The sequence below is a fragment of the Sus scrofa genome, chromosome Y, assembly GCF_054392235.1.
Source record: "Sus scrofa isolate SSC_HxYL_T2T_F1_AM1 chromosome Y, Sscrofa_HxYL_maternal_Yorkshire_Landrace_v2.0, whole genome shotgun sequence".
NCBI lineage: Eukaryota > Metazoa > Chordata > Mammalia > Artiodactyla > Suidae > Sus > Sus scrofa.
Window position 1 is genome coordinate 23,844,170 of NC_139402.1, and position 144,179 is coordinate 23,988,348.

Genomic DNA, 144,179 nt, shown 5'->3' on the forward strand with positions numbered 1-144,179 from the left:
AGAAGACATTCCCAATGGGGCATTTTCAACTCCACACTTCTGAATCTATATTTCCATAGCCTAAGCCACAGGGGAGCCCTCCAAACAGAGGCATTTTAACCGAGATGTAACCGGTCTATTTCAGCTGCCTTTTGCACAGGTGGATCATGACAAGCCCTCCCTCCCATTGAGGGCTTACTGGGAGTGTGGTGCGTGGGTCCAGTGCCAGTGTGTTTGTTGTGTCTACAGTCATAAGGAAGGAAAGGTGGGTCGGTTGTCTGATCTTCCCGGAGCCCTGTGATGATACCTGCAATTTGAGGGTATTGAAAGTTCCCTCCTGGAAGGGAGTGGGCTCTGTCCCTGACAATCATGAGGATAGAGAATGAGGAGGTCTATTCCATAGAGAATGGTTTTGGTGGACAGACATCTTGCACTCTGGGCTATGGATGGGCAGCTCACTGGCCAAAGATGCGCAGACCATGGTTTGGATGCCCAATCATTGAGACATGAAGAGTCCTAGACTTCTTTTTCTATATCCCCTAAGAACGAGTCCAGAGATCCACACACGAGCCAATCCACAATACCTCACGGACCAGGTAGGGAATGCTGCAGATCAGCAATTTCTGGAGAGACCACTCCGGTGAACGTTGTTTCAAATGTGTTGCTCTCTGAGTCCAATATGAGACCCTACAGCCCGAAGTACATATGAAGTGGCCAGCGTGTCCATAGGAAGGGCTGAATATGGAAAGTGTTGTGGAAGGATGACCTAGTTGGGGTGTCTCCACACAGCACAGGAAGTCTTTCTGGACCACGGATTTTATATGTCATCATACCTAGGATGACACGGGGAAAAGGCTGGGGGATCGCTGGGACCATTCTCTTGGCTACTATACTTCATCCATTATCACCACAGGTCAACTTGTAGCAGGAGGATTCAAGAGACATTGAAGGGGGCAAAGGGGAGAGTGAGAGAGCTAGAGAGAAGGAGATCAAAAGAAGGAGAGAGAGAGGTAAAGGAGCTGTGGATTCCAGCAACCGTCAGTGGCAGGATTATTTCTCCTAGGACATGTCTTTGTTGAAGTTGGATATCCCACACATGGGACAAACCAGCACACTTGTGCCAGAGTCTTCTCTCCTTCCTTGTCTTAACCCAAAATGAGTCCATTACAATCCCTGCTCCATACTGGAAGACAGGGTTGAAAGCCTTGGTATGGAACCTATATCTTCTCAAATGGCATGCGGTGAAAATCAGGTTAAAACATACTCCATACTTTCCTTCAGAGGAAAGCCTCCTCCCATGGAAAGGGATGCTCGTGTGTTGTTCTTCCTCCATCGGCCATGGTTTTCATGTTCAGGCTCCGTGGGGAGTGGGTCTCTTTCAATCACATATTTTCTTTACCAATGACATTGTAGACTATGTATTCCTGGGAAACAGTCCTTGAACCACCGTGTTGAGCCTGACACACGTTCAGGGGAAGAGCCATCCTTCTGTCGAGAGCAAGTGGGCACAGAGGAGGTGGAGTTGCCTTCCATCTGAGAAGTTCTGGCCCAATGGTTGGCATGGCAATGGCATGCTGCCCACCAAGCATTGTGACACCACAGACCCTCTGGGAGAAGAGAGGCGAGGGATGGGCCCAAAGTGGGAAGCTCTCAACGTCACCCCTCAATTGTTGTACATCGGGCAGCCTGAGCTCATGACCTGGAGGTAGGTTGATACTAAATTAAAGGATGATCCATTGGATGTATTGGACAATATGTATTTCCAGGATTCTTCTCATGGCCACCATTCTCATCAGGCTCCTGAGTAAAGAGCCACTGCTCAGGCTTGCTTTTGAATTATGATATATCTGAAAGGGACCAATGAGCTTAACACTTCCAGTCTTTTAGAACAGGGGAAAAAAGACTCCTAAGTATTCCCAGGAGGATAAATCTCCTTCCAGAGCTCAAACCATGAAAATACGCCCTTCTGCCTTCAACCAAGGACGAGGCCCTCAATATCAACCCTGAGGAAATATTCGAATGGGGGGAAGGACAATTCCATGCTTCTGAACATACATGTCAATAGATGAAATCACACACTAGCTATCCACAGTAAACAAATTTCCTGAGAATGAAGCTGGGGTATGTCTGGTGCGTATTTCACAAGTTGATAAGGATACGTCGTGTCTAATGGGGTGCTGGATAGAAGTGGGATGACTAGTTCTACCGCTGGCTTGTTTGTGGGGTCCACAATTGTCAGGAATTTCAGGAGTCTCTCTTCTTCTCCTCCGTGAGCCGTGCGGTGAGGGCTCCATGGGCAGGTCTTGAGGTTTCCTTCCTGGACGAGGGGGGCCTCTGGCCTGCCATTGGAGGGTCTAGAGAAGGAGGAGGATTGTCCCAAATGGAGACTGGTTTTAGGGGACCGAATCCTTGCACTCTGTCCCATTGTCATTCAGACCCTGCGGAAGGGTGCTCGGACCCCTTCTTAGATGCCAATTCACTGAGACATGGAGAGTCCGAGACTTCATGGCTTAACTCCCCTTAGAAAGAGGCGACAGATCCACCTCACCAGCAACTTCACAGCCCTCATCCCACACGTGGGGTGTGCTGCAGAGAAGTGATTTCTCACTAGGTCCCTTATGTATAGGTGGTTGAAAAGACGTTGATCGCAGAGTCAAATATGTGACCATGTAGAACGCAGTGCAAATGGGATGGTTATCTGTCAGTGTGAAGGGCTGACGATGGTAAGACAGTGGGACACTGTGTAAGGTGGACTATCTCCATACAAACAGAGTCGCTCTTTCAGGAAAAATGCTTTCATATTTGATAGGAGTTTGGAAGACTGATGGAAAATCTTGGTTAATGGATTTGACTGCCGTCCTGGTTGAGATATGCCAACCAGGACCAGCAGAGATAACCTTGGATGAGGAGGATTCGAGAGAATGTGAAGGAGGAAGAAGCTGAGAGAGAGAGTGAGTGAGAGAGAGAGAGATGAGATTTGGATAGAAGCCACATTCCAGGGCACAATTTCCTTCCCAAGCCCTTGTCTGTGTTTCCGGGCACTATTAGATCCAAAAGCTATATCAGGATTCTTGCATGAGAATTTCACTCTTTCTTGGCATGTCTCTAGAAGTACGTCGGTTGCAAACAGTACTCCCTGCTTGGCCCCATGACTTCTCAAATGACACATGGTGTGGGTCAAGTTAAATGGCACCCTCTATTTTCCCTGATCGGAAAAGTCCCTTCCTATTGAAATGTCAGCTCATAGGTTGTTCTTCCTCAGTTGTTCCTTGATGTCATTGTCCAGGGGACTTTTGTTTGGCTGTTTGGAACGACATCTTTTCACTCCATAAGAAATTCTGTCCTGTGTATTCATGTGAGGCAGTGACTGAGAAAGCACTTGAGCCAGAAGTGCTACACATGCTATCAGAGATCCCTCATGATAGAGAAAATTGGGTTCCCCAGTGGGTGGATATGACTTTCTTCTGAAAGGTGCAGTCCCAGAGGTGCCCATGGCACTGATAGTATGCCCATGGAACCTTGTGTCTAAAAAAACTCTCTGTGAGAAAAGAGGAGTGTGATGGGCCATATGTGGGACATTCTCACCCTCAAAACTTGAGAGTTAAAAGATGGACACCATGAGCTCTTGCTCTGGAGGTATGTCAAATCTGATGTAAAGGAGGATCAATCAGGTGGGTGGTCCTCTTGGATGAACACTATTATCTCCATCTGTAGACTCATAGCCACCACTCTCCTCAGGCTCCAAAGCTAAATGTGGATTATAGATGTTTGGTGTTTGACCATGTGATATCTTAAGGGGATCAGTAGGCAGAATACCTCAAGGAAGTTCCTACATGGGAAAAACGAATTGTGCTTCATGGCCATTTGAAACAAAACATCCCAGGGCACAAACAAGGAAACAATGCCCCAATGTTCTCCACCAAGCATGCGGCCCTGGATGTAACGCCTGAAGAAGACATTCCCAATGGGGCATTTTCAACTCCACACTTCTGAATCTATATTTCCATAGCCTAAGCCACAGGGGAGCCCTCCAAACAGAGGCATTTTAACCGAGATGTAACCGGTCTATTTCAGCTGCCTTTTGCACAGGTGGATCATGACAAGCCCTCCCTCCCATTGAGGGCTTACTGGGAGTGTGGTGCGTGGGTCCAGTGCCAGTGTGTTTGTTGTGTCTACAGTCATAAGGAAGGAAAGGTGGGTCGGTTGTCTGATCTTCCCGGAGCCCTGTGATGATACCTGCAATTTGAGGGTATTGAAAGTTCCCTCCTGGAAGGGAGTGGGCTCTGTCCCTGACAATCATGAGGATAGAGAATGAGGAGGTCTATTCCATAGAGAATGGTTTTGGTGGACAGACATCTTGCACTCTGGGCTATGGATGGGCAGCTCACTGGCCAAAGATGCGCAGACCATGGTTTGGATGCCCAATCATTGAGACATGAAGAGTCCTAGACTTCTTTTTCTATATCCCCTAAGAACGAGTCCAGAGATCCACACACGAGCCAATCCACAATACCTCACGGACCAGGTAGGGAATGCTGCAGATCAGCAATTTCTGGAGAGACCACTCCGGTGAACGTTGTTTCAAATGTGTTGCTCTCTGAGTCCAATATGAGACCCTACAGCCCGAAGTACATATGAAGTGGCCAGCGTGTCCATAGGAAGGGCTGAATATGGAAAGTGTTGTGGAAGGATGACCTAGTTGGGGTGTCTCCACACAGCACAGGAAGTCTTTCTGGACCACGGATTTTATATGTCATCATACCTAGGATGACACGGGGAAAAGGCTGGGGGATCGCTGGGACCATTCTCTTGGCTACTATACTTCATCCATTATCACCACAGGTCAACTTGTAGCAGGAGGATTCAAGAGACATTGAAGGGGGCAAAGGGGAGAGTGAGAGAGCTAGAGAGAAGGAGATCAAAAGAAGGAGAGAGAGAGGTAAAGGAGCTGTGGATTCCAGCAACCGTCAGTGGCAGGATTATTTCTCCTAGGACATGTCTTTGTTGAAGTTGGATATCCCACACATGGGACAAACCAGCACACTTGTGCCAGAGTCTTCTCTCCTTCCTTGTCTTAACCCAAAATGAGTCCATTACAATCCCTGCTCCATACTGGAAGACAGGGTTGAAAGCCTTGGTATGGAACCTATATCTTCTCAAATGGCATGCGGTGAAAATCAGGTTAAAACATACTCCATACTTTCCTTCAGAGGAAAGCCTCCTCCCATGGAAAGGGATGCTCGTGTGTTGTTCTTCCTCCATCGGCCATGGTTTTCATGTTCAGGCTCCGTGGGGAGTGGGTCTCTTTCAATCACATATTTTCTTTACCAATGACATTGTAGACTATGTATTCCTGGGAAACAGTCCTTGAACCACCGTGTTGAGCCTGACACACGTTCAGGGGAAGAGCCATCCTTCTGTCGAGAGCAAGTGGGCACAGAGGAGGTGGAGTTGCCTTCCATCTGAGAAGTTCTGGCCCAATGGTTGGCATGGCAATGGCATGCTGCCCACCAAGCCTTGTGACACCACAGACCCTCTGGGAGAAGAGAGGCGAGGGATGGGCCCAAAGTGGGAAGCTCTCAACGTCACCCCTCAATTGTTGTACATCGGGCAGCCTGAGCTCATGACCTTGAGGTAGGTTGATACTAAATTAAAGGATGATCCATTGGATGTATTGGACAATATGTATTTCCAGGATTCTTCTCATGGCCACCATTCTCATCAGGCTCCTGAGTAAAGAGCCACTGCTCAGGCTTGCTTTTGAATTATGATATATCTGAAAGGGACCAATGAGCTTAACACTTCCAGTCTTTTAGAACAGGGGAAAAAAGACTCCTAAGTATTCCCAGGAGGATAAATCTCCTTCCAGAGCTCAAACCATGAAAATACGCCCTTCTGCCTTCAACCAAGGACGAGGCCCTCAATATCAACCCTGAGGAAATATTCGAATGGGGGGAAGGACAATTCCATGCTTCTGAACATACATGTCAATAGATGAAATCACACACTAGCTATCCACAGTAAAGAAATTTCCTGAGAATGAAGCTGGGGTATGTCTGGTGCGTATTTCACAAGTTGATAAGGATACGTCGTGTCTAATGGGGTGCTGGATAGAAGTGGGATGACTAGTTCTACCGCTGGCTTGTTTGTGGGGTCCACAATTGTCAGGAATTTCAGGAGTCTCTCTTCTTCTCCTCCGTGAGCCGTGCGGTGAGGGCTCCATGGGCAGGTCTTGAGGTTTCCTTCCTGGACGAGGGGGGCCTCTGGCCTGCCATTGGAGGGTCTAGAGAAGGAGGAGGATTGTCCCAAATGGAGACTGGTTTTAGGGGACCGAATCCTTGCACTCTGTCCCATTGTCATTCAGACCCTGCGGAAGGGTGCTCGGACCCCTTCTTAGATGCCAATTCACTGAGACATGGAGAGTCCGAGACTTCATGGCTTAACTCCCCTTAGAAAGAGGCGACAGATCCACCTCACCAGCAACTTCACAGCCCTCATCCCACACGTGGGGTGTGCTGCAGAGAAGTGAATTCTCACTAGGTCCCTTATGTATAGGTGGTTGAAAAGACGTTGATCGCAGAGTCAAATATGTGACCATGTAGAACGCAGTGCAAATGGGATGGTTATCTGTCAGTGTGAAGGGCTGACGATGGTAAGACAGTGGGACACTGTGTAAGGTGGACTATCTCCATACAAACAGAGTCGCTCTTTCAGGAAAAATGCTTTCATATTTGATAGGAGTTTGGAAGACTGATGGAAAATCTTGGTTAATGGATTTGACTGCCGTCCTGGTTGAGATATGCCAACCAGGACCAGCAGAGATAACCTTGGATGAGGAGGATTCGAGAGAATGTGAAGGAGGAAGAAGCTGAGAGAGAGAGTGAGTGAGAGAGAGAGAGATGAGATTTGGATAGAAGCCACATTCCAGGGCACAATTTCCTTCCCAAGCCCTTGTCTGTGTTTCCGGGCACTATTAGATCCAAAAGCTATATCAGGATTCTTGCATGAGAATTTCACTCTTTCTTGGCATGTCTCTAGAAGTACGTCGGTTGCAAACAGTACTCCCTGCTTGGCCCCATGACTTCTCAAATGACACATGGTGTGGGTCAAGTTAAATGGCACCCTCTATTTTCCCTGATCGGAAAAGTCCCTTCCTATTGAAATGTCAGCTCATAGGTTGTTCTTCCTCAGTTGTTCCTTGATGTCATTGTCCAGGGGACTTTTGTTTGGCTGTTTGGAACGACATCTTTTCACTCCATAAGAAATTCTGTCCTGTGTATTCATGTGAGGCAGTGACTGAGAAAGCACTTGAGCCAGAAGTGCTACACATGCTATCAGAGATCCCTCATGATAGAGAAAATTGGGTTCCCCAGTGGGTGGATATGACTTTCTTCTGAAAGGTGCAGTCCCAGAGGTGCCCATGGCACTGATAGTATGCCCATGGAACCTTGTGTCTAAAAAAACTCTCTGTGAGAAAAGAGGAGTGTGATGGGCCATATGTGGGACATTCTCACCCTCAAAACTTGAGAGTTAAAAGATGGACACCATGAGCCCTTGCTCTGGAGGTATGTCAAATCTGATGTAAAGGAGGATCAATCAGGTGGGTGGTCCTCTTGGATGAACACTATTATCTCCATCTGTAGACTCATAGCCACCACTCTCCTCAGGCTCCAAAGCTAAATGTGGATTATAGAGGCTTGGTGTTTGACCATGTGATATCTTAAGGGGATCAGTAGGCAGAATACCTCAAGGAAGTTCCTCCATGGGAAAAAAGAATTGTGCTTCATGGCCATTTGAAACAAGACATCCCAGGGCACAAACAAGGAAACCATGCCCTAATGTTCTCCACCAAGCATGCGGCCCTGGATGTAACGCTTGAAGAAGACATTCCCAATGGGGCATTTTCAACTCCACACTTCTGAATCCATATTTCCATAGCCTAAGCCACAGGGGAGCCCTCCAAACAGAGGCATTTTAACCGAGATGTAACCGGTCTATTTCAGCTGCCTTTTCCACAGGTGGATCATGACAAGCCCTCCCTCCCATTGAGGGCTTACTGGGAGTGTGGTGCGTGGGTCCAGTGCCAGTGTGTTTGTTGTGTCTACAGTCATAAGGAAGGAAAGGTGGGTCGATTGTCTGATCTTCCCGGAGCCCTGTGATGATACCTGCAATTTGAGGGTATTGAAAGTTCCCTCCTGGAAGGGAGTGGGCTCTGTCCCTTACAATCATGAGGATAGAGAATGAGGAGGTCTATTCCATAGAGACTGGTTTTGGTGGACAGACATCTTGCACTCTGGGCTATGGATGGGCAGCTCACTGGCCAAGGATGCGCAGACCATGGTTTGGATGCCCAATCATTGAGACATGAAGAGTCCTAGACTTCTTTTTCTATATCCCCTAAGAACGAGTCCAGAGATCCACACACGAGCCAATCCACAATACCTCATGGACCAGGTAGGGAATGCTGCAGATCAGCAATTTCTTGAGAGACCACTCCGGTGAACGTTGTTTCAAATGTGTTGCTCTCTGAGTCCAATATGAGACCCTACAGGCCGAAGTACATATGAAGTGGCCAGCGTGTCCATAGGAAGGGCTGAATATGGAAAGTGTTGTGGAAGGATGACCTAGTTGGGGTGTCTCCACACAGCACAGGAAGTCTTTCTGGACCACGGATTTTATATGTCATCAGACCTAGGATGACAGGGGGAAAAGGCTGGGGGATCGCTGGGACCATTCTCTTGGCTACGATACTTCATCCATTATCACCACAGGTCAACTTGTAGCAGGAGGATTCAAGAGACATTGAAGGGGGCAAAGGGGAGAGTGAGAGAGCTAGAGAGAAGGAGATCAAAAGAAGGAGAGAGAGAGGTAAAGGAGCTGTGGATTCCAGCAACCGTCAGTGGCAGGATTATTTCTCCTAGGACATGTCTTTGTTGAAGTTGGATATCCCACACATGGGACAAACCAGCACACTTGTGCCAGAGTCTTCTCTCCTTCCTTGTCTTAACCCAAAATGAGTCCATTACAATCCCTGCTCCATACTGGAAGACAGGGTTGAAAGCCTTGGTATGGAACCTATATCTTCTCAAATGGCATGCGGTGGAAATCAGGTTAAAACATATTCCATACTTTCCTTCAGAGGAAAGCCTCCTCCCATGGAAAGGGATGCTCGTGTGTTGTTCTTCCTCCATCGGCCATGGTTTTCATGTTCAGGCTCCGTGGGGAGTGGGTCTCTTTCAATCACATATTTTCTTTACCAATGAGATTGTAGACTATGTATTCCTGGGAAACAGTCCTTGAACCACCGTGTTGAGCCTGACACACGTTCAGGGGAAGAGCCATCCTTCTGTCGAGAGCAGGTGGGCACAGAGGAGGTGGAGTTGCCTTCCATCTGAGAAGTTCTGGCCCAATGGTTGGCATGGCAATGGCATGCTGCCCACCAAGCATTGTGACCCCACAGACCCTCTGTGAGAAGAGAGGCGAGGGATGGGCCCAAAGTGGGAAGCTCTCAACGTCACCCCTCAATTGTTGTACATCGGGCAGCCTGAGCTCATGACCTGGAGGTAGGTTGATACTAAATTAAAGGATGATCCATTGGATGTATTGGACAATATGTATTTCCAGGATTCTTCTCATGGCCACCATTCTCATCAGGCTCCTGAGTAAAGAGCCACTGCTCAGGCTTGCTTTTGGATTATGATATATCTGAAAGGGACCAATGAGCTTAACACTTCCAGTCTTTTAGAACAGGGGAAAAAAGACTCCTAAGTATTCCCAGGAGGATAGATGTCATTCCAGAGCTCAAACCATGAAAATACGCCCTTCTGCCTTCAACCAAGGACGAGGCCCTCAATATCAACCATGAGGAAATATTCGAATGGGGGGAAGGACAATTCCATGCTTCTGAACATACATATCAATAGATGAAATCACACACTAGCTATCCACAGTAAACAATTTTCTTGAGAATGAAGCTGGGATATGTCTGGTGCGTATTTCACAAGTTGATAAGGATACGTCGTGTCTAATTGGGTGCTGGATAGAAGTGGGATGACTAGTTCTACCGCTGGCTTGTTTGTGGGGTCCACAATTGTCAGGAATTTCAGGAGTCTCTCTTCTTCTCCTCCGTGAGCCGTGCGGTGAGGGCTCCATGGGCAGGTCTTGAGGTTTCCTTCCTGGACGAGGGGGGCCTATGGCCTGCCATTGGAGGGTCTAGAGAAGGAGGAGGATTGTCCCAAATGGAGACTGGTTTTAGGGGACCGAATCCTTGCACTCTGTCCCATTGTCATTCAGACCCTGCGGAAGGGTGCTCGGACCCCTTCTTAGATGCCAATTCACTGAGACATGGAGAGTCCGAGACTTCATGGCCTAACTCCCCTTAGAAAGAGGCGACAGATCCACCTCACCAGCAACTTCACAGCCCTCATCCCACACGTGGGGTGTGCTGCAGAGAAGTGAATTCTCACTAGGTCCCTTATGTGTAGGTGGTTGAAAAGACGTTGATCGCGGAGTCAAATCTGTGACCATGTAGAACGCAGTGCAAATGGGATGGTTATCTGTCAGTGTGAAGGGCTGACGATGGTAAGACAGTGGGACACTGTGTAAGGTGGAATATCTCCATACAAACAGAGTCGCTCTTTCAGGAAAAATGCTTTCATATTTGATAGGAGTTTGGAAGACTGATGGAAAATCTTGGTTAATGGATTTGACTGCCGTCCTGGTTGAGATATGCCAACCAGGACCAGCAGAGATAACCTTGGATGAGGAGGATTCGAGAGAATGTGAAGGAGGAAGAAGCTGAGAGAGAGAGTGAGTGAGAGAGAGAGAGATGAGATTTGGATAGAAGCCACATTCCAGGGCACAATTTCCTTCCCAAGCCCTTGTCTGTGTTTCCGGGCACTATTAGATCCAAAAGCTATATCAGGATTCTTGCATGAGAATTTCACTCTTTCTTGGCATGTCTCTAGAAATACGTCGGTTGCAAACAGTACTCCCTGCTTGGCCCCATGACTTCTCAAATGACACATGGTGTGGGTCAAGTTAAATGGCACCCTCTATTTTCCCTGATCGGAAAAGTCCCTTCCTATTGAAATGTCAGCTCATAGGTTGTTATTCCTCAGTTGTTCCTTGATGTCATTGTCCAGGGATTTTGTTTGGTTGTTTGGAACGACATCTTTTCACTCCAAAAGAAATTCTGTCCTGTGTATTCATGTGAGGCAGTGACTGATAAAGCACTTGAGCCTGAAGTGCTACACATGCTATCAGAGATCCCTCATGATAGAGAAAATTGGGCTCCCCAGTGGGTGGATATGACTTTCTTCTGAAAGGTGCAGTCCCAGAGGTGCCCATGGCACTGATAGTATGCCCATGGAACCTTGTGTCTAAAAAACTCTCTGTGAGAAAAGAGGAGTGAGATGGGCCATATGTGGGACATTCTCACCCTCAAAACTTGAGAGTTAAAAGATGGACACCATGAGCTCTTGCTCTGGAGGTATGTCAAATTTGATGTAAAGGAGAATCAATCAGGTGGGTGGTCCTCTTGGATGAACACTATTATCTCCATCTGTAGACTCATAGCCACCACTCTCCTCAGGCTCCAAAGCTAAATGTGGATTATCGAGGCTTGGTGTTTGACCATGTGATATCTTAAGGGGATCAGTAGGCAGAATACCTCAAGGAAGTTCCTCCATGGGAAAAAAGAATTGTGCTTCATGGCCATTTGAAACAAGACATCCCAGGGCACAAACAAGGAAACCATGCCCCAATGTTCTCCACCAAGCATGCGGCCCTGGATGTAACGCCTGAAGAAGACATTCCCAATGGGGCATTTTCAACTCCACACTTCTGAATCCATATTTCCATAGCCTAAGCCACAGGGGAGCCCTCCAAACAGAGGCATTTTAACCGAGATGTAACCGGTCTATTTCAGGTGCCTTTTCCACAGGTGGATCATGACAAGCCCTCCCTCCCATTGAGGGCTTACTGGGAGTGTGGTGCGTGGGTCCAGTGCCAGTGTGTTTGTTGTGTCTACAGTCATAAGGAAGGAAAGGTGGGTCGGTTGTCTGATCTTCCCGGAGCCCTGTGATGATACCTGCAATTTGAGGGTATTGAAAGTTCCCTCCTGGAAGGGAGTGGGCTCTGTCCCTCACAATCATGAGGATAGAGAATGAGGAGGTCTATTCCATAGCGAATGGTTTTGGTGGACAGACATCTTGCACTCTGGGCTATGGTTGGGCAGCTCACTGGCCAAGGATGCGCAGACCATGGTTTGGATGCCCAATCATTGAGACATGAAGAGTCCTAGACTTCTTTTTCTATATCCCCTAAGAACGAGTCCAGAGATCCACACACGAGCCAATCCACAATACCTCATGGACCATGTAGGGAATGCTGCAGATCAGCAATTTCTGGAGAGACCACTCCGGTGAACGTTGTTTCAAATGTGTTGCTCTCTGAGTCCAATATGAGACCCTACAGACCGAAGTACATATGAAGTGGCCAGCGTGTCCATAGGAAGGGCTGAATATGGAAAGTGTTGTGGAAGGATGACCTAGTTGGGGTGTCTCCACACAGCACAGGAAGTCTTTCTGGACCACGGATTTTATATGTCATCAGACCTAGGATGACATGGGGAAAAGGCTGGGGGATAGCTGGGACCATTCTCTTGGCTACTATACTTCATCCATTATCACCACAGGTCAACTTGTAGCAGGAGGATTCAAGAGACATTGAAGGGGGGCAAAGGGGAGAGTGAGAGAGCTAGAGAGAAGGAGATCAAAAGAAGGAGAGAGAGAGGTAAAGGAGCTGTGGATTCCAGCAACCGTCAATGGCAGGATGATTTCTCCTAGGACATGTCTTTGGTGAAGTTGGATATCCCACACATGGGACAAACCAGCACACTTGTGCCAGAGTCTTCTCTCCTTCCTTGTCTTAACCCAAAATGAGTCCATTACAATCCCTGCTCCATACTGGAAGACAGGGTTGAAAGCCTTGGTATGGAACCTATATCTTCTCAAATGGCATGCGGTGGAAATCAGGTTAAAACATATTCCATACTTTCCTTCAGAGGAAAGCCTCCTCCCATGGAAAGGGATGCTCGTGTGTTGTTCTTCCTCCATCGGCCATGGTTTTCATGTTCAGGCTCCGTGGGGAGTGGGTCTCTTTCAATCACATATTTTCTTTACCAATGAGATTGTAGACTATGTATTCCTGGGAAACAGTTCTTGAACCACCGTGTTGAGCCGGACACACGTTCAGGGGAAGAGCCATCCTTCTGTAGATAGCAGGTGGGCACCGAGGAGGTGGAGTTGCCTTCCATCTGAGAAGTTCTGGCCCAATGGTTGGCATGGCAATGGCATGCTGCCCACCAAGCATTGTGACACCACAGACCCTCTGTGAGAAGAGAGGCGAGGGATGGGCCCAAAGTGGGAAGCTCTCAACGTCACCCCTCAATTGTTGTACATCGGGCAGCCTGAGCTCATGACCTGGAGGTAGGTTGATACTAAATTAAAGGATGATCCATTGGATGTATTGGACAATATGTATTTCCAGGATTCTTCTCATGGCCACCATTCTCATCAGGCTCCTGAGTAAAGAGCCACTGCTCAGGCTTGCTTTTGGATTATGATATATCTGAAAGGGACCAATGAGCTTAACACTTCCAGTCTTTTAGAACAGGGGAAAAAAGACTCCTAAGTATTCCCAGGAGGATAAATCTCCTTCCAGAGCTCAAACCATTAAAATAGGCCCCTCTGCCTTCAACCAAGGACGAGGCCCTCAATATCAACCCTGAGGAAATATTCGAATGGGGGGAAGGACAATTCCATGCTTCTGAACATACATGTCAATAGATGAAATCACACACTAGCTATCCACAGTAAACAAATTTCCTGAGAATGAAGCTGGGATATGTCTGGTGCGTATTTCACACGTTGATAAGGATACGTCGTGTCTAATGGGGTGCTGGATAGAAGTGGGGTGACTAGTTCCACCGCTGGCTTGTTTGTGGGGTACACAATTGTCAGGAATTTCAGGAGTCTCTCTACTTCTCCTCCGTGAGCCGTGTGGTGAGGGCTCCATGGGCAGGTCTTGAGGTTTCACTCTTGGACGAGAGGGGCCTCTGGCCTGCCAGTTGAGGGTCTAGAGAAGGAGGAGGATTGTCCCAAATGGAGACTGCTTTTAGGGGACCGAATCCTTGCACTCTGTCCCATTGTCATTCAGACCCTGCGGAAGGGTGCTCGGACCCCTTCTTAGATGCCAATTCACTGAGACATGGAGAGTCCGAGACTTCATGGCTTAACTCCCCTTAGAAAGAGGCGACAGATCCACCTCACCAGCAACTTCACAGCCCTCATCCCACACGTGGGGTGTGCTGCAGAGAAGTGAATTCTCACTAGGTCCCTTATGTGTAGGTGGTTGAAAAGATGTTGATCGCGGAGTCAAATCTGTGACCATGTAGAACGCAGTGCAAATGGGAGGGTTATCTGTCAGTGTGAAGGGCTGACGTTGGTGAGACAGTGGGACACTGTGTAATGTGGAACATCTCCATACAAACAGAGTCGCTCTTTCAGGAAAAATGCTTTCATATTTGATAGGAGTTTGGAAGACTGATGGAAATCTTGGTTAATGGATTTGACTGCCCTCCTGGTTTAGACATGCCAACCAGGACCATCAGAGATAACCTTGGATGAGGAGGATTCGAGAGAATGTGAAGGAGGAAGAAGCTGAGAGAGAGAGTGAGTGAGAGAGAGAGAGATGAGATTTGGATAGAAGCCACATTCCAGGGCACAATTTCCTTCCCAAGCCCTTGTCTGTGTTTCCGGGCACTATTAGATCCAAAAGCTATATCAGGATTCTTGCATGAGAATTTCACTCTTTCTTGGCATGTCTCTAGAAATACGTCGGTTGCAAACAGTACTCCCTGCTTGGCCCCATGACTTCTCAAATGACACATGGTGTGGGTCAAGTTTAATGGCACCCTCTATTTTCCCTGATCGGAAAAGTCCCTTCCTATTGAAATGTCAGCTCATAGGTTGTTCTTCCTCAGTTGTTCCTTGATGTCATTGTCCAGGGGACTTTTGTTTGGCTGTTTGGAACGACATCTTTTCACTCCAAAAGAAATTCTGTCCTGTGTATTCATGTGAGGCAGTGACTGAGAAAGCACTTGAGCCTGAAGTGCTACACATGCTATCAGAGATCCCTCATGATAGAGAAAATTGGGTTCCCCAGTGGGTGGATATGACTTTCTTCTGAAAGGTGCAGTCCCAGAGGTGCCCATGGCACTGATAGTATGCCCATGGAACCTTGTGTCTAAAAAAACTCTCTGTGAGAAAAGAGGAGTGTGATGGGCCATATGTGGGACATTCTCACCCTCAAAACTTGAGAGTTAAAAGATGGACACCATGAGCTCTTGCTCTGGAGGTATGTCAAATCTGATGTAAAGGAGGATCAGTCAGATGGGTGGTCCTCTTGGATGAACACTATTATCTCCATCTGTAGACTCATAGCCACCACTCTCCTCAGGCTCCAAAGCTAAATGTGGATTATAGATGTTTGGTGTTTGACCATGTGATATCTTAAGGGGATCAGTAGGCAGAATACCTCAAGGAAGTTCCTCCATGGGAAAAAAAATTGTGCTTCATGGCCATTAGAAACAAGACATCCCAGGGCACAAACAAGGAAACCATGCCCCAATGTTCTCCACCAAGCATGCGGCCCTGGATGTAACCCCTGAAGAAGACATTCCCAATGGGGCATTTTCAACTCCACACTTCTGAATCTATATTTCCATAGCCTAAGCCACAGGGGAGCCCTCCAAACAGAGGCATTTTAACCGAGATGTAACCGGTCTATTTCAGGGGCCTTTTCCACAGGTGGATAATGACAAGCCCTCCCTCCCATTGAGGGCTTACTGGGAGTGTGGTGCATGGGTCCAGTGCCAGTGTGTTTGTTGTGTCTACAGTCATAAGGAAGGAAAGGTGGGTCGGTTGTCTGATCTTCCCGGAGCCCTGTGATGATACCTGCAATTTGAGGGTATTGAAAGTTCCCTCCTGGAAGGGAGTGGGCTCTGTCCCTGACAATCATGAGGATAGAGAATGAGGAGGTCTATTCCATAGAGACTGGTTTTGGTGGACAGACATCTTGCACTCTGGGCTATGGTTGGGCAGCTCACTGGCCAAGGATGCGCAGACCATGGTTTGGATGCCCAATCATTGAGACATGAAGAGTCCTAGACTTCATATTTTATATCCCCTAAGATCGAGTCCAGAGATCCCCACACGAGCCAATCCACAATAACTCATGGACCAGATAGGGAATGCTGCAGATCAGCAATTTCTTGAGAGACCACTCCGGTGAACGTTGTTTCAAATGTGTTGCTCTCTGAGTCCAATATGAGACCCTACAGACCAAAGTACATATGAAGTGGCCAGCGTGTCCATAGGAAGGGCTGAATATGGAAAGTGTTGTGGAAGGATGACCTAGTTGGGGTGTCTCCACACAGCACAGGAAGTCTTTCTGGACCACGGATTTTATATGTCATCATACCTAGGATGACACGGGGAAAAGGCTGGGGAATCGCTGGGACCATTCTCTTGGCTACGATACTTCATCCATTATCACCACAGGTCAACTTGTAGCAGGAGGATTCAAGAGACATTGAGGGGGGGCAAAGGGGAGAGTGAGAGAGCTAGAGAGAAGGAGATCAAAAGAAGGAGAGAGAGAGGTAAAGGAGCTGTGGATTCCAGCAACCGTCAATGGCAGGATTATTTCTCCTAGGACATGTCTTTGGTGAAGTTGGATATCCCACACATGGGACAAACCAGCACACTTGTGCCAGAGTCTTCTCTCCTTCCTTGTCTTAACCCAAAATGAGTCCATTACAATCCCTGCTCCATACTGGAATACAGGGTTGAAAACCTTAGTATGGAACCTATATCTTCTCAAATGGCATGCGGTGGAAATCAGGTTAAAACATATTCCATACTTTCCTTCAGAGGAAAGCCTCCTCCCATGGAAAGGGATGCTCGTGTGTTGTTCTTCCTCCATCGGCCATGGTTTTCATGTTCAGGCTCCGTGGGGAGTGGGTCTCTTTCAATCACATATTTTCTTTACCAATGAGATTGTAGAGTGTGTATTCCTGGGAAACAGTTCTTGAACCACCGTGTTGAGCCGGACACACGTTCAGGGGAAGAGCCATCCTTCTGTAGAGAGCAGGTGGGCACCGAGGAGGTGGAGTTGCCTTCCATCTGAGAAGTTCTGGCCCAATGGTTGGCATGGCAATGGCATGCTGCCCACCAAGCATTGTGACACCACAGACCCTCTGTGAGAAGAGAGGCGAGGGATGGGCCCAAAGTGGGAAGCTCTCAACGTCACCCCTCAATTGTTGTACATCGGGCAGCCTGAGCTCATGACCTGGAGGTAGGTTGATACTAAATTAAAGGATGATCCATTGGATGTATTGGACAATATGTATTTCCAGGATTCTTCTCATGGCCACCATTCTCATCAGGCTCCTGAGTAAAGAGCCACTGCTCAGGCTTGCTTTTGGATTATGATATATCTGAAAGGGACCAATGAGCTTAACACTTCCAGTCTTTTAGAACAGGGGAAAAAAGACTCCTAAGTATTCCCAGGAGGATAAATCTCCTTCCAGAGCTCAAACCATGAAAATACGCCCCTCTGCCTTCAACCAAGGACGAGGCCTTCAATATCAACCCTGAGGAAATATTGGAATGGGGGGAAGGACCATTCCATGCTTCTGAACATACATGTCAATAGATGAAATCACACACTAGCTATCCACAGTAAACAAATTTCCTGAGAATGAAGACGGGATATGTCTGGTGCGTATTTCACACGTTGATAAGGACACGTCGTGTCTAATGGGCTGCTGGATAGAAGTGGGATGACTAGTTCCACCGCTGACTTGTTTGTGGGGTCCACAATTGTCAGGAATTTCAGGAGTCTCTCTTCTTCTCCTCCGTGAGCCGTGCGGTGAGGGCTCCATGGGCAGGTCTTGAGGTTTCACTCTTGGACGAGAGGGGCTTCTGGCTTGCCAGTTGAGGGTCTAGAAAAGGAGGAGGATTGTCCCAAATGGAGACTGGTTTTAGGGGACCGAATCCTTGCACTCTGTCCCATTATCATTCAGACCCTGCGGAAGGGTGCTCGGACTCCTTCTTAGATGCCAATTCACTGAGACATGGAGAGTCAGAGACTTCATGGCCTAACTCCCCTTAGAAAGAGGCGACAGATCCACCTCACCAGCAACTTCACAGACCTCATCCCACACGTGGGGTGTGCTGCAGAGAAGTGAATTCTCACTAGGTCCCTTATGTGTAGGTGGTTGAAAAGATGATGATCGCGGAGTCAAATCTGTGACCATGGAGAACGCAGTGCAAATGGGAGCGTTATCTGTCAGTGTGAAGGGCTGACGATGGTAAGACAGTGGGACACTGTGTAATGTGGAACATCTCCATACAAACAGAGTCGCTCATTCAGGAAAAATGCTTTCATATTTGATAGGAGTTTGGAAGACGTATGGAAAATCTTGGTTAATGGATTTGACTGCCCTCCTGGTTGAGACATGCCAACCAGGACCAGCACAGATAACCTTGGATGAGGAGGATTCGAGAGAATGTGAAGGAGGAAGAAGCTGAGAGAGAGAGTGAGTGAGAGAGAGAGAGATGAGATTTGGATAGAAGCCACATTCCAGGGCACAATTTCCTTCCCAAGCCCTTGTCTGTGTTTCCGGGCACTATTAGATCCAAAAGCTATATCAGGATTCTTGCATGAGAATTTCACTCTTTCTTGGCATGTCTCTAGAAGTACGTCGGTTGCAAACAGTACTCCCTGCTTGGCCCCATGACTTCTCAAATGACACATGGTGTGGGTCAAGTTAAATGGCACCCTCTATTTTCCCTGATCGGAAAAGTCCCTTCCTATTGAAATGTCAGCTCATAGGTTGTTCTTCCTCAGTTGTTCCTTGATGTCATTGTCCAGGGGACTTTTGTTTGGCTGTTTGGAACGACATCTTTTCACTCCAAAAGAAATTCTGTCCTGTGTATTCATGTGAGGCAGTGACTGAGAAAGCACTTGAGCCTGAAGTGCTACACATGCTATCAGAGATCCCTCATGATAGAGAAAATTGGGTTCCCCAGTGGGTGGATATGACTTTCTTCTGAAAGGTGCAGTCCCAGAGGTGCCCATGGCACTCATAGTATGCCCATGGAACCTTGTGTCTAAAAAAACTCTCTGTGAGAAAAGAGGAGTGTGATGGGCCATATGTGGGACATTCTCACCCTCAAAACTTGAGAGTTAAAAGATGGACACCATGAGCTCTTGCTCTGGAGGTATGTCAAATCTGATGTAAAGGAGGATCAATCAGATGGGTGGTCCTCTTGGATGAACACTATCATCTCCATCTGTAGACTCATAGCCACCACTCTCCTCAGGCTCCAAAGCTAAATGTGGATTATCGAGGCTTGGTGTTTGACCATGTGATATCTTAAGGGGATCAGTAGGCAGAATACCTCAAGGAAGTTCCTACATGGGAAAAAAGAATTGTGCTTCATGGATATTTGAAACAAGACATCCCAGGGCACAAACAAGGAAACCATGCCCCAATGTTCTCCACCAAGCATGCGGCCCTGGATATAACGCCTGAAGAAGACATTCCCAATGGGGCATTTTCAACTCCACACTTCTGAATCTATATTTCCATAGCCTAAGCCACAGGGGAGCCCTCCAAACAGAGGCATTTTAACCGAGATGTAACCGGTCTATTTCAGGTGCCTTTTCCACAGGTGGATAATGACAATCCCTCCCTCCCATTGAGGGCTTACTGGGAGTGTGGTGCGTGGGTCCAGTGCCAGTGTGTTTGTTGTGTCTACAGTCACAAGGAAGGAAAGGTGGGTCGGTTGTCTGATCTTCCCGGAGCCCTGTGATGATACCTGCAATTTGAGGGTATTGAAAGTTCCCTCCTGGAAGGGAGTGGGCTCTGTCCCTGACAATCATGAGGATAGAGAATGAGGAGGTCTATTCCATAGAGACTGGTTTTGGTGGACAGACATCTTGCACTCTGGGCTATGGTTGGGCAGCTCACTGGCCAAGGATGCGCAGACCATGGTTTGGATGCCCAATCATTGAGATATGAAGAGTCCTAGACTTCATATTCTATATCCCCTAAGAACGAGTCCAGAGATCCACACACGAGCCAATCCACAATACCTCATGGACCAGGTAGGGAATGCTGCAGATCAGCATTTTCTGGAGAGGCCACTCCGGTGAACGTTGTTTCAAATGTGTTGCTGTCTGAGTCCAATATGAGACCCTACAGACCGAAGTACATATGAAGTGGCCAGCGTGTCCATAGGAAGGGCTGAATATGGAAAGTGTTGTGGAAGGATGACCTAGTTGGGGTGTCTCCACACAGCACAGGAAGTCTTTCTGGACCACGGATTTTATATGTCATCATACCTAGGATGACAGGGGGAAAAGGCTGGGGAATCGCTGGGACCATTCTCTTGGCTACGATACTTCATCCATTATCACCACAGGTCAAATTGCAGCAGGAGGATTCAAGAGACATTGAAGGGGGGCAAAGGGGAGAGTGAGAGAGCTAGAGAGAAGGAGATCAAAAGAAGGAGAGAGAGAGGTAAAGGAGCTGTGGATTCCAGCAACCGTCAATGGCAGGATGATTTCTCCTAGGACATGTCTTTGTTGAAGTTGGATATCCCACACATGGGACAAACCAGCACACTTGTGCCAGAGTCTTCTCTCCTTCCTTGTCTTAACCCAAAATGAGTCCATTACAATCCCTGCTCCATACTGGAAGACAGGGTTGAAAGCCTTGGTATGGAACCTATATCTTCTCAAATGGCATGCGGTGGAAATCAGGTTAAAACATATTCCATACTTTCCTTCAGAGGAAAGCCTCCTCCCATGGAAAGGGATGCTCGTGTGTTGTTCTTCCTCCATCGGCCATGGTTTTCATGTTCAGGCTCCGTGGGGAGTGGGTCTCTTTCAATCACATACTTTCTAAACTAATGAGATTGTAGAGTGTGTATTCCTGGGAAACAGTTCTTGAACCACCGTGTTGAGCCTGACACACGTTCAGGGGAAGAGCCATCCTTCTGTAGAGAGCAGGTGGGCACCGAGGAGGTGGAGTTGCCTTCCATCTGAGAAGTTCTGGCCCAATGGTTGGCATGGCAATGGCATGCTGCCCACCAAGCATTGTGACCCCACAGACCCTCTGTGAGAAGAGAGGCGAGGGATGGGCCCAAAGTGGGAAGCTCTCAACGTCACCCCTCAATTGTTGTACATCGGGCAGCCTGAGCTCATGACCTGGAGGTAGGTTGATACTAAATTAAAGGATGATCCATTGGATGTATTGGACAATATGTATTTCCAGGATTCTTCTCATGGCCACCATTCTCATCAGGCTCCTGAGTAAAGAGCCACTGCTCAGGCTTGCTTTTGGATTATGATATATCTGAAAGGGACCAATGAGCTTAACACTTCCAGTCTTTTAGAACAGGGGAAAAAAGACTCCTAAGTATTCCCAGGAGGATAAATCTCCTTCCAGAGCTCAAACCATGAAAATACGCCCTTCTGCCTTCAACCAAGGACGAGGCCTTCAATATCAACCCTGAGGAAATATTGGAATGGGGGGAAGGACCATTCCATGCTTCTGAACATACATGTCAATAGATGAAATCACACACTAGCTATCCACAGTAAACAAATTTCCTGAGAATGAAGACGGGATATGTCTGGTGCGTATTTCACACGTTGATAAGGACACGTCGTGTCTAATGGGCTGCTGGATAGAAGTGGGATGACTAGTTCCACCGCTGACTTGTTTGTGGGGTCCACAATTGTCAGGAATTTCAGGAGTCTCTCTTCTTCTCCTCCGTGAGCCGTGCGGTGAGGGCTCCATGGGCAGGTCTTGAGGTTTCACTCTTGGACGAGAGGGGCTTCTGGCTTGCCAGTTGAGGGTCTAGAAAAGGAGGAGGATTGTCCCAAATGGAGACTGGTTTTAGGGGACCGAATCCTTGCACTCTGTCCCATTATCATTCAGACCCTGCGGAAGGGTGCTCGGACTCCTTCTTAGATGCCAATTCACTGAGACATGGAGAGTCAGAGACTTCATGGCCTAACTCCCCTTAGAAAGAGGCGACAGATCCACCTCACCAGCAACTTCACAGACCTCATCCCACACGTGGGGTGTGCTGCAGAGAAGTGAATTCTCACTAGGTCCCTTATGTGTAGGTGGTTGAAAAGATGATGATCGCGGAGTCAAATCTGTGACCATGGAGAACGCAGTGCAAATGGGAGCGTTATCTGTCAGTGTGAAGGGCTGACGATGGTAAGACAGTGGGACACTGTGTAATGTGGAACATCTCCATACAAACAGAGTCGCTCATTCAGGAAAAATGCTTTCATATTTGATAGGAGTTTGGAAGACGTATGGAAAATCTTGGTTAATGGATTTGACTGCCCTCCTGGTTGAGACATGCCAACCAGGACCAGCACAGATAACCTTGGATGAGGAGGATTCGAGAGAATGTGAAGGAGGAAGAAGCTGAGAGAGAGAGTGAGTGAGAGAGAGAGAGATGAGATTTGGATAGAAGCCACATTCCAGGGCACAATTTCCTTCCCAAGCCCTTGTCTGTGTTTCCGGGCACTATTAGATCCAAAAGCTATATCAGGATTCTTGCATGAGAATTTCACTCTTTCTTGGCATGTCTCTAGAAGTACGTCGGTTGCAAACAGTACTCCCTGCTTGGCCCCATGACTTCTCAAATGACACATGGTGTGGGTCAAGTTAAATGGCACCCTCTATTTTCCCTGATCGGAAAAGTCCCTTCCTATTGAAATGTCAGCTCATAGGTTGTTCTTCCTCAGTTGTTCCTTGATGTCATTGTCCAGGGGACTTTTGTTTGGCTGTTTGGAACGACATCTTTTCACTCCAAAAGAAATTCTGTCCTGTGTATTCATGTGAGGCAGTGACTGAGAAAGCACTTGAGCCTGAAGTGCTACACATGCTATCAGAGATCCCTCATGATAGAGAAAATTGGGTTCCCCAGTGGGTGGATATGACTTTCTTCTGAAAGGTGCAGTCCCAGAGGTGCCCATGGCACTCATAGTATGCCCATGGAACCTTGTGTCTAAAAAAACTCTCTGTGAGAAAAGAGGAGTGTGATGGGCCATATGTGGGACATTCTCACCCTCAAAACTTGAGAGTTAAAAGATGGACACCATGAGCTCTTGCTCTGGAGGTATGTCAAATCTGATGTAAAGGAGGATCAATCAGATGGGTGGTCCTCTTGGATGAACACTATCATCTCCATCTGTAGACTCATAGCCACCACTCTCCTCAGGCTCCAAAGCTAAATGTGGATTATAGAGGCTTGGTGTTTGACCATGTGATATCTTAAGGGGATCAGTAGGCAGAATACCTCAAGGAAGTTCCTACATGGGAAAAAAGAATTGTGCTTCATGGCCATTTGAAACAAGACATCCCAGGGCACAAACTAGGAAACCATGCCCCAATGTTCTCCACCAAGCATGCGGCCCTGGATATAACGCCTGAAGAAGACATTCCCAATGGGGCATTTTCAACTCCACACTTCTGAATCCATATTTCCATAGCCTAAGCCACAGGGGAGCCCTCCAAACAGAGGCATTTTAACCGAGATGTAACCGGTCTATTTCAGGTGCCTTTTCCACAGGTGGATAATGACAATCCCTCCCTCCCATTGAGGGCTTACTGGGAGTGTGGTGCGTGGGTCCAGTGCCAGTGTGTTTGTTGTGTCTACAGTCACAAGGAAGGAAAGGTGGGTCGGTTGTCTGATCTTCCCGGAGCCCTGTGATGATACCTGCAATTTGAGGGTATTGAAAGTTCCCTCCTGGAAGGGAGTGGGCTCTGTCCCTGACAATCATGAGGATAGAGAATGAGGAGGTCTATTCCATAGAGACTGGTTTTGGTGGACAGACATCTTGCACTCTGGGCTATGGTTGGGCAGCTCACTGGCCAAGGATGCGCAGACCATGGTTTGGATGCCCAATCATTGAGATATGAAGAGTCCTAGACTTCATATTCTATATCCCCTAAGAACGAGTCCAGAGATCCACACACGAGCCAATCCACAATACCTCATGGACCAGGTAGGGAATGCTGCAGATCAGCAAATTCTGGAGAGACCACTCCGGTGAACGTTGTTTCAAATGTGTTGCTGTCTGAGTCCAATATGAGACCCTACAGACCGAAGTACATATGAAGTGGCCAGCGTGTCCATAGGAAGGGCTGAATATGGAAAGTGTTGTGGAAGGATGACCTAGTTGGGGTGTCTCCACACAGCACAGGAAGTCTTTCTGGACCACGGATTTTATATGTCATCATACCTAGGATGACAGGGGGAAAAGGCTGGGGAATCGCTGGGACCATTCTCTTGGCTACGATACTTCATCCATTATCACCACAGGTCAAATTGCAGCAGGAGGATTCAAGAGACATTGAAGGGGGCAAAGGGGAGAGTGAGAGAGCTAGAGAGAAGGAGATCAAAAGAAGGAGAGAGAGAGGTAAAGGAGCTGTGGATTCCAGCAACCGTCAATGGCAGGATGATTTCTCCTAGGACATGTCTTTGGTGAAGTTGGATATCCCACACATGGGACAAACCAGCACACTTGTGCCAGAGTCTTCTCTCCTTCCTTGTCTTAACCCAAAATGAGTCCATTACAATCCCTGCTCCATACTGGAAGACAGGGTTGAAAGCCTTGGTATGGAACCTATATCTTCTCAAATGGCATGCGGTGGAAATCAGGTTAAAACATATTCCATACTTTCCTTCAGAGGAAAGCCTCCTCCCATGGAAAGGGATGCTCGTGTGTTGTTCTTCCTCCATCGGCCATGGTTTTCATGTTCAGGCTCCGTGGGGAGTGGGTCTCTTTCAATCACATACTTTCTAAACTAATGAGATTGTAGACTATGTATTCCTGGGAAACAGTTCTTGAACCACCGTGTTGAGCCGGACACACGTTCAGGGGAAGAGCCATCCTTCTGTAGATAGCAGGTGGGCACCGAGGAGGTGGAGTTGCCTTCCATCTGAGAAGTTCTGGCCCAATGGTTGGCATGGCAATGGCATGCTGCCCACCAAGCATTGTGACACCACAGACCCTCTGTGAGAAGAGAGGCGAGGGATGGGCCCAAAGTGGGAAGCTCTCAACGTCACCCCTCAATTGTTGTACATCGGGCAGCCTGAGCTCATGACCTGGAGGTAGGTTGATACTAAATTAAAGGATGATCCATTGGATGTATTGGACAATATGTATTTCCAGGATTCTTCTCATGGCCACCATTCTCATCAGGCTCCTGAGTAAAGAGCCACTGCTCAGGCTTGCTTTTGGATTATGATATATCTGAAAGGGACCAATGAGCTTAACACTTCCAGTCTTTTAGAACAGGGGAAAAAAGACTCCTAAGTATTCCCAGGAGGATAAATCTCCTTCCAGAGCTCAAACCATGAAAATAGGCCCCTCTGGCTTCAGCCAAGGACGAGGCCCTCTATATCAACCCTGAGGAAATATTGGAATGTGGGGAAGGACCATTCCATGCTTCTGAACATACATGTCAATAGATGAAATCACACACTAGCTATCCACAGTAAACAAATTTCCTGAGAATGAAGCTGGGATATGTCTGGTGCGTATTTCACACGTTGATAAGGATACGTCGTGTCTAATGGGGTGCTGGATAGAAGTGGGGTGACTAGTTCCACCGCTGGCTTGTTTGTGGGGTACACAATTGTCAGGAATTTCAGGAGTCTCTCTTCTTCTCCTCCGTGAGCCGTGCGGTGAGGGCACCATGGGCAGGGCTTGAGGTTTCCCTCTTGGACGAGAGGGGCCTCTGGCCTGCCAGTTGAGGGTCTAGAGAAGGAGGAGGATTGTCCCAAATGGAGACTGGTTTTAGGGGACCGAATCCTTGCACTCTGTCCCATTGTCATTCAGACCCTGCTGAAGGGTGCTCGGACCCCTTCGTAGAAGCCAATTCACTGAGACATGGAGAGTCAGAGACTTCATGGCCTAACTCCCCTTAGAAAGAGGCGACAGATCCACCTCACCAGCAACTTCACAGCACTCATCCCATACGTGGGGTGTGCTGCAGAGAAGTGAATTCTCACTAGGTCCCTTATGTGTAGGTGGTTCAAAATATGTTGTTCACGGAGTCAAATCTGTGACCATGTTGAACGCAGTGCAAATGGGAGGGTTATCTGTCAGTGTGAAGGGCTGACGATGGTAAGACAGTGGGACACTGTGTAATGTGGAATATCTCCATACAAACAGAGTCGTTCTTTCAGGAAAAATGCTTTCATATTTGATAGGAGTTTGGAAGACGGATGGAAAATCTTGGTTAATGGATTTGACTGCCCTCCTGGTTGAGACATGCCAACCAGGACCAGCACAGATAACCTTGGATGAGGAGGATTCGAGAGAATGTGAAGGAGGAAGAAGCTGAGAGAGAGAGTGAGTGAGAGAGAAAGAGATGAGATTTGGATAGAAGCCACATTCCAGGGCACAATTTCCTTCCCAAGCCCTTGTCTGTGTTTCCGGGCACTATTAGATCCAAAAGCTATATCAGGATTCTTGCATGAGAATTTCACTCTTTCTTGGCATGTCTCTAGAAATACGTCGGTTGCAAACAGTACTCCCTGCTTGGCCCCATGACTTCTCAAATGACACATGGTGTGGGTCAAGTTAAATGACACCCTCTATTTTCCCTGATCAGAAAAGTCCCTTCCTATTGAAATGTCAGCTCATAGGTTGTTCTTCCTCAGTTGTTCCTTGATGTCATTGTCCAGGGGACTTTTGTTTGGCTGTTTGGGACGACATCTTTTCACTCCAAAAGAAATTCTGTCCTGTGTATTCATGTGAGGCAGTGACTGAGAAAGCACTTGAGCCTGAAGTGCTACACATGCTATCAGAGATCCCTCATGATAGAGAAAATTGGGCTCCCCAGTGGGTGGATATGACTTTCTTCTGAAAGGTGCAGTCCCAGAGGTGCCCATGGCACTCATAGTATGCCCATGGAACCTTGTGTCTAAAAAAACTCTCTGTGAGAAAAGAGGAGTGTGATGGGCCATATGTGGGACATTCTCACCCTCAAAACTTGAGAGTTAAAAGATGGACACCATGAGCTCTTGCTCTGGAGGTATGTCAAATTTGATGTAAAGAGGATCAATCAGATGGGTGGTCCTCTTGGATGAACACTATTATCTCCATCTGTAGACTCATAGCCACCACTCTCCTCAGGCTCCAAAGCTAAATGTGGATTATAGAGGCTTGGTGTTTGACCATGTGATATCTTAAGGGGATCAGTAGGCAGAATACCTCAAGGAAGTTCCTACATGGGAAAAACGAATTGTGCTTCATGGCCATTTGAAACAAGACATCCCAGGGCACAAACAAGGAAACCATGCCCCAAGGTTCTCCACCAAGCATGCGGCCCTGGATGTAACCCCTGAAGAAGACATTCCCAATGGGGCATTTTCAACTCCACACTTCTGAATCTATATTTCCATAGCCTAAGCCACAGGGGAGCCCACCAAACAGAGGCATTTTAACCGCGATGTAACCGGTCTATTTCAGGTGCCTTTTCCACAGGTGGATAATGACAAGCCCTCCCTCCCATTGAGGGCTTACTGGGAGTGTGGTGCGTGGGTCCAGTGCCAGTGTGTTTGTTGTGTCTACAGTCATAAGGAAGGAAAGGTGGGTCGGTTGTCTGATCTTCCAGGAGCCCTGTGATGATACCTGCAATTTGAGGGTATTGAAAGTTCCCTCCTGGAAGGGAGTGGGCTCTGTCCCTGACAATCATGAGCATAGAGAATGAGGAGGTCTATTCCATAGAGACTGGTTTTGGTGGACAGACATCTTGCACTCTGGGCTATGGTTGGGCAGCTCACTGGCCAAGGATGCGCAGACCATGGTTTGGATGCCCAATCATTGAGACATGAAGAGTCCTAGACTTCATATTCTATATCCCCTAAGAACGAGTCCAGAGATCCACACCCGAGCCAATCCACAATACCTCATGGACCAGGTAGGGAATGCTGCAGATCAGCAATTTCTTGAGAGACCACTCCGGTGAACGTTGTTTCAAATGTGTTGCTCTCTGAGTCCAATATGAGACCCTACAGACCGAAGTACATATGAAGTGGCCAGCGTGTCCATAGGAAGGGCTGAATATGGAAAGTGTTGTGGAAGGATGACCTAGTTGGGGTGTCTCCACACAGCACGGGAAGTCTTTCTGGACCACGGATTTTATATGTCATCAGACCTAGGATGACACGGGGAAAAGGCTGGGGGATCGCTGGGACCATTCTCTTGGCTACGATACTTCATCCATTATCACCACAGGTCAACTTGTAGCAGGAGGATTCAAGAGACATTGAAGGGGGGCAAAGGGGAGAGTGAGAGAGCTAGAGAGAAGGAGATCAAAAGAAGGAGAGAGAGAGGTAAAGGAGCTGTGGATTCCAGCAACCGTCAATGGCAGGATGATTTCTCCTAGGACATGTCTTTGGTGAAGTTGGATATCCCACACATGGGACAAACCAGCACACTTGTGCCAGAGTCTTCTCTCCTTCCTTGTCTTAACCCAAAATGAGTCCATTACAATCCCTGCTCCATACTGGAAGACAGGGTTGAAAGCCTTGGTATGGAACCTATATCTTCTCAAATGGCATGCGGTGGAAATCAGGTTAAAACATATTCCATACTTTCCTTCAGAGGAAAGCCTCCTCCCATGGAAAGGGATGCTCGTGTGTTGTTCTTCCTCCATCGGCCATGGTTTTCATGTTCAGGCTCCGTGGGGAGTGGGTCGCTTTCAATCACATATTTTCTTTACCAATGAGATTGTAGAGTGTGTATTCCTGGGAAACAGTTCTTGAACCACCGTGTTGAGCCTGACACACGTTCAGGGGAAGAGCCATCCTTCTGTAGAGAGCAGGTGGGCACCGAGGAGGTGGAGTTGCCTTCCATCTGAGAAGTTCTGGCCCAATGGTTAGCATGGCAATGGCATGCTGCCCACCAAGCCTTGTGACCCCACAGACCCTCTGTGAGAAGAGAGGCGAGGGATGGTCCCAAAGTGGGAAGCTCTCAACGTCACCCCTCAATTGTTGTTGTACATCGGGCAGCCTGAGCTCATGACCTGGAGGTAGGTTGATACTAAATTAAAGGATGATCCATTGGATGTATTGGACAATATGTATTTCCAGGATTCTTCTCATGGCCACCATTCTCATCAGGCTCCTGAGTAAAGAGCCACTGCTCAGGCTTGCTTTTGGATTATGATATATCTGAAAGGGACCAATGAGCTTAACACTTCCAGTCTTTTAGAACAGGGGAAAAAAGACTCCTAAGTATTCCCAGGATGATAAATCTCCTTCCAGAGCTCAAACCATGAAAATACGCCCCTCTGCGTTCAACCAAGGACGACGCGCTCAATATCAACCCTGGGGAAATATTGGAATGGGGGGAAGGACCATTCCATGCTTCTGAACATACATGTCAATAGATGAAATCACACACTAGCTATCCACAGTAAACAAATTTCCTGAGAATGAAGCTGGGATATGTCTGGTGCGTATTTCACACGTTGATAAGGATACGTCATGTCTAATGGGGTGCTGGATAGAAGTGGGGTGACTAGTTCCATCGCTGGCTTGTTTGTGGGGTCCACAATTGTCAGGAATTTCAGGAGTCTCTCTTCTTCTCCTCCGTGAGCTGTGTGGTGAGGGCTCCATGGGCAGGTCTTGAGGTTTCCCTCTTGGAGAGAGGGGCCTCTGGCCTGCCAGTTGAGGGTCCAGAGAAGGAGGAGGATTGTCCCAAATGGAGACTGGTTTTAGGGGACCGAATCCTTGCACTCTGTCCCATTGTCATTCAGACCCTGCTGAAGGGTGCTCGGACCCCTTCTTAGATGCCAATTCACTGAGACATGGAGAGTCAGAGACTTCATGGCCTAACTCCCCTTAGAAAGAGGCGACAGATCCACCTCACCAGCAACTTCCCAGCCCTCATCCCATACGTGGGGTGTGCTGCAGAGAAGTGAATTCTCACTAGGTCCCTTATGTGTAGGTGGTTGAAAAGACGTTGATCGCGGAGTCAAATCTGTGACCATGTAGAACGCAGTGCAAATGGGATGGTTATCTGTCAGTGGCTGACGATGGTAAGACAGTGGGACACTGTGTAAGGTGGAATATCTCCATACAAACAGAGTCGCTCTTTCAGGAAAAATGCTTTCATATTTGATAGGAGTTTGGAAGACTGATGGAAAATCTTGGTTAATGGATTTGACTGCCCTCCTGGTTGACACATGCCAACCAGGACCAGCACAGATAACCTTGGATGAGGAGGATTCGAGAGAATGTGAAGGAGGAAGAAGCTGAGAGAGAGAGTGAGTGAGAGAGAGAGAGATGAGATTTGGATAGAAGCCACATTCCAGGGCACAATTTCCTTCCCAAGCCCTTGTCTGTGTTTCCGGGCACTATTAGATCCAAAAGCTATATCAGGATTCTTGCATGAGAATTTCACTCTTTCTTGGCATGTCTCTAGAAGTACGTCGGTTGCAAACAGTACTCCCTGCTTGGCCCCATGACTTCTCAAATGACACATGGTGTGGGTCAAGTTAAATGACACCCTCTATTTTCCCTGATCGGAAAAGTCCCTTCCTATTGAAATGTCAGCTCATAGGTTGTTCTTCCTCAGTTGTTCCTTGATGTCATTGTCCAGGGGACTTTTGTTTGGCTGTTTGGAACGACATCTTTTCACTCCAAAAGAAATTCTGTCCTGTGTATTCATGTGAGGCAGTGACTGAGAAAGCACTTGAGCCTGAAGTGCTACACATGCTATCAGAGATCCCTCATGATAGAGAAAATTGGGTTCCCCAGTGGGTGGATATGACTTTCTTCTGAAATGTGCAGTCCCAGAGGTGCCCATGGCACTCATAGTATGCCCATGGAACCTTGTGTCTAAAAAAACTCTCTGTGAGAAAAGAGGAGTGTGATGGGCCATATGTGGGACATTCTCACCGTCAAAACTTGAGAGTTAAAAGATGGACACCATGAGCTCTTGCTCTGGAGGTATGTCAAATCTGATGTAAAGGAGGATCAATCAGATGGGTGGTCCTCTTGGATGAACACTATTATCTCCATCTGTAGACTCATAGCCACCACTCTCCTCAGGCTCCAAAGCTAAATGTGGATTATCGAGGCTTGGTGTTTGACCATGTGATATCTTAAGGGGATCAGTAGGCAGAATACCTCAAGGAAGTTCCTACATGGGAAAAACGAATTGTGCTTCATGGCCATTTGAAACAAGACATCCCAGGGCACAAACAAGGAAACCATGCCCCAATGTTCTCCACCAAGCATGCGGCCCTGGATGTAACGCCTGAAGAAGACATTCCCAATGGGGCATTTTCAACTCCACACTTCTGAATCTATATTTCCATAGCCTAAGCCACAGGGGAGCCCTCCAAACAGAGGCATTTTAACCGAGATGTAACCGGTCTATTTCAGGTGCCTTTCCCACAGGTGGATAATGACAAGCCCTCCCTCCCATTGAGGGCTTACTGGGAATGTGGTGCGTGGGTCCAGTGCCAGTGTGTTTGTTGTGTCTACAGTCATAAGGAAGGAAAGGTGGGTCGGTTGTCTGATCTTCCCGGAGCCCTGTGATGATACCTGCAATTTGAGGGTATTGAAAGTTCCCTCCTGGAAGGGAGTGGGCTCTGTCCCTGACAATCATGAGGATAGAGAATGAGGAGGTCTATTCCATAGAGACTGGTTTTGGTGGACAGACATCTTGCACTCTGGGCTATGGTTGGGCAGCTCACTGGCCAAGAATGCGCAGACCATGGTTTGGATGCCCAATCATTGAGACATGAAGAGTCCTAGACTTCTTTTCCTATATCCCCTAAGAACGAGTCCAGAGATCCACACACGAGCCAATCCACAATACCTCATGGACCAGGTAGGGAATGCTGCAGATCAGCAATTTCTTGAGAGACCACTCCGGTGAACGTTGTTTCAAATGTGTTGCTCTCTGAGTCCAATATGAGACCCTACAGACCGAAGTACATATGAAGTGGCCAGCGTGTCCATAGGAAGGGCTGAATATGGAAAGTGTTGTGGAAGGATGACCTAGTTGGGGTGTCTCCACACAGCACAGGAAGTCTTTCTGGACCACGGATTTTATATGTCATCAGACCTAGGATGACAGGGGGAAAAGGCTGGGGGATGGCTGGGACCATTCTCTTGGCTACGATACTTCATCCATTATCACCACAGGTCAACTTGTAGCAGGAGGATTCAAGAGACATTGAAGGGGGGCAAAGGGGAGAGTGAGAGAGCTAGAGAGAAGGAGATCAAAAGAAGGAGAGAGAGAGGTAAAGGAGCTGTGGATTCCAGCAACCGTCAATGGCAGGATGATTTCTCCTAGGACATGTCTTTGGTGAAGTTGGATATCCCACACATGGGACAAACCAGCACACTTGTGCCAGAGTCTTCTCTCCTTCCTTGTCTTAACCCAAAATGAGTCCATTACAATCCCTGCTCCATACTGGAAGACAGGGTTGAAAGCCTTGGTATGGAACCTATATCTTCTCAAATGGCATGCGGTGGAAATCAGGTTAAAACATATTCCATACTTTCCTTCAGAGGAAAGCCTCCTCCCATGGAAAGGGATGCTCGTGTGTTGTTCTTCCTCCATCGGCCATGGTTTTCATGTTCAGGCTCCGTGGGGAGTGGGTCGCTTTCAATCACATATTTTCTTTACCAATGAGATTGTAGAGTGTGTATTCCTGGGAAACAGTTCTTGAACCACCGTGTTGAGCCTGACACACGTTCAGGGGAAGAGCCATCCTTCTGTAGAGAGCAGGTGGGCACCGAGGAGGTGGAGTTGCCTTCCATCTGAGAAGTTCTGGCCCAATGGTTAGCATGGCAATGGCATGCTGCCCACCAAGCATTGTGACACCACAGACCCTCTGTGAGAAGAGAGGCGAGGGATGGGCCCAAAGTGGGAAGCTCTCAACGTCACCCCTCAATTGTTGTACATCGGGCAGCCTGAGCTCATGACCTGGAGGTAGGTTGATACTAAATTAAAGGATGATCCATTGGATGTATTGGACAATATGTATTTCCAGGATTCTTCTCATGGCCACCATTCTCATCAGGCTCCTGAGTAAAGAGCCACTGCTCAGGCTTGCTTTTGGATTATGATATATCTGAAAGGGACCAATGAGCTTAACACTTCCAGTCTTTTAGAACAGGGGAAAAAAGACTCCTAAGTATTCCCAGGAGGATAAATCTCCTTCCAGAGCTCAAACCATGAAAATACGCCCCTCTGCGTTCAACCAAGGACGACGCGCTCAATATCAACCCTGAGGAAATATTGGAATGGGGGGAAGGACCATTCCATGCTTCTGAACATACATGTCAATAGATGAAATCACACACTAGCTATCCACAGTAAACAAATTTCCTGAGAATGAAGCTGGGATATGTCTGGTGCGTATTTCACACGTTGATAAGGATACGTCGTGTCTAATGGGGTGCTGGATAGAAGTGGGGTGACTAGTTCCACCGCTGGCTTGTTTGTGGGGTCCACAATTGTCAGGAATTTCAGGAGTCTCTCTTCTTCTCCTCCGTGAGCTGTGCGGTGAGGGCTCCCTGTGCAGGTCTTGAGGTTTCCCTCTTGGACGAGAGGGGCCTCTGGCCTGCCAGTTGAGGGTCTAGAGAAGGAGGAGGATTGTCCCAAATGGAGACTGGTTTTAGGGGACCGAATCCTTGCACTCTGTCCCATTGTCATTCAGACCCTGCTGAAGGGTGCTCGGACCCCTTCTTAGATGCCAATTCACTGAGACATGGAGAGTCAGAGACTTCATGGCCTAACTCCCCTTAGAAAGAGGCGACAGATCCACCTCACCAGCAACTTCCCAGCCCTCATCCCATACGTGGGGTGTGCTGCAGAGAAGTGAATTCTCACTAGGTCCCTTATGTGTAGGTGGTTGAAAAGATGTTGATCGCGGAGTCAAATCTGTGACCATGTAGAACGCAGTGCAAATGGGAGGGTTATCTGTCAGTGTGAAGGGCTGACGATGGTAAGACAGTGGGACACTGTGTAATGTGGAACATCTCCATACAAACAGAGTCGCTCTTTCAGGAAAAATGCTTTCATATTTGATAGGAGTTTGGAAGACTGATGGAAAATCTTGGTTAATGGATTTGACTGCCCTCCTGGTTGACACATGCCAACCAGGACCAGCACAGATAACCTTGGATGAGGAGGATTCGAGAGAATGTGAAGGAGGAAGAAGCTGAGAGAGAGAGTGAGTGAGAGAGAGAGAGATGAGATTTGGATAGAAGCCACATTCCAGGGCACAATTTCCTTCCCAAGCCCTTGTCTGTGTTTCCGGGCACTATTAGATCCAAAAGCTATATCAGGATTCTTGCATGAGAATTTCATTCTTTCTTGGCATGTCTCTAGAAGTACGTCGGTTGCAAACAGTACTCCCTGCTTGGCCCCATGACTTCTCAAATGACACATGGTGTGGGTCAAGTTAAATGACACCCTCTATTTTCCCTGATCGGAAAAGTCCCTTCCTATTGAAATGTCAGCTCATAGGTTGTTCTTCCTCAGTTGTTCCTTGATGTCATTGTCCAGGGGACTTTTGTTTGGCTGTTTGGAACGACATCTTTTCACTCCAAAAGAAATTCTGTCCTGTGTATTCATGTGAGGCAGTGACTGAGAAAGCACTTGAGCCTGAAGTGCTACACATGCTATCAGAGATCCCTCATGATAGAGAAAATTGGGTTCCCCAGTGGGTGGATATGACTTTCTTCTGAAAGGTGCAGTCCCAGAGGTGCCCATGGCACTGATAGTATGCCCATGGAACCTTGTGTCTAAAAAAACTCTCTGTGAGAAAAGAGGAGTGTGATGGGCCATATGTGGGACATTCTCACCGTCAAAACTTGAGAGTTAAAAGATGGACACCATGAGCTCTTGCTCTGGAGGTATGTCAAATCTGATGTAAAGGAGGATCAATCAGATGGGTGGTCCTCTTGGATGAACACTATTATCTCCATCTGTAGACTCATAGCCACCACTCTCCTCAGGCTCCAAAGCTAAATGTGGATTATCGAGGCTTGGTGTTTGACCATGTGATATCTTAAGGGGATCAGTAGGCAGAATACCTCAAGGAAGTTCCTACATGGGAAAAACGAATTGTGCTTCATGGCCATTTGAAACAAGACATCCCAGGGCACAAACAAGGAAACCATGCCCCAATGTTCTCCACCAAGCATGCGGCCCTGGATGTAACGCCTGAAGAAGACATTCCCAATGGGGCATTTTCAACTCCACACTTCTGAATCTATATTTCCATAGCCTAAGCCACAGGGGAGCCCTCCAAACAGAGGCATTTTAACCGCGATGTAACCGGTCTATTTCAGGTGCCTTTCCCACAGGTGGATAATGACAAGCCCTCCCTCCCATTGAGGGCTTACTGGGAATGTGGTGCGTGGGTCCAGTGCCAGTGTGTTTGTTGTGTCTACAGTCATAAGGAAGGAAAGGTGGGTCGGTTGTCTGATCTTCCCGGAGCCCTGTGATGATACCTGCAATTTGAGGGTATTGAAAGTTCCCTCCTGGAAGGGAGTGGGCTCTGTCCCTGACAATCATGAGGATAGAGAATGAGGAGGTCTATTCCATAGAGACTGGTTTTGGTGGACAGACATCTTGCACTCTGGGCTATGGTTGGGCAGCTCACTGGCCAAGGATGCGCAGACCATGGTTTGGATGCCCAATCATTGAGACATGAATAGTCCTAGACTTCTTTTCCTATATCCCCTAAGAACGAGTCCAGAGATCCACACACGAGCCAATCCACAATACCTCATGGACCAGGTAGGGAATGCTGCAGATCAGCAAATTCTGGAGAGACCACTCCGGTGAACGTTGTTTCAAATGTGTTGCTCTCTGAGTCCAATATGAGACCCTACAGACCGAAGTACATATGAAGTGGCCAGCGTGTCCATAGGAAGGGCTGAATATGGAAAGTGTTGTGGAAGGATGACCTAGTTGGGGTGTCTCCACACAGCACAGGAAGTCTTTCTGGACCACGGATTTTATATGTCATCAGACCTAGGATGACACGGGGAAAAGGCTGGGGGATCGCTGGGACCATTCTCTTGGCTACGATACTTCATCCATTATCACCACAGGTCAACTTGTAGCAGGAGGATTCAAGAGACATTGAAGGGGGGCAAAGGGGAGAGTGAGAGAGCTAGAGAGAAGGAGATCAAAAGAAGGAGAGAGAGAGGTAAAGGAGCTGTGGATTCCAGCAACCGTCAATGGCAGGATGATTTCTCCTAGGACATGTCTTTGGTGAAGTTGGATATCCCACACATGGGACAAACCAGCACACTTGTGCCAGAGTCTTCTCTCCTTCCTTGTCTTAACCCAAAATGAGTCCATTACAATCCCTGCTCCATACTGGAAGACAGGGTTGAAAGCCTTGGTATGGAACCTATATCTTCTCAAATGGCATGCGGTGGAAATCAGGTTAAAACATATTCCATACTTTCCTTCAGAGGAAAGCCTCCTCCCATGGAAAGGGATGCTCGTGTGTTGTTCTTCCTCCATCGGCCATGGTTTTCATGTTCAGGCTCCGTGGGGAGTGGGTCGCTTTCAATCACATATTTTCTTTACCAATGAGATTGTAGAGTGTGTATTCCTGGGAAACAGTTCTTGAACCACCGTGTTGAGCCTGACACACGTTCAGGGGAAGAGCCATCCTTCTGTAGAGAGCAGGTGGGCACCGAGGAGGTGGAGTTGCCTTCCATCTGAGAAGTTCTGGCCCAATGGTTAGCATGGCAATGGCATGCTGCCCACCAAGCATTGTGACACCACAGACCCTCTGTGAGAAGAGAGGCGAGGGATGGGCCCAAAGTGGGAAGCTCTCAACGTCACCCCTCAATTGTTGTACATCGGGCAGCCTGAGCTCATGACCTGGAGGTAGGTTGATACTAAATTAAAGGATGATCCATTGGATGTATTGGACAATATGTATTTCCAGGATTCTTCTCATGGCCACCATTCTCATCAGGCTCCTGAGTAAAGAGCCACTGCTCAGGCTTGCTTTTGGATTATGATATATCTGAAAGGGACCAATGAGCTTAACACTTCCAGTCTTTTAGAACAGGGGAAAAAAGACTCCTAAGTATTCCCAGGATGATAAATCTCCTTCCAGAGCTCAAACCCTGAAAATAGGCCCCTCTGCGTTCAAGCAAGGACGAGGCCCTCAATATCAACCCTGAGGAAATATTGGAATGGGGGGAAGGACAATTCCATGCTTCTGAACATACATGTCAATAGATGAAATCACACACTAGCTATCCACAGTAAACAAATTTCCTGAGAATGAAGCTGGGATATGTCTGGTGCGTATTTCACACGTTGATAAGGATACGTCATGTCTAATGGGGTGCTGGATAGAAGTGGGGTGACTAGTTCCACCGCTGGCTTGTTTGTGGGGTCCACAATTGTCAGGAATTTCAGGAGTCTCTCTTCTTCTCCTCCGTGAGCTGTGCGGTGAGGGCTCCATGGTCAGGTCTTGAGGTTTCCCTCTTGGACGAGAGGGGCCTCTGGCCTGCCAGTTGAGGGTCTAGAGAAGGAGGAGGATTGTCCCAAATGGAGACTGGTTTTAGGGGACCGAATCCTTGCACTCTGTCCCATTGTCATTCAGACCCTGCGGAAGGGTGCTCGGACCCCTTCTTAGATGCCAATTCACTGAGACATGGAGAGTCAGAGACTTCATGGCCTAACTCCCCTTAGAAAGAGGCGACAGATCCACCTCACCAGCAACTTCCCAGCCCTCATCCCATACGTGGGGTGTGCTGCAGAGAAGTGAATTCTCACTAGGTCCCTTATGTGTAGGTGGTTGAAAGGACGTTGATCGCGGAGTCAAATCTGTGACCATGTAGAACGCAGTGCAAATGGGAGGGTTATCTGTCAGTGTGAAGGGCTGACGATGGTAAGACAGTGGGACACTGTGTAATGTGGAACATCTCCATACAAACAGAGTCGCTCTTTCAGGAAAAATGCTTTCATATTTGATAGGAGTTTGGAAGACTGATGGAAAATCTTGGTTTATGGATTTGACTGCCCTCCTGGTTGAGACATGCCAACCAGGACCAGCACAGATAACCTTGGATGAGGAGGATTCGAGAGAATGTGAAGGAGGAAGAAGCTGAGAGAGAGAGTGAGTGAGAGAGAGAGAGATGAGATTTGGATAGAAGCCACATTCCAGGGCACAATTTCCTTCCCAAGCCCTTGTCTGTGTTTCCGGGCACTATTAGATCCAAAAGCTATATCAGGATTCTTGCATGAGAATTTCACTCTTTCTTGGCATGTCTCTAGAAATACGTCGGTTGCAAACAGTACTCCCTGCTTGGCCCCATGACTTCTCAAATGACACATGGTGTGGGTCAAGTTAAATGACACCCTCTATTTTCCCTGATCGGAAAAGTCCCTTCCTATTGAAATGTCAGCTCATAGGTTGTTCTCCCTCAGTTGTTCCTTGATGTCATTGTCCAGGGGACTTTTGTTTGGCTGTTTGGAACGACATCTTTTCACTCCAAAAGAAATTCTGTCCTGTGTATTCATGTGAGGCAGTGACTGAGAAAGCACTTGAGCCTGAAGTGCTACACATGCTATCAGAGATCCCTCATGATAGAGAAAATTGGGCTCCCCAGTGGGTGGATATGACTTTCTTCTGAAAGGTGCAGTCCCAGAGGTGCCCATGGCACTGATAGTATGCCCATGGAACCTTGTGTCTAAAAAAACTCTCTGTGAGAAAAGAGGAGTGTGATGGGCCATATGTGGGACATTCTCACCGTCAAAACTTGAGAGTTAAAAGATGGACACCATGAGCTCTTTCTCTGGAGGTATGTCAAATCTGATGTAAAGGAGGATCAATCAGGTGGGTGGTCCTCTTGGATGAACACTATTATCTCCATCTGTAGACTCATAGCCACCACTCTCCTCAGGCTCCAAAGCTAAATGTGGATTATAGAGGCTTGGTGTTTGACCATGTGATATCTTAAGGGGATCAGTAGGCAGAATACCTCAAGGAAGTTCCTACATGGGAAAAACGAATTGTGCTTCATGGCCATTTGAAACAAGACATCCCAGGGCACAAACAAGGAAACCATGCCCCAATGTTCTCCACCAAGCATGCGGCCCTGGATGTAACCCCTGAAGAAGACATTCCCAATGGGGCATTTTCAACTCCACACTTCTGAATCTATATTTCCATAGCCTAAGCCACAGGGGAGCCCTCCAAACAGAGGCATTTTAACCGAGATGTAACCGGTCTATTTCAGGTGCCTTTTCCACAGGTGGATAATGACAAGCCCTCCCTCCCATTGAGGGCTTACTGGGAGTGTGGTGCGTGGGTCCAGTGCCAGTGTGTTTGTTGTGTCTACAGTCATAAAGAAGGAAAGGTGGGTCGGTTGTCTGATCTTCCCGGAGCCCTGTGATGATACCTGCAATTTGAGGGTATTGAAAGTTCCCTCCTGGAAGGGAGTGGGCTCTGTCCCTCACAATCATGAGCATAGAGAATGAGGAGGTCTATTCCATAGAGACGGGTTTTGGTGGACAGACATCTTGCACTCTGGGCTACGGTTGGGCAGCTCACTGGCCAAGGATGCGCAGACCATGGTTTGGATGCCCAATCATTGAGACATGAAGAGTCCTAGACTTCATATTCTATATCCCCTAAGAACGAGTCCAGAGATCCACACCCGAGCCAATCCACAATACCTCATGGACCAGGTAGGGAATGCTGCAGATCAGCAATTTCTTGAGAGACCACTCCGGTGAACGTTGTTTCAAATGTGTTGCTCTCTGAGTCCAATATGAGACCCTACAGACCGAAGTACATATGAAGTGGCCAGCGTGTCCATAGGAAGGGCTGAATATGGAAAGTGTTGTGGAAGGATGACCTAGTTGGGGTGTCTCCACACAGCACAGGAAGTCTTTCTGGACCACGGATTTTATATGTCATCAGACCTAGGATGACACGGGGAAAAGGCTGGGGGATCGCTGGGACCATTCTCTTGGCTACGATACTTCATCCATTATCACCACAGGTCAACTTGTAGCAGGAGGATTCAAGAGACATTGAAGGGGCGCAAAGGGGAGAGTGAGAGAGCTAGAGAGAAGGAGATCAAAAGAAGGAGAGAGAGAGGTAAAGGAGCTGTGGATTCCAGCAACCGTCAATGGCAGGATGATTTCTCCTAGGACATGTCTTTGTTGAAGTTGGATATCCCACACATGGGACAAACCAGCACACTTGTGCCAGAGTCTTCTCTCCTTCCTTGTCTTAACCCAAAATGAGTCCATTACAATCCCTGCTCCATACTGGAAGACAGGGTTGAAAGCCTTGGTATGGAACCTATATCTTCTCAAATGGCATGCGGTGGAAATCAGGTTAAAACATATTCCATACTTTCCTTCAGAGGAAAGCCTCCTCCCATGGAAAGGGATGCTCGTGTGTTGTTCTTCCTCCATCGGCCATGGTTTTCATGTTCAGGCTCCGTGGGGAGTGGGTCGCTTTCAATCACATATTTTCTTTACCAATGAGATTGTAGACTATGTATTCCTGGGAAACAGTTCTTGAACCACCGTGTTGAGCCTGACACACGTTCAGGGGAAGAGCCATCCTTCTGTAGAGAGCAGGTGGGCACCGAGGAGGTGGAGTTGCCTTCCATCTGAGAAGTTCAGGCCCAATGGTTGGCATGGCAATGGCATGCTGCCCACCAAGCCTTGTGACACCACAGACCCTCTGTGAGAAGAGAGGCGAGGGATGGTCCCAAAGTGGGAAGCTCTCAACGTCACCCCTCAATTGTTGTACATCGGGCAGCCTGAGCTCATGACCTGGAGGTAGGTTGATACTAAATTAAAGGATGATCCATTGGATGTATTGGACAATATGTATTTCCAGGATTCTTCTCATGGCCACCATTCTCATCAGGCTCCTGAGTAAAGAGCCACTGCTCAGGCTTGCTTTTGGATTATGATATATCTGAAAGGGACCAATGAGCTTAACACTTCCAGTCTTTTAGAACAGGGGAAAAAAGACTCCTAAGTATTCCCAGGAAGATAAATCTCCTTCCAGAGCTCAAACCATGAAAATAGGCCCCTCTGCCTTCAACCAAGGACGAGGCCCTCAATATCAACCCTGAGGAAATATTGGAATGGGGGGAAGGACAATTCCATGCTTCTGAACATACATGTCAATAGATGAAATCACACACTAGCTATCCACAGTAAACAAATTTCTTGAGAATGAAGCTGGGATATGTCTGGTGCGTATTTCACACGTTGATAAGAATAAGTCGTGTCTAATGGGGTGCTGGATAGAAGTGGGGTGACTAGTTCCACCGCTGGCTTGTTTGTGGGGTACACAATTGTCAGGAATTTCAGGAGTCTCTCTTCTTCTCCTCCGTGAGCCGTGCGGTGAGGGCTCCATGGGCAGGTCTTGAGGTTTCCCTCTTGGACGAGAGGGGCCTCTGGCCTGCCAGTTGATGGTCTAGAGAAGGAGGAGGATTGTCCCAAATGGAGACTGGTTTTAGGGGACCGAATCCTTGAACTCTGTCCCATTGTCATTCAGACCCTGCTGAAGGGTGCTCGGACCCCTTCTTAGATGCCAATTCACTGAGACATGGAGAGTCAGAGACTTCATGTCCTAACTCCCCTTAGAAAGAGGCGACAGATCCACCTCACCAGCAACTTCACAGACCTGATCCCACACGTGGGGTGTGCTGCAGAGAAGTGAATACTCACTAGGTCCCTTATGTGTAGGTGGTTGAAAAGACGTTGATGGCGGAGTCAAATCTGTGACCATGTAGAACGCAGTGCAAATGGGAGGGTTATCTGTCAGTGTGAAGTGCTGACGTTGGTGAGACTGTGGGACACTGTGTAATGTGGAATATCTCCATACAAACAGAGTCGCTCTTTCAGGAAAAATGCTTTCATATTTGATAGGAGTTTGGAAGACTGATGGAAAATCTTGGTTAATGGATTTGACTGCCGTCCTGGTTGAGACATACCAACCAGGACCAGCACAGATAACCTTGGATGAGGAGGATTCGAGAGAATGTGAAGGAGGAAGAAGCTGAGAGAGAGAGTGAGTGAGAGAGAGAGAGATGAGATTTGGATAGAAGCCACATTCCAGGGCACAATTTCCTTCCCAAGCCCTTGTCTGTGTTTCCAAGCACTATTACATCCAAAAGCTATATCAGGATTCTTGCATGAGAATTTCACTCTTTCTTGGCATGTCTCTGGAAATACGTCGGTTGCAAACAGTACTCCCTGCTTGGGCCCGTGACTTCTCAAATGACACACGGTGTGGGTCAAGTTAAATGACACCCTCTATTTTCCCTAATCGGAAGAGTCCCTTCCTATTGAAATGTCAGCTCATAGGTTGTTCTTCCTCAGTTGTTCCTTGATGTCATTGTCCAGGGGACTTTTGTTTGGCTGTTTGGAACCACATCTTTTCACTCCAAAAGAAATTCTGTCCTGTGTATTCATGTGAGGCAGTGACTGAGAAAGCACTTGAGCCTGAAGTGCTACACATGCTATCAGAGATCCCTCATGATAGAGAAAATTGGGCTCCCCAGTGGGTGGATATGACTTTCTTCTGAAAGGTGCAGTCCCAGAGGTGCCCATGGCACTGATAGTATGCCCATGGAACCTTGTGTCTAAAAAAACTCTCTGTGAGAAAAGAGGAGTGTGATGGGCCATATGTGGGACATTCTCACCGTCAAAACTTGAGAGTTAAAAGATGGACACCATGAGCTCTTGCTCTGGAGGTATGTCAAATTTGATGTAAATGAGGATCAATCAGGTGGGTGGTCCTCTTGGATGAACACTAATATCTCCATCTGTAGACTCATAGCCACCACTCTCCTCAGGCTCCAAAGCTAAATGTGGATTATAGAGGCTTGGTGTTTGACCATGTGATATCTTAAGGGGATCAGTAGGCAGAATACCTCAAGGAAGTTCCTACATGGGAAAAACGAATTGTGCTTCATGGCCATTTGAAACAAGACATCCCAGGGCACAAACAAGGAAACCATGCCCCAATGTTCTCCACCAAGCATGCGGCCCTGGATGTAACCCCTGAAGAAGACATTCCCAATGGGGCATTTTCAACTCCACACTTCTGAATCTATATTTCCATAGCCTAAGCCACAGGGGAGCCCTCCAAACAGAGGCATTTTAACCGAGATGTAACCGGTCTATTTCAGGTGCCTTTTCCACAGGTGGATAATGACAAGCCCTCCCTCCCATTGAGGGCTTACTGGGAGTGTGGTGCGTGGGTCCAGTGCCAGTGTGTTTGTTGTGTCTACAGTCATAAGGAAGGAAAGTTGGGTCGGTTGTCTGAACTTCCCGGAGCCCTGTGCTGATACCTGCACTTTGAGGGTATTGAAAGTTCCCTCCTGGAAGGGAGTGGGCTCTGTCCCTGACAATCATGAGGATAGAGAATGAGGAGGTCTATTCCATAGCGAATGGTTTTGGTGGACAGACATCTTGCACTCTGGGCTATGGTTGGGCAGCTCACTGGCCAAGGATGCGCAGACCATGGTTTGGATGCCCAATCATTGAGACATGAAGAGTCCTAGACTTCATATTCTATATCCCCTAAGAACGAGTCCAGAGATCCACACTCGAGCCAATCCACAATACCTCATGGACCATGTAGGGAATGCTGCAGATCAGCATTTTCTTGAGAGACCACTCCGGTGAACGTTGTTTCAAATGTGTTGCTGTCTGAGTCCAATATGAGACCCTACAGACCGAAGTACATATGAAGTGGCCAGCGTGTCCATAGGAAGGGCTGAATATGGAAAGTGTTGTGGAAGGATGACCTAGTTGGGGTGTCTCCACACAGCACAGGAAGTCTTTCTGGACCACGGATTTTATATGTCATCAGACCTAGGATGACACGGGGAAAAGGCTGGGGGATAGCTGGGACCATTCTCTTGGCTACGATACTTCATCCATTATCACCACAGGTCAACTTCTAGCAGGAGGATTCAAGAGACATTGAAGGGGGGCAAAGGGGAGAGTGAGAGAGCTAGAGAGAAGGAGATCAAAAGAAGGAGAGAGAGAGGTAAAGGAGCTGTGGATTCCAGCAACCGTCAATGGCAGGATGATTTCTCCTAGGACATGTCTTTGGTGAAGTTGGATATCCCACACATGGGACAAACCAGCACACTTGTGCCAGAGTCTTCTCTCCTTCCTTGTCTTAACCCAAAATGAGTCCATTACAATCCCTGCTCCATACTGGAAGACAGGGTTGAAAGCCTTGGTATGGAACCTATATCTTCTCAAATGGCATGCGGTGGAAATCAGGTTAAAACATATTCCATACTTTCCTTCAGAGGAAAGCCTCCTCCCATGGAAAGGGATGCTCGTGTGTTGTTCTTCCTCCATCGGCCATGGTTTTCATGTTCAGGCTCCGTGGGGAGTGGGTCGCTTTCAATCACATATTTTCTTTACCAATGAGATTGTAGAGTGTGTATTCCTGGGAAAGAGTTCTTGAACCACCGTGTTGAGCCTGACACACGTTCAGGGGAAGAGCCATCCTTCTGTAGAGAGCAGGTGGGCACCGAGGAGGTGGAGTTGCCTTCCATCTGAAAAGTTCAGAACCCAATCGTTGCCATGGCAATGGCATGCTGCCCACCAAGCCTTGTGACACCACAGACCCTCTGTGAGAAGAGAGGCGAGGGATGGGCCCAAAGTGGGAAGCTCTCAACGTCACCCCTCAATTGTTGTACATCGGGCAGCCTGAGCTCATGACCTGGAGGTAGGTTGATACTAAATTAAAGGATGATCCATTGGATGTATTGGACAATATGTATTTCCAGGATTCTTCTCATGGCCACCATTCTCATCAGGCTCCTGAGTAAAGAGCCACTGCTCAGGCTTGCTTTTGGATTATGATATATCTGAAAGGGACCAATGAGCTTAACACTTCCAGTCTTTTAGAACAGGGGAAAAAAGACTCCTAAGTATTCCCAGGAAGATAAATCTCCTTCCAGAGCTCAAACCATGAAAATAGGCCCCTCTGCCTTCAACCAAGGACGAGGCCCTCAATATCAACCCTGAGGAAATATTTGAATGGGGGGAAGGACAATTCCATACTTCTGAACATACATGTCAATAGATGAAATCACACACTAGCTATCCACAGTAAACAAATTTCCTGAGAATGAAGCTGGGATATGTCTGGTGCGTATTTCACACGATGATAAGTATACGTCGTGTCTAATTGGGTGCTGGATAGAAGTGGGGTGACTAGTTCCACCGCTGGCTTGTTTGTGGGGTCCACAATTGTCAGGAATTTCAGGAGTCTCTCTTCTTCTCCTCCGTGAGCCGTGCGGTGAGGGCTCCATGGGCAGGTCTTGAGGTTTCCCTCTTGGACGAGAGGGGCCTCTGGCCTGCCAGTTGAGGGTCTAGAGAAGGAGGAGGATTGTCCCAAATGGAGACTGCTTTTAGGGGACCGAATCCTTGCACTCTGTCCCATTGTCATTCAGACCCTGCTGAAGGGTGCTCGGACCCCTTCTTAGATGCCAATTCACTGAGACATGGAGAGTCAGAGACTTCATGGCCTAACTCCCCTTAGAAAGAGGCGACAGATCCACCTCACCAGCAACTTCACAGCCCTCATCCCACACGTGGGGTGTGCTGCAGAGAAGTGAATTCTCACTAGGTAACTTATGTGTAGGTGGTTGAAAATATGTTGATCGCGGTGTCAAATCTGTGACCATGTAGAACGCAGTGCAAATGGGAGGGTTATCTGTCAGTGTGAAGGGCTGACGATCGTGAGACAGTGGGACACTGTGTAAGGTGGAATATCTCCATACAAACAGAGTCGTTCTTTCAGGAAAAATGCTTTCATATTTGATAGGAGTTTGGAAGACTGATGGAAAATCTTGGTTAATGGATTTGACTGCCCTCCTGGTTGAGACATGCCAACCAGGACCAGCACAGATAACCTTGGATGAGGAGGATTCGAGAGAATGTGAAGGAGGAAGAAGCTGAGAGAGAGAGTGAGTGAGAGAGAGAGAGATGAGATTTGGATAGAAGCCACATTCCAGGGCACAATTTCCTTCCCAAGCCCTTGTCTGTGTTTCCGGGCACTATTAGATCCAAAAGCTATATCAGGATTCTTGCATGAGAATTTCACTCTTTCTTGGCATGTCTCTGGAAATACGTCGGTTGCAAACAGTACTCCCTGCTTGGCCCCATGACTTCTCAAATGACACATGGTGTGGGTCAAGTTAAATGACACCCTCTATTTTCCCTGATCGGAAAAGTCCCTTCCTATTGAAATGTCAGCTCATAGGTTGTTCTTCCTCAGTTGTTCCTTGATGTCATTGTCCAGGGGACTTTTGTTTGGCTGTTTGGAACGACATCTTTTCACTCCAAAAGAAATTCTGTCCTGTGTATTCATGTGAGGCAGTGACTGAGAAAGCACTTGAGCCTGAAGTGCTACACATGCTATCAGAGATCCCTCATGATAGAGAAAATTGGGCTCCCCAGTGGGTGGATATGACTTTCTTCTGAAAGGTGCAGTCCCAGAGGTGCCCATGGCACTGATAGTATGCCCATGGAACCTTGTGTCTAAAAAAACTCTCTGTGAGAAAAGAGGAGTGTGATGGGCCATATGTGGGACATTCTCACCGTCAAAACTTGAGAGTTAAAAGATGGACACCATGAGCTCTTGCTCTGGAGGTATGTCAAATTTGATGTAAAGGAGGATCAATCAGGTGGGTGGTCCTCTTGGATGAACACTAATATCTCCATCTGTAGACTCATAGCCACCACTCTCCTCAGGCTCCAAAGCTAAATGTGGATTATAGAGGCTTGGTGTTTGACCATGTGATATCTTAAGGGGATAAGTAGGCAGAATACCTCAAGGAAGTTCCTACATGGGAAAAACGAATTGTGCTTCATGGCCATTTGAAACAAGACATCCCAGGGCACAAACAAGGAAACCATGCCCCAATGTTCTCCACCAAGCATGCGGCCCTGGATGTAACCCCTGAAGAAGACATTCCCAATGGGGCATTTTCAACTCCACACTTCTGAATCTATATTTCCATAGCCTAAGCCACAGGGGAGCCCTCCAAACAGAGGCATTTTAACCGAGATGTAACCGGTCTATTTCAGGTGCCTTTTCCACAGGTGGATAATGACAAGCCCTCCCTCCCATTGAGGGCTTACTGGGAGTGTGGTGCGTGGGTCCAGTGCCAGTGTGTTTGTTGTGTCTACAGTCATAAGGAAGGAAAGTTGGGTCGGTTGTCTGAACTTCCCGGAGCCCTGTGCTGATACCTGCACTTTGAGGGTATTGAAAGTTCCCTCCTGGAAGGGAGTGGGCTCTGTCCCTGACAATCATGAGGATAGAGAATGAGGAGGTCTATTCCATAGCGAATGGTTTTGGTGGACAGACATCTTGCACTCTGGGCTATGGTTGGGCAGCTCACTGGCCAAGGATGCGCAGACCATGGTTTGGATGCCCAATCATTGAGACATGAAGAGTCCTAGACTTCATATTCTATATCCCCTAAGAACGAGTCCAGAGATCCACACTCGAGCCAATCCACAATACCTCATGGACCATGTAGGGAATGCTGCAGATCAGCATTTTCTTGAGAGACCACTCCGGTGAACGTTGTTTCAAATGTGTTGCTGTCTGAGTCCAATATGAGACCCTACAGACCGAAGTACATATGAAGTGGCCAGCGTGTCCATAGGAAGGGCTGAATATGGAAAGTGTTGTGGAAGGATGACCTAGTTGGGGTGTCTCCACACAGCACAGGAAGTCTTTCTGGACCACGGATTTTATATGTCATCAGACCTAGGATGACACGGGGAAAAGGCTGGGGGATAGCTGGGACCATTCTCTTGGCTACGATACTTCATCCATTATCACCACAGGTCAACTTCTAGCAGGAGGATTCAAGAGACATTGAAGGGGGGCAAAGGGGAGAGTGAGAGAGCTAGAGAGAAGGAGATCAAAAGAAGGAGAGAGAGAGGTAAAGGAGCTGTGGATTCCAGCAACCGTCAATGGCAGGATGATTTCTCCTAGGACATGTCTTTGGTGAAGTTGGATATCCCACACATGGGACAAACCAGCACACTTGTGCCAGAGTCTTCTCTCCTTCCTTGTCTTAACCCAAAATGAGTCCATTACAATCCCTGCTCCATACTGGAAGACAGGGTTGAAAGCCTTGGTATGGAACCTATATCTTCTCAAATGGCATGCGGTGGAAATCAGGTTAAAACATATTCCATACTTTCCTTCAGAGGAAAGCCTCCTCCCATGGAAAGGGATGCTCGTGTGTTGTTCTTCCTCCATCGGCCATGGTTTTCATGTTCAGGCTCCGTGGGGAGTGGGTCGCTTTCAATCACATATTTTCTTTACCAATGAGATTGTAGAGTGTGTATTCCTGGGAAAGAGTTCTTGAACCACCGTGTTGAGCCTGACACACGTTCAGGGGAAGAGCCATCCTTCTGTAGAGAGCAGGTGGGCACCGAGGAGGTGGAGTTGCCTTCCATCTGAAAAGTTCAGAACCCAATCGTTGCCATGGCAATGGCATGCTGCCCACCAAGCCTTGTGACACCACAGACCCTCTGTGAGAAGAGAGGCGAGGGATGGGCCCAAAGTGGGAAGCTCTCAACGTCACCCCTCAATTGTTGTACATCGGGCAGCCTGAGCTCATGACCTGGAGGTAGGTTGATACTAAATTAAAGGATGATCCATTGGATGTATTGGACAATATGTATTTCCAGGATTCTTCTCATGGCCACCATTCTCATCAGGCTCCTGAGTAAAGAGCCACTGCTCAGGCTTGCTTTTGGATTATGATATATCTGAAAGGGACCAATGAGCTTAACACTTCCAGTCTTTTAGAACAGGGGAAAAAAGACTCCTAAGTATTCCCAGGAAGATAAATCTCCTTCCAGAGCTCAAACCATGAAAATAGGCCCCTCTGCCTTCAACCAAGGACGAGGCCCTCAATATCAACCCTGAGGAAATATTGGAATGGGGGGAAGGACAATTCCATACTTCTGAACATACATGTCAATAGATGAAATCACACACTAGCTATCCACAGTAAACAAATTTCCTGAGAATGAAGCTGGGATATGTCTGGTGCGTATTTCACACGATGATAAGTATACGTCGTGTCTAATGGGGTGCTGGATAGAAGTGGGGTGACTAGTTCCACCGCTGGCTTGTTTGTGGGGTCCACAATTGTCAGGAATTTCAGGAGTCTCTCTTCTTCTCCTCCGTGAGCCGTGCGGTGAGGGCTCCATGGGCAGGTCTTGAGGTTTCCCTCTTGGACGAGAGGGGCCTCTGGCCTGCCAGTTGAGGGTCTAGAGAAGGAGGAGGATTGTCCCAAATGGAGACTGCTTTTAGGGGACCGAATCCTTGCACTCTGTCCCATTGTCATTCAGACCCTGCTGAAGGGTGCTCGGACCCCTTCTTAGATGCCAATTCACTGAGACATGGAGAGTCAGAGACTTCATGGCCTAACTCCCCTTAGAAAGAGGCGACAGATCCACCTCACCAGCAACTTCACAGCCCTCATCCCACACGTGGGGTGTGCTGCAGAGAAGTGAATTCTCACTAGGTAACTTATGTGTAGGTGGTTGAAAATATGTTGATCGCGGTGTCAAATCTGTGACCATGTAGAACGCAGTGCAAATGGGAGGGTTATCTGTCAGTGTGAAGGGCTGACGATCGTGAGACAGTGGGACACTGTGTAAGGTGGAATATCTCCATACAAACAGAGTCGTTCTTTCAGGAAAAATGCTTTCATATTTGATAGGAGTTTGGAAGACTGATGGAAAATCTTGGTTAATGGATTTGACTGCCGTCCTGGTTGAGACATGCCAACCAGGACCAGCACAGATAACCTTGGATGAGGAGGATTCGAGAGAATGTGAAGGAGGAAGAAGCTGAGAGAGAGAGTGAGTGAGAGAGAGAGAGATGAGATTTGGATAGAAGCCACATTCCAGGGCACAATTTCCTTCCCAAGCCCTTGTCTGTGTTTCCGGGCACTATTAGATCCAAAAGCTATATCAGGATTCTTGCATGAGAATTTCACTCTTTCTTGGCATGTCTCTGGAAATACGTCGGTTGCAAACAGTACTCCCTGCTTGGCCCCATGACTTCTCAAATGACACATGGTGTGGGTCAAGTTAAATGACACCCTCTATTTTCCCTGATCGGAAAAGTCCCTTCCTATTGAAATGTCAGCTCATAGGTTGTTCTTCCTCAGTTGTTCCTTGATGTCATTGTCCAGGGGACTTTTGTTTGGCTGTTTGGAACGACATCTTTTCACTCCAAAAGAAATTCTGTCCTGTGTATTCATGTGAGGCAGTGACTGAGAAAGCACTTGAGCCTGAAGTGCTACACATGCTATCAGAGATCCCTCATGATAGAGAAAATTGGGCTCCCCAGTGGGTGGATATGACTTTCTTCTGAAAGGTGCAGTCCCAGAGGTGCCCATGGCACTGATAGTATGCCCATGGAACCTTGTGTCTAAAAAAACTCTCTGTGAGAAAAGAGGAGTGTGATGGGCCATATGTGGGACATTCTCACCGTCAAAACTTGAGAGTTAAAAGATGGACACCATGAGCTCTTGCTCTGGAGGTATGTCAAATCTGATGTAAAGGAGGATCAATCAGGTGGGTGGTCCTCTTGGATGAACACTATTATCTCCATCTGTAGACTCATAGCCACCACTCTCCTCAGGCTCCAAAGCTAAATGTGGATTATAGAGGCTTGGTGTTTGACCATGTGATATCTTAAGGGGATAAGTAGGCAGAATACCTCAAGGAAGTTCCTACATGGGAAAAACGAATTGTGCTTCATGGCCATTTGAAACAAGACATCCCAGGGCACAAACAAGGAAACCATGCCCCAATGTTCTCCACCAAGCATGCGGCCCTGGATGTAACCCCTGAAGAAGACATTCCCAATGGGGCATTTTCAACTCCACACTTCTGAATCTATATTTCCATAGCCTAAGCCACAGGGGAGCCCTCCAAACAGAGGCATTTTAACCGAGATGTAACCGGTCTATTTCAGGTGCCTTTTCCACAGGTGGATAATGACAAGCCCTCCCTCCCATTGAGGGCTTACTGGGAGTGTGGTGCGTGGGTCCAGTGCCAGTGTGTTTGTTGTGTCTACAGTCATAAGGAAGGAAAGGTGGGTCGGTTGTCTGATCTTCCCGGAGCCCTGTGATGATACCTGCAATTTGAGGGTATTGAAAGTTCCCTCCTGGAAGGGAGTGGGCTCTGTCCCTGACAATCATGAGGATAGAGAATGAGGAGGTCTATTCCATAGAGACTGGTTTTGGTGGACAGACATCTTGCACTCTGGGCTATGGTTGGGCAGCTCACTGGCCAAGGATGCGCAGACCATGGTTTGGATGCCCAATCATTGAGACATGAAGAGTCCTAGACTTCATATTCTATATCCCCTAAGAACGAGTCCAGAGATCCACACCCGAGCCAATCCACAATACCTCATGGACCAGGTAGGGAATGCTGCAGATCAGCAATTTCTTGAGAGACCACTCCGGTGAACGTTGTTTCAAATGTGTTGCTCTCTGAGTCCAATATGAGACCCTACAGACCGAAGTACATATGAAGTGGCCAGCGTGTCCATAGGAAGGGCTGAATATGGAAAGTGTTGTGGAAGGATGACCTAGTTGGGGTGTCTCCACACAGCACAGGAAGTCTTTCTGGACCACGGATTTTATATGTCATCAGACCTAGGATGACACGGGGAAAAGGCTGGGGGATCGCTGTGATCATTCTCTTGGCTACGATACTTCATCCATTATCACCACAGGTCAACTTGTAGCAGGAGGATTCAAGAGACATTGAAGGGGGGCAAAGGGGAGAGTGAGAGAGCTAGAGAGAAGGAGATCAAAAGAAGGAGAGAGAGAGGTAAAGGAGCTGTGGATTCCAGCAACCGTCAATGGCAGGATTATTTCTCCTAGGACATGTCTTCGGTGAAGTTGGATATCCCACATATGGGAAAAACCAGCACACTTGTGCCAGAGTCTTCTCTCCTTCCTTGTCTTAACCCAAAATGAGTCCATTACAATCCCTGCTCCATACTGGAAGACAGGGTTGAAAGCCTTGGTATGGAACCTATATCTTCTCAAATGGCATGCGGTGGAAATCAGGTTAAAACATATTCCATACTTTCCTTCAGAGGAAAGCCTCCTCCCATGGAAAGGGATGCTCGTGTGTTGTTCTTCCTCCATCGGCCATGGTTTTCATGTTCAGGCTCCGTGGGGAGTGGGTCGCTTTCAATCACATATTTTCTTTACCAATGAGATTGTAGACTGTGTATTCCTGGGAAACAGTCCTTGAACCACCGTGTTGAGCCTGACACACGTTCAGGGGAAGAGCCATCCTTCTGTAGAGAGCAGGTGGGTACCGAGGAGGTGGAGTTGCCTTCCACCTGAGAAGTTCTGGCCCAATGGTTGCCATGGCAATGGCATGCTGCCCACCAAGCCTTGTGACCCCACAGACCCTCTGGGAGAAGAGAGGCGAGGGATGGGCCCAAAGTGGGAAGCTCTCAACGTCACCCCTCAATTGTTGTACATCGGGCAGCCTGAGCTCATGACCTGGAGGTAGGTTGATACTAAATTAAAGGATGATCCATTGGATGTATTGGACAATATGTATTTCCAGGATTCTTCTCATGGCCACCATTCTCATCAGGCTCCTGAGTAAAGAGCCACTGCTCAGGCTTGCTTTTGGATTATGATATATCTGAAAGGGACCAATGAGCTTAACACTTCCAGTCTTTTAGAACAGGGGAAAAAAGACTCCTAAGTATTCCCAGGATGATAAATCTCCTTCCAGAGCTCAAACCATGAAAATAGGCCCCTCTGCCTTCAACCAAGGACGAGGCCCTCCATATCAACCCTGAGGAAATATTGGAATGGGGGGAAGGACCATTCCATGCTTCTGAACATACATGTCAATAGATGAAATCACACACTAGCTATCCACAGTAAACAAATTTCCTGAGAATGAAGCTGGGATATGTCTGGTGCGTATTTCACACGTTGATGAGGATACGTCGTGTCTAATTGGGTGCTGGATAGAAGTGGGGTGACTAGTTCCACCGCTGGCTTGTTTGTGGGGTACACAATTGTCAGGAATTTCAGGAGTCTCTCTTCTTCTCCTCCGTGAGCCGTGCGGTGAGGGCTCCATGGGCAGGTCTTGAGGTTTCCCTCTTGGACGAGAGGGGCCTCTGCCCTGCCAGTTGAGGGTCAAGAGAAGGAGGAGGATTGTCCCAAATGGAGACTGGTTTTAGGGGACCGAATCCTTGCACTCTGTCCCATTGTCATTCAGTCCCTGCTGAAGGGTGCTCGGACCCCTTCTTAGATGCCAATTCACTGAGACATGGAGAGTCAGAGACTTCATGGCCTAACTCCCCTTAGAAAGAGGCGACAGATCCACCTCACCAGCAACTTCCCAGCCCTCATCCCACACGTGGGGTGTGCTGCAGAGAAGTGAATTCTCACTAGGTCCCTTATGTGTAGGTGGTTGAAAATATGTTGATCGCGGAGTCAAATCTGTGACCATGTAGAACGCAGTGCAAATGGGAGGGTTATCTGTCAGTGTGAAGGGCTGACGATCGTGAGACAGTGGGACACTGTGTAAGGTGGAATATCTCCATACAAACAGAGTCGTTCTTTCAGGAAAAATGCTTTCATATTTGATAGGAGTTTGGAAGACTGATGGAAAATCTTGGTTAATGGATTTGACTGCCGTCCTGGTTGAGACATGCCAACCAGGACCAGCACAGATAACCTTGGATGAGGAGGATTCGAGAGAATGTGAAGGAGGAAGCAGCTGAGAGAGAGAGTGAGTGAGAGAGAGAGAGATGAGATTTGGATAGAAGCCACATTCCAGGGCACAATTTCCTTCCCAAGCCCTTGTCTGTGTTTCCGGGCACTATTAGATCCAAAAGCTATAACAGGATTCTTGCATGAGAATTTCACTCTTTCTTGGCATGTCTCTGGAAATACGTCGGTTGCAAACAGTACTCCCTGCTTGGGCCCGTGAGTTCTCAAATGACACACGGTGTGGGTCAAGTTAAATGACACCCTCTATTTTCCCTAATTGGAAAAGTCCCTTCCTATTGAAATGTCAGCTCATAGGTTGTTCTTCCTGAGTTGTTCCTTGATGTCATTGTCCAGGGGACTTTTGTTTGGCTGTTTGGAACCACAACTTTTCACTCCAAAAGAAATTCTGTCCTGTGTATTCATGTGAGGCAGTGACTGAGAAAGCACTTGAGCCTGAAGTGCTACACATGCTATCAGAGATCCCTCATGATAGAGAAAATTGGGCTCCCCAGTGGGTGGATATGACTTTCTTCTGAAAGGTGCAGTCCCAGAGGTGCCCATGGCACTGATAGTATGCCCATGGAACCTTGTGTCTAAAAAAACTCTCTGTGAGAAAAGAGGAGTGTGATGGGCCATATGTGGGACATTCTCACCGTCAAAACTTGAGAGTTAAAAGATGGACACCATGAGCTCTTGCTCTGGAGGTATGTCAAATCTGATGTAAAGGAGGATCAATCAGGTGGGTGGTCCTCTTGGATGAACACTATTATCTCCATCTGTAGACTCATAGCCACCACTCTCCTCAGGCTCCAAAGCTAAATGTGGATTATAGAGGCTTGGTGTTTGACCATGTGATATCTTAAGGGGATCAGTAGGCAGAATACCTCAAGGAAGTTCCTACATGGGAAAAACGAATTGTGCTTCATGGCCATTTGAAACAAGACATCCCAGGGCACAAACAAGGAAACCATGCCCCAATGTTCTCCACCAAGCATGCGGCCCTGGATGTAACCCCTGAAGAAGACATTCCCAATGGGGCATTTTCAACTCCACACTTCTGAATCTATATTTCCATAGCCTAAGCCACAGGGGAGCCCTCCAAACAGAGGCATTTTAACCGAGATGTAACCGGTCTATTTCAGGGGCCTTTTCCACAGGTGGATAATGACAAGCCCTCCCTCCCATTGAGGGCTTACTGGGAGTGTGGTGCGTGGGTCCAGTGCCAGTGTGTTTGTTGTGTCTACAGTCATAAGGAAGGAAAGGTGGGTCGGTTGTCTGATCTTCCCGGAGCCCTGTGCTGATACCTGCACTTTGAGGGTATTGAAAGTTCCCTCCTGGAAGGGAGTGGGCTCTGTCCCTGACAATCATGAGGATAGAGAATGAGGAGGTCTATTCCATAGCGACTGGTTTTGGTGGACAGACATCTTGCACTCTGGGCTATGGTTGGGCAGCCCACTGGCCAAGGATGCGCAGACCATGGTTTGGATGCCCAATCATTGAGACATGAAGAGTCCTAGACTTCATATTCTATATCCCCTAAGAACGAGTCCAGAGATCCACACCCGAGCCAATCCACAATACCTCATGGACCAGGTAGGGAATGCTGCAGATCAGCAATTTCTGGAGAGACCACTCCGGTGAACGTTGTTTCAAATGTGTTGCTCTCTGAGTCCAATTTGAGACCCTACAGCCCGAAGTACATATTAAGTGGCCAGCGTGTCCATAGGAAGGGCTGAATATGGAAAGTGTTGTGGAAGGATGACCTAGTTGGGGTGTCTCCACACAGCACAGGAAGTCTTTCTGGACCACGGATTTTATATGTCATCAGACCTAGGATAACACGGGGAAAAGGCTGGGGGATCGCTGGGACCATTCTCTTGGCTACTATACTTCATCCATTATCACCACAGGTCAACTTGTAGCAGGAGGATTCAAGAGACATTGAAGGGGGGCAAAGGGGAGAGTGAGAGAGCTAGAGAGAAGGAGATCAAAAGAAGGAGAGAGAGAGGTAAAGGAGCTGTGCATTCCAGCAACCGTCAATGGCAGGATGATTTCTCCTAGGACATGTCTTTGGTGAAGTTGGATATCCCACACATGGGACAAACCAGCACACTTGTGCCAGAGTCTTCTCTCCTTCCTTGTCTTAACCCAAAATGAGTCCATTACAATCCCTGCTCCATACTGGAAGACAGGGTTGAAAGCCTTGGTATGGAACCTATATCTTCTCAAATGGCATGCGGTGGAAATCAGGTTAAAACATATTCCATACTTTCCTTCAGAGGAAAGCCTCCTCCCATGGAAAGGGATGCTCGTGTGTTGTTCTTCCTCCATCGGCCATGGTTTTCATGTTCAGGCTCCGTGGGGAGTGGGTCGCTTTCAATCACATATTTTCTTTACCAATGAGATTGTAGACTGTGTATTCCTGGGAAACAGTCCTTGAACCACCGTGTTGAGCCTGACACACGTTCAGGGGAAGAGCCATCCTTCTGTAGAGAGCAGGTGGGTACCGAGGAGGTGGAGTTGCCTTCCACCTGAGAAGTTCTGGCCCAATGGTTGCCATGGCAATGGCATGCTGCCCACCAAGCCTTGTGACCCCACAGACCCTCTGTGAGAAGAGAGGCGAGGGATGGGCCCAAAGTGGGAAGCTCTCAACGTCACCCCTCAATTGTTGTACATCGGGCAGCCTGAGCTCATGACCTGGAGGTAGGTTGATACTAAATTAAAGGATGATCCATTGGATGTATTGGACAATATGTATTTCCAGGATTCTTCTCATGGCCACCATTCTCATCAGGCTCCTGAGTAAAGAGCCACTGCTCAGGCTTGCTTTTGGATTATGATATATCTGAAAGGGACCAATGAGCTTAACACTTCCAGTCTTTTAGAACAGGGGAAAAAAGACTCCTAAGTATTCCCAGGATGATAAATCTCCTTCCAGAGCTCAAACCATGAAAATAGGCCCCTCTGCCTTCAACCAAGGACGAGGCCCTCCATATCAACCCTGAGGAAATATTGGAATGGGGGGAAGGACCATTCCATGCTTCTGAACATACATGTCAATAGATGAAATCACACACTAGCTATCCACAGTAAACAAATTTCCTGAGAATGAAGCTGGGATATGTCTGGTGCGTATTTCACACGTTGATGAGGATACGTCGTGTCTAATTGGGTGCTGGATAGAAGTGGGGTGACTAGTTCCACCGCTGGCTTGTTTGTGGGGTCCACAATTGTCAGGAATTTCAGGAGTCTCTCTTCTTCTCCTCCGTGAGCCGTGCGGTGAGGGCTCCATGGGCAGGTCTTGAGGTTTCCCTCTTGGACGAGAGGGGCCTCTGCCCTGCCAGTTGAGGGTCAAGAGAAGGAGGAGGATTGTCCCAAATGGAGACTGGTTTTAGGGGACCGAATCCTTGCACTCTGTCCCATTGTCATTCAGTCCCTGCTGAAGGGTGCTCGGACCCCTTCTTAGATGCCAATTCACTGAGACATGGAGAGTCAGAGACTTCATGGCCTAACTCCCCTTAGAAAGAGGCGACAGATCCACCTCACCAGCAACTTCCCAGCCCTCATCCCACACGTGGGGTGTGCTGCAGAGAAGTGAATTCTCACTAGGTCCCTTATGTGTAGGTGGTTGAAAATATGTTGATCGCGGAGTCAAATCTGTGACCATGTAGAACGCAGTGCAAATGGGAGGGTTATCTGTCAGTGTGAAGGGCTGACGATCGTGAGACAGTGGGACACTGTGTAAGGTGGAATATCTCCATACAAACAGAGTCGTTCTTTCAGGAAAAATGCTTTCATATTTGATAGGAGTTTGGAAGACTGATGGAAAATCTTGGTTAATGGATTTGACTGCCGTCCTGGTTGAGACATGCCAACCAGGACCAGCACAGATAACCTTGGATGAGGAGGATTCGAGAGAATGTGAAGGAGGAAGCAGCTGAGAGAGAGAGTGAGTGAGAGAGAGAGAGATGAGATTTGGATAGAAGCCACATTCCAGGGCACAATTTCCTTCCCAAGCCCTTGTCTGTGTTTCCGGGCACTATTAGATCCAAAAGCTATAACAGGATTCTTGCATGAGAATTTCACTCTTTCTTGGCATGTCTCTGGAAATACGTCGGTTGCAAACAGTACTCCCTGCTTGGGCCCGTGAGTTCTCAAATGACACACGGTGTGGGTCAAGTTAAATGACACCCTCTATTTTCCCTAATTGGAAAAGTCCCTTCCTATTGAAATGTCAGCTCATAGGTTGTTCTTCCTGAGTTGTTCCTTGATGTCATTGTCCAGGGGACTTTTGTTTGGCTGTTTGGAACCACAACTTTTCACTCCAAAAGAAATTCTGTCCTGTGTATTCATGTGAGGCAGTGACTGAGAAAGCACTTGAGCCTGAAGTGCTACACATGCTATCAGAGATCCCTCATGATAGAGAAAATTGGGCTCCCCAGTGGGTGGATATGACTTTCTTCTGAAAGGTGCAGTCCCAGAGGTGCCCATGGCACTGATAGTATGCCCATGGAACCTTGTGTCTAAAAAAACTCTCTGTGAGAAAAGAGGAGTGTGATGGGCCATATGTGGGACATTCTCACCGTCAAAACTTGAGAGTTAAAAGATGGACACCATGAGCTCTTGCTCTGGAGGTATGTCAAATCTGATGTAAAGGAGGATCAATCAGGTGGGTGGTCCTCTTGGATGAACACTATTATCTCCATCTGTAGACTCATAGCCACCACTCTCCTCAGGCTCCAAAGCTAAATGTGGATTATAGAGGCTTGGTGTTTGACCATGTGATATCTTAAGGGGATCAGTAGGCAGAATACCTCAAGGAAGTTCCTACATGGGAAAAACGAATTGTGCTTCATGGCCATTTGAAACAAGACATCCCAGGGCACAAACAAGGAAACCATGCCCCAATGTTCTCCACCAAGCATGCGGCCCTGGATGTAACCCCTGAAGAAGACATTCCCAATGGGGCATTTTCAACTCCACACTTCTGAATCTATATTTCCATAGCCTAAGCCACAGGGGAGCCCTCCAAACAGAGGCATTTTAACCGAGATGTAACCGGTATATTTCAGCTGCCTTTTCCACAGGTGGATAATGACAAGCCCTCCCTCCCATTGAGGGCTTACTGGGAGTGTGGTGCGTGGGTCCAGTGCCAGTGTGTTTGTTGTGTCTACAGTCATAAGGAAGGAAAGGTGGGTCGGTTGTCTGATCTTCCCGGAGCCCTGTGCTGATACCTGCACTTTGAGGGTATTGAAAGTTCCCTCCTGGAAGGGAGTGGGCTCTGTCCCTGACAATCATGAGGATAGAGAATGAGGAGGTCTATTCCATAGCGACTGGTTTTGGTGGACAGACATCTTGCACTCTGGGCTATGGTTGGGCAGCCCACTGGCCAAGGATGCGCAGACCATGGTTTGGATGCCCAATCATTGAGACATGAAGAGTCCTAGACTTCATATTCTATATCCCCTAAGAACGAGTCCAGAGATCCACACCCGAGCCAATCCACAATACCTCATGGACCAGGTAGGGAATGCTGCAGATCAGCAATTTCTGGAGAGACCACTCCGGTGAACGTTGTTTCAAATGTGTTGCTCTCTGAGTCCAATTTGAGACCCTACAGCCCGAAGTACATATTAAGTGGCCAGCGTGTCCATAGGAAGGGCTGAATATGGAAAGTGTTGTGGAAGGATGACCTAGTTGGGGTGTCTCCACACAGCACAGGAAGTCTTTCTGGACCACGGATTTTATATGTCATCAGACCTAGGATAACACGGGGAAAAGGCTGGGGGATCGCTGGGACCATTCTCTTGGCTACTATACTTCATCCATTATCACCACAGGTCAACTTGTAGCAGGAGGATTCAAGAGACATTGAAGGGGGGCAAAGGGGAGAGTGAGAGAGCTAGAGAGAAGGAGATCAAAAGAAGGAGAGAGAGAGGTAAAGGAGCTGTGCATTCCAGCAACCGTCAATGGCAGGATGATTTCTCCTAGGACATGTCTTTGGTGAAGTTGGATATCCCACACATGGGACAAACCAGCACACTTGTGCCAGAGTCTTCTCTCCTTCCTTGTCTTAACCCAAAATGAGTCCATTACAATCCCTGCTCCATACTGGAAGACAGGGTTGAAAGCCTTGGTATGGAACCTATATCTTCTCAAATGGCATGCGGTGGAAATCAGGTTAAAACATATTCCATACTTTCCTTCAGAGGAAAGCCTCCTCCCATGGAAAGGGATGCTCGTGTGTTGTTCTTCCTCCATCGGCCATGGTATTCATGTTCAGGCTCCGTGGGGAGTGGGTCTCTTTCAATCACATATTTTCTTTACCAATGAGATTGTAGACTATGTATTCCTGGGAAACAGTCCTTGAACCACCGTGTTGAGCCTGACACACGTTCAGGGGAAGAGTCATCCTTCTGCAGAGAGCAGGTGGGCACCGAGGAGGTGGAGTTGCCTTCCATCTGAGAAGTTCTGGCCCAATGGTTGCCATGGCAATGGCATGCTGCCCACCAAGCCTTGTGACACCACAGACCCTCTGTGAGAAGAGAGGCGAGGGATGGTCCCAAAGTGGGAAGCTCTCAACGTCACCCCTCAATTGTTGTACATCGGGCAGCCTGAGCTCATGACCTGGAGGTAGGTTGATACTAAATTAAAGGATGATCCATTGGATGTATTGGACAATATGTATTTCCAGGATTCTTCTCATGGCCACCATTCTCATCAGGCTCCTGAGTAAAGAGCCACTGCTCAGGCTTGCTTTTGGATTATGGTATATCTGAAAGGGACCAATGAGCTTAACACTTCCAGTCTTTTAGAACAGGGGAAAAATGACTCCTAAGTATTCCCAGGATGATAAATCTCCTTCCAGAGCTCAAACCATGAAAATAGGCCCCTCTGCCTTCAACCAAGGACGAGGCCCTCCATATCAACCCTGAGGAAATATTGGAATGGGGGGAAGGACAATTCCATGCTTCTGAACATACATGTCAATAGATGAAATCACACACTAGCTATCCACAGTAAACAAATTTCCTGAGAATGAAGCTGGGATATGTCTGGTGCGTATTTCACACGTTGATGAGGATACGTCGTGTCTAATGGGGTGATGGATAGAAGTGGGATGACTAGTTCCACCGCTGGCTTGTTTGTGGGGTCCACAATTGTCAGGAATTTCAGGAGTCTATCTTCTTCTCCTCCGTGAGTCGTGCGGTGAGGGCTCCCTGGGCAGGTCTTGAGGTTTCCCTCTTGGACGAGCGGGGCCTCTGGCCTGCCAGTTGAGGGTCTAGAGAAGGAGGAGGATTGTCCCAAATGGAGACTGGTTTTAGGGGACCGAATCCTTGCACTCTGTCCCATTGTCATTCAGACCCTGCTGAAGGGTGCTCGGACCCCTTCTTAGATGCCAATTCACTGAGACATGGAGAGTCAGAGACTTCATGGCCTAACTCCACTTAGAAAGAGGCGACAGATCCACCTCACCAGCAACTTCCCAGCCCTCATCCCATACGTGGGGTGTGCTGCAGAGAAGTGAATTCTCACTAGGTCCCTTATGTGTAGGTGGTTGAAAAGACGTTGATCGCGGAGTCAAATCTGTGACCATGTAGAACGCAGTGCAAATGGGATGGTTATCTGTCAGTGTGAAGGTCTGACGATGGTAAGACAGTGGGACACTGTGTAAGGTGGAATATCTCCATACAAACAGAGTCGTTCTTTCAGGAAAAATGCTTTCATATTTGATAGGAGTTTGGAAGACTGATGGAAAATCTTGGTTAATGGATTTGACTGCCCTCCTGGTTGAGACATGCCAACCAGGACCAGCACAGATAACCTTGGATGTGGAGGATTTGAGAGAATGTGAAGGAGGAAGGAGCTGAGAGACAGAGTGAGTGAGAGAGAGAGAGATGAGATATGGATAGAAGCCACATTCCAGGGCACAATTTCCTTCCCAAGCCCTTGTCTGTGTTTCCGGGCACTATTAGATCCAAAAGCTATATCAGGATTCTTGCATGAGAATTTCACTCTTTCTTGGCATGTCTCTGGAAATACGTCGGTTGCAAACAGTACTCCCTGCTTGGCCCCATGACTTCTCAAATGACACATGGTGTGGGTCAAGTTAAATGACACCCTCTATTTTCCCTGATCGGAAAAGTCCCTTCCTATTGAAATGTCAGCTCATAGGTTGTTCTCCCTCAGTTGTTCCTTGATGTCATTGTCCAGGGGACTTTTGTTTGGCTGTTTGGAACCACATCTTTTCACTCCAAAAGAAATTCTGTCCTGTGTATTCATGTGAGGCAGTGACTGAGAAAGCACTTGAGCCTGAAGTGCTACACATGCTATCAGAGATCCCTCATGATAGAGAAAATTGGGCTCCCCAGTGGGTGGATATGACTTTCTTCTGAAAGGTGCAGTCCCAGAGGTGCCCATGGCACTGATAGTATGCCCATGGAACCTTGTGTCTAAAAAAACTCTCTGTGAGAAAAGAGGAGTGTGATGGTCCATATGTGGGACATTCTCACCGTCAAAACTTGAGAGTTAAAAGATGGACACCATGAGCTCTTGCTCTGGAGGTATGTCAAATCTGATGTAAAGGAGGATCAATCAGGTGGGTGGTCCTCTTGGATGAACACTATTATCTCCATCTGTAGACTCATAGCCACCACTCTCCTCAGGCTCCAAAGCTAAATGTGGATTATCGAGGCTTGGTGTTTGACCATGTGATATCTTAAGGGGATCAGTAGGCAGAATACCTCAAGGAAGTTCCTACATGGGAAAAACGAATTGTGCTTCATGGCCATTTGAAACAAGACATCCCAGGGCACAAACAAGGAAACCATGCCCCAATGTTCTCCACCAAGCATGCGGCCCTGGATGTAACCCCTGAAGAAGACATTCCCAATGGGGCATTTTCAACTCCACACTTCTGAATCTATATTTCCATAGCCTAAGCCACAGGGGAGCCCTCCAAACAGAGGCATTTTAACCGAGATGTAACCGGTCTATTTCAGGTGCCTTTTCCACAGGTGGATAATGACAAGCCCTCCCTCCCATTGAGGGCTTACTGGGAGTGTGGTGCGTGGGTCCAGTGCCAGTGTGTTTGTTGTGTCTACAGTCATAAGGAAGGAAAGGTGGGTCGGTTGTCTGATCTTCCCAGAGCCCTGTGATGATACCTGCAATTTGAGGGTATTGAAAGTTCCCTCCTGGAAGGGAGTGGGCTCTGTCCCTGACAATCATGAGGATAGAAAATGAGGAGGTCTACTCCATAGCGACTGGTTTTGGTGGACAGACATCTTGCACTCTGGGCTATGGTTGGGCAGCTCACTGGCCAAGGATGCGCAGACCATGGTTTGGATGCCCAAACATTGAGACATGAAGAGTCCTAGACTTCATATTCTATATCCCCTAAGAACGAGTCCAGAGATCCACACCCGAGCCAATCCACAATACCTCATGGACCAGGTAGGGAATGCTGCAGATCAGCAATTTCTTGAGAGACCACTCCGGTGAACGTTGTTTCAAATGTGTTGCTCTCTGAGTCCAATATGAGACCCTACAGACCGAAGTACATATGAAGTGGCCAGCGTGTCCATAGGAAGGGCTGAATATGGAAAGTGTTGTGGAAGGATGACCTAGTTGGGGTGTCTCCACACAGCACAGGAAGTCTTTCTGGACCACGGATTTTATATGTCATCAGACCTAGGATGACACGGGGAAAAGGCTGGGGGATGGCTGGGACCATTCTCTTGGCTACTATACTTCATCCATTATCACCACAGGTCAACTTGTAGCAGGAGGATTCAAGAGACATTGAAGGGGGGCAAAGGGGAGAGTGAGAGAGCTAGAGAGAAGGAGATCAAAAGAAGGAGAGAGAGAGGTAAAGGAGCTGTGGATTCCAGCAACCGTCAATGGCAGGATGATTTCTCCTAGGACATGTCTTTGGTGAAGTTGGATATCCCACACATGGGACAAACCAGCACACTTGTGCCAGAGTCTTCTCTCCTTCCTTGTCTTAACCCAAAATGAGTCCATTACAATCCCTGCTCCATACTGGAAGACAGGTTTGAAGGCCTTGGTATGGAACCTATATCTTCTCAAATGGCATGCGGTGGAAATCAGGTTAAAACATATTCCATACTTTCCTTCAGAGGAAAGCCTCCTCCCATGGAAAGGGATGCTCGTGTGTTGTTCTTCCTCCATCGGCCATGGTTTTCATGTTCAGGCTCCGTGGGGAGTGGGTCTCTTTCAATCACATATTTTCTTTACCAATGTGATTGTAGACTGTGTATTCCTGGGAAACAGTTCTTGAGCCACCGTGTTGAGCCTGACACACGTTCAGGGGAAGAGCCATCCTTCTGTAGAGAGCAGGTGGGCACCGAGGAGGTGGAGTTGCCTTCCATCTGAGAAGTTCTGGCCCAATCGTTGCCATGGCAATGGCATGCTGCCCACCAAGCCTTGTGACACCACAGACCCTCTGTGAGAAGAGAGGCGAGGGATGGGCCCAAAGTGGGAAGCTCTCAACGTCACCCCTCAATTGTTGTACATCGGGCAGCCTGAGCTCATGACCTGGAGGTAGGTTGATACTAAATTAAAGGATGATCCATTGGATGTATTGGACAATATGTATTTCCAGGATTCTTCTCATGGCCACCATTCTCATCAGGCTCCTGAGTAAAGAGCCACTGCTCAGGCTTGCTTTTGGATTATGATATATCTGAAAGGGACCAATGAGCTTAACACTTCCAGTCTTTTAGAACAGGGGAAAAAAGACTTCTAAGTATTCCCAGGTAGATAAATCTCCTTCCAGAGCTCAAACCTTGAAAATATGCCCCTCTGCCTTCAAGCAAAGACGAGGCCAACAATATCAACCCTGAGGAAATATTGGAATGGGGGGAAGGACAATTCCATGCTTCTGAACATACATGTCAATAGATGAAATCACACACTAGCTATCCACAGTAAACAAATTTCCTGAGAATGAAGCTGGGATATGTCTGGTGCGTATTTCACACGTTGATGAGGATACGTCGTGTCTAATGGGGTGCTGGATAGAAGTGGGGTGACTAGTTCCACCGCTGGCTTGTTTGTGGGGTCCACAATTGTCAGGAATTTCAGGAGTCTCTCTTCTTCTCCTCCGTGAGTCGTGCGGTGAGGGCTCCATGAGCAGGTCTTGAGGTTTCCCTCTTGGACGAGAGGGGCCTCTGGCCTGCCAGTTGAGGGTCTAGAGAAGGAGGAGGATTGTCCCAAATGGAGACTGGTTTTAGGGGACCGAATCCTTGCACTCTGTCCCATTGTCATTCAGACCCTGCGGAAGGGTGCTCGGACCCCTTCTTAGATGCCAATTCACTGAGACATGGAGAGTCAGAGACTTCATGGCCTAACTCCCCTTAGAAAGAGGCGACAGATCCACCTCACCAGCAACTTCACAGCCCTCATCCCACACGTGGGGTGTGCTGCAGAGAAGTGAATTCTCACTAGGTAACTTATGTGTAGGTGGTTCAAAATATGTTGATCACGGAGTCAAATCTGTGACCATGTAGAACGCAGTGCAAATGGGAGGGATATCTGTCAGTGTGAAGGGCTGACGATGGTAAGACAGTGGGACACTGTGTAATGTGGAATATCTCCATACAAACAGAGTTGTTCTTTCAGGAAAAATGCTTTCATATTTGATAGGAGTTTGAAGAATGATGGAAAATCTTGGTTAATGGATTTGACTGCCCTCCTGGTTGAGACATGCCAACCAGGACCAGCACAGATAACCTTGGATGAGGAGGATTCGAGAGAATGTGAAGGAGGAAGAAGCTGAGAGAGAGAGTGAGTGAGAGAGAGAGAGATGAGATTTGGATAGAAGCCACATTCCAGGGCACAATTTCCTTCCCAAGCCCTTGTCTGTGTTTCCGGGCACTATTAGATCCAAAAGCTATATCAGGATTCTTGCATGAGAATTTCACTCCTTCTTGGCATGTCTCTAGAAATACGTCGGTTGCAAACAGTATTCCATGCTTGGCCCCGTGACTTCTCAAATGACACATGGTGTGGGTCAAGTTAAATGACACCCTCTATTTTCCCTGATCGGAAAAGTCCCTTCCTATTGAAATGTCAGCTCATAGGTTGTTCTTCCTCAGTTGTTCCTTGATGTCATTGTCCAGGGGACTTTTGTTTGGCTGTTTGGAACGACATCTTTTCACTCCAAAAGAAATTCTGTCCTGTGTAATCATGTGAGGCAGTGACTGAGAAAGCACTTGAGCCTGAAGTGCTACACATGCTATCAGAGATCCCTCATGATAGAGAAAATTGGGCTCCCCAGTGGGTGGATATGACTTTCTTCTGAAAGGTGCAGTCCCAGAGGTGCCCATGGCACTGATAGTATGCCCATGGAACCTTGTGTCTAAAAAAACTCTCTGTGAGAAAAGAGGAGTGTGATGGGCCATATGTGGGACATTCTCACCGTCAAAACTTGAGAGTTAAAAGATGGACACCATGAGCTCTTGCTCTGGAGGTATGTCAAATCTGATGTAAAGGAGGATCAATCAGGTGGGTGGTCCTCTTGGATGAACACTATTATCTCCATCTTTAGACTCATAGCCACCACTCTCCTCAGGCTCCAAAGCTAAATGTGGATTATAGAGGCTTGGTGTTTGACCATGTGATATCTTAAGGGGATCAGTAGGCAGAATACCTCAAGGAAGTTCCTACATGGGAAAAAAGAATTGTGCTTCATGGCCATTTGAAACAAGACATCCCAGGGCACAAACAAGGAAACCATGCCCCAATGTTCTCCACCAAGCATGCGGCCCTGGATGTAACCCCTGAAGAAGACATTCCCAATGGGGCATTTTCAGCTCCACACTTCTGAATCTATATTTCCATAGCCTAAGCCACAGGGGAGCCCTCCAAACAGAGGCATTTTAACCGAGATGTAACCGGTCTATTTCAGGTGCCTTTTCCACAGGTGGATAATGACAAGCCCTCCCTCCCATTGAGGGCTTACTGGGAGTGTGGTGCGTGGGTCCAGTGCCAGTGTGTTTGTTGTGTCTACAGTCATAAGGAAGGAAAGGTGGGTCGGTTGTCTGACCTTCCCGGAGCCCTGTGATGATACCTGCAATTTGAGGGTATTGAAAGTTCCCTCCTGGAAGGGAGTGGGCTCTGTCCCTGACAATCATGAGGATAGAGAATGAGGAGGTCTATTCCATAGCGACTGGTTTTGGTGGACAGACATCTTGCACTCTGGGCTATGGTTGGGCAGCTCACTGGCCAAGGATGCGCAGACCATGGTTTGGATGCCCAATCATTGAGACATGAAGAGTCCTAGACTTCATATTCTATATCCCCTAAGAACGAGTCCAGAGATCCACACCCGAGCCAATCCACAATACCTCATGGACCAGGTAGGGAATGCTGCAGATCAGCAATTTCTTGAGAGACCACTCCGGTGAACGTTGTTTCAAATGTGTTGCTCTCTGAGTCCAATTTGAGACCCTACAGCCCGAAGTACATATGAAGTGGCCAGCGTGTCCATAGGAAGGGCTGAATATGGAAAGTGTTGTGGAAGGATGACCTAGTTGGGGTGTCTCCACACAGCACAGGAAGTCTTTCTGGACCACGGATTTTATATGTCATCAGACCTAGGATGACAAGGGGAAAAGGCTGGGGGATCGCTGGGACCATTCTCTTGGCTACTATACTTCATCCATTATCACCACAGGTCAACTTGTAGCAGGAGGATTCAAGAGACATTGGATGTATTGGACAATATGTATTTCCAGGATTCTTCTCATGGCCACCATTCTCATCAGGCTCCTGAGTAAAGAGCCACTGCTCAGGCTTGCTTTTGGATTATGATATATCTGAAAGGGACCAATGAGCTTAACACTTCCAGTCTTTTAGAACAGGGGAAAAAAGACTCCTAAGTATTCCCAGGAGGATAAATCTCCTTCCAGAGCTCAAACCATGAAAATACGCCCCTCTGCCTTCAAGCAAGGACGAGGCCCTCCATATCAACCCTGAGGAAATATTGGAATGGGGGGAAGGACAATTCCATGCTTCTGAACATACATGTCAATAGATGAAATCACACACTAGCTATCCACAGTAAACAAATTTCCTGAGAATGAAGCTGGGATATGTCTGGTGCGTATTTCACACGTTGATGAGGATACGTCGTGTCTAATGGGGTGCTGGATAGAAGTGGGGTGACTAGTTCCAACGCTGGCTTGTTTGTGGGGTCCACAATTGTCAGGAATTTAAGGAGTCTCTCTTCTTCTCCTCCGTGAGCCGTGCGGTGAGGGCTCCATGGGCAGGTCTTGAGGTTTACCTCTTGGAGGAGAGGGGCCTCTGGCCTGCCAGTTGAGGGTCTAGAGAAGGAGGAGGATTGTCCCAAATGGAGACTGGTTTTAGGGGACCGAATCCTTGCACTCTGTCCCATTGTCATTCAGACCCTGCTGAAGGGTGCTCGGACCCCTTCTTAGATGCCAATTCACTGAGACATGGAGAGTCAGAGACTTCATGTCCTAACTCCCCTTAGAAAGAGGCGACAGATCCACCTCATCAGCAACTTCACAGCCCTCATCCCACACGAGGGGTGTGCTGCAGAGAAGTGAATTCTCACTAGGTCCCTTATGTGTAGGTGGTTGAAAAGATGTTGATCACGGAGTCAAATCTGTGACCATGGAGAACGCAGTGCAAATGGGAGGGATATCTGTCAGTGTGAAGGGCTGACGATGGTAAGACAGTGGGACACTGTGTAAGGTGGAATATCTCCATACAAACAGAGTCGTTCTTTCAGGAAAAATTCTTTCATATTTGATAGGACTTTGGAACACTGATGGAAAATCTTGGTTAATGGATTTGACTGCCCTCCTGGTTGAGACATGCCAACCAGGACCAGCACAGATAACCTTGGATGAGGAGGATTCGAGAGAATGTGAAGGAGGAAGAAGCTGAGAGAGAGAGTGAGTGAGAGAGAGAGAGATGTGTTTTGGATAGAAGCCACATTCCAGGGCACAATTTCCTTCCCAAGCCCTTGTCTGTGTTTCCGGGCACTATTAGATCCAAAAGCTATATCAGGATTCTTGCATGAGAATTTCACTCCTTCTTGGCATGTCTCTAGAAATACGTCGGTTGCAAACAGTACTCCCTGCTTGGCCCCGTGACTTCTCAAATGACACAAAGTGTGGGTCAAGTTAAATGACACCCTCTATTTTCCCTGATCGGAAAAGTCCCTTCCTATTGAAATGTCAGCTCATAGGTTGTTCTCCCTCAGTTGTTCCTTGATGTCATTGTCCAGGGGACTTTTGTTTGGCTGTTTGGAACGACATCTTTTCACTCCAAAAGAAATTCTGTCCTGTGTATTCATGTGAGGCAGTGACTGAGAAAGCACTTGAGCCTGAAGTGCTACACATGCTATCAGAGATCCCTCATGATAGAGAAAATTGGGTTCCCCAGTGGGTGGATATGACTTTCTTCTGAAAGGTGCAGTCCCAGAGGTGCCCATGGCACTGATAGTATGCCCATGGAACCTTGTGTCTAAAAAAACTCTCTGTGAGAAAAGAGGAGTGTGATGGGCCATATGTGGGACATTCTCACCCTCAAAACTTGAGAGTTAAAAGATGGACACCATGAGCTCTTGCTCTGGAGGTATGTCAAATTTGATGTAAAAGAGGATCAATCAGATGGGTGGTCCTCTTGGATGAACACTATTATCTCCATCTGTAGACTCATAGCCACCACTCTCCTCAGGCTCCAAAGCTAAATGTGGATTATCGAGGCTTGGTGTTTGACCATGTGATATCTTAAGGGGATCAGTAGGCAGAATACCTCAAGGAAGTTCCTACATGGGAAAAACGAATTGTGCTTCATGGCCATTTGAAACAAGACATCCCAGGGCACAAACAAGGAAACCATGCCCCAATGTTCTCCACCAAGCATGCGGCCCTGGATGTAACCCCTGAAGAAGACATTCCCAATGGGGCATTTTCAACTCCACACTTCTGAATCTATATTTCCATAGCCTAAGCCACAGGGGAGCCCTCCAAACAGAGGCATTTTAACCGAGATGTAACCGGTCTATTTCAGGTGCCTTTTCCACAGGTGGATAATGACAAGCCCTCCCTCCCATTGAGGGCTTACTGGGAGTGTGGTGCATGGGTCCAGTGCCAGTGTGTTGTTGTGTCTACAGTCATAAGGAAGGAAAGGTGGGTCGGTTGTCTGATCTTCCCGGAGCCCTGTGATGATACCTGCAATTAGAGGGTATTGAAAGTTCCCTCCTGGAAGGGAGTGGGCTCTGTCCCTGACAATCATGAGGATAGAGAATGAGGAGGTCTATTCCATAGCGAATGGTTTTGGTGGACAGACATCTTGCACTCTGGGCTATGGTTGGGCAGCTCACTGGCCAAGGATGCGCAGACCATGGTTTGGATGCCCAATCATTGAGACATGAAGAGTCCTAGACTTCATATTCTATATCCCCTAAGAACGAGTCCAGAGATCCACACCCGAGCCAATCCACAATACCTCATGGACCAGGTAGGGAATGCTGCAGATCAGCAATTTCTTGAGGGACCACTCCGGTGAACGTTGTTTCAAATGTGTTGCTCTCTGAGTCCAATATGAGACCCTACAGACCGAAGTACATATGAAGTGGCCAGCGTGTCCATAGGAAGGGCTGAATATGGAAAGTGTTGTGGAAGGATGACCTAGTTGGGGTGTCTCCACACAGCACAGGAAGTCTTTCTGGACCACGGATTTTATATGTCATCAGACCTAGGATGACACGGGGAAAAGGCTGGGGGATGGCTGGGACCATTCTCTTGGCTACTATACTTCATCCATTATCACCACAGGTCAACTTGTAGCAGGAGGATTCAAGAGACATTGAAGGGGGGCAAAGGGGAGAGTGAGAGAGCTAGAGAGAAGGAGATCAAAAGAAGGAGAGAGAGAGGTAAAGGAGCTGTGGATTCCAGCAACCGTCAATGGCAGGATTATTTCTCTTAGGACATGTCTTTGGTGAAGTTGGATATCCCACACATGGGACAAACCAGCACACTTGTGCCAGAGTCTTCTCTCCTTCCTTGTCTTAACCCAAAATGAGTCCATTACAATCCCTGCTCCATACTGGAAGACAGGGTTGAAAGCCTTGGTATGGAACCTATATCTTCTCAAATGGCATGCGGTGGAAATCAGGTTAAAACATATTCCATACTTTCCTTCAGAGGAAAGCCTCCTCCCATGGAAAGGGATGCTCGTGTGTTGTTCTTCCTCCATCGGCCATGGTTTTCATGTTCAGGCTCCGTGGGGAGTGGGTCTCTTTCAATCACATATTTTCTTTACCAATGAGATTGTAGAGTGTGTATTCCTGGGAAACAGTTCTTGAGCCACCGTGTTGAGCCGGACACACGTTCAGGGGAAGAGCCATCCTTCTGTAGAGAGCAGGTGGGCACCGAGGAGGTGGAGTTGCCTTCCATCTGAGAAGTTCTGGCCCAATGGTTGCCATGGCAATGGCATGCTGCCCACCAAGCCTTGTGACACCACAGACCCTCTGTGAGAAGAGAGGCGAGGGATGGGCCCAAAGTGGGAAGCTCTCAACGTCACCCCTCAATTGTTGTACATCGGGCAGCCTGAGCTCATGACCTGGAGGTAGGTTGATACTAAATTAAAGGATGATCCATTGGATGTATTGGACAGTATGTATTTCCAGGATTCTTCTCATGGCCACCATTCTCATCAGGCTCCTGAGTAAAGAGCCACTGCTCAGGCTTGCTTTTGGATTATGATATATCTGAAAGGGACCAATGAGCTTAACACTTCCAGTCTTTTAGAACAGGGGAAAAAAGACTCCTAAGTATTCCCAGGAGGATAAATCTCCTTCCAGAGCTCAAACCTTGAAAATAGGCCCCTCTGCCTTCAAGCAAGGACGAGGCCCTCCATATCAAACCTGAGGAAATATTGGAATGGGGGGAAGGACAATTCCATGCTTCTGAACATACATGTCAATAGATGAAATCACACACTAGCTATCCACAGTAAACAAATGTTCTGAGAATGAAGCTGGGATATGTCTGGTGCATATTTCACACGTTGATGAGGATACGTCGTGTCTAATGATGTGCTGGATAGAAGTGGGATGACTAGTTCCACCGCTGGCTTGTTTGTGGGGTCCACAATTGTCAGGAATTTCAGGAGTCTCTCTTCTTCTCCTCCGTGAGCCGTGCGGTGAGGGCTCCCTGGGCAGGTCTTGAGGTTTCCCTCTTGGACGAGAGGGGCCTCTGGCCTGCCAATGGAGGGTCTAGAGAAGGAGGAGGATTGTCCCAAATGGAGACTGGTTTTAGGGGACCGAATCCTTGCACTCTGTCCCATTGTCATTCAGACCCTGCTGAAGGGTGCTCGGACCCCTTCTTAGATGCCAATTCACTGAGACATGGAGAGTCAGAGACTTCATGTCATAACTCCCCTTAGAAAGAGGCGACAGATCCACCTCACCAGCAACTTCACAGCCCTCATCCCATATGAGGGGTTTGCTGCAGAGAAGTGAATTCTCACTAGGTCCCTTATGTGTAGGTGGTTGAAAAGATGTTGATCGCGGAGTCAAATCTGTGACCATGTAGAACGCAGTGCAAATGGGAGGGTTATCTGTCAGTGTGAAGGGCTGACGATGGTAAGACAGTGGGACACTGTGTAAGGTGGAATGTCTCCATACAAACAGAGTCGTTCTTTCAGGAAAAATGCTTTCATATTTGATAGGAGTTTGGAAGACTGATGGAAAATCTTGGTTAATGGATTTGACTGCCGTCCTGGTTGAGATATGCCAACCAGGACCAGCAGAGATAACCTTTGATGAGGAGGATTCGAGAGAATGTGAAGGAGGAAGAAGCTGAGAGAAAGAGTGAGTGAGAGAGAGAGAGAGATGAGATTTGGATAGAAGCCACATTCCAGGGCACAATTTCCTTCCCAAGCCCTTGTCTGTGTTTCCGGGCACTATTAGATCCAAAAGCTATATCAGGATTCTTGCATGAGAATTTCACTCTTTCTTGGCATGTCTCTAGAAATACGTCGGTTGCAAACAGTACTCCCTGCTTGGCCCCATGACTTCTCAAATGACACATGGTGTGGGTCAAGTTAAATGACACCACTATTTTCTCTAATTGGAAAAGTCCCTTCCTATTGAAATGTCAGCTCATAGGTTGTTCTTCCTCAGTTGTTCCTTGATGTCATTGTCCAGGGGAATTTTGTTTGGCTGTTTGGAACGACATCTTTTCACTCCAAAAGAAATTCTGTCCTGTGTATTCATGTGAGGCAGTGACTGAGAAAGCACTTGAGCCTGAAGTGCTACACATGCTATCAGAGATCCCTCATGATAGAGAAAATTGGGCTCCCCAGTGGGTGGATATGACTTTCTTCTGAAAGGTGCAGTCCCAGTGGTGCCCATGGCACTGATAGTATGCCCATGGAACCTTGTGTCTAAAAAAACTCTCTGTGAGAAAAGAGGAGTGTGATGGGCCATATGTGGGACATTCTCACCGTCAAAACTTGAGAGTTAAAAGATGGACACCATGAGCTCTTGCTCGGGAGGTATGTCAAATTTGATGTAAAGGAGGATCAATCAGGTGGGTGGTCCTCTTGGATGAACACTATTATCTCCATCTGTAGACTCATAGCCACCACTCTCCTCAGGCTCCAAAGCTAAATGTGGATTATAGAGGCTTGGTGTTTGACCATGTGATATCTTAAGGGGATCAGTAGGCAGAATACCTCAAGGAAGTTCCTACATGGGAAAAACGAATTGTGCTTCATGGCCATTTGAAACAAGACATCCCAGGGCACAAACAAGGAAACCATGCCCCAATGTTCTCCACCAAGCATGCGGCCCTGGATGTAACCCCTGAAGAAGACATTCCCAATGGGGCATTTTCAGCTCCACACTTCTGAATCTATATTTCCATAGCCTAAGCCACAGGGGAGCCCTCCAAACAGAGGCATTTTAACCGAGATGTAACCGGTCTATTTCAGGCGCCTTTTCCACAGGTGGATAATGACAAGCCCTCCCTCCCATTGAGGGCTTACTGGGAGTGTGGTGCGTGGGTCCAGTGCCAGTGTGTTTGTTGTGTCTACAGTCATAAGGAAGGAAAGGTGGGTCGGTTGTCTGATCTTCCCGGAGCCCTGTGATGATACCTGCAATTTGAGGGTATTGAAAGTTCCCTCCTGGAAGGGAGTGGGCTCTGTCCCTCACAATCATGAGGATAGAGAATGAGGAGGTCTATTCCATAGCGAATGGTTTTGGTGGACAGACATCTTGCACTCTGGGCTATGGTTGGGCAGCTCACTGGCCAAGGATGCGCAGACCATGGTTTGGATGCCCAATCATTGAGACATGAAGAGTCCTAGACTTCATATTATATATCCCCTAAGAACGAGTCCAGAGATCCACACACGAGCCAATCCACAATACCTCATGGACCAGGTAAGGAATGCTGCAGATCAGCAATTTCTTGAGAGACCACTCCGGTGAACGTTGTTTCAAATGTGTTGCTCTCTGAGTCCAATATGAGACCCTACAGACCGAAGTACATATGAAGTGGCCAGCGTGTCCATAGGAAGGGCTGAATATGGAAAGTGTTGTGGAAGGATGACCTAGTTGGGGTGTCTCCACACAGCACAGGAAGTCTTTCTGGACCACGGATTTTATATGTCATCAGACCTAGGATGACACGGGGAAAAGGCTGGGGGATGGCTGGGACCATTCTCTTGGCTACTATACTTCATCCATTATCACCACAGGTCAACTTGTAGCAGGAGGATTCAAGAGACATTGAAGGGGGGCAAAGGGGAGAGTGAGAGAGCTAGAGAGAAGGAGATCAAAAGAAGGAGAGAGAGAGGTAAAGGAGCTGTGGATTCCAGCAACCGTCAATGGCAGGATTATTTCTCCTAGGACATGTCTTTGTTGAAGTTGGATATCCCACACATGGGACAAACCAGCACACTTGTGCCAGAGTCTTCTCTCCTTCCTTGTCTTAACCCAAAATGAGTCCATTACAATCCCTGCTCCATACTGGAAGACAGGGTTGAAAGCCTTGGTATGGAACCTATATCTTCTCAAATGGCATGCGGTGGAAATCAGGTTAAAACATATTCCATACTTTCCTTCAGAGGAAAGCCTCCTCCCATGGAAAGGGATGCTCGTGTGTTGTTCTTCCTCCATCGGCCATGGTTTTCATGTTCAGGCTCCGTGGGGAGTGGGTCGCTTTCAATCACATATTTTCTTTACCAATGAGATTGTAGAGTGTGTATTCCTGGTAAACAGTCCTTGAACCACCGTGTTGAGCCTGACACACGTTCAGGGGAAGAGCCATCCTTCTGTAGAGAGCAGGTGGGTACCGAGGAGGTGGAGTTGCCTTCCATCTGAGAAGTTCTGGCCCAATCGTTGCCATGGCAATGGCATGCTGCCCACCAAGCCTTGTGACCCCACAGACCCTCTGTGAGAAGAGAGGCGAGGGATGGGCCCAAAGTGGGAAGCTCTCAACGTCACCCCTCAATTGTTGTACATCGGGCAGCCTGAGCTCATGACCTGGAGGTAGGTTGATACTAAATTAAAGGATGATCCATTGGATGTATTGGACAATATGTATTTCCAGGATTCTTCTCATGGCCACCATTCTCATCAGGCTCCTGAGTAAAGAGCCACTGCTCAGGCTTGCTTTTGGATTATGATATATCTGAAAGGGACCAATGAGCTTAACACTTCCAGTCTTTTAGAACAGGGGAAAAAAGACTCCTAAGTATTCCCAGGAGGATAAATCTCCTTCCAGAGCTCAAACCTTGAAAATAGGCCCCTCTGCCTTCAAGCAAAGACGAGGCCCACAATATCAAACCTGAGGAAATATTGGAATGGGGGGAAGGACCATTCCATGCTTCTGAACATACATGTCAATAGATGAAATCACACATTAGCTATCCACAGTAAACTAATTTCCTGAGAATGAATCTGGGATATGTCTGGTGCGTATTTCACACGTTGATGAGGATACGTCGTGTCTAATTGGGTGCTGGATAGAAGTGGGGTGACTAGTTCCACCGCTGGCTTGTTTGTGGGGTACACAATTGTCAGGAATTTCAGGAGTCTCTCTTCTTCTCCTCCGTGAGCCGTGGGGTGAGGGCTCCCTGGGCAGGTCTTGAGGTTTCCCTCTTGGACTAGAGGGGCCTCTGGCCTGCCAGTTGAGGGTCTAGAGAAGGAGGAGGATTGTCCCAAATGGAGACTGGTTTTAGGGGACCGAATCCTTGCACTCTGTCCCATTGTCATTCAGTCCCTGCTGAAGGGTGCTCGGACCCCTTCTTAGATGCCAATTCACTGAGACATAGAGAGTCAGAGACTTCATGTCCTAACTCCCCTTAGAAAGAGGCGACAGATCCACCTCACCAGCAACTTCACAGCCCTCATCCCATACGTGGGGTGTGCTGCAGAGAAGTGAATTCTCACTAGGTCCCTTATGTGTAGGTGTTTGAAAAGATGTTGATCGCGGAGTCAAATATGTGACCATGTAGAACGCAGTGCAAATGGGATGGTTATCTGTCAGTGTGAAGGGCTGACGATGGTAAGACAGTGGGACACTGTGTAAATTGGAATATCTCCATACAAACAGAGTCGTTCTTTCAGGAAAAATGCTTTCATATTTGATAGGAGTTTGGAAGACTGATGGAAAATCTTGGTTAATGGATTTGACTGCCCTCCTGGTTGAGATATGCCAACCAGGACCAGCACAGATAACCTTGGATGTGGATGATTCGAGAGAATGTGAAGGAGGAAGGAGCTGAGAGAGAGAGTGAGTGAGAGAGAGAGAGATGAGATTTGGATAGAAGCCACATTCCAGGGCACAATTTCCTTCCCAAGCCCTTGTCTGTGTTTCCGGGCAATATTAGATCCAAAAGCTATATCAGGATTCTTGCATGAGAATTTCACTCTTTCTTGGCATGTCTCTAGAAATACGTCGGTTGCAAACAGTACTCCCTGCTTGGCCCCATGACTTCTCAAATGACACATGGTGTGGGTCAAGTTAAATGACACCCTCTATTTTCCCTGATCGGAAAAGTCCCTTCCTATTGAAATGTCAGCTCATAGGTTGTTCTTCCTCAGTTGTTCCTTGATGTCATTGTCCAGGGGACTTTTGTTTGGCTGTTTGGAACGACATCTTTTCACTCCAAAAGAAATTCTGTCCTGTGTATTCATGTGAGGCAGTGACTGAGAAAGCACTTGAGCCTGAAGTGCTACACATGCTATCAGAGATCCCTCATGATAGAGAAAATTGGGTTCCCCAGTGGGTGGATATGACTTTCTTCTGAAAGGTGCAGTCCCAGAGGTGCCCATGGCACTGATAGTATGCCCATGGAACCTTGTGTCTAAAAAAACTCTCTGTGAGAAAAGAGGAGTGTGATGGGCCATATGTGGGACATTCTCACCCTCAAAACTTGAGAGTTAAAAGATGGACACCATGAGCTCTTGCTCTGGAGGTATGTCAAATTTGATGTAAAAGAGGATCAATCAGATGGGTGGTCCTCTTGGATGAACACTATTATCTCCATCTGTAGACTCATAGCCACCACTCTCCTCAGGCTCCAAAGCTAAATGTGGATTATCGAGGCTTGGTGTTTGACCATGTGATATCTTAAGGGGATCAGTAGGCAGAATACCTCAAGGAAGTTCCTACATGGGAAAAACGAATTGTGCTTCATGGCCATTTGAAACAAGACATCCCAGGGCACAAACAAGGAAACCATGCCCCAATGTTCTCCACCAAGCATGCGGCCCTGGATGTAACCCCTGAAGAAGACATTCCCAATGGGGCATTTTCAGCTCCACACTTCTGAATCTATATTTCCATAGCCTAAGCCACAGGGGAGCCCTCCAAACAGAGGCATTTTAACCGAGATGTAACCGGTCTATTTCAGGCGCCTTTTCCACAGGTGGATAATGACAAGCCCTCCCTCCCATTGAGGGCTTACTGGGAGTGTGGTGCGTGGGTCCAGTGCCAGTGTGTTTGTTGTGTCTACAGTCATAAGGAAGGAAAGGTGGGTCGGTTGTCTGATCTTCCCGGAGCCCTGTGATGATACCTGCAATTTGAGGGTATTGAAAGTTCCCTCCTGGAAGGGAGTGGGCTCTGTCCCTGACAATCATGAGGATAGAGAATGAGGAGGTCTATTCCATAGCGAATGGTTTTGGTGGACAGACATCTTGCACTCTGGGCTATGGTTGGGCAGCTCACTGGCCAAGGATGCGCAGACCATGGTTTGGATGCCCAATCATTGAGACATGAAGAGTCCTAGACTTCATATTCTATATCCCCTAAGAACGAGTCCAGAGATCCACACCCAAGCCAATCCACAATACCTCATGGACCAGGTAGGGAATGCTGCAGATCAGCAATTTCTTGAGAGACCACTCCGGTGAACGTTGTTTCAAATGTGTTGCTCTCTGAGTCCAATATGAGACCCTACAGACCGAAGTACATATGAAGTGGCCAGCGTGTCCATAGGAAGGGCTGAATATGGAAAGTGTTGTGGAAGGATGACCTAGTTGGGGTGTCTCCACACAGCACAGGAAGTCTTTCTGGACCACGGATTTTATATGTCATCAGACCTAGGATGACACGGGGAAAAGGCTGGGGGATGGCTGGGACCATTCTCTTGGCTACTATACTTCATCCATTATCACCACAGGTCAACTTGTAGCAGGAGGATTCAAGAGACATTGAAGGGGGGCAAAGGGGAGAGTGAGAGAGCTAGAGAGAAGGAGATCAAAAGAAGGAGAGAGAGAGGTAAAGGAGCTGTGCATTCCAGCAACCGTCAATGGCAGGATGATTTCTCCTAGGACATGTCTTTGGTGAAGTTGGATATCCCACACATGGGACAAACCAGCACACTTGTGCCAGAGTCTTCTCTCCTTCCTTGTCTTAACCCAAAATGAGTCCATTACAATCCCTGCTCCATACTGGAAGACAGGGTTGAAAGCCTTGGTATGGAACCTATATCTTCTCAAATGGCATGCGGTGGAAATCAGGTTAAAACATATTCCATACTTTCCTTCAGAGGAAAGCCTCCTCCCATGGAAAGGGATGCTCGTGTGTTGTTCTTCCTCCATCGGCCATGGTTTTCATGTTCAGGCTCCGTGGGGAGTGGGTCTCTTTCAATCACATATTTTCTTTACCAATGAGATTGTAGAGTGTGTATTCCTGGTAAACAGTCCTTGAACCACCGTGTTGAGCCTGACACACGTTCAGGGGAAGAGCCATCCTTCTGTAGAGAGCAGGTGGGTACCGAGGAGGTGGAGTTGCCTTCCATCTGAGAAGTTCTGGCCCAATCGTTGCCATGGCAATGGCATGCTGCCCACCAAGCCTTGTGACCCCACAGACCCTCTGTGAGAAGAGAGGCGAGGGATGGGCCCAAAGTGGGAAGCTCTCAACGTCACCCCTCAATTGTTGTACATCGGGCAGCCTGAGCTCATGACCTGGAGGTAGGTTGATACTAAATTAAAGGATGATCCATTGGATGTATTGGACAATATGTATTTCCAGGATTCTTCTCATGGCCACCATTCTCATCAGGCTCCTGAGTAAAGAGCCACTGCTCAGGCTTGCTTTTGGATTATGATATATCTGAAAGGGACCAATGAGCTTAACACTTCCAGTCTTTTAGAACAGGGGAAAAAAGACTCCTAAGTATTCCCAGGAAGATAAATCTCCTTCCAGAGCTCAAACCTTGAAAATAGGCCCCTCTGCCTTCAAGCAAAGACGAGGCCCACAATATCAACCCTGAGGAAATATTGGAATGGGGGGAAGGACAATTCCATGCTTCTGAACATACATGTCAATAGATGAAATCACACATTAGCTATCCACAGTAAACAAATGTTCTGAGAATGAAGCTGGGATATGTCTGGTGCGTATTTCACACGTTGATGAGGATACGTCGTGTCTAATGGGGTGCTGGATAGAAGTGGGATGACTAGTTCCACCGCTGGCTTGTTTGTGGGGTCCACAATTGTCAGGAATTTCAGGAGTCTCTCTTCTTCTCCTCCGTGAGCCGTGCGGTGAGGGCTCCATGAGCAGGTCTTGAGGTTTACCTCTTGGAGAAGAGGGGCCTCTGGCCTGCCAGTTGAGGGTCTAGAGAAGGAGGAGGATTGTCCCAAATGGAGACTGGTTTTAGGGGACCGAATCCTTGCACTCTGTCCCATTGTCATTCAGACCCTGCGGAAGGGTGCTCGGACCCCTTCGTAGATGCCAATTCACTGAGACATGGAGAGTCAGAGACTTCATGTCCTAACTCCCCTTAGAAAGAGGCGACAGATCCACCTCACCAGCAACTTCACAGACCTGATCCCACACGTGGGGTGTGCTGCAGAGAAGTGATTTCTCACTAGGTCCCTTATGTGTAGGTGGTTCAAATAGGTTGATCACGGAGTCAAATCTGTGACCATGTAGAACGCAGTGCAAATGGGAGGGTTATCTGTCAGTGTGAAGGGCTGACGATGGTAAGACAGTGGGACACTGTGTAAGGTGGAATATCTCCATACAAACAGAGTCGTTCTTTCAGGAAAAATGCTTTCATATTTGATAGGAGTTTGGAAGACTGATGGAAAATCTTGGTTAATGGATTTGACTGCCCTCCTGGTTGAGATATGCCAACCAGGACCAGCACAGATAACCTTGGATGAGGAGGATTCGAGAGAATGTGAAGGAGGAAGAAGCTGAGAGAGAGAGTAAGTGAGAGAGAGAGAGATGGGATTTGGATAGAAACCACATTCCAGGGCACAATTTCCTTCCCAAGCCCTTGTCTGTGTTTCCGGGCACTATTAGATCCAAAAGCTATATCAGGATTCTTGCATGAGAATTTCACTCCTTCTTGGCATGTCTCTAGAAATACGTCGGTTGCAAACAGTATTCCCTGCTTGGCCCCGTGACTTCTCAAATGACACACGGTGTGGGTCAAGTTAAATGACACCCTCTATTTTCCCTGATCGGAAAAGTCCCTTCCTATTGAAATGTCAGCTCATAGGTTGTTCTTCCTCAGTTGTTCCTTGATGTCATTGTCCAGGGGACTTTTGTTTGGCTGTTTGGAACGACATCTTTTCACTCCAAAAGAAATTCTGTCCTGTGTATTCATGTGAGGCAGTGACTGAGAAAGCACTTGAGCCTGAAGTGCTACACATGCTATCAGAGATCCCTCATGATAGAGAAAATTGGGTTCCCCAGTGGGTGGATATGACTTTCTTCTGAAAGGTGCAGTCCCAGAGGTGCCCATGGCACTGATAGTATGCCCATGGAACCTTGTGTCTAAAAAAACTCTCTGTGAGAATAGAGGAGTGTGATGGGCCATATGTGGGACATTCTCACCCTCAAAACTTGAGAGTTAAAAGATGGACACCATGAGCTCTTGCTCTGGAGGTATGTCAAATCTGATGTAAAGGAGGATCAATCAGGTGGGCGGTCCTCTTGGATGAACACTATTATCTCCATCTGTAGACTCATAGCCACCACTCTCCTCAGGCTCCAAAGCTAAATGTGGATTATAGAGGCTTGGTGTTTGACCATGTGATATCTTAAGGGGATCAGTAGGCAGAATACCTCAAGGAAGTTCCTACATGGGAAAAAATAATTGTGCTTCATGGCCATTTGAAACAAGACATCCCAGGGCACAAACAAGGAAACCATGCCCCAATGTTCTCCACCAAGCATGCGGCCCTGGATGTAACCCCTGAAGAAGACATTCCCAATGGGGCATTTTCAGCTCCACACTTCTGAATCTATATTTCCATAGCCTAAGCCACAGGGGAGCCCTCCAAACAGAGGCATTTTAACCGAGATGTAACCGGTCTATTTCAGGCGCCTTTTCCACAGGTGGATAATGACAAGCCCTCCCTCCCATTGAGGGCTTACTGGGAGTGTGGTGCGTGGGTCCAGTGCCAGTGTGTTTGTTGTGTCTACAGTCATAAGGAAGGAAAGGTGGGTCGGTTGTCTGATCTTCCCGGAGCCCTGTGATGATACCTGCAATTTGAGGGTATTGAAAGTTCCCTCCTGGAAGGGAGTGGGCTCTGTCCCTGACAATCATGAGGATAGAGAATGAGGAGGTCTATTCCATAGCGAATGGTTTTGGTGGACAGACATCTTGCACTCTGGGCTATGGTTGGGCAGCTCACTGGCCAAGGATGCGCAGACCATGGTTTGGATGCCCAATCATTGAGACATGAAGAGTCCTAGACTTCATATTCTATATCCCCTAAGAACGAGTCCAGAGATCCACACCCAAGCCAATCCACAATACCTCATGGACCAGGTAGGGAATGCTGCAGATCAGCAATTTCTTGAGAGACCACTCCGGTGAACGTTGTTTCAAATGTGTTGCTCTCTGAGTCCAATATGAGACCCTACAGACCGAAGTACATATGAAGTGGCCAGCGTGTCCATAGGAAGGGCTGAATATGGAAAGTGTTGTGGAAGGATGACCTAGTTGGGGTGTCTCCACACAGCACAGGAAGTCTTTCTGGACCACGGATTTTATATGTCATCAGACCTAGGATGACACGGGGAAAAGGCTGGGGGATGGCTGGGACCATTCTCTTGGCTACGATACTTCATCCATTATCACCACAGGTCAACTTGTAGCAGGAGGATTCAAGAGACATTGAAGGGGGGCAAAGGGGAGAGTGAGAGAGCTAGAGAGAAGGAGATCAAAAGAAGGAGAGAGAGAGGTAAAGGAGCTGTGGATTCCAGAAACCGTCAATGGCAGGATGATTTCTCCTAGGACATGTCTTTGTTGAAGTTGGATATCCCACACATGGGACAAACCAGCACACTTGGGCCAGAGTCTTCTCTCCTTCCTTGTCTTAACCCAAAATGAGTCCATTACAATCCCTGCTCCATACTGGAAGACAGGGTTGAAAGCCTTGGTATGGAACCTATATCTTCTCAAATGGCATGCGGTGGAAATCAGGTTAAAACATATTCCATACTTTCCTTCAGAGGAAAGCCTCCTCCCATGGAAAGGGATGCTCGTGTGTTGTTCTTCCTCCATCGGCCATGGTTTTCATGTTCAGGCTCCGTGGGGAGTGGGTCTCTTTCAATCACATATTTTCTTTACCAATGAGATTGTAGACTATGTATTCCTGGGAAACAGTTCTTGAACCACCGTGTTGAGCCGAACACACGTTCAGGGGAAGAGCCATCCTTCTGTAGAGAGCAGGTGGGCACCGAGGAGGTGGAGTTGCCTTCCATCTGAGAAGTTCTGGCCCAATGGTTGCCATGGCAATGGCATGCTGCCCACCAAGCCTTGTGACACCACAGACCCTCTGTGAGAAGAGAGGCGAGGGATGGGCCCAAAGTGGGAAGCTCTCAACGTCACCCCTCAATTGTTGTACATCGGGCAGCCTGAGCTCATGACCTGGAGGTAGGTTGATACTAAATTAAAGGATGATCCATTGGATGTATTGGACAATATGTATTTCCAGGATTCTTCTCATGGCCACCATTCTCATCAGGCTCCTGAGTAAAGAGCCACTGCTCAGGCTTGCTTTTGGATTATGATATATCTGAAAGGGACCAATGAGCTTAACACTTCCAGTCTTTTAGAACAGGGGAAAAAAGACTCCTAAGTATTCCCAGGAGGATAAATCTCCTTCCAGAGCTCAAACCATGAAAATAGGACCCTCTGCCTTCAAGAAAGGACGAGGCCCTCCATATCAACCCTGAGGAAATATTGGAATGGGGGGGAAGGACAATTCCATGCTTCTGAACATACATGTCAATAGATGAAATCACACACTAGCTATCCACAGTAAACAAATTTCCTGAGAATGAAGCTGGGATATGTCTGGTGCGTATTTCACACGTTGATGAGGATACGTCGTGTCTAATGGTGTGCTGGATAGAAGTGGGGTGACTAGTTCCACCGCTGGCTTGTTTGTGGGGTACACAATTGTCAGGAATTTCAGGAGTCTCTCTTCTTCTCCTCCGTGAGCCGTGCGGTGAGGGCTCCATGGGCAGGTCTTGAGGTTTCCCTCTTGGACGAGCGGGGCCTCTGGCCTGCCAGTTGAGGGTCTAGAGAAGGAGGAGGATTGTCCCAAATGGAGACTGGTTTTAGGGGACCGAATCCTTGCACTCTGTCCCATTGTCATTCAGACCCTGCTGAAGGGTGCTCGGACCCCTTCGTAGATGCCAATTCACTGAGACATGGAGAGTCAGAGACTTCATGGCCTAACTCCCCTTAGAAAGAGGCGACAGATCCACCTCACCAGCAACTTCACAGCCCTCATCCCATACGTGGGGTGTGCTGCAGAGAAGTGAATTCTCACTAGGTCCCTTATGTGTAGGTGGTTGAAAAGACGTTGATCGCGGAGTCAAATCTGTGACCATGTAGAACGCAGTGCAAATGGGAGGGTTATCTGTCAGTGTGAAGGGCTGACGATGGTAAGACAGTGGGACACTGTGTAAGGTGGAATATCTCCATACAAACAGAGTCGTTCTTTCAGGAAAAATGCTTTCATATTTGATAGGAGTTTGGAAGACTGATGGAAAATCTTGGTTAATGGATTTGACTGCCCTCCTGGTTGAGATATGCCAACCAGGACCAGCACAGATAACCTTGGATGTGGATGATTCGAGAGAATGTGAAGGAGGAAGGAGCTGAGAGAGAGAGTGAGTGAGAGAGAGAGAGATGAGATTTGGATAGAAGCCACATTCCAGGGCACAATTTCCTTCCCAAGCCCTTGTCTGTGTTTCCGGGCAATATTAGATCCAAAAGCTATATCAGGATTCTTGCATGAGAATTTCACTCTTTCTTGGCATGTCTCTAGAAATACGTCGGTTGCAAACAGTACTCCCTGCTTGGCCCCATGACTTCTCAAATGACACATGGTGTGGGTCAAGTTAAATGACACCCTCTATTTTCCCTGATCGGAAAAGTCCCTTCCTATTGAAATGTCAGCTCATAGGTTGTTCTTCCTCAGTTGTTCCTTGATGTCATTGTCCAGGGGACTTTTGTTTGGCTGTTTGGAACGACATCTTTTCACTCCAAAAGAAATTCTGTCCTGTGTATTCATGTGAGGCAGTGACTGAGAAAGCACTTGAGCCTGAAGTGCTACACATGCTATCAGAGATCCCTCATGATAGAGAAAATTGGGTTCCCCAGTGGGTGGATATGACTTTCTTCTGAAAGGTGCAGTCCCAGAGGTGCCCATGGCACTGATAGTATGCCCATGGAACCTTGTGTCTAAAAAAACTCTCTGTGAGAAAAGAGGAGTGTGATGGGCCATATGTGGGACATTCTCACCCTCAAACCTTGAGAGTTCAATGAGGGACACCATGAGCTCTTGCTCTGGAGGTATGTCAAATTTGATGTAAAAGAGGATCAATCAGATGGGTGGTCCTCTTGGATGAACACTATTATCTCCATCTGTAGACTCATAGCCACCACTCTCCTCAGGCTCCAATGCTAAATGTGGATTATCGAGGCTTGGTGTTTGACCATGTGATATCTTAAGGGGATCAGTAGGCAGAATACCTCAAGGAAGTTCCTACATGGGAAAAACGAATTGTGCTTCATGGCCATTTGAAACAAGACATCCCAGGGCACAAACAAGGAAACCATGCCCCAATGTTCTCCACCAAGCATGCGGCCCTGGATGTAACCCCTGAAGAAGACATTCCCAATGGGGCATTTTCAGCTCCACACTTCTGAATCTATATTTCCATAGCCTAAGCCACAGGGGAGCCCTCCAAACAGAGGCATTTTAACCGAGATGTAACCGGTCTATTTCAGGCGCCTTTTCCACAGGTGGATAATGACAAGCCCTCCCTCCCATTGAGGGCTTACTGGGAGTGTGGTGCGTGGGTCCAGTGCCAGTGTGTTTGTTGTGTCTACAGTCATAAGGAAGGAAAGGTGGGTCGGTTGTCTGATCTTCCCGGAGCCCTGTGATGATACCTGCAATTTGAGGGTATTGAAAGTTCCCTCCTGGAAGGGAGTGGGCTCTGTCCCTGACAATCATGAGGATAGAGAATGAGGAGGTCTATTCCATAGCGAATGGTTTTGGTGGACAGACATCTTGCACTCTGGGCTATGGTTGGGCAGCTCACTGGCCAAGGATGCGCAGACCATGGTTTGGATGCCCAATCATTGAGACATGAAGAGTCCTAGACTTCATATTCTATATCCCCTAAGAACGAGTCCAGAGATCCACACCCAAGCCAATCCACAATACCTCATGGACCAGGTAGGGAATGCTGCAGATCAGCAATTTCTTGAGAGACCACTCCGGTGAACGTTGTTTCAAATGTGTTGCTCTCTGAGTCCAATATGAGACCCTACAGACCGAAGTACATATGAAGTGGCCAGCGTGTCCATAGGAAGGGCTGAATATGGAAAGTGTTGTGGAAGGATGACCTAGTTGGGGTGTCTCCACACAGCACAGGAAGTCTTTCTGGACCACGGATTTTATATGTCATCAGACCTAGGATGACACGGGGAAAAGGCTGGGGGATGGCTGGGACCATTCTCTTGGCTACGATACTTCATCCATTATCACCACAGGTCAACTTGTAGCAGGAGGATTCAAGAGACATTGAAGGGGGGCAAAGGGGAGAGTGAGAGAGCTAGAGAGAAGGAGATCAAAAGAAGGAGAGAGAGAGGTAAAGGAGCTGTGCATTCCAGCAACCGTCAATGGCAGGATTATTTCTCCTAGGACATGTCTTTGTTGAAGTTGGATATCCCACACATGGGACAAACCAGCACACTTGTGCCAGAGTCTTCTCTCCTTCCTTGTCTTAACCCAAAATGAGTCCATTACAATCCCTGCTCCATACTGGAAGACAGGGTTGAAAGCCTTGGTATGGAACCTATATCTTCTCAAATGGCATGCGGTGGAAATCAGGTTAAAACATATTCCATACTTTCCTTCAGAGGAAAGCCTCCTCCCATGGAAAGGGATGCTCGTGTGTTGTTCTTCCTCCATCGGCCATGGTATTCATGTTCAGGCTCCGTGGGGAGTGGGTCTCTTTCAATCACATATTTTCTTTACCAATGAGATTGTAGAGTGTGTATTCCTGGGAAACAGTCCTTGAACCACCGTGTTGAGCCTGACACACGTTCAGGGGAAGAGCCATCCTTCTGTAGAGAGCAGGTGGGTACCGAGGAGGTGGAGTTGCCTTCCATCTGAGAAGTTCTGGCCCAATCGTTGCCATGGCAATGGCATGCTGCCCACCAAGCCTTGTGACCCCCCAGACCTTCTGTGAGAAGAGAGGCGAGGGATGGGCCCAAAGTGGGAAGCTCTCAACGTCACCCCTCAATTGTTGTACATCGGGCAGCCTGAGCTCATGACCTGGAGGTAGGTTGATACTAAATTAAAGGATGATCCATTGGATGTATTGGACAGTATGTATTTCCAGGATTCTTCTCATGGCCACCATTCTCATCAGGCTCCTGAGTAAAGAGCCACTGCTCAGGCTTGCTTTTGGATTATGATATATCTGAAAGGGACCAATGAGCTTAACACTTCCAGTCTTTTAGAACAGGGGAAAAAAGACTCCTAAGTATTCCCAGGAAGATAAATCTCCTTCCAGAGCTCAAACCTTGAAAATAGGCCCCTCTGCCTTCAAGCAAAGACGAGGCCCACAATATCAACCCTGAGGAAATATTGGAATGGGGGGAAGGACAATTCCATGCTTCTGAACATACATGTCAATAGATGAAATCACACACTAGCTATCCACAGTAAACAAATGTTCTGAGAATGAAGCTGGGATATGTCTGGTGCGTATTTCACACGTTGATGAGGATACGTCGTGTCTAATGGGGTGCTGGATAGAAGTGGGATGACTAGTTCCACCGCTGGCTTGTTTGTGGGGTCCACAATTGTCAGGAATTTCAGGAGTCTCTCTTCTTCTCCTCCGTGAGCCGTGCGGTGAGGGCTCCATGAGCAGGTCTTGAGGTTTACCTCTTGGAGAAGAGGGGCCTCTGGCCTGCCAGTTGAGGGTCTAGAGAAGGAGGAGGATTGTCCCAAATGGAGACTGGTTTTAGGGGGCCGAATCCTTGCACTCTGTCCCATTGTCATTCAGACCCTGCTGAAGGGTGCTCGGACCCCTTCTTAGATGCCAATTCACTGAGACATGGAGAGTCAGAGACTTCATGGCCTAACTCCCCTTAAAAAGAGTCGACAGATCCACCTCACCAGCAACTTCACAGCCCTCATCACATATGTGGGGTGTGCTGCAGAGAAGTGAATTCTCACTAGGTCCCTTATGTGTAGGTGGTTGAAAAGATGTTGATCGCGGAGTCAAATCTGTGACCATGTAGAACGCAGTGCAAATGGGATGGTTATCTGTCAGTGTGAAGGGCTGACGATGGTAAGACAGTGGGACACTGTGTAAGGTGGAATATCTCCATACAAACAGAGTCGTTCTTTCAGGAAAAATGCTTTCATATTTGATAGGAGTTTGGAAGACTGATGGAAAATCTTGGTTAATGGATTTGACTGCCCTCCTGGTTGAGATATGCCAACCAGGACCAGCAGAGATAACCTTTGATGAGGAGGATTCGAGAGAATGTGAAGGAGGAAGAAGCTGAGAGAGAGAGTGAGTGAGAGAGAGAGAGATGAGATTTGGATAGAAGCCACATTCCAGGGCACAATTTCCTTCCCAAGCCCTTGTCTGTGTTTCCGGGCACTATTAGATCCAAAAGCTATATCAGGATTCTTGCATGAGAATTTCACTCTTTCTTGGCATGTCTCTAGAAATACGTCGGTTGCAAACAGTACTCCCTGCTTGGCCCCATGACTTCTCAAATGACACATGGTGTGGGTCAAGTTAAATGACACCCTCTATTTTCTCTAATCGGAAAAGTCCCTTCCTATTGAAATGTCAGCTCATAGGTTGTTCTTCCTCAGTTGTTCCTTGATGTCATTGTCCAGGGGACTTTTGTTTGGCTGTTTGGAACGACATCTTTTCACTCCAAAAGAAATTCTGTCCTGTGTATTCATGTGAGGCAGTGACTGAGAAAGCACTTGAGCCTGAAGTGCTACACATGCTATCAGAGATCCCTCATGATAGAGAAAATTGGGCTCCCCAGTGGGTGGATATGACTTTCTTCTGAAAGGTGCAGTCCCAGAGGTGCCCATGGCACTGATAGTATGCCCATGGAACCTTGTGTCTAAAAAAACTCTCTGTGAGAAAAGAGGAGTGTGATGGGCCATATGTGGGACATTCTCACCCTCAAAACTTGAGAGTTAAAAGATGGACACCATGAGCTCTTGCTCTGGAGGTATGTCAAATTTGATGTAAAGGAGGATCAATCAGGTGGGTGGTCCTCTTGGATGAACACTATTATCTCCATCTGTAGACTCATAGCCACCACTCTCCTCAGGCTCCAAAGCTAAATGTGGATTATAGAGGCTTGGTGTTTGACCATGTGATATCTTAAGGGGATCAGTAGGCAGAATACCTCAAGGAAGTTCCTACATGGGAAAAACGAATTGTGCTTCATGGCCATTTGAAACAAGACATCCCAGGGCACAAACAAGGAAACCATGCCCCAATGTTCTCCACCAAGCATGCGGCCCTGGATGTAACCCCTGAAGAAGACATTCCCAATGGGGCATTTTCAGCTCCACAATTCTGAATCTATATTTCCATAGCCTAAGCCACAGGGGAGCCCTCCAAACAGAGGCATTTTAACCGAGATGTAACCGGTCTATTTCAGGGGCCTTTTCCACAGGTGGATAATGACAAGCCCTCCCTCCCATTGAGGGCTTACTGGGAGTGTGGTGCGTGGGTCCAGTGCCAGTGTGTTTGTTGTGTCTACAGTCACAAGGAAGGAAAGGTGGGTCGGTTGTCTGATCTTCCCGGAGCCCTGTGCTGATACCTGCACTTTGAGGGTATTGAAAGTTCCCTCCTGGAAGGGAGTGGGCTCTGTTCCTGACAATCATGAGGATAGAGAATGAGGAGGTCTATTCCATAGCGAATGGTTTTGGTGGACAGACATCTTGCACTCTGGGCTATGGTTGGGCAGCTCACTGGCCAAGGATGCGCAGACCATGGTTTGGATGCCCAATCATTGAGACATGAAGAGTCCTAGACTTCATATTCTATATCCCCTAAGAACGAGTCCAGAGATCCACACCCGAGCCAATCCACAATACCTCATGGACCAGGTAGGGAATGCTGCAGATCAGCAATTTCTTGAGGGACCACTCCGGTGAACGTTGTTTCAAATGTGTTGCTCTCTGAGTCCAATATGAGACCCTACAGACCGAAGTACATATGAAGTGGCCAGCGTGTCCATAGGAAGGGCTGAATATGGAAAGTGTTGTGGAAGGATGACCTAGTTGGGGTGTCTCCACACAGCACAGGAAGTCTTTCTGGACCACGGATTTTATATGTCATCAGACCTAGGATGACAGGGGGAAAAGGCTGGGGGATGGCTGGGACCATTCTCTTGGCTACGATACTTCATCCATTATCACCACAGGTCAACTTGTAGCAGGAGGATTCAAGAGACATTGAAGGGGGGCAAAGGGGAGAGTGAGAGAGCTAGAGAGAAGGAGATCAAAAGAAGGAGAGAGAGAGGTAAAGGAGCTGTGCATTCCAGCAACCGTCAATGGCAGGATGATTTCTCCTAGGACATGTCTTTGGTGAAGTTGGATATCCCACACATGGGACAAACCAGCACACTTGGGCCAGAGTCTTCTCTCCTTCCTTGTCTTAACCCAAAATGAGTCCATTACAATCCCTGCTCCATACTGGAAGACAGGGTTGAAAGCCTTGGTATGGAACCTATATCTTCTCAAATGGCATGCGGTGGAAATCAGGTTAAAACGTATTCTTTATTTTCCTTCAGAGGAAAGCCTCCTCCCATGGAAAGGGATGCTCGTGTGTTGTTCTTCCTCCATCGGCCATGGTTTTCATGTTCAGGCTCCGTGGGGAGTGGGTCTCTTTCAATCACATATTTTCTTTACCAATGAGATTGTAGAGTGTGTATTCCTGGGAAACAGTTCTTGAACCACCGTGTTGAGCCGGACACACGTTCAGGGGAAGAGCCATCCTTCTGTAGAGAGCAGGTGGGCACCGAGGAGGTGGAGTTGCCTTCCATCTGAGAAGTTCTGGCCCAATGGTTGGCATGGCAATGGCATGCTGCCCACCAAGCCTTGTGACACCACAGACCCTCTGTGAGAAGAGAGGCGAGGGATGGGCCCAAAGTGGGAAGCTCTCAACGTCACCCCTCAATTGTTGTACATCGGGCAGCCTGAGCTCATGACCTGGAGGTAGGTTGATACTAAATTAAAAATGATCCATTGGATGTATTGGACAATATGTATTTCCAGGATTCTTCTCATGGCCACCATTCTCATCAGGCTCCTGAGTAAAGAGCCACTGCTCAGGCTTGCTTTTGGATTATGATATATCTGAAAGGGACCAATGAGCTTAACACTTCCAGTCTTTTAGAACAGGGGAAAAAAGACTCCTAAGTATTCCCAGGAGGATAAATCTCCTTCCAGAGCTCAAACCATGAAAATACGCCCCTCTGCCTTCAAGCAAGGACGAGGCCCTCCATATCAACCCTGAGGAAATATTGGAATGGGGGGAAGGACCATTCCATGCTTATGAACATACATGTCAATAGATGAAATCACACACTAGCTATCCACAGTAAACAAATTTCCTGAGAATGAAGCTGGGATATGTCTGGTGCGTATTTCACACGTTGATAAGGATACGTCGTGTCTAATGGGGTGCTGGATAGAAGTGGGGTGACTAGTTCCACCGCTGGCTTGTTTGTGGGGTCCACAATTGTCAGGAATTTCAGGAGTCTCTCTTCTTCTCCTCCGTGAGCCGTGCGGTGAGGGCTCCATGGTCAGGTCTTGAGGTTTCCTTCTTGGACGAGAGGGGCATCTGGCCTGCCATTGGAGGGCCTAGAGAAGGAGGAGGATTGTCCCAAATGGAGACTGGTTTTAGGGGACCGAATCCTTGCACTCTGTCCCATTGTCATTCAGACCCTGCTGAAGGGTGCTCGGACCCCTTCTTAGATGCCAATTCACTGAGACATGGAGAGTCAGAGACTTCATGTCCTAACTCCCCTTAGAAAGAGGCGACAGATCCACCTCATCAGCAACTTCACAGCCCTCATCCCATACGTGGGGTGTGCTGCAGAGAAGTGAATTCTCACTAGGTCCCTTATGTGTAGGTGGTTGAAAAGATGTTGATCGCGGAGTCAAATCTGTGACCATGTAGAACGCAGTGCAAATGGGATGGTTATCTGTCAGTGTGAAGGGCTGACGATGGTAAGACTGTGGGACACTGTGTAAGGTTTAATATCTCCATACAAACAGAGTCGTTCTTTCAGGAAAAATGCTTTCATATTTGATAGGAGTTTGGAAGACTGATGGAAAATCTTGGTTAATGGATATGACTGCCCTCCTGGTTGAGACATGCCAACCAGGACCAGCACAGATAACCTTGGATGAGGAGGATTCGAGAGAATGTGAAGGAGGAAGAAGCTGAGAGAGAGAGTGAGTGAGAGAGAGAGAGATGAGATTTGGATAGAAGCCACATTCCAGGGCACAATTTCCTTCCCAAGCCCTTGTCTGTGTTTCCGGGCACTATTAGATCCAAAAGCTATATCAGGATTCTTGCATGAGAATTTCACTCTTTCTTGGCATGTCTCTAGAAGTACGTCGGTTGCAAACAGTACTCCCTGCTTGGCCCCATGACTTCTCAAATGACACATGGTGTGGGTCAAGTTAAATGACACCCTCTATTTTCCCTAATCGGAAAAGTCCCTTCCTATTGAAATGTCAGCTCATAGGTTGTTCTTCCTCAGTTGTTCCTTGATGTCATTGTCCAGGGGACTTTTGTTTGGCTGTTTGGAACGACATCTTTTCACTCCAAAAGAAATTCTGTCCTGTGTATTCATGTGAGGCAGTGACTGAGAAAGCACTTGAGCCTGAAGTGCTACACATGCTATCAGAGATCCCTCATGATAGAGAAAATTGGGTTCCCCAGTGGGTGGATATGACTTTCTTCTGAAAGGTGCAGTCCCAGAGGTGCCCATGGCACTGATAGTATGCCCATGGAACCTTGTGTCTAAAAAAACTCTCTGTGAGAAAAGAGGAGTGAGATGGGCCATATGTGGGACAGTCTCACCCTCAAAACTTGAGAGTTAAAAGATGGACACCATGAGCTCTTGCTCTGGAGGTATGTCAAATTTGATGTAAAGGAGGATCAATCAGGTGGGTGGTCCTCTTGGATGAACACTATTATCTCCATCTGTAGACTCATAGCCACCACTCTCCTCAGGCTCCAAAGCTAAATGTGGATTATCGAGGCTTGGTGTTTGACCATGTGATATCTTAAGGGGATCAGTAGGCAGAATACCTCAAGGAAGTTCCTACATGGGGAAAAATAATTGTGCTTCATGGCCATTTGAAATAAGACATCCCAGGGCACAAACAAGGAAACCATGCCCCAATGTTCTCCACCAAGCATGCGGCCCTGGATGTAACCCCTGAAGAAGACATTCCCAATGGGGCATTTTCAGCTCCACACTTCTGAATCTATATTTCCATAGCCTAAGCCACAGGGGAGCCCTCCAAACAGAGGCATTTTAACCGAGATGTAACCGGTCTATTTCAGGGGCCTTTTCCACAGGTGGATAATTACAAGCCCTCCCTCCCATTGAGGGCTTACTGGGAGTGTGGTGCGTGGGTCAAGTGCCAGTGTGTTTGTTGTGTCTACAGTCATAAGGAAGGATAGGTGGGTCGGTTGTCTGATCTTCCAGGAGCCCTGTGATGATACCTGCAATTTGAGGGTATTGAAAGTTCCCTCCTGGAAGGGAGTGGGCTCTGTCCCTGACAATCATGAGGATAGAGAATGAGGAGGTCTATTCCATAGCGACTGGTTTTGGTGGACACACATCTTGCACTCTGGGCTATGGTTGGGCAGCTCACTGGCCAAGGATGCGCAGACCATGGTTTGGATGCCCAATCATTGAGACATGAAGAGTCCTAGACTTCATATTCTATATCCCCTAAGAACGAGTCCAGAGATCCACACACGAGCCAATCCACAATACCTCATGGACCAGGTAGGGAATGCTGCAGATCAGCAATTTCTGGAGAGACCACTCCGGTGAACGTTGTTTCAAATGTGTTGCTCTCTGAGTCCAATATGAGACCCTACAGACCGAAGTACATATGAAGTGGCCAGCGTGTCCATAGGAAGGGCTGAATATGGAAAGTGTTGTGGAAGGATGACCTAGTTGGGGTGTCTCCACACAGCACAGGAAGTCTTTCTGGACCACGGATTTTATATGTCATCAAACCTAGGATGACAGGGGGAAAAGGCTGGGGGATGGCTGGGACCATTCTCTTGGCTACTATACTTCATCCATTATCACCACAGGTCAACTTGTAGCAGGAGGATTCAAGAGACATTGAAGGGGGGCAAAGGGGAGAGTGAGAGAGCTAGAGAGAAGGAGATCAAAAGAAGGAGAGAGAGAGGTAAAGGAGCTGTGCATTCCAGCAACCGTCAATGGCAGGATGATTTCTCCTAGGACATGTCTTTGGTGAAGTTGGATATCCCACACATGGGACAAACCAGCACACTTGTGCCACAGTCTTCTCTCCTTCCTTGTCTTAACCCAAAATGAGTCCATTACAATCCCTGCTCCATACTGGAAGACAGGGTTGAAAGCCTTGGTATGGAACCTATATCTTCTCAAATGGCATGCGGTGGAAATCAGGTTAAAACATATTCCATACTTTCCTTCAGAGGAAAGCCTCCTCCCATGGAAAGGGATGCTCGTGTGTTGTTCTTCCTCCATCGGCCATGGTTTTCATGTTCAGGCTCCGTGGGGAGTGGGTCTCTTTCAATCACATATTTTCTTTACCAATGAGATTGTAGAGTGTGTATTCCTGGAAAACAGTCCTTGAACCACCGTGTTGAGCCTGACACACGTTCAGAGGAAGAGCCATCCTTCTGAAGAGAGCAGGTGGGCACCGAGGAGGTGGAATTAACTTCCATCTGAGAAGTTCTGGCCCAATGGTTGCCATGGCAATGGCATGCTGCCCACCAAGCCTTGTGACACCACAGACCCTCTGTGAGAAGAGAGGCGAGGGATGGGCCCAAAGTGGGAAGCTCTCAACGTCACCCCTCAATTGTTGTACATCGGGCAGCCTGAGCTCATGACCTGGAGGTAGGTTGATACTAAATTAAAGGATGATCCATTGGATGTATTGGACAATATGTATTTCCAGGATTCTTCTCATGGCCACCATTCTCATCAGGCTCCTGAGTAAAGAGCCACTGCTCAGGCTTGCTTTTGGATTATGATATATCTGAAAGGGACCAATGAGCTTAACACTTCCAGTCTTTTAGAACAGTGGAAAAAAGACTCCTAAGTATTCCCAGGAGGATAAATCTCCTTCCAGAGCTCAAACCATGAAAATAGGACCCTCTGCCTTCAACCAAGGACGAGGCCCTCCATATCAACCCTGAGGAAATATTGGAATGGGGGGAAGGACAATTCCATGCTTCTGAACATACATGTCAATAGATGAAATCACACACTAGCTATCCACAGTAAACAAATTTCCTGAGAATGAAGCTGGGATATGTCTGGTGCGTATTTCACACGTTGATGAGGATACGTCCTGTCTAATGGGGTGCTGGATAGAAGTGGGGTGACTAGTTCCACCGCTGGCTTGTTTGTGGGGTCCACAATTGTCAGGAATTTCAGGAGTCTCTCTTCTTCTCCTCCGTGAGCCGTGCGGTGAGGGCTCCATGGGCAGGTCTTGAGGTTTCCCTCTTGGACGAGAGGAGCCTCTGGCCTGCCAGTTGAGGGTCTAGAGAAGGAGGAGGATTGTCCCAAATGGAGACTGGTTTTAGGGGACCGAATCCTTGCACTCTGTCCCATTGTCATTCAGACCCTGCTGAAGGGTGCTCGGACCCCTTCGTAGATGCCAATTCACTGAGACATGGAGAGTCAGAGACTTCATGTCCTAACTCCCCTTAGAAAGAGGCGACAGATCCACCTCACCAGCAACTTCACAGACCTGATCCCACACGTGGGGTGTGCTGCAGAGAAGTGAATTCTCACTAGGTAACTTATGTGTAGGTGGTTGAAAAGACGTTGATCGCGGAGTCAAATCTGTGACCATGTAGAACGCAGTGCAAATGGGAGGGTTATCTGTCAGTGTGAAGGGCTGACGATGGTAAGACAGTGGGACACTGTGTAAGGTGGAATATCTCCATACAAACAGAGTCGTTCTTTCAGGAAAAATGCTTTCATATTTGATAGGAGTTTGGAAGACTGATGGAAAATCTTGGTTAATGGATTTGACTGCCCTCCTGGTTGAGATATGCCAACCAGGACCAGCACAGATAACCTTGGATGAGGAGGATACAAAAGAATGTGAAGGAGGAAGAAGCTGAGAGAGAGAGTGAGTGAGAGAGAGAGAGATGAGATTTGGATAGAAGCCACATTCCAGGGCACAATTTCCTTCCCAAGCCCTTGTCTGTGTTTCCGGGCACTATTAGATCCAAAAGCTATATCAGGATTCTTGCATGAGAATTTCACTCTTTCTTGGCATGTCTCTAGAAATACGTCGGTTGCAAACAATACTCCCTGCTTGGGCCCATGACTTCTCAAATGACACATGGTGTGGGTCAAGTTAAATGACACCCTCTATTTTCCCTGATCGGAAAAGTCCCTTCCTATTGAAATGTCAGCTCATAGGTTGTTGTTCCTCAGTTGTTCCTTGATGTCATTGTCCAGGGGACTTTTGTTTGGCTGTTTGGAACGACATCTTTTCACTCCAAAAGAAATTCTGTCCTGTGTATTCATGTGAGGCAGTGACTGAGAAAGCACTTGAGCCTGAAGTGCTACACATGCTATCAGAGATCCCTCATGATAGAGAAAATTGGGCTCCCCAGTGGGTGGATATGACTTTCTTCTGAAAGGTGCAGTCCCAGAGGTGCCCATGGCACTGATAGTATGCCCATGGAACCTTGTGTCTAAAAAAACTCTCTGTGAGAAAAGAGGAGTGAGATGGGCCATATGTGGGACATTCTCACCCTCAAAACTTGAGAGTTAAAAGATGGACACCATGAGCTCTTGCTCGGGAGGTATGTCAAATTTGATGTAAAGGAGGATCAAACAGGTGGGTGGTCCTCTTGGATGAACACTATTATCTCCATCTGTAGACTCATAGCCACCACTCTCCTCAGGCTCCAAAGCTAAATGTGGATTATCGAGGCTTGGTGTTTGACCATGTGATATCTTAAGGGGATCAGTAGGCAGAATACCTCAAGGAAGTTCCTACATGGGGAAAAATAATTGTGCTTCATGGCCATTTGAAACAAGACATCCCAGTGCACAAACTAGGAAACCATGCCCCAATGTTCTCCACCAAGCATGCGGCCCTGGATGTAACCCCTGAAGAAGACATTCCCAATGGGGCATTTTCAGCTCCAAACTTCTGAATCTATATTTGCATAGCCTAAGCCACAGGGGAGCCCTCCAAACAGAGGCATTTTAACCGAGATGTAACCGGTCTATTTCAGGTGCCTTTTCCACAGGTGGATAATGACAAGCCCTCCCTCCCATTGAGGGCTTACTGGGAGTGTGGTGCGTGGGTCCAGTGCCAGTGTGTTTGTTGTGTCTACAGTCACAAGGAAGGAAAGGTGGGTCGGTTGTCTGATCTTCCCGGAGCCCTGTGATGATACCTGCAATTTGAGGGTATTGAAAGTTCCCTCCTGGAAGGGAGTGGGCTCTGTCCCTGACAATCATGAGGATAGAGAATGAGGAGGTCTATTCCATAGAGACTGGTTTTGGTGGACAGACATCTTGCACTCTGGGCTATGGTTGGGCAGCTCACTGGCCAAGGATGCGCAGACCATGGTTTGGATGCCCAATCATTGAGACATGAAGAGTCCTAGACTTCATATTCTATATCCCCTAAGAACGAGTCCAGAGATCCACACCCGAGCCAATCCACAATACCTCATGGACCAGGTAGGGAATGCTGCAGATCAGCAATGTCTTGAGAGACCACTCCGGTGAACGTTGTTTCAAATGTGTTGCTCTCTGAGTCCAATATGAGACCCTACAGACCGAAGTACATATGAAGTGGCCAGCGTGTCCATAGGAAGGGCTGAATATGGAAAGTGTTGTGGAAGGATGACCTAGTTGGGGTGTCTCCACACAGCACAGGAAGTCTTTCTGGACCACGGATTTTATATGTCATCAGACCTAGGATGACAGGGGGAAAAGGCTGGGGGATGGCTGGGACCATTCTCTTGGCTACTATACTTCATCCATTATCACCACAGGTCAACTTGTAGCAGGAGGATTCAAGAGACATTGAAGGGGGGCAAAGGGGAGAGTGAGAGAGCTAGAGAGAAGGAGATCAAAAGAAGGAGAGAGAGAGGTAAAGGAGCTGTGCATTCCAGCAACCGTCAATGGCAGGATGATTTCTCCTAGGACATGTCTTTGGTGAAGTTGGATATCCCACACATGGGACAAACCAGCACACTTGTGCCACAGTCTTCTCTCCTTCCTTGTCTTAACCCAAAATGAGTCCATTACAATCCCTGCTCCATACTGGAAGACAGGGTTGAAAGCCTTGGTATGGAACCTATATCTTCTCAAATGGCATGCGGTGGAAATCAGGTTAAAACGTATTCTTTATTTTCCTTCAGAGGAAAGCCTCCTCCCATGGAAAGGGATGCTCGTGTGTTGTTCTTCCTCCATCGGCCATGGTTTTCATGTTCAGGCTCCGTGGGGAGTGGGTCTCTTTCAATCACATATTTTCTTTACCAATGAGATTGTAGAGTGTGTATTCCTGGGAAACAGTTCTTGAACCACCGTGTTGAGCCTGACACACGTTCAGGGGAAGAGCCATCCTTCTGTAGAGAGCAGGTGGGCACCGAGGAGGTGGAGTTGCCTTCCATCTGAGAAGTTCTGGCCCAATGGTTGGCATGGCAATGGCATGCTGCCCACCAAGCCTTGTGACACCACAGACCCTCTGTGAGAAGAGAGGCGAGGGATGGGCCCAAAGTGGGAAGCTCTCAACGTCACCCCTCAATTGTTGTACATCGGGCAGCCTGAGCTCATGACCTGGAGGTAGGTTGATACTAAATTAAAGGATGATCCATTGGATGTATTGGACAATATGTATTTCCAGGATTCTTCTCATGGCCACCATTCTCATCAGGCTCCTGAGTAAAGAGCCACTGCTCAGGCTTGCTTTTGGATTATGATATATCTGAAAGGGACCAATGAGCTTAACACTTCCAGTCTTTTAGAACAGGGGAAAAAAGACTCCTAAGTATTCCCAGGAGGATAAATCTCCTTCCAGAGCTCAAACCATGAAAATAGGCCCCTCTGCCTTCCACCAAGGACGAGGCCCTCCATATCAACCCTGAGGAAATATTGGAATGGGGGGAAGGACAATTCCATGCTTCTGAACATACATGTCAATAGATGAAATCACACACTAGCTATCCACAGTAAACAAATTTCCTGAGAATGAAGCTGGGATATGTCTGGTGCGTATTTCACACGTTGATAAGGATACGTCGTGTCTAATGGGGTGCTGGATAGAAGTGGGGTGACTAGTTCCACCGCTGGCTTGTTTGTGGGGTCCACAATTGTCAGGAATTTCAGGAGTCTCTCTTCTTCTCCTCCGTGAGCCGTGCGGTGAGGGCTCCATGGGCAGGTCTTGAGGTTTCCCTCTTGGACGAGAGGGGCCTCTGGCCTGCCAGTTGAGGGTGTAGAGAAGGAGGAGGATTGTCCCAAATGGAGACTGGTTTTAGGGGACCGAATCCTTGCACTCTGTCCCATTGTCATTCAGACCCTGCTGAAGGGTGCTCGGACCCCTTCGTAGATGCCAATTCACTGAGACATGGAGAGTCAGAGACTTCATGTCCTAACTCCCCTTAGAAAGAGGCGACAGATCCACCTCACCAGCAACTTCACAGCCCTCATCCCACACGTGGGGTGTGCTGCAGAGAAGTGAATTCTCACTAGGTCCCTTATGTGTAGGTGGTTGAAAAGACGTTGATCGCGGAGTCAAATCTGTGACCATGTAGAACGCAGTGCAAATGGGAGGGTTATCTGTCAGTGTGAAGGGCTGACGATGGTAAGACAGTGGGACACTGTGTAAGGTGGAATATCTCCATACAAACAGAGTCGTTCTTTCAGGAAAAATGCTTTCATATTTGATAGGAGTTTGGAAGACTGATGGAAAATCTTGGTTAATGGATTTGACTGCCCTCCTGGTTGAGATATGCCAAGCAGGACCAGCACAGATAACCTTGGATGAGGAGGAATCGAGAGAATGTGAAGGAGGAAGAAGCTGAGAGAGAGAGTGAGTGAGAGAGAGAGAGATGAGATTTGGATAGAAGCCACATTCCAGGGCACAATTTCCTTCCCAAGCCCTTGTCTGTGTTTCCGGGCACTATTAGATCCAAAAGCTATATCAGGATTCTTGCATGAGAATTTCACTCTTTCTTGGCATGTCTCTAGAAATACGTCGGTTGCAAACAGTACTCCCTGCTTGGCCCCATGACTTCTCAAATGACACACGGTGTGGGTCAAGTTAAATGACACTCTCTATTTTCCCTGATCGGAAATGTCCCTTCCTATTGAAATGTCAGCTCATAGGTTGTTGTTCCTCAGTTGTTCCTTGATGTCATTGTCCAGGTGACTTTTGTTTTGCTGTTTGGAACGACATCTTTTCACTCCAAAAGAAATTCTGTCCTGTGTATTCATGTGAGGCAGTGACTGAGAAAGCACTTGAGCCTGAAGTGCTACACATGCTATCAGAGATCCCTCATGATAGAGAAAATTGGGTTCCCCAGTGGGTGGATATGACTTTCTTCTGAAAGGTGCAGTCCCAGAGGTGCCCATGGCACTGATAGTATGCCCATGGAACCTTGTGTCTTAAAAAACTCTCTGTGAGAAAAGAGGAGTGAGATGGGCCATATGTGGGACATTCTCACCCTCAAAACTTGAGAGTTAAAAGATGGACACCATGAGCTCTTGCTCTGGAGGTATGTCAAATTTAATGTAAAGGAGGATCAATCAGGTGGGTGGTCCTCTTGGATGAACACTATTATCTCCATCTGTAGACTCATAGCCACCACTCTCCACAGGCTCCAAAGCTAAATGTGGATTATAGAGGCTTGGTGTTTGACCATGTGATATCTTAAGGGGATCAGTAGGCAGAATACCTCAAGGAAGTTCCTACATGGGAAAAAAGAATTGTGCTTCATGGCCATTTGAAACAAGACATCCCAGGGCACAAACAAGGAAACCATGCCCCAATGTTCTCCACCAAGCATGCGGCCCTGGATGTAACCCCTGAGAAGACATTCCCAATGGAGCATTTTCACCTCCACACTTCTGAATCTATATTTCCATAGCCTAAGCCACAGGGGAGCCCTCCAAACAGAGGCATTTTAACCGAGATGTAACCGGTCTATTTCAGGTGCCTTTTCCACAGGTGGATAATGACAAGCCCTCCCTCCCATTGAGGGCTTACTGGGAGTGTGGTGCGTGGGTCCAGTGCCAGTGTGTTTGTTGTGTCTACAGTCACAAGGAAGGAAAGGTGGGTCGGTTGTCTGATCTTCCTGGAGCCCTGTGATGATACCTGCAATTTGAGGGTATTGAAAGTTCCCTCCTGGAAGGGAGTGGGCTCTGTCCCTGACAATCATGAGGATAGAGAATGAGGAGGTCTATTCAATAGAGACTGGTTTTGGTGGACAGACATCTTGCACTCTGGGCTATGGTTGGGCAGCTCACTGGCCAAGGATGCGCAGACCATGGTTTGGATGCCCAATAATTGAGACATGAAGAGTCCTAGACTTCATATTCTATATCACCTAAGAACGAGTCCAGAGATCCACACACGAGCCAATCCACAATACCTGATGGACCAGGTAGGGAATGCTGCAGATCAGCAATTTCTGGAGAGACCACTCCGGTGAACGTTGTTTCAAATGTGTTGCTCTCTGAGTCCAATATGAGACCCTACAGCCCGAAGTACATATGAAGTGGCCAGCGTGTCCATAGGAAGGGCTGAATATGGAAAGTGTTGTGGAAGGATGACCTAGTTGGGGTGTCTCCACACAGCACAGGAAGTCTTTCTGGACCACGGATTTTATATGTCATCAGACCTAGAATGACAGGGGGAAAAGGCTGGGGGATGGCTGGGACCATTCTCTTGGCTACTATACTTCATCCATTATCACCACAGGTCAACTTTTAGCAGGAGGATTCAAGAGACATTGAAGGGGGGCAAAGGGGAGAGTGAGAGAGCTAGAGAGAAGGAGATCAAAAGAAGGAGAGAGAGAGGTAAAGGAGCTGTGCATTCCAGCAACCGTCAATGGCAGGATGATTTCTCCTAGGACATGTCTTTGGTGAAGTTGGATATCCCACACATGGGGCAAACCAGCACACTTGTGCCACAGTCTTCTCTCCTTCCTTGTCTTAACCCAAAATGAGTCCATTACAATCCCTGCTCCATACTGGAAGACAGGGTTGAAAGCCTTGGTATGGAACCTATATCTTCTCAAATGGCATGCGGTGGAAATCAGGTTAAAACATATTCCATACTTTCCTTCAGAGGAAAGCCTCCTCCCATGGAAAGGGATGCTCGTGTGTTGTTCTTCCTCCATCGGCCATGGTTTTCATATTCAGGCTCCGTGGGGAGTGGGTCTCTTTCAATCACATATTTTCTTTACCATTGAGATTGTAGACTGTGTATTCTTGGGAAACAGTTCTTGAACCACCGTGTTGAGCCTGACACACGTTCAGGGGAAGAGCCATCCTTCTGTAGAGAGCAGGTGGGCACCGAGGAGGTGGAGTTGCCTTCCATCTGAGAAGTTCAGGCCCAATGGTTGGCATGGCAATGGCATGCTGCCCACCAAGCCTTGTGACTCCACAGACCCTCTGTGAGAAGAGAGGCGAGGGATGGGCCCAAAGTGGGAAGCTCTCAACGTCACCCCTCAATTGTTGTACATCGGGCAGCCTGAGCTCATGACCTGGAGGTAGGTTGATACTAAATTAAAGGATGATCCATTGGATGTATTGGACAATATGTATTTCCAGGATTCTTCTCATGGCCACCATTCTCATCAGGCTCCTGAGTAAAGAGCCACTGCTCAGGCTTGCTTTTGGATTATGATATATCTGAAAGGGACCAATGAGCTTAACACTTCCAGTCTTTTAGAACAGGGGAAAAAAGACTCCTAAGTATTCCCAGGAGGATAAATCTCCTTCCAGAGCTCAAACCATGAAAATACGCCCATGAGCCTTCAAGCAAGGAAGAGGCCCTCCATATCAACCCTGAGGAAATATTGGAATGGGGGGAAGGACAATTCCATGCTTCTGAACATACATGTCAATAGATGAAATCACACACTAGCTATCCACAGTAAACAAATTTCCTGAGAATGAAGCTGGGATATGTCTGGTGCGTATTTCACACGTTGATAAGGATACGTCGTGTCTAATGGGGTGCTGGATAGAAGTGGGGTGACTAGTTCCACCGCTGGCTTGTTTGTGGGGTCCACAATTGTCAGGAATTTCAGGAGTCTCTCTTCTTCTCCTCCGTGAGCCGTGCGGTGAGGGCTCCCTTGGCAGGTCTTGAGGTTTCCCTCTTGGACGAGAGGGGCCTCTGGCCTGCCAGTTGAGGGCCTAGAGAAGGAGGAGGATTGTCCCAAATGGAGACTGGTTTTAGGGGACCGAATCCTTGCACTCTGTCCCATTGTCATTCAGACCCTGCTGAAGGGTGCTCGGACCCCTTCGTAGATGCCAATTCACTGAGACATGGAGAGTCAGAGACTTCATGGCCTAACTCCCCTTAGAAAGAGGCGACAGATCCACCTCACCAGCAACTTCACAGCCCTCATCCCACACGTGGGGTGTGCTGCAGAGAAGTGAATTCTCACTAGGTCCCTTATGTGTAGGTGGTTGAAAAGACGTTGATCGCGGAGTCAAATCTGTGACCATGTAGAACGCAGTGCAAATGGGAGGGTTATCTGTCAGTGTGAAGGGCTGACGATGGTAAGACAGTGGGACACTGTGTAAGGTGGAATATCTCCATACAAACAGAGTCGTTCTTTCAGGAAAAATGCTTTCATATTTGATAGGAGTTTGGAAGACTGATGGAAAATCTTGGTTAATGGATTTGACTGCCCTCCTGGTTGAGATATGCCAAGCAGGACCAGCACAGATAACCTTGGATGAGGAGGAATCGAGAGAATGTGAAGGAGGAAGAAGCTGAGAGAGAGAGTGAGTGAGAGAGAGAGAGATGGGATTTGGATAGAAGCCACATTCCAGGGCACAATTTCCTTCCCAAGCCCTTGTCTGTGTTTCCGGGCACTATTAGATCCAAAAGCTATATCAGGATTCTTGCATGAGAATTTCACTCTTTCTTGGCATGTCTCTAGAAATACGTCGGTTGCAAACAGTACTCCCTGCTTGGCCCCATGACTTCTCAAATGACACATGGTGTGGGTCAAGTTAAATGACACCCTCTATTTTCCCTGATCGGAAAAGTCCCTTCCTATTGAAATGTCAGCTCATAGGTTGTTCTTCCTCAGTTGTTCCTTGATGTCATTGTCCAGGGGACTTTTGTTTGGCTGTTTGGAACGACATCTTTTCACTCCAAAAGAAATTCTGTCCTGTGTATTCATGTGAGGCAGTGACTGAGAAAGCACTTGAGCCTGAAGTGCTACACATGCTATCAGAGATCCCTCATGATAGAGAAAATTGGGTTCCCCAGTGGGTGGATATGACTTTCTTCTGAAAGGTGCAGTCCCAGAGGTGCCCATGGCACTGATAGTATGCCCATGGAACCTTGTGTCTTAAAAAACTCTCTGTGAGAAAAGAGGAGTGAGATGGGCCATATGTGGGACATTCTCACCCTCAAAACTTGAGAGTTAAAAGATGGACACCATGAGCTCTTGCTCTGGAGGTATGTCAAATTTAATGTAAAGAGGATCAATCAGGTGGGTGGTCCTCTTGGATGAACACTATTATCTCCATCTGTAGACTCATAGCCACCACTCTCCACAGGCTCCAAAGCTAAATGTGGATTATAGAGGCTTGGTGTTTGACCATGTGATATCTTAAGGGGATCAGTAGGCAGAATACCTCAAGGAAGTTCCTACATGGGAAAAAAGAATTGTGCTTCATGGCCATTTGAAACAAGATATCCCAGGGCACAAACAAGGAAACCATGCCCCAATGTTCTCCACCAAGCATGCGGCCCTGGATGTAACCCCTGAGAAGACATTCCCAATGGGGCATTTTCACCTCCACACTTCTGAATCTATATTTCCATAGCCTAAGCCACAGGGGAGCCCTCCAAACAGAGGCATTTTAACCGAGATGTAACCGGTCTATTTCAGGTGCCTTTTCCACAGGTGGATAATGACAAGCCCTCCCTCCCATTGAGGGCTTACTGGGAGTGTGGTGCGTGGGTCCAGTGCCAGTGTGTTTGTTGTGTCTACAGTCACAAGGAAGGAAAGGTGGGTCGGTTGTCTGATCTTCCTGGAGCCCTGTGATGATACCTGCAATTTGAGGGTATTGAAAGTTCCCTCCTGGAAGGGAGTGGGCTCTGTCCCTGACAATCATGAGGATAGAGAATGAGGAGGTCTATTCAATAGAGACTGGTTTTGGTGGACAGACATCTTGCACTCTGGGCTATGGTTGGGCAGCTCACTGGCCAAGGATGCGCAGACCATGGTTTGGATGCCCAATAATTGAGACATGAAGAGTCCTAGACTTCATATTCTATATCACCTAAGAACGAGTCCAGAGATCCACACACGAGCCAATCCACAATACCTGATGGACCAGGTAGGGAATGCTGCAGATCAGCAATTTCTGGAGAGACCACTCCGGTGAACGTTGTTTCAAATGTGTTGCTCTCTGAGTCCAATATGAGACCCTACAGCCCGAAGTACATATGAAGTGGCCAGCGTGTCCATAGGAAGGGCTGAATATGGAAAGTGTTGTGGAAGGATGACCTAGTTGGGGTGTCTCCACACAGCACAGGAAGTCTTTCTGGACCACGGATTTTATATGTCATCAGACCTAGAATGACAGGGGGAAAAGGCTGGGGGATGGCTGGGACCATTCTCTTGGCTACTATACTTCATCCATTATCACCACAGGTCAACTTTTAGCAGGAGGATTCAAGAGACATTGAAGGGGGGCAAAGGGGAGAGTGAGAGAGCTAGAGAGAAGGAGATCAAAAGAAGGAGAGAGAGAGGTAAAGGAGCTGTGCATTCCAGCAACCGTCAATGGCAGGATGATTTCTCCTAGGACATGTCTTTGGTGAAGTTGGATATCCCACACATGGGGCAAACCAGCACACTTGTGCCACAGTCTTCTCTCCTTCCTTGTCTTAACCCAAAATGAGTCCATTACAATCCCTGCTCCATACTGGAAGACAGGGTTGAAAGCCTTGGTATGGAACCTATATCTTCTCAAATGGCATGCGGTGGAAATCAGGTTAAAACATATTCCATACTTTCCTTCAGAGGAAAGCCTCCTCCCATGGAAAGGGATGCTCGTGTGTTGTTCTTCCTCCATCGGCCATGGTTTTCATGTTCAGGCTCCGTGGGGAGTGGGTCTCTTTCAATCACATATTTTCTTTACCATTGAGATTGTAGACTGTGTATTCTTGGGAAACAGTTCTTGAACCACCGTGTTGAGCCTGACACACGTTCAGGGGAAGAGCCATCCTTCTGTAGAGAGCAGGTGGGCACCGAGGAGGTGGAGTTGCCTTTCATCTGAGAAGTTCAGGCCCAATGGTTGGCATGGCAATGGCATGCTGCCCACCAAGCCTTGTGACACCACAGACCCTCTGTGAGAAGAGAGGCGAGGGATGGGCCCAAAGTGGGAAGCTCTCAACGTCACCCCTCAATTGTTGTACATCGGGCAGCCTGAGCTCATGACCTGGAGGTAGGTTGATACTAAATTAAAGGATGATCCATTGGATGTATTGGACAATATGTATTTCCAGGATTCTTCTCATGGCCACCATTCTCATCAGGCTCCTGAGTAAAGAGCCACTGCTCAGGCTTGCTTTTGGATTATGATATATCTGAAAGGGACCAATGAGCTTAACACTTCCAGTCTTTTAGAACAGGGGAAAAAAGACTCCTAAGTATTCCCAGGAGGATAAATCTCCTTCCAGAGCTCAAACCATGAAAATACGCCCATGAGCCTTCAAGCAAGGAAGAGGCCCTCCATATCAACCCTGAGGAAATATTGGAATGGGGGGAAGGACAATTCCATGCTTCTGAACATACATGTCAATAGATGAAATCACACACTAGCTATCCACAGTAAACAAATTTCCTGAGAATGAAGCTGGGATATGTCTGGTGCGTATTTCACACGTTGATAAGGATACGTCGTGTCTAATGGGGTGCTGGATAGAAGTGGGGTGACTAGTTCCACCGCTGGCTTGTTTGTGGGGTCCACAATTGTCAGGAATTTCAGGAGTCTCTCTTCTTCTCCTCCGTGAGCCGTGCGGTGAGGGCTCCCTTGGCAGGTCTTGAGGTTTCCCTCTTGGACGAGAGGGGCCTCTGGCCTGCCAGTTGAGGGCCTAGAGAAGGAGGAGGATTGTCCCAAATGGAGACTGGTTTTAGGGGACCGAATCCTTGCACTCTGTCCCATTGTCATTCAGACCCTGCTGAAGGGTGCTCGGACCCCTTCGTAGATGCCAATTCACTGAGACATGGAGAGTCAGAGACTTCATGGCCTAACTCCCCTTAGAAAGAGGCGACAGATCCACCTCACCAGCAACTTCACAGCCCTCATCCCATACGTGGGGTGTGCTGCAGAGAAGTGAATTCTCACTAGGTCCCTTATGTGTAGGTGGTTGAAAAGACGTTGATCGCGGAGTCAAATCTGTGACCATGTAGAACGCAGTGCAAATGGGAGGGTTATCTGTCAGTGTGAAGGGCTGACGATGGTAAGACAGTGGGACACTGTGTAAGGTGGAATATCTCCATACAAACAGAGTCGTTCTTTCAGGAAAAATGCTTTCATATTTGATAGGAGTTTGGAAGACTGATGGAAAATCTTGGTTAATGGATTTGACTGCCCTCCTGGTTGAGATATGCCAAGCAGGACCAGCACAGATAACCTTGGATGAGGAGGAATCGAGAGAATGTGAAGGAGGAAGAAGCTGAGAGAGAGAGTGAGTGAGAGAGAGAGAGATGGGATTTGGATAGAAGCCACATTCCAGGGCACAATTTCCTTCCCAAGCCCTTGTCTGTGTTTCCGGGCACTATTAGATCCAAAAGCTATATCAGGATTCTTGCATGAGAATTTCACTCTTTCTTGGCATGTCTCTAGAAATACGTCGGTTGCAAACAGTACTCCCTGCTTGGCCCCATGACTTCTCAAATGACACATGGTGTGGGTCAAGTTAAATGACACCCTCTATTTTCCCTGATCGGAAAAGTCCCTTCCTATTGAAATGTCAGCTCATAGGTTGTTCTTCCTCAGTTGTTCCTTGATGTCATTGTCCAGGGGACTTTTGTTTGGCTGTTTGGAACGACATCTTTTCACTCCAAAAGAAATTCTGTCCTGTGTATTCATGTGAGGCAGTGACTGAGAAAGCACTTGAGCCTGAAGTGCTACACATGCTATCAGAGATCCCTCATGATAGAGAAAATTGGGTTCCCCAGTGGGTGGATATGACTTTCTTCTGAAAGGTGCAGTCCCAGAGGTGCCCATGGCACTGATAGTATGCCCATGGAACCTTGTGTCTTAAAAAACTCTCTGTGAGAAAAGAGGAGTGAGATGGGCCATATGTGGGACATTCTCACCCTCAAAACTTGAGAGTTAAAAGATGGACACCATGAGCTCTTGCTCTGGAGGTATGTCAAATTTAATGTAAAGAGGATCAATCAGGTGGGTGGTCCTCTTGGATGAACACTATTATCTCCATCTGTAGACTCATAGCCACCACTCTCCACAGGCTCCAAAGCTAAATGTGGATTATAGAGGCTTGGTGTTTGACCATGTGATATCTTAAGGGGATCAGTAGGCAGAATACCTCAAGGAAGTTCCTACATGGGAAAAAAGAATTGTGCTTCATGGCCATTTGAAACAAGATATCCCAGGGCACAAACAAGGAAACCATGCCCCAATGTTCTCCACCAAGCATGCGGCCCTGGATGTAACCCCTGAGAAGACATTCCCAATGGGGCATTTTCACCTCCACACTTCTGAATCTATATTTCCATAGCCTAAGCCACAGGGGAGCCCTCCAAACAGAGGCATTTTAACCGAGATGTAAACGGTCTATTTCAGGTGCCTTTTCCACAGGTGGATAATGACAAGCCCTCCCTCCCATTGAGGGCTTACTGGGAGTGTGGTGCGTGGGTCCAGTGCCAGTGTGTTTGTTGTGTCTACAGTCACAAGGAAGGAAAGGTGGGTCGGTTGTCTGATCTTCCCGGAGCCCTGTGATGATACCTGCAATTTGAGGGTATTGAAAGTTCCCTCCTGGAAGGGAGTGGGCTCTGTCCCTGACAATCATGAGGATAGAGAATGAGGAGGTCTATTCCATAGAGACTGGTTTTGGTGGACAGACATCTTGCACTCTGGGCTATGGTTGGGCAGCTCACTGGCCAAGGATGCGCAGACCATGGTTTGGATGCCCAATCATTGAGACATGAAGAGTCCTAGACTTCATATTCTATATCCCCTAAGAACGAGTCCAGAGATCCACACCCGAGCCAATCCACAATACCTCATGGACCAGGTAGGGAATGCTGCAGATCAGCAATTTCTGGAGAGACCACTCCGGTGAACGTTGTTTCAAATGTGTTGCTCTCTGAGTCCAATATGAGACCCTACAGCCCGAAGTACATATTAAGTGGCCAGCGTGTCCATAGGAAGGGCTGAATATGGAAAGTGTTGTGGAAGGATGACCTAGTTGGGGTGTCTCCACACAGCACAGGAAGTCTTTCTGGACCACGGATTTTATATGTCATCAGACCTAGGATAACACGGGGAAAAGGCTGGGGGATCGCTGGGACCATTCTCTTGGCTACTATACTTCATCCATTATCACCACAGGTCAACTTGTAGCAGGAGGATTCAAGAGACATTGAAGGGGGGCAAAGGGGAGAGTGAGAGAGCTAGAGAGAAGGAGATCAAAAGAAGGAGAGAGAGAGGTAAAGGAGCTGTGCATTCCAGCAACCGTCAATGGCAGGATGATTTCTCCTAGGACATGTCTTTGGTGAAGTTGGATATCCCACACATGGGACAAACCAGCACACTTGTGCCAGAGTCTTCTCTCCTTCCTTGTCTTAACCCAAAATGAGTCCATTACAATCCCTGCTCCATACTGGAAGACAGGGTTGAAAGCCTTGGTATGGAACCTATATCTTCTCAAATGGCATGCGGTGGAAATCAGGTTAAAACATATTCCATACTTTCCTTCAGAGGAAAGCCTCCTCCCATGGAAAGGGATGCTCGTGTGTTGTTCTTCCTCCATCGGCCATGGTTTTCATGCTCAGGTTCCGTGGGGAGTGGGTCTCTTTCAATCACATATTTTCTTTACCAATGAGATTGTAGACTGTGTATTCCTGGGAAACAGTTCTTGAACCACCGTGTTGAGCCTGACACACGTTCAGGGGAAGAGCCATCCTTCTGTAGAGAGCAGGTGGGCACCGAGGAGGTGGAGTTGCCTTCCATCTGAGAAGTTCTGGCCCAATGGTTGGCATGGCAATGGCATGCTGCCCACCAAGCCTTGTGACACCACAGACCCTCTGTGAGAAGAGAGGCGAGGGATGGGCCCAAAGTGGGAAGCTCTCAACGTCACCCCTCAATTGTTGTACATCGGGCAGCCTGAGCTCATGACCTGGAGGTAGGTTGATACTAAATTAAAGGATGATCCATTGGATGTATTGGACAATATGTATTTCCAGGATTCTTCTCATGGCCACCATTCTCATCAGGCTCCTGAGTAAAGAGCCACTGCTCAGGCTTGCTTTTGGATTATGATATATCTGAAAGGGACCAATGAGCTTAACACTTCCAGTCTTTTAGAACAGGGGAAAAAAGACTCCTAAGTATTCCCAGGAGGATAAATCTCCTTCCAGAGCTCAAACCATGAAAATACGCCCCTCTGCCTTCAAGCAAGGACGAGGCGCTCCATATCAACCCTGAGGAAATATTGGAATGGGGGGAAGGACAATTCCATGCTTCTGAACATACATGTCAATAGATGTAATCACACACTAGCTATCCACAGTAAACAAATTTCCTGAGAATGAAGCTGGGATATGTCTGGTGCGTATTTCACACGTTGATAAGGATACGTCGTGTCTAATGGGGTGCTGGATAGATGTGGGGTGACTAGTTCCACCGCTGGCTTGTTTGTGGGGTCCACAATTGTCAGGAATTTCAGGAGTCTCTCTTCTTCTCCTCCGTGAGCCGTGCGGTGAGGGCTCCATGGGCAGGTCTTGAGGTTTCCCTCTTGGACGAGAGGGGCCTCTGGCCTGCCAGTTGAGGGTCTAGAGAAGGAGGAGGATTGTCCCAAATGGAGACTGGTTTTAGGGGACCGAATCCTTGCACTCTGTCCCATTGTCATTCAGACCCTGCTGAAGGGTGCTCGGACCCCTTCGTAGATGCCAATTCACTGAGACATGGAGAGCCAGAGACTTCATGGCCTAACTCCCCTTAGAAAGAGGCGACAGATCCACCTCACCAGCAACTTCACAGCCCTCATCCCACACGTGGGGTGTGCTGCAGAGAAGTGAATTCTCACTAGGTCCCTTATGTGTAGGTGGTTGAAAAGACGTTGATCGCGGAGTCAAATCTGTGACCATGTAGAACGCAGTGCAAATGGGAGGGTTATCTGTCAGTGTGAAGGGCTGACGATGGTAAGACAGTGGGACACTGTGTAAGGTGGAATATCTCCATACAAACAGAGTCGTTCTTTCAGGAAAAATGCTTTCATATTTGATAGGAGTTTGGAAGACTGATGGAAAATCTTGGTTAATGGATTTGACTGCCCTCCTGGTTGAGATATGCCAAGCAGGACCAGCACAGATAACCTTGGATGAGGAGGAATCGAGAGAATGTGAAGGAGGAAGAAGCTGAGAGAGAGAGTGAGTGAGAGAGAGAGAGATGGGATTTGGATAGAAGCCACATTCCAGGGCACAATTTCCTTCCCAAGCCCTTGTCTGTGTTTCCGGGCACTATTAGATCCAAAAGCTATATCAGGATTCTTGCATGAGAATTTCACTCTTTCTTGGCATGTCTCTAGAAATACGTCGGTTGCAAACAGTACTCCCTGCTTGGCCCCATGACTTCTCAAATGACACACGGTGTGGGTCAAGTTAAATGACACTCTCTATTTTCCCTGATCGGAAATGTCCCTTCCTATTGAAATGTCAGCTCATAGGTTGTTGTTCCTCAGTTGTTCCTTGATGTCATTGTCCAGGTGACTTTTGTTTGGCTGTTTGGAACGACATCTTTTCACTCCAAAAGAAATTCTGTCCTGTGTATTCATGTGAGGCAGTGACTGAGAAAGCACTTGAGCCTGAAGTGCTACACATGCTATCAGAGATCCCTCATGATAGAGAAAATTGGGTTCCCCAGTGGGTGGATATGACTTTCTTCTGAAAGGTGCAGTCCCAGAGGTGCCCATGGCACTGATAGTATGCCCATGGAACCTTGTGTCTTAAAAAACTCTCTGTGAGAAAAGAGGAGTGAGATGGGCCACATGTGGGACAGTCTCACCCTCAAAACTTGAGAGTTAAAAGATGGACACCATGAGCTCTTGCTCTGGAGGTATGTCAAATTTAATGTAAAGGAGGATCAATCAGGTGGGTGGTCCTCTTGGATGAACACTATTATCTCCATCTGTAGACTCATAGCCACCACTCTCCACAGGCTCCAAAGCTAAATGTGGATTATAGAGGCTTGGTGTTTGACCATGTGATATCTTAAGGGGATCAGTAGGCAGAATACCTCAAGGAAGTTCCTACATGGGAAAAAAGAATTGTGCTTCATGGCCATTTGAAACAAGACATCCCAGGGCACAAACAAGGAAACCATGCCCCAATGTTCTCCACCAAGCATGCGGCCCTGGATGTAACCCCTGAGAAGACATTCCCAATGGGGCATTTTCACCTCCACACTTCTGAATCTATATTTCCATAGCCTAAGCCACAGGGGAGCCCTCCAAACAGAGGCATTTTAACCGAGATGTAAACGGTCTATTTCAGGTGCCTTTTCCACAGGTGGATAATGACAAGCCCTCCCTCCCATTGAGGGCTTACTGGGAGTGTGGTGCGTGGGTCCAGTGCCAGTGTGTTTGTTGTGTCTACAGTCACAAGGAAGGAAAGGTGGGTCGGTTGTCTGATCTTCCCGGAGCCCTGTGATGATACCTGCAATTTGAGGGTATTGAAAGTTCCCTCCTGGAAGGGAGTGGGCTCTGTCCCTGACAATCATGAGGATAGAGAATGAGGAGGTCTATTCCATAGAGACTGGTTTTGGTGGACAGACATCTTGCACTCTGGGCTATGGTTGGGCAGCTCACTGGCCAAGGATGCGCAGACCATGGTTTGGATGCCCAAACATTGAGACATGAAGAGTCCTAGACTTCATATTCTATATCCCCTAAGAACGAGTCCAGAGATCCACACACGAGCCAATCCACAATACCTCATGGACCAGGTAGGGAATGCTGCAGATCAGCAATTTCTGGAGAGACCACTCCGGTGAACGTTGTTTCAAATGTGTTGCTCTCTGAGTCCAATATGAGACCCTACAGCCCGAAGTACATATGAAGTGGCCAGCGTGTCCATAGGAAGGGCTGAATATGGAAAGTGTTGTGGAAGGATGACCTAGTTGGGGTGTCTCCACACAGCACAGGAAGTCTTTCTGGACCACGGATTTTATATGTCATCAGACCTGGGATGACAGGGGGAAAAGGCTGGGGGATGGCTGGGACCATTCTCTTGGCTACTATACTTCATCCATTATCACCACAGGTCAACTTGTAGCAGGAGGATTCAAGAGACATTGAAGGGGGGCAAAGGGGAGAGTGAGAGAGCTAGAGAGAAGGAGATCAAAAGAAGGAGAGAGAGAGGTAAAGGAGCTGTGCATTCCAGCAACCGTCAATGGCAGGATGATTTCTCCTAGGACATGTCTTTGGTGAAGTTGGATATCCCACACATGGGACAAACCAGCACACTTCTGCCACAGTCTTCTCTCCTTCCTTGTCTTAACCCAAAATGAGTCCATTACAATCCCTGCTCCATACTGGAAGACAGGGTTGAAAGCCTTGGTATGGAACCTATATCTTCTCAAATGGCATGCGGTGGAAATCAGGTTAAAACATATTCCATACTTTCCTTCAGAGGAAAGCCTCCTCCCATGGAAAGGGATGCTCGTGTGTTGTTCTTCCTCCATCGGCCATGGTTTTCATGTTCAGGCTCCGTGGGGAGTGGGTCTCTTTCAATCACATATTTTCTTTACCAATGAGATTGTAGACTGTGTATTCCTGGGAAACAGTTTTGAACCACCGTGTTGAGCCTGACACACGTTCAGGGGAAGAGCCATCCTTCTGTAGAGAGCAGGTGGGCACAGAGGAGGTGGAGTTGCCTTCCATCTGAGAAGTTCTGGCCCAATGGTTGACATGGCAATGGCATGCTGCCCACCAAGCCTTGTGACACCACAGACCCTCTGTGAGAAGAGAGGCGAGGGATGGGCCCAAAGTGGGAAGCTCTCAACGTCACCCCTCAATTGTTGTACATCGGGCAGCCTGAGCTCATGACCTGGAGGTAGGTTGATACTAAATTAAAGGATGATCCATTGGATGTATTGGACAATATGTATTTCCAGGATTCTTCTCATGGCCACCATTCTCATCAGGCTCCTGAGTAAAGAGCCACTGCTCAGGCTTGCTTTTGGATTATGATATATCTGAAAGGGACCAATGAGCTTAACACTTCCAGTCTTTTAGAACAGGGGAAAAAAGACTCCTAAGTATTCCCAGGAGGATAAATCTCCTTCCAGAGCTCAAACCATGAAAATACGCCCCTCTGCCTTCAAGCAAGGACGAGGCCCTCAATATCAACCCTGAGGAAATATTGGAATGGGGGGAAGGACAATTCCATGCTTCTGAACATACATGTCAATAGATGAAATCACACACTAGCTATCCACAGTAAACAAATTTCCTGAGAATGAAGCTGGGATATGTCTGGTGCGTATTTCACACGTTGATAAGGATACGTCGTGTCTAATGGGGTGCTGGATAGATGTGGGGTGACAAGTTCCACCGCTGGCTTGTTTGTGGGGTCCACAATTGTCAGGAATTTCAGGAGTCTCTCTTCTTCTCCTCCGTGAGCCGTGCGGTGAGGGCTCCATGGGCAGGTCTTGAGGTTTCCCTCTTGGACGAGAGGGGCCTCTGGCCTGCCAGTTGAGGGTCTAGAGAAGGAGGAGGATTGTCCCAAATGGAGACTGGTTTTAGGGGACCGAATCCTTGCACTCTGTCCCATTGTCATTCAGACCCTGCTGAAGGGTGCTCGGACCCCTTCGTAGATGCCAATTCACTGAGACATGGAGAGTCAGAGACTTCATGTCCTAACTCCCCTTAGAAAGAGGCGACAGATCCACCTCACCAGCAACTTCACAGACCTGATCCCACACGTGGGGTGTGCTGCAGAGAAGTGAATACTCACTAGGTCCCTTATGTGTAGGTGGTTGAAAAGACGTTGATCGCGGAGTCAAATCTGTGACCATGTAGAACGCAGTGCAAATGGGAGGGTTATCTGTCAGTGTGAAGGGCTGACGATGGTAAGACTGTGGGACACTGTGTAAGGTTTAATATCTCCATACAAACAGAGTCGTTCTTTCAGGAAAAATGCTTTCATATTTGATAGGAGTTTGGAAGACTGATGGAAAATCTTGGTTAATGGATTTGACTGCCCTCCTGGTTGAGATATGCCAAGCAGGACCAGCACAGATAACCTTGGATGAGGAGGAATCGAGAGAATGTGAAGGAGGAAGAAGCTGAGAGAGAGAGTGAGTGAGAGAGAGAGAGATGAGATTTGGATAGAAGCCACATTCCAGGGCACAATTTCCTTCCCAAGCCCTTGTCTGTGTTTCCGGGCACTATTAGATCCAAAAGCTATATCAGGATTCTTGCATGAGAATTTCACTCTTTCTTGGCATGTCTCTAGAAATACGTCGGTTGCAAACAGTACTCCCTGCTTGGCCCCATGACTTCTCAAATGACACACGGTGTGGGTCAAGTTAAATGACACTCTCTATTTTCCCTGATCGGAAATGTCCCTTCCTATTGAAATGTCAGCTCATAGGTTGTTCTTCCTCAGTTGTTCCTTGATGTCATTGTCCAGGTGACTTTTGTTTGGCTGTTTGGAACGACATCTTTTCACTCCAAAAGAAATTCTGTCCTGTGTATTCATGTGAGGCAGTGACTGAGAAAGCACTTGAGCCTGAAGTGCTACACATGCTATCAGAGATCCCTCATGATAGAGAAAATTGGGTTCCCCAGTGGGTGGATATGACTTTCTTCTGAAAGGTGCAGTCCCAGAGGTGCCCATGGCACTGATAGTATGCCCATGGAACCTTGTGTCTTAAAAAACTCTCTGTGAGAAAAGAGGAGTGAGATGGGCCATATGTGGGACATTCTCACCCTCAAAACTTGAGAGTTAAAAGATGGACACCATGAGCTCTTGCTCTGGAGGTATGTCAAATTTAATGTAAAGGAGGATCAATCAGGTGGGTGGTCCTCTTGGATGAACACTATTATCTCCATCTGTAGACTCATAGCCACCACTCTCCACAGGCTCCAAAGCTAAATGTGGATTATAGAGGCTTGGTGTTTGACCATGTGATATCTTAAGGGGATCAGTAGGCAGAATACCTCAAGGAAGTTCCTACATGGGAAAAAAGAATTGTGCTTCATGGCCATTTGAAACAAGACATCCCAGGGCACAAACAAGGAAACCATGCCCCAATGTTCTCCACCAAGCATGCGGCCCTGGATGTAACCCCTGAGAAGACATTCCCAATGGGGCATTTTCACCTCCACACTTCTGAATCTATATTTCCATAGCCTAAGCCACAGGGGAGCCCTCCAAACAGAGGCATTTTAACCGAGATGTAACCGGTCTATTTCAGGTGCCTTTTCCACAGGTGGATAATGACAAGCCCTCCCTCCCATTGAGGGCTTACTGGGAGTGTGGTGCGTGGGTCCAGTGCCAGTGTGTTTGTTGTGTCTACAGTCACAAGGAAGGAAAGGTGGGTCGGTTGTCTGATCTTCCCGGAGCCCTGTGATGATACCTGCAATTTGAGGGTATTGAAAGTTCCCTCCTGGAAGGGAGTGGGCTCTGTCCCTGACAATCATGAGCATAGAGAATGAGGAGGTCTATTCCATAGAGACTGGTTTTGGTGGACAGACATCTTGCACTCTGGGCTATGGTTGGGCAGCTCACTGGCCAAGGATGCGCAGACCATGGTTTGGATGCCCAATCATTGAGACATGAAGAGTCCTAGACTTCATATTCTATATCCCCTAAGAACGAGTCCAGAGATCCACACCCGAGCCAATCCACAATACCTCATGGACCAGGTAGGGAATGCTGCAGATCAGCAATTTCTGGAGAGACCACTCCGGTGAACGTTGTTTCAAATGTGTTGCTCTCTGAGTCCAATATGAGACCCTACAGACCGAAGTACATATGAAGTGGCCAGCGTGTCCATAGGAAGGGCTGAATATGGAAAGTGTTGTGGAAGGATGACCTAGTTGGGGTGTCTCCACACAGCACAGGAAGTCTTTCTGGACCACGGATTTTATATGTCATCAGACCTGGGATGACAGGGGGAAAAGGCTGGGGGATGGCTTGGACCATTCTCTTGGCTAATATACTCATCCATTATCACCACAGGTCAACTTGTAGCAGGAGGATTCAAGAGACATTGAAGGGGGGCAAAGGGGAGAGTGAGAGAGCTAGAGAGAAGGAGATCAAAAGAAGGAGAGAGAGAGGTAAAGGAGCTGTGGATTCCAGCAACCGTCAATGGCAGGATGATTTCTCCTAGGACATGTCTTTGGTGAAGTTGGATATCCCACACATGGGACAAACCAGCACACTTGTGCCAGAGTCTTCTCTCCTTCCTTGTCTTAACCCAAAATGAGTCCATTACAATCCCTGCTCCATACTGGAAGACAGGGTTGAAAGCCTTGGTATGGAACCTATATCTTCTCAAATGGCATGCGGTGGAAATCAGGTTAAAACGTATTCTTTATTTTCCTTCAGAGGAAAGCCTCCTCCCATGGAAAGGGATGCTCGTGTGTTGTTCTTCCTCCATCGGCCATGGTTTTCATGTTCAGGCTCCGTGGGGAGTGGGTCTCTTTCAATCACATATTTTCTTTACCAATGAGATTGTAGACTGTGTATTCCTGGGAAACAGTCCTTGAACCACCGTGTTGAGCCTGACACACGTTCAGGGGAAGAGCCATCCTTCTGTAGAGAGCAGGTGGGCACCGAGGAGGTGGAGTTGCCTTCCATCTGAGAAGTTCTGGCCCAATGGTTGGCATGGCAATGGCATGCTGCCCACCAAGCCTTGTGACACCACAGACCCTCTGTGAGAAGAGAGGCGAGGGATGGGCCCAAAGTGGGAAGCTCTCAACGTCACCCCTCAATTGTTGTACATCGGGCAGCCTGAGCTCATGACCTGGAGGTAGGTTGATACTAAATTAAAGGATGATCCATTGGATGTATTGGACAATATGTATTTCCAGGATTCTTCTCATGGCCACCATTCTCATCAGGCTCCTGAGTAAAGAGCCACTGCTCAGGCTTGCTTTTGGATTATGATATATCTGAAAGGGACCAATGAGCTTAACACTTCCAGTCTTTTAGAACAGGGGAAAAAAGACTCCTAAGTATTCCCAGGAAGATAAATCTCCTTCCAGAGCTCAAACCATGAAAATACGCCCCTCTGCATTCAAGCAAAGACGAGGCCCTCAATATCAACCCTGAGGAAATATTGGAATGGTGGGAAGGACAATTCCATGCTTCTGAACATACATGTCAATAGATGAAATCACACACTAGCTATCCACAGTAAACAAATATCCTGAGAATGAAGCTGGGATATGTCTGGTGCGTATTTCACACGTTGATAAGGATACGTCGTGTCTAATGGGGTGCTGGATAGATGTGGGGTGACAAGTTCCACCGCTGGCTTGTTTGTGGGGTCCACAATTGTCAGGAATTTCAGGAGTCTCTCTTCTTCTCCTCCGTGAGCCGTGCGGTGAGGGCTCCATGGGCAGGTCTTGAGGTTTCCCTCTTGGACGAGAGGGGCCTCTGGCCTGCCAGTTGAGGGTCTAGAGAAGGAGGAGGATTGTCCCAAATGGAGACTGGTTTTAGGGGACCGAATCCTTGCACTCTGTCCCATTGTCATTCAGACCCTGCTGAAGGGTGCTCGGACCCCTTCGTAGATGCCAATTCACTGAGACATGGAGAGTCAGAGACTTCATGTCCTAACTCCCCTTAGAAAGAGGCGACAGATCCACCTCACCAGCAACTTCACAGACCTGATCCCACACGTGGGGTGTGCTGCAGAGAAGTGAATACTCACTAGGTCCCTTATGTGTAGGTGGTTGAAAAGACGTTGATCGCGGAGTCAAATCTGTGACCATGTAGAACGCAGTGCAAATGGGAGGGTTATCTGTCAGTGTGAAGGGCTGACGATGGTAAGACTGTGGGACACTGTGTAAGGTTTAATATCTCCATACAAACAGAGTCGTTCTTTCAGGAAAAATGCTTTCATATTTGATAGGAGTTTGGAAGACTGATGGAAAATCTTGGTTAATGGATTTGACTGCCCTCCTGGTTGAGATATGCCAAGCAGGACCAGCACAGATAACCTTGGATGAGGAGGAATCGAGAGAATGTGAAGGAGGAAGAAGCTGAGAGAGAGAGTGAGTGAGAGAGAGAGAGATGAGATTTGGATAGAAGCCACATTCCAGGGCACAATTTCCTTCCCAAGCCCTTGTCTGTGTTTCCGGGCACTATTAGATCCAAAAGCTATATCAGGATTCTTGCATGAGAATTTCACTCTTTCTTGGCATGTCTCTAGAAATACGTCGGTTGCAAACAGTACTCCCTGCTTGGCCCCATGACTTCTCAAATGACACACGGTGTGGGTCAAGTTAAATGACACTCTCTATTTTCCCTGATCGGAAATGTCCCTTCCTATTGAAATGTCAGCTCATAGGTTGTTGTTCCTCAGTTGTTCCTTGATGTCATTGTCCAGGTGACTTTTGTTTGGCTGTTTGGAACGACATCTTTTCACTCCAAAAGAAATTCTGTCCTGTGTATTCATGTGAGGCAGTGACTGAGAAAGCTCTTGAGCCTGAAGTGCTACACATGCTATCAGAGATCCCTCATGATAGAGAAAATTGGGTTCCCCAGTGGGTGGATATGACTTTCTTCTGAAAGGTGCAGTCCCAGAGGTGCCCATGGCACTGATAGTATGCCCATGGAACCTTGTGTCTTAAAAAACTCTCTGTGAGAAAAGAGGAGTGAGATGGGCCATATGTGGGACATTCTCACCCTCAAAACTTGAGAGTTAAAAGATGGACACCATGAGCTCTTGCTCTGGAGGTATGTCAAATTTAATGTAAAGGAGGATCAATCAGGTGGGTGGTCCTCTTGGATGAACACTATTATCTCCATCTGTAGACTCATAGCCACCACTCTCCACAGGCTCCAAAGCTAAATGTGGATTATAGAGGCTTGGTGTTTGACCATGTGATATCTTAAGGGGATCAGTAGGCAGAATACCTCAAGGAAGTTCCTCCATGGGAAAAAAGAATTGTGCTTCATGGCCATTTGAAACAAGACATCCCAGGGCACAAACAAGGAAACCATGCCCCAATGTTCTCCACCAAGCATGCGGCCCTGGATGTAACCCCTGAAGAAGACATTCCCAATGGGGCATTTTCAACTCCACACTTCTGAATCTATATTTCCATAGCCTAAGCCACAGGGGAGCCCTCCAAACAGAGGCATTTTAACCGAGATGTAACCGGTCTATTTCAGGTGCCTTTTCCACAGGTGGATAATGACAAGCCCTCCCTCCCATTGAGGGCTTACTGGGAGTGTGGTGCGTGGGTCCAGTGCCAGTGTGTTTGTTGTGTCTACAGTCACAAGGAAGGAAAGGTGGGTCGGTTGTCTGATCTTCCCGGAGCCCTGTGATGATACCTGCAATTTGAGGGTATTGAAAGTTCCCTCCTGGAAGGGAGTGGGCTCTGTCCCTGACAATCATGAGCATAGAGAATGAGGAGGTCTATTCCATAGAGACTGGTTTTGGTGGACAGACATCTTGCACTCTGGGCTATGGTTGGGCAGCTCACTGGCCAAGGATGCGCAGACCATGGTTTGGATGCCCAAACATTGAGACATGAAGAGTCCTAGACTTCATATTCTATATCCCCTAAGAACGAGTCCAGAGATCCACACACGAGCCAATCCACAATACCTCATGGACCAGGTAGGGAATGCTGCAGATCAGCAATTTCTGGAGAGACCACTCCGGTGAACGTTGTTTCAAATGTGTTGCTCTCTGAGTCCAATATGAGACCCTACAGACCGAAGTACATATGAAGTGGCCAGCGTGTCCATAGGAAGGGCTGAATATGGAAAGTGTTGTGGAAGGATGACCTAGTTGGGGTGTCTCCACACAGCACAGGAAGTCTTTCTGGACCACGGATTTTATATGTCATCAGACCTGGGATGACAGGGGGAAAAGGCTGGGGGATGGCTTGGACCATTCTCTTGGCTAATATACTCATCCATTATCACCACAGGTCAACTTGTAGCAGGAGGATTCAAGAGACATTGAAGGGGGGCAAAGGGGAGAGTGAGAGAGCTAGAGAGAAGGAGATCAAAAGAAGGAGAGAGAGAGGTAAAGGAGCTGTGGATTCCAGCAACCGTCAATGGCAGGATGATTTCTCCTAGGACATGTCTTTGGTGAAGTTGGATATCCCACACATGGGACAAACCAGCACACTTGTGCCAGAGTCTTCTCTCCTTCCTTGTCTTAACCCAAAATGAGTCCATTACAATCCCTGCTCCATACTGGAAGACAGGGTTGAAAGCCTTGGTATGGAACCTATATCTTCTCAAATGGCATGCGGTGGAAATCAGGTTAAAACGTATTCTTTATTTTCCATCAGAGGAAAGCCTCCTCCCATGGAAAGGGATGCTCGTGTGTTGTTCTTCCTCCATCGGCCATGGTTTTCATGTTCAGGCTCCGTGGGGAGTGGGTCTCTTTCAATCACATATTTTCTTTACCAATGAGATTGTAGACTGTGTATTCCTGGGAAACAGTTCTTGAACCACCGTGTTGAGCCTGACACACGTTCAGGGGAAGAGCCATCCTTCTGTAGAGAGCAGGTGGGCACCGAGGAGGTGGAGTTGCCTTCCATCTGAGAAGTTCTGGCCCAATGGTTGGCATGGCAATGGCATGCTGCCCACCAAGCCTTGTGACACCACAGACCCTCTGTGAGAAGAGAGGCGAGGGATGGGCCCAAAGTGGGAAGCTCTCAACGTCACCCCTCAATTGTTGTACATCGGGCAGCCTGAGCTCATGACCTGGAGGTAGGTTGATACTAAATTAAAGGATGATCCATTGGATGTATTGGACAATATGTATTTCCAGGATTCTTCTCATGGCCACCATTCTCATCAGGCTCCTGAGTAAAGAGCCACTGCTCAGGCTTGCTTTTGGATTATGATATATCTGAAAGGGACCAATGAGCTTAACACTTCCAGTCTTTTAGAACAGGGGAAAAAAGACTCCTAAGTATTCCCAGGAAGATAAATCTCCTTCCAGAGCTCAAACCATGAAAATACGCCCCTGTGCCTACAAGCAAGGAAGAGGCCCTCCATATCAACCCTGAGGAAATATTGGAATGGGGGGAAGGACAATTCCATGCTTCTGAACATACATGTCAATAGATGAAATCACACACTAGCTATCCACAGTAAACAAATTTCCTGAGAATGAAGCTGGGATATGTCTGGTGCGTATTTCACACGTTGATAAGGATACGTCGTGTCTAATGGGGTGCTGGATAGATGTGGGGTGACAAGTTCCACCGCTGGCTTGTTTGTGGGGTCCACAATTGTCAGGAATTTCAGGAGTCTCTCTTCTTCTCCTCCGTGAGCCGTGCGGTGAGGGCTCCATGGGCAGGTCTTGAGGTTTCCCTCTTGGACGAGAGGGGCCTCTGGCCTGCCAGTTGAGGGTCTAGAGAAGGAGGAGGATTGTCCCAAATGGAGACTGGTTTTAGGGGACCGAATCCTTGCACTCTGTCCCATTGTCATTCAGACCCTGCTGAAGGGTGCTCGGACCCCTTCGTAGATGCCAATTCACTGAGACATGGAGAGTCAGAGACTTCATGTCCTAACTCCCCTTAGAAAGAGGCGACAGATCCACCTCACCAGCAACTTCACAGACCTGATCCCACACGTGGGGTGTGCTGCAGAGAAGTGAATACTCACTAGGTCCCTTATGTGTAGGTGGTTGAAAAGACGTTGATCGCGGAGTCAAATCTGTGACCATGTAGAACGCAGTGCAAATGGGAGGGTTATCTGTCAGTGTGAAGGGCTGACGATGGTAAGACAGTGGGACACTGTGTAAGGTGGAATATCTCCATACAAACAGAGTCGTTCTTTCAGGAAAAATGCTTTCATATTTGATAGGAGTTTGGAAGACTGATGGAAAATCTTGGTTAATGGATTTGACTGCCCTCCTGGTTGAGATATGCCAACCAGGACCAGCACAGATAACCTTGGATGAGGAGGAATCGAGAGAATGTGAAGGAGGAAGAAGCTGAGAGAGAGAGTGAGTGAGAGAGAGAGAGATGAGATTTGGATAGAAGCCACATTCCAGGGCACAATTTCCTTCCCAAGCCCTTGTCTGTGTTTCCGGGCACTATTAGATCCAAAAGCTATATCAGGATTCTTGCATGAGAATTTCACTCTTTCTTGGCATGTCTCTAGAAATACGTCGGTTGCAAACAGTACTCCCTGCTTGGCCCCATGACTTCTCAAATGACACACGGTGTGGGTCAAGTTAAATGACACTCTCTATTTTCCCTGATCGGAAATGTCCCTTCCTATTGAAATGTCAGCTCATAGGTTGTTCTTCCTCAGTTGTTCCTTGATGTCATTGTCCAGGGAACTTTTGTTTGGCTGTTTGGAACGACATCTTTTCACTCCAAAAGAAATTCTGTCCTGTGTATTCATGTGAGGCAGTGACTGAGAAAGCACTTGAGCCTGAAGTGCTACACATGCTATCAGAGATCCCTCATGATAGAGAAAATTGGGTTCCCCAGTGGGTGGATATGACTTTCTTCTGAAAGGTGCAGTCCCAGAGGTGCCCATGGCACTGATAGTATGCCCATGGAACCTTGTGTCTTAAAAAACTCTCTGTGAGAAAAGAGGAGTGAGATGGGCCATATGTGGGACATTCTCACCCTCAAAACTTGAGAGTTAAAAGATGGACACCATGAGCTCTTGCTCTGGAGGTATGTCAAATTTAATGTAAAGGAGGATCAATCAGGTGGGTGGTCCTCTTGGATGAACACTATTATCTCCATCTGTAGACTCATAGCCACCACTCTCCACAGGCTCCAAAGCTAAATGTGGATTATAGAGGCTTGGTGTTTGACCATGTGATATCTTAAGGGGATCAGTAGGCAGAATACCTCAAGGAAGTTCCTCCATGGGAAAAAAGAATTGTGCTTCATGGCCATTTGAAACAAGACATCCCAGGGCACAAACAAGGAAACCATGCCCCAATGTTCTCCACCAAGCATGCGGCCCTGGATGTAACCCCTGAGAAGACATTCCCAATGGGGCATTTTCACCTCCACACTTCTGAATCTATATTTCCATAGCCTAAGCCACAGGGGAGCCCTCCAAACAGAGGCATTTTAACCGAGATGTAACCGGTCTATTTCAGGTGCCTTTTCCACAGGTGGATAATGACAAGCCCTCCCTCCCATTGAGGGCTTACTGGGAGTGTGGTGCGTGGGTCCAGTGCCAGTGTGTTTGTTGTGTCTACAGTCACAAGGAAGGAAAGGTGGGTCGGTTGTCTGATCTTCCCGGAGCCCTGTGATGATACCTGCAATTTGAGGGTATTGAAAGTTCCCTCCTGGAAGGGAGTGGGCTCTGTCCCTGACAATCATGAGGATAGAGAATGAGGAGGTCTATTCCATAGAGACTGGTTTTGGTGGACAGACATCTTGCACTCTGGGCTATGGTTGGGCAGCTCACTGGCCAAGGATGCGCAGACCATGGTTTGGATGCCCAATCATTGAGACATGAAGAGTCCTAGACTTCATATTCTATATCCCCTAAGAACGAGTCCAGAGATCCACACCCGAGCCAATCCACAATACCTCATGGACCAGGTAGGGAATGCTGCAGATCAGCAATTTCTGGAGAGACCACTCCGGTGAACGTTGTTTCAAATGTGTTGCTCTCTGAGTCCAATATGAGACCCTAAAGACCGAAGTACATATGAAGTGGCCAGCGTGTCCATAGGAAGGACTGAATATGGAAAGTGTTGTGGAAGGATGACCTAGTTGGGGTGTCTCCACACAGCTCAGGAAGTCTTTCTGGACCACGGATTTTATATGTCATCAGACCTGGGATGACAGGGGGAAAAGGCTGGGGGATGGCTGGGACCATTCTCTTGGCTACTATACTTCATCCATTATCACCACAGTTCAACATGTAGCAGGAGGATTCAAGAGACATTGAAGGGGGGCAAAGGGGAGAGTGAGAGAGCTAGAGAGAAGGAGATCAAAAGAAGGAGAGAGAGAGGTAAAGGAGCTGTGGATTCCAGCAACCGTCAATGGCAGGATGATTTCTCCTAGGACATGTCTTTGGTGAAGTTGGATATCCCACACATAGGACAAACCAGCACACTTGTGCCAGAGTCTTCTCTCCTTCCTTGTCTTAACCCAAAATGAGTCCATTACAATCCCTGCTCCATACTGGAAGACAGGGTTGAAAGCCTTGGTATGGAACCTATATCTTCTCAAATGGCATGCGGTGGAAATCAGGTTAAAACGTATTCTTTATTTTCCTTCAGAGGAAAGCCTCCTCCCATGGAAAGGGATGCTCGTGTGTTGTTCTTCCTCCATCGGCCATGGTTTTCATGTTCAGGCTCCGTGGGGAGTGGGTCGCTTTCAATCACATATTTTCTTTACCAATGAGATTGTAGACTGTGTATTCCTGGGAAACAGTTCTTGAACCACCGTGTTGAACCTGACACACGTTCAGGGGAAGAGCCATCCTTCTGTAGAGAGCAGGTGGGCACCGAGGAGGTGGAGTTGCCTTCCATCTGAGAAGTTCTGGCCCAATGGTTGGCATGGCAATGGCATGCTGCCCACCAAGCCTTGTGACACCACAGACCCTCTGTGACAAGAGAGGCGAGGGATGGGCCCAAAGTGGGAAGCTCTCAACGTCACCCCTCAATTGTTGTACATCGGGCAGCCTGAGCTCATGACCTGGAGGTAGGTTGATACTAAATTAAAGGATGATCCATTGGATGTATTGGACAATATGTATTTCCAGGATTCTTCTCATGGCCACCATTCTCATCAGGCTCCTGAGTAAAGAGCCACTGCTCAGGCTTGCTTTTGGATTATGATATATCTGAAAGGGACCAATGAGCTTAACACTTCCAGTCTTTTAGAACAGGGGAAAAAAGACTCCTAAGTATTCCCAGGAAGATAAATCTCCTTCCAGAGCTCAAACCATGAAAATACGCCCCTGTGCCTACAAGCAAGGAAGAGGCCCTCCATATCAACCCTGAGGAAATATTGGAATGGGGGGAAGGACAATTCCATGCTTCTGAACATACATGTCAATAGATGAAATCACACACTAGCTATCCACAGTAAACAAATTTCCTGAGAATGAAGCTGGGATATGTCTGGTGCGTATTTCACACGTTGATAAGGATACGTCGTGTCTAATGGGGTGCTGGATAGATGTGGGGTGACAAGTTCCACCGCTGGCTTGTTTGTGGGGTCCACAATTGTCAGGAATTTCAGGAGTCTCTCTTCTTCTCCTCCGTGAGCCGTGCGGTGAGGGCTCCATGGGCAGGTCTTGAGGTTTCCCTCTTGGACGAGAGGGGCCTCTGGCCTGCCAGTTGAGGGTCTAGAGAAGGAGGAGGATTGTCCCAAATGGAGACTGGTTTTAGGGGACCGAATCCTTGCACTCTGTCCCATTGTCATTCAGACCCTGCTGAAGGGTGCTCGGACCCCTTCGTAGATGCCAATTCACTGAGACATGGAGAGTCAGAGACTTCATGTCCTAACTCCCCTTAGAAAGAGGCGACAGATCCACCTCACCAGCAACTTCACAGACCTGATCCCACACGTGGGGTGTGCTGCAGAGAAGTGAATACTCACTAGGTCCCTTATGTGTAGGTGGTTGAAAAGACGTTGATCGCGGAGTCAAATCTGTGACCATGTAGAACGCAGTGCAAATGGGAGGGTTATCTGTCAGTGTGAAGGGCTGACGATGGTAAGACAGTGGGACACTGTGTAAGGTGGAATATCTCCATACAAACAGAGTCGTTCTTTCAGGAAAAATGCTTTCATATTTGATAGGAGTTTGGAAGACTGATGGAAAATCTTGGTTAATGGATTTGACTGCCCTCCTGGTTGAGATATGCCAACCAGGACCAGCACAGATAACCTTGGATGAGGAGGAATCGAGAGAATGTGAAGGAGGAAGAAGCTGAGAGAGAGAGTGAGTGAGAGAGAGAGAGATGAGATTTGGATAGAAGCCACATTCCAGGGCACAATTTCCTTCCCAAGCCCTTGTCTGTGTTTCCGGGCACTATTAGATCCAAAAGCTATATCAGGATTCTTGCATGAGAATTTCACTCTTTCTTGGCATGTCTCTAGAAATACGTCGGTTGCAAACAGTACTCCCTGCTTGGCCCCATGACTTCTCAAATGACACACGGTGTGGGTCAAGTTAAATGACACTCTCTATTTTCCCTGATCGGAAAAGTCCCTTCCTATTGAAATGTCAGCTCATAGGTTGTTCTTCCTCAGTTGTTCCTTGATGTCATTGTCCAGGGGACTTTTGTTGGGGTGTTTGGAACGACATCTTTTCACTCCAAAAGAAATTCTGTCCTGTGTATTCATGTGAGGCAGTGACTGAGAAAGCACTTGAGCCTGAAGTGCTACACATGCTATCAGAGATCCCTCATGATAGAGAAAATTGGGTTCCCCAGTGGGTGGATATGACTTTCTTCTGAAAGGTGCAGTCCCAGAGGTGCCCATGGCGCTGATAGTATGCCCTTGGAACCTTGTGCCTAAAAAAATTCTCTGTGAGAAAAGAGGAGTGTGATGGGCCATATGTGGGACATTCTCACCCTCAAAACTTGAGAGTTAAAAGATGGACACCATGAGCTCTTTCTCTGGAGGTATGTCAAATTTGATGTAAAGAGGATCAGTCAGGTGGGTGGTCCTCTTGGATGAACACTATTATCTCCATCTGTAGACTCATAGCCACCACTCTCCACAGGCTCCAAAGCTAAATGTGGATTATAGAGGCTTGGTGTTTGACCATGTGATATCTTAAGGGGATCAGTAGGCAGAATACCTCAAGGAAGTTCCTCCATGGGAAAAAAGAATTGTGCTTCATGGCCATTTGAAACAAGACATCCCAGGGCACAAACAAGGAAACCATGCCCCAATGTTCTCCACCAAGCATGCGGCCCTGGATGTAACCCCTGAAGAAGACATTCCCAATGGGGCATTTTCAACTCCACACTTCTGAATCTATATTTCCATAGCCTAAGCCACAGGGGAGCCCTCCAAACAGAGGCATTTTAACCGAGATGTAACCGGTCTATTTCAGGTGCCTTTTCCACAGGTGGATAATGACAAGCCCTCCCTCCCATTGAGGGCTTACTGGGAGTGTGGTGCGTGGGTCCAGTGCCAGTGTGTTTGTTGTGTCTACAGTCATAAGGAAGGAAAGGTGGGTCGGTTGTCTGACCTTCCCGGAGCCCTGTGATGATACCTGCAATTTGAGGGTATTGAAAGTTCCCTCCTGGAAGGGAGTGGGCTCTGTCCCTGACAATCATGAGGATAGAGAATGAGGAGGTCTATTCCATAGAGACTGGTTTTGGTGGACAGACATCTTGCACTCTGGGCTATGGTTGGGCAGCTCACTGGCCAAGGATGCGCAGACCATGGTTTGGATGCACAATCATTGAGACATGAAGAGTCCTAGACTTCATATTCTATATCCCCTAAGAACGAGTCCAGAGATCCACACCCGAGCCAATCCACAATACCTCATGGACCAGGTAGGGAATGCTGCAGATCAGCAATTTCTGGAGAGACCACTCCGGTGAACGTTGTTTCAAATGTGTTGCTCTCTGAGTCCAATTTGAGACCCTACAGCCCGAAGTACATATGAAGTGGCCAGCGTGTCCATAGGAAGGGCTGAATATGGAAAGTGTTGTGGAAGGATGACCTAGTTGGGGTGTCTCCACACAGCACAGGAAGTCTTTCTGGACCACGGATTTTATATGTCATCAGACCTAGGATAACACGGGGAAAAGGCTGGGGGATCGCTGGGACCATTCTCTTGGCTACTATACTTCATCCATTATCACCACAGGTCAACTTGTAGCAGGAGGATTCAAGAGACATTGAAGGGGGGCAAAGGGGAGAGTGAGAGAGCTAGAGAGAAGGAGATCAAAAGAAGGAGAGAGAGAGGTAAAGGAGCTGTGCATTCCAGCAACCGTCAATGGCAGGATGATTTCTCCTAGGACATGTCTTTGGTGAAGTTGGATATCCCACACATGGGACAAACCAGCACACTTGTGCCAGAGTCTTCTCTCCTTCCTTGTCTTAACCCAAAATGAGTCCATTACAATCCCTGCTCCATACTGGAAGACAGGGTTGAAAGCCTTGGTATGGAACCTATATCTTCTCAAATGGCATGCGGTGGAAATCAGGTTAAAATGTATTCCATACTTTCCTTCAGCGGAAAGCCTCCTCCCATGGAAAGGGATGCTCGTGTGTTGTTCTTCCTCCATCGGCCATGGTTTTCATGTTCAGGCTCCGTGGGGAGTGGGTCTCTTTCAATCACATATTTTCTTTACCAATGAAATTGTACACTGTGTATTCCTGGGAAACAGTTCTCGAACCACCGTGTTGAGCCTGACACACGTTCAGGGGAAGAGCCATCCTTCTGTAGAGAGCAGGTGGGCACCGAGGAGGTGGAGTTGCCTTCCATCTGAGAAGTTCTGGCCCAATCGTTGCCATGGCAATGGCATGCTGCCCACCAAGCCTTGTGACACCACAGACCCTCTGTGAGAAGAGAGGCGAGGGATGGGCCCAAAGTGGGAAGCTCTCAACGTCACCCCTCAATTGTTGTACATCGGGCAGCCTGAGCTCATGACCTGGAGGTAGGTTGATACTAAATTAAAGGATGATCCATTGGATGTATTGGACAATATGTATTTCCAGGATTCTTCTCATGGCCACCATTCTCATCAGGCTCCTGAGTAAAGAGCCACTGCTCAGGCTTGCTTTTGGATTATGATATATCTGAAAGGGACCAATGAGCTTAACACTTCCAGTCTTTTAGAACAGGGGAAAAAAGACTGCTAAGTATTCCCAGGATGATAAATCTCCTTCCAGAGCTCAAACCATGAAAATACGCCCCTCTGCCTTCAAGCAAGGACGAGGCCCTCAATATCAACCCTGAGGAAATATTGGAATGGGGGGAAGGACAATTCCATGCTTCTGAACATACATGTCAATAGATGAAATCACACACTAGCTATCCACAGTAAACAAATTTCCTGAGAATGAAGCTGGGATATGTCTGGTGCGTATTTCACACGTTGATAAGGATACGTCGTGTCTAATGGGGTGCTGGATAGAAGTGGGGTGACTAGTTCCACCGCTGGCTTGTTTGTGGGGTCCACAATTGTCAGGAATTTCAGGAGTCTCTCTTCTTCTCCTCCGTGAGCCGTGCGGTGAGGGCTCCATGGGCAGGTCTTGAGGTTTCCCTCTTGGACGAGAGGGGCCTCTGGCCTGCCAGTTGAGGGTCTAGAGAAGGAGGAGGATTGTCCCAAATGGAGACTGGTTTTAGGGGACCGAATCCTTGCACTCTGTCCCATTGTCATTCAGACCCTGCTGAAGGGTGCTCGGACCCCTTCTTAGATGCCAATTCACTGAGACATGGAGAGTCAGAGACTTCATGTCCTAACTCCCCTTAGAAAGAGGCGACAGATCCACCTCACCAGCAACTTCACAGACCTGATCCCACACGTGGGGTGTGCTGCAGAGAAGTGAATTCTCACTAGGTCCCTTATGTGTAGGTGGTTGAAAAGACGTTGATCGCGGAGTCAAATCTGTGACCATGTAGAACGCAGTGCAAATGGGAGGGTTATCTGTCAGTGTGAAGGGCTGACGATGGTAAGACAGTGGGACACTGTGTAAGGTGGAATATCTCCATACAAACAGAGTCGTTCTTTCAGGAAAAATGCTTTCATATTTGATAGGAGTTTGGAAGACTGATGGAAAATCTTGGTTAATGGATTTGACTGCCCTCCTGGTTGAGATATGCCAACCAGGACCAGCACAGATAACCTTGGATGAGGAGGATTCGAGAGAATGTGAAGGAGGAAGAAGCTGAGAGAGAGAGTGAGTGAGAGAGAGAGAGATGAGATTTGGATAGAAGCCACATTCCAGGGCACAATTTCCTTCCCAAGCCCTTGTCTGTGTTTCCGGGCACTATTAGATCCAAAAGCTATATCAGGATTCTTGCATGAGAATTTCACTCTTTCTTGGCATGTCTCTAGAAATACGTCGGTTGCAAACAGTACTCCCTGCTTGGCCCCATGACTTCTCAAATGACACATGGTGTGGGTCAAGTTAAATGACACCCTCTATTTTCCCTGATCGGAAAAGTCCCTTCCTATTGAAATGTCAGCTCATAGGTTGTTGTTCCTCAGTTGTTCCTTGATGTCATTGTCCAGGGGACTTTTGTTTGGCTGTTTGGAACGACATCTTTTCACTCCAAAAGAAATTCTGTCCTGTGTATTCATGTGAGGCAGTGACTGAGAAAGCACTTGAGCCTGAAGTGCTACACATGCTATCAGAGATCCCTCATGATAGAGAAAATTGGGTTCCCCAGTGGGTGGATATGACTTTCTTCTGAAAGGTGCACTCCCAGAGGTGCCCATGGCGCTGATAGTATGCCCTTGGAACCTTGTGCCTAAAAAAATTCTCTGTGAGAAAAGAGGAGTGTGATGGGCCATATGTGGGACATTCTCACCCTCAAAACTTGAGAGTTAAAAGATGGACACCATGAGCTCTTTCTCTGGAGGTATGTCAAATTTGATGTAAAGAGGATCAGTCAGGTGGGTGGTCCTCTTGGATGAACACTATTATCTCCATCTTTAGACTCATAGCCACCACTCTCCACAGGCTCCAAAGCTAAATGTTCATTAAAGAGGCTTTGTGTTTGACCATGTGATATCTTAAGGGGATCAGTAGGCAGAATACCTCAAGGAAGTTCCTACATGGGAAAAAAGAATTGTGCTTCATGGCCATTTGAAACAAGACATCCCAGGTCACAAACTAGGAAACCATGCCCCAATGTTCTCCACCAAGCATGCGGCCCTGGATGTAACCACTGAGAAGACATTCCCAATGGGGCATTTTCACCCCCACACTTCTGAATCTATATTTCCATAGCCTAAGCCACAGGGAGCCCTCCAAACAGAGGCATTTTAACCGAGATGTAACCGGTCTATTTCAGGTGCCTTTTCCACAGGTGGATAATGACAAGCCCTCCCTCCCATTGAGGGCTTACTGGGAGTGTGGTGCATGGGTCCAGTGCCAGTGTGTTTGTTGTGTCTACACTCATAAGGAAGGAGATGTGGGTCGATTGTCTTATCTTCCAGGAGCCCTGTGATGATACCTGCAATTTGAGGGTATTGAAAGTTCCCTCCTAGAAGGGAGTGGGCTCTGTCCCTGACAATCATGAGGATAGAGAATGAGGAGGTCTATTCCATAGCGACTGGTTTTGGTGGACAGACATCTTGCACTCTGGGCTATGGTTGGGCAGCTCACTGGCCAAGGATGCGCAGACCATGGTTTGGATGCCCAATCATTGAGACATGAAGAGTCCTAGACTTCATATTCTATATCCCCTAAGAACGAGTCCAGAGATCCACACCCGAGCCAATCCACAATACCTCATGGACCAGGTAGGGAATGCTGCAGATCAGCAATTTCTGGAGAGACCACTCCGGTGAACGTTGTTTCAAATGTGTTGCTCTCTGAGTCCAATATGAGACCCTACAGCCCGAAGTACATATGAAGTGGCCAGCGTGTCCATAGGAAGGGCTGAATATGGAAAGTGTTGTGGAAGGATGACCTAGTTGGGGTGTCTCCACACAGCACAGGAAGTCTTTCTGGACCACGGATTTTATATGTCATCAGACCTAGGATGACAGGGGGAAAAGGCTGGGGGATCGCTGGGACCATTCTCTTGGCTACGATACTTCATCCATTATCACCACAGGTCAACTTGTAGCAGGAGGATTCAAGAGACATTGAAGGGGGGCAAAGGGGAGAGTGAGAGAGCTAGAGAGAAGGAGATCAAAAGAAGGAGAGAGAGAGGTAAAGGAGCTGTGCATTCCAGCAACCGTCAATGGCAGGATGATTTCTCCTAGGACATGTCTTTGGTGAAGTTGGATATCCCACACATGGGACAAACCAGCACACTTGTGCCAGAGTCTTCTCTCCTTCCTTGTCTTAACCCAAAATGAGTCCATTACAATCCCTGCTCCATACTGGAAGACAGGGTTGAAAGCCTTGGTATGGAACCTATATCTTCTCAAATGGCATGCGGTGGAAATCAGGTTAAAACATATTCCATACTTTCCTTCAGAGGAAGGCCTCCTCCCATGGAAAGGGATGCTCGTGTGTTGTTCTTCCTCCATCGGCCATGGTTTTCATGTTCAGGCTCCGTGGGGAGTGGGTCTCTTTCAATCACATATTTTCTTTACCAATGAGATTGTAGACTGTGTATTCTTGGGAAACAGTCCTTGAACCACCGTGTTGAGCCTGACACACGTTCAGGGGAAGAGCCATCCTTCTGTAGAGTGCAGGTGGGCACCGAGGAGGTGGAGTTGCCTTCCATCTAAGAAGTTCTGGCCCAATCGTTGCCATGGCAATGGCATGCTGCCCACCAAGCCTTGTGACACCACAGACCCTCTGTGAGAAGAGAGGCGAGGGATGGGCCCAAAGTGGGAAGCTCTCAACGTCACCCCTCAATTGTTGTACATCGGGCAGCCTGAGCTCATGACCTGGAGGTAGGTTGATACTAAATTAAAGGATGATCCATTGGATGTATTGGACAATATGTATTTCCAGGATTCTTCTCATGGCCACCATTCTCATCAGGCTCCTGAGTAAAGAGCCACTGCTCAGGCTTGCTTTTGGATTATGATATATCCGAAAGGGACCAATGAGCTTAACACTTCCAGTCTTTTAGAACAGGGGAAAAAAGACTCCTAAGTATTCCCAGGAGGATAAATCTCCTTCCAGAGCTCAAACCATGAAAATAGGCCCCTCTGCCTTCAACCAAGGACGAGGCCCTCCATATCAACCCTGAGGAAATATTGGAATGGGGGGAAGGACAATTCCATGCTTCTGAACATACATGTCAATAGATGAAATCACACACTAGCTATCCACAGTAAACAAATTTCCTGAGAATGAAGCTGGGATATGTCTGGTGCGTATTTCACACGTTGATAAGGATACGTCGTGTCTAATGGGGTGCTGGATAGAAGTGGGGTGACTAGTTCCACCGCTGGCTTGTTTGTGGGGTCCACAATTGTCAGGAATTTCAGGAGTCTCTCTTCTTCTCCTCCGTGAGCCGTGCGGTGAGGGCTCCATGGGCAGGTCTTGAGGTTTCCCTCTTGGACGAGAGGGGCCTCTGGCCTGCCAGTTGAGGGTCTAGAGAAGGAGGAGGATTGTCCCAAATGGAGACTGGTTTTAGGGGACCGAATCCTTGCACTCTGTCCCATTGTCATTCAGACCCTGCTGAAGGGTGCTCGGACCCCTTCGTAGATGCCAATTCACTGAGACATGGAGAGTCAGAGACTTCATGTCCTAACTCCCCTTAGAAAGAGGCGACAGATCCACCTCACCAGCAACTTCACAGCCCTCATCCCACACGTGGGGTGTGCTGCAGAGAAGTGAATTCTCACTAGGTCCCTTATGTGTAGGTGGTTGAAAAGACGTTGATCGCGGAGTCAAATCTGTGACCATGTAGAACGCAGTGCAAATGGGAGGGTTATCTGTCAGTGTGAAGGGCTGACGATGGTAAGACAGTGGGACACTGTGTAAGGTGGAATATCTCCATACAAACAGAGTCGTTCTTTCAGGAAAAATGCTTTCATATTTGATAGGAGTTTGGAAGACTGATGGAAAATCTTGGTTAATGGATTTGACTGCCCTCCTGGTTGAGATATGCCAACCAGGACCAGCACAGATAACCTTGGATGAGGAGGATTCGAGAGAATGTGAAGGAGGAAGAAGCTGAGAGAGAGAGTGAGTGAGAGAGAGAGAGATGGGATTTGGATAGAAGCCACATTCCAGGGCACAATTTCCTTCCCAAGCCCTTGTCTGTGTTTCCGGGCACTATTAGATCCAAAAGCTATATCAGGATTCTTGCATGAGAATTTCACTCTTTCTTGGCATGTCTCTAGAAATACGTCGGTTGCAAACAGTACTCCCTGCTTGGCCCCATGACTTCTCAAATGACACACGGTGTGTGTCAAGTTAAATGACACCCTCTATTTTCCCTGATCGGAAAAGTCCCTTCCTATTGAAATGTCAGCTCATAGGTTGTTCTTCCTCAGTTGTTCCTTGATGTCATTGTCCAGGGGACTTTTGTTTGGCTGTTTGGAACGACATCTTTTCACTCCAAAAGAAATTCTGTCCTGTGTATTCATGTGAGGCAGTGACTGAGAAAGCACTTGAGCCTGAAGTGCTACACATGCTATCAGAGATCCCTCATGATAGAGAAAATTGGGTTCCCCAGTGGGTGGATATGACTTTCTTCTGAAAGGTGCAGTCCCAGAGGTGCCCATCGCACTGATAATATGCCCATGGAACCTTGTGTCTAAAAAAACTCTCTGTGAGAAAAGAGGAGTGAGGTGGGCCATATGTGGGACATTCTCTCCCTCAAAACTTGAGAGTTAAAAGATGGACACCATGAGCTCTTTCTCTTGAGGTATGTCAAATTTGATGTAAAGGAGGATCAATCAGGTGGGTGGTCCTCTTGGATGAACACTATTATCTCCATCTGTAGACTCATAGCCACCACTCTCCTCAGGCTCCAAAGCTAAATGTGGATTATAGAGGCTTGGTGTTTGACCATGTGATATCTTAAGGGGATCAGTAGGCAGAATACCTCAAGGAAGTTCCTACATGGGAAAAAAGAATTGTGCTTCATGGCCATTTGAAACAAGACATCCCAGGGCACAAACAAGGAAACCATGCCCCAATGTTCTCCACCAAGCATGCGGCCCTGGATGTAACCCCTGAAGAAGACATTCCCAATGGGGCATTTTCAGCTCCACACTTCGGAATCCATATTTCCATAGCCGAAGCCACAGGGGAGCCCTCCAAACAGAGGCATTTTAACCGAGATGTAACCGGTCTATTTCAGGTGCCTTTTCCACAGGTGGATAATGACAAGCCCTCCCTCCCATTGAGGGCTTACTGGGAGTGTGGTGCGTGGGTCCAGTGCCAGTGTGTTTGTTGTGTCTACACTCATAAGGAAGGAAAGGTGGGTCGGTTGTCTGATCTTCCCGGAGCCCTGTGCTGATACCTGCACTTTGAGGGTATTGAAAGTTCCCTCCTGGAAGGGAGTGGGCTCTGTCCCTGACAATCATGAGGATAGAGAATGAGGAGGTCTATTCCATAGCGACTGGTTTTGGTGGACAGACATCTTGCACTCTGGGCTATGGTTGGGCAGCTCACTGGCCAAGGATGCGCAGACCATGGTTTGGATGCCCAATCATTGAGACATGAAGAGTCCTAGACTTCATATTCTATATCCCCTAAGAACGAGTCCAGAGATCCACACCCGAGCCAATCCACAATACCTCATGGACCAGGTAGGGAATGCTGCAGATCAGCAATTTCTGGAGAGACCACTCCGGTGAACGTTGTTTCAAATGTGTTGCTCTCTGAGTCCAATATGAGACCCTACAGCCCGAAGTACATATGAAGTGGCCAGCGTGTCCATAGGAAGGGCTGAATATGGAAAGTGTTGTGGAAGGATGACCTAGTTGGGGTGTCTCCACACAGCACAGGAAGTCTTTCTGGACCACGGATTTTATATGTCATCAGACCTAGGATGACACGGGGAAAAGGCTGGGGGATGGCTGGGACCATTCTCTTGGCTACTATACTTCATCCATTATCACCACAGGTCAACTTGTAGCTGGAGGATTCAAGAGACATTGAAGGGGGGCAAAGGGGAGAGTGAGAGAGCTAGAGAGAAGGAGATCAAAAGAAGGAGAGAGAGAGGTAAAGGAGCTGTGGATTCCAGCAACCGTCAATGGCAGGATGATTTCTCCTAGGACATGTCTTTGGTGAAGTTGGATATCCCACACATGGGACAAACCAGCACACTTGTGCCAGAGTCTTCTCTCCTTCCTTGTCTTAACCCAAAATGAGGCCATTACAATCCCTGCTCCATACTGGAAGACAGGGTTGAAAGCCTTGGTATGGAACCTATATCTTCTCAAATGGCATGCGGTGGAAATCAGGTTAAAACATATTCCATACTTTCCTTCAGAGGAAAGCCTCCTCCCATGGAAAGGGATGCTCGTGTGTTGTTCTTCCTCCATCGGCCATGGTTTTCATGTTCAGGCTCCGTGGGGAGTGGGTCTCTTTCAATCACATATTTTCTTTACCAATGAGATTGTAGACTGTGTATTCCTGGGAAACAGTTCTTGAACCACCGTGTTGAGCCTGACACACGTTCAGGGGAAGAGCCATCCTTCTGTAGAGTGCAGGTGGGCACCGAGGAGGTGGAGTTGCCTTCCATCTGAGAAGTTCTGGCCCAATCGTTGCCATGGCAATGGCATGCTGCCCACCAAGCCTTGTGACACCACAGACCCTCTGTGAGAAGAGAGGCGAGGGATGGGCCCAAAGTGGGAAGCTCTCAACGTCACCCCTCAATTGTTGTACATCGGGCAGCCTGAGCTCATGACCTGGAGGTAGGTTGATACTAAATTAAAGGATGATCCATTGGATGTATTGGACAATATGTATTTCCAGGATTCTTCTCATGGCCACCATTCTCATCAGGCTCCTGAGTAAAGAGCCACTGCTCAGGCTTGCTTTTGGATTATGATATATCTGAAAGGGACCAATGAGCTTAACACTTCCAGTCTTTTAGAACAGGGGAAAAAAGACTCCTAAGTATTCCCAGGAGGATAAATCTCCTTCCAGAGCTCAAACCATGAAAATACGCCCCTCTGCCTTCAACCAAGGACGAGGCCCTCCATATCAACCCTGAGGAAATATTGGAATGGGGGGAAGGACAATTCCATGCTTCTGAACATACATGTCAATAGATGAAATCACACACTAGCTATCCACAGTAAACAAATTTCCTGAGAATGAAGCTGGGATATGTCTGGTGCGTATTTCACACGTTGATAAGGATACGTCGTGTCTAATGGGGTGCTGGATAGAAGTGGGGTGACTAGTTCCACCGCTGGCTTGTTTGTGGGGTCCACAATTGTCAGGAATTTCAGGAGTCTCTCTTCTTCTCCTCCGTGAGCCGTGCGGTGAGGGCTCCATGGGCAGGTCTTGAGGTTTACCTCTTGGAGAAGAGGGGCCTCTGGCCTGCCAGTTGAGGGTCTAGAGAAGGAGGAGGATTGTCCCAAGTGGAGACTGGTTTTAGGGGACCGAATCCTTGCACTCTGTCCCATTGTCATTCAGACCCTGCTGAAGGGTGCTCGGACCCCTTCGTAGATGCCAATTCACTGAGACATGGAGAGTCAGAGACTTCATGTCCTAACTCCCCTTAGAAAGAGGCGACAGATCCACCTCACCAGCAACTTCACAGCCCTCATCCCACACGTGGGGTGTGCTGCAGAGAAGTGAATTCTCACTAGGTCCCTTATGTGTAGGTGGTTGAAAAGACGTTGATCGCGGAGTCAAATCTGTGACCATGTAGAACGCAGTGCAAATGGGAGGGTTATCTGTCAGTGTGAAGGGCTGACGATGGTAAGACAGTGGGACACTGTGTAAGGTGGAATATCTCCATACAAACAGAGTCGTTCTTTCAGGAAAAATGCTTTCATATTTGATAGGAGTTTGGAAGACTGATGGAAAATCTTGGTTAATGGATTTGACTGCCCTCCTGGTTGAGATATGCCAACCAGGACCAGCACAGATAACCTTGGATGAGGAGGAATCGAGAGAATGTGAAGGAGGAAGAAGCTGAGAGAGAGAGTGAGTGAGAGAGAGAGAGATGAGATTTGGATAGAAGCCACATTCCAGGGCACAATTTCCTTCCCAAGCCCTTGTCTGTGTTTCCGGGCACTATTAGATCCAAAAGCTATATCAGGATTCTTGCATGAGAATTTCACTCTTTCTTGGCATGTCTCTAGAAATACGTCGGTTGCAAACAGTACTCCCTGCTTGGCCCCATGACTTCTCAAATGACACACGGTGTGGGTCAAGTTAAATGACACCCTCTATTTTCCCTGATCGGAAAAGTCACGTCCTATTGAAATGTCAGCTCATAGGTTGTTCTTCCTCAGTTGTTCCTTGATGTCATTGTCCAGGGGACTTTTGTTGGGGTGTTTGGAACGACATCTTTTCACTCCAAAAGAAATTCTGTCCTGTGTATTCATGTGAGGCAGTGACTGAGAAAGCACTTGAGCCTGAAGTGCTACACATGCTATCAGAGATCCCTCATGATAGAGAAAATTGGGCTCCCCAGTGGGTGGATATGACTTTCTTCTGAAAGGTGCAGTCCCAGAGGTGCCCATGGCACTGATAGTATGCCCATGGAACCTTGTGTCTAAAAAAACTCTCTGTGAGAAAAGAGGAGTGAGATGGGCCATATGTGGGACAGTCTCACCCTCAAAACTTGAGAGTTAAAAGATGGACACCATGAGCTCTTGCTCTGGAGGTATGTCAAATTTGATGTAAAGGAGGATCAATCAGGTGGGTGGTCCTCTTGGATGAACACTATTATCTCCATCTGTAGACTCATAGCCACCACTCTCCTCAGGCTCCAAAGCTAAATGTGGATTATAGAGGCTTGATGTTTGACCATGTGATATCTTAAGGGGATCAGTAGGCAGAATACCTCAAGGAAGTTCCTACATGGGAAAAAAGAATTGTGCTTCATGGCCATTTGAAACAAGACATCCCAGGGCACAAACAAGGAAACCATGCCCCAATGTTCTCCACCAAGCATGCGGCCCTGGATGTAACCCCTGAAGAAGATATTCCCAATGGGGCATTTTCAGCTCCACACTTCTGAATCTATATTTCCATAGCCTAAGCCGCAGGGGAGCCCTCCAAACAGAGGCATTTTAACCGAGATGTAACCGGTCTATTTCAGGTGCCTTTTCCACAGGTGGATAATGACAAGCCCTCCCTCCCATTGAGGGCTTACTGGGAGTGTGGTGCGTGGGTCCAGTGCCAGTGTGTTTGTTGTGTCTACAGTCACAAGGAAGGAAAGGTGGGTCGGTTGTCTGATCTTCCAGGAGCCCTGTGATGATACCTGCAATTTGAGGGTATTGAAAGTTCCCTCCTGGAAGGGAGTGGGCTCTGTCCCTGACAATCATGAGGATAGAGAATGAGGAGGTCTATTGCACAGAGACTGGTTTTGGTGGACAGACATCTTGCACTCTGGGCTATGGTTGGGCAGCTCACTGGCCAAGGATGCGCAGACCATGGTTTGGATGCCCAATCATTGAGACATGAAGAGTCCTAGACTTCATATTCTATATCCCCTAAGAACGAGTCCAGAGATCCACACCCGAGCCAATCCACAATACCTCATGGACCAGGTAGGGAATGCTGCAGATCAGCAATTTCTGGAGAGACCACTCCGGTGAACGTTGTTTCAAATGTGTTGCTCTCTGAGTCCAATATGAGACCCTACAGCCCGAAGTACATATGAAGTGGCCAGCGTGTCCATAGGAAGGGCTGAATATGGAAAGTGTTGTGGAAGGATGACCTAGTTGGGGTGTCTCCACACAGCACAGGAAGTCTTTCTGGACCACGGATTTTATATGTCATCAGACCTAGGATGACAGGGGGAAAAGGCTGGGGGATCGCTGGGACCATTCTCTTGGCTACTATACTTCATTCATTATCACCACAGGTCAACTTGTAGCAGGAGGATTCAAGAGACATTGAAGGGGGGCAAAGGGGAGAGTGAGAGAGCTAGAGAGAAGGAGATCAAAAGAAGGAGAGAGAGAGGTAAAGGAGCTGTGCATTCCAGCAACCGTCAATGGCAGAATGATTTCTCCTAGGACATGTCTTTGGTGAAGTTGGATATCCCACACATGGGACAAACTAGCACACTTGTGCCAGAGTCTTCTCTCCTTCCTTGTCTTAACCCAAAATTAGTCCATTACAATCCCTGCTCCATACTGGAAGACAGGGTTGAAAGCCTTGGTATGGAACCTATATCTTCTCAAATGGCATGCGGTGGAAATCAGGTTAAAACATATTCCATACTTTCCTTCAGAGGAAAGCCTCCTCCCATGGAAAGGGATGCTCGTGTGTTGTTCTTCCTCCATCGGCCATGGTTTTCATGTTCAGGCTCCGTGGGGAGTGGGTCTCTTTCAATCACATATTTTCTTTACCAATGAGATTGTAGACTATGTATTCCTGGGAAACAGTTCTTGAACCACCGTGTTGAGCCTGACACACGTTCAGGGGAAGAGCCATCCTTCTGTAGAGAGCAGGTGGGCACCAAGGAGGTGGAGTTGCCTTCCATCTGAGCAGTTCTGGCCCAATCGTTGCCATGGCAATGGCATGCTGCCCACCAAGCCTTGTGACACCACAGACCCTCTGTGAGAAGAGAGGCGAGGGATGGGCCCAAAGTGGGAAGCTCTCAACGTCACCCCTCAATTGTTGTACATCGGGCAGCCTGAGCTCATGACCTGGAGGTAGGTTGATACTAAATTAAAGGATGATCCATTGGATGTATTGGACAATATGTATTTCCAGGATTCTTCTCATGGCCACCATTCTCATCAGGCTCCTGAGTAAAGAGCCACTGCTCAGGCTTGCTTTTGGATTATGATATATCTGAAAGGGACCAATGAGCTTAACACTTCCAGTCTTTTAGAACAGGGGAAAAAAGACTCCTAAGTATTCCCAGGAAGATAAATCTCCTTCCAGAGCTCAAACCATGAAAATACGCCCATGTGCCTTCAACCAAGGACGAGGCCCTCCATATCAACCCTGAGGAAATATTGGAATGGGGGGAAGGACAATTCCATGCTTCTGAACATACATGTCAATAGATGAAATCACACACTAGCTATCCACAGTAAACAAATTTCCTGAGAATGAAGCTGGGATATGTCTGGTGCGTATTTCACACGTTGATAAGGATACGTCGTGTCTAATGGGGTGCTGGATAGAAGTGGGGTGACTAGTTCCACCGCTGGCTTGTTTGTGGGGTCCACAATTGTCAGGAATTTCAGGAGTCTCTCTTCTTCTCCTCCGTGAGCCGTGCGGTGAGGGCTCCATGGGCAGGTCTTGAGGTTTCCCTCTTGGACGAGAGGGGCCTCTGGCCTGCCAGTTGAGGGTCTAGAGAAAGAGGAGGATTGTCCCAAATGGAGACTGGTTTTAGGGGACCGAATCCTTGCACTCTGTCCCATTGTCATTAAGACCCTGCTGAAGGGTGCTCGGACCCCTTCTTAGATGCCAATTCACTGAGACATGGAGAGTCAGAGACTTCATGTCCTAACTCCCCTTAGAAAGAGGCGACAGATCCACCTCACCAGCAACTTCACAGCCCTCATCCCACACGTGGGGTGTGCTGCAGAGAAGTGAATTCTCACTAGGTCCCTTATGTGTAGGTGGTTGAAAAGACGTTGATCGCGGAGTCAAATCTGTGACCATGTAGAACGCAGTGCAAATGGGAGGGTTATCTGTCAGTGTGAAGGGCTGACGATGGTAAGACAGTGGGACACTGTGTAAGGTGGAATATCTCCATACAAACAGAGTCGTTCTTTCAGGAAAAATGCTTTCATATTTGATAGGAGTTTGGAAGACTGATGGAAAATCTTGGTTAATGGATTTGACTGCCCTCCTGGTTGAGATATGCCAACCAGGACCAGCACAGATAACCTTGGATGAGGAGGATTCGAGAGAATGTGAAGGAGGAAGAAGCTGAGAGAGAGAGTGAGTGAGAGAGAGAGAGATGAGATTTGGATAGAAGCCACATTCCAGGGCACAATTTCCTTCCCAAGCCCTTGTCTGTGTTTCCGGGCACTATTAGATCCAAAAGCTATATCAGGATTCTTGCATGAGAATTTCACTCTTTCTTGGCATGTCTCTAGAAATACGTCGGTTGCAAACAGTACTCCCTGCTTGGCCCCATGACTTCTCAAATGACACACGGTGTGGGTCAAGTTAAATGACACCCTCTATTTTCCCTGATCGGAAAAGTCCCTTCCTATTGAAATGTCAGCTCATAGGTTGTTCTTCCTCAGTTGTTCCTTGATGTCATTGTCCAGGGGACTTTTGTTTGGCTGTTTGGAACGACATCTTTTCACTCCAAAAGAAATTCTGTCCTGTGTATTCATGTGAGGCAGTGACTGAGAAAGCACTTGAGCCTGAAGTGCTACACATGCTATCAGAGATCCCTCATGATAGAGAAAATTGGGCTCCCCAGTGGGTGGATATGACTTTCTTCTGAAAGGTGCAGTCCCAGAGGTGCCCATGGCGCTGATATTATGCCCTTGGAACCTTGTGTCTAAAAAAACTCTCTG